We start from the raw sequence: 144,179 nt of genomic DNA, 5'->3' as shown, positions 1-144,179 counted from the left end.
AAAATCCTATGGCATTGCCATGGATCCGATTATGGAGGACACTTTGGAGGTGAGCGAACAGCCACTAAATTTCTCCAAAGTGATTTCTACTGGCCCACACTCTTTAAGGATTCCCGAGAGTTTGTCCGACGATGTAACAGTTGCCAAAGGGCTGGCAATCTCCCTCATGGTCACAACATGCCTCAGCAAGGAATCCTAGAGATTGAGCTGTTTGATGTATGGGATATAGACTTCATGGGTCCTTTTCCACCTTCATACTCAAACACCTACATCCTTGTGGTAGTAAATTATGTGTCTAAATGGGTTGAGGAAGTCGCATCACCCACAAATGACACTAGAGTAGTGATGAAGCTCCTTCAGAAGAACATCTTTAGTAGATTTGGTGTCCCTCGGACACTGATCTGATGGAAGAACTTATTTCTGCAATAAATAGCTTGACTGTGTGCTAAACCGATATGGAGTTCGCCATAAAGTGGCCACCCCATATCATCCACAGACAAATGGGCAAGCTGAAGTTTCAAATAGAGAACTAAAGAGAATCTTGGAAAGAACGGTGAATACTTCTAGAAAGGATTGGACAAGAAAGCTTGATGATGCCCTCTGGGCATACAGAACAGCTTTCAAGACCCCTATAGGAATGTCACCATATAAATTAGTGTATAGGATGGTGTGCCACCTGCCAGTGGAGCTGGAATACAAGGCGTAGTGGGCAACCAAACTCCTGAACCTTGATGCAAAGGTAGCAGGAGAAAAATGGTTGCTCCAGCTAAATGAGTTGGATGAATTCCGACTTACTGCATTTGAAAATGCAAAGATTTATAAAGAAAAGGCCAAGAAGTAGCACGACAGAAAGATTTCTTCCAGAGTCTTTGAACCTGGATAGAAAGTTGTGCTCTTCAATTCTAGACTAAAACTCTTCCCTAGAAAGCTTAAGTCACGTTAGAAATGACCTTTCCTAATTACTAATGTATCACCCTATGGTCATATAGAACTCCAGTGCAATTACTATGATAAACGATTTACTGTTAATGGCCAGAGAGTGAAACATTACTTGGGTTGTTAGATTGAGCAAGACAAATCCACACTATTACTGACATGAGTGCAATATTGTCAAGCTAATGACGTTAAAGAAGCACTTGTTGGGAGGAAACCCTGCAATAATTAAAGTTATTTCTGTTTTTCATTAAGTTCATTAAGTTTCATTAAGCTAATGACATTAAAGAAGCACTTGTTGTGATCATGTGCAGTAGTTAGAACAAAAATAGAGATAGCCAGAGCAAAAAATAGAGCACCCTGGGGAAGGCCCTTTGCTAGAATTGAACGCAGGCAAGAGGAATAGTGGGGGGTTGAACGACCCCTAGGGGCAACAAGACTGACATTTAACGCCAGCCAGGAGGTACTGGTTGGGCGTTGAACGCCCTCAAGGGATAGCAAGTCTGGTGTTGAATGCCAGCTAGGAGGCACTGGCGGGGTGTTTGGTAGCATGAATCCTCAAACCTTCGTACTGTTGTACCAGCAAGTGCACTGGGTCGTTGATGAGCGGATAATTTATACCCTTTTTGGCATTGTTTTTACATAGTTTTTAGTATGTTTTAGTTACTTTTTATTATATTTTTATTAGTTTTTATTCAAAAATCACATTTCTGGACTTTACTATGAGTTTTTGTGTTTTTCTATAATTTCAGGTATTTTCTGGCTGAAATTGAGGGACCTGAGCAAAAATCTGATTCAGAGGTTGAAAAAGGACTACAGATGCTGTTGGATTCTGACCCTCCTGCACTTGAAGTAAATTTTCTAGAGCTAAAGAAGCCCAATTGGTACACTCTCAATTACGTTAGAAATTAGACATCCTGGGCTTTCCAGAAATATATAATAGTCCATTCTTTGCCCGAGATTTGATGGCCCAAACTGGCGTTCAAAGCCAGCCTAAAATTCTCTGGCGTAAAACGCTAGAACTGGCACCAGAATTGGAGTTAAACACCCAAACTGGCATCCAAGCTGGCCTTTAACTCCAAGAACAGCCTATGCACGTGAAAGCTTCAATGCTCAGCCCAAGCACACACCAAGTGGGCCCTGGAAGTGGATTTCTGCACTATCTGCACTTAGTTACTCATTTTCTATAAACCCTAGTAACTAGTTTAGTATAAAAAATACTTTTAGAGATTTATTATATATTTTTTGGTCATCTTATGTAACTTTTACACTTTGGAACCTCCTTTGGAGGCTGGCCTCACGGCCATGTCTAGACCTTTTTCACTTATATATTTTCTACGGTGGAGTTTCTACATCCCATAGATTAAGGTATGGAGCTCTGCTGTTCTTCAAGAATTAATGGAAGTACTATTGTTTTTCTTTCAATTCACGCCTACTTCTTCTCCAAGATATACTCTTGTACTTAATTCCGTTAAGTCAGAATGAAGGGGTGACCTGTGACAATCACCCACTATCTTTGTTACTTGCTTAGCCAAGATCCGCGTGCCTGACAACCACAAGCGGACTACATGATGTTCAACGTAGTCATTGGACGACAGCCGGAGTATATTCTCTTGGGTTTCTAATCAACATTTCACATGGTCTCTCCTGACAACAGAGCATCTGAATATGAGAATAGAACCTTCATGGTATAGGCTAGAACCATTGGTAGCATTTTTGAGATCCGGAAAGTCTAAACCTTGTCTTTGGTATTTGGTGTGGGAAATCGTGATTCACACTTTTCACATATCCGCACAACTAACCAGAAAGTGCACTAGGTCGTCCAAGTAATAAACCTTACGTGAGTAAGGGTCGATCCCACGGAGACTGTCGGCTTGAAGCAAGCTATGGTCATCTTGTAAATCTCAGTCAGGCGGATTCAAATGGTTATGAGTATTGATAATTAAAATATAAATAAAACATAAAATAAAATAAAGGTACTTATGTAATTCATTGGTGGGAATTCAGATAAGCGTATGGAGATGCTTTGTTGCTTCTGAGCCTCTGCTTTCCTATTGCCTTCTTCCAACCATGCATGTTCCCTTCCATGGCAAACTGTAAGATCCTCTCAGTGAAAATGGTCCTCTACGATTTCTGTACAGCTAATCAACTGTCGGATTTCTCGTCTCGAATGAAAAATACCAGGTACTGCTACCGCATGGCTAATCATCTGTCGGTTCGCGCTAGCGTCGGAATAGGATCCATTGATCCTTTTGCACACTGTCACTTGCGCCCAACATTCGCAGGTTTGAAGCTCTTCACAGTCATTCCTTCCCAGATCCTACTCGGAATACCACAGACAAGGTTTAGACTTTCCGGATCCCAGGAATGCTGCCAATAATTCTAGCCTATACCACGAAGATACTAATCTCATGGACTCGGTCCGTGTATTAGATACCCAAGAGAATATACTCAGGCTGTCCTCCAATGACTACGTTGAACACCATGTAGACCGCTTGTGGTTGTCAGGCACGTGGATCTTGGCTAAGCGAGTAACGAAGATAGTGGGTGATTGTCACGGGTCACCCCTTCATTCTGACTTAACTGAATTAAGTACAAGAGTATACCTTGGAGAAGAAGTAGGTGTGAGTTGAGAGAAAAATAATAGTACTTGCATTAATTCATGAAGAACAGCAGAGCTCCACACCTTAATCTATGGGGTGTAGAAACTCCACCGTAGAAAATACATAAGTGAAAACGGTCTAGGCATGGCAGTGAGGCCAGCCTCTAAACGTTAAAAGATGATCCAATTTACATATGATCAAAAGATCTCCCTATAAAAAATAAATCTCTAAAAGTAGTTTTTATACTAAACTAGTAATCTAGGGTTACAAAAAATGAGTAACTAAGTACAGATATTGCAGAAATCCATTTCCGGGGCCCACTTGATGTGTGCTTGAGCTGAGCATTAAAGCTTTTTCATGCTTAGGCTGTTCTTGCAGATAAACTTCAGCTTTGGGGCCAGTTTGGGCATTTAACTCCAATTTTGGTGCCAGTTTGGGCGTTTTACGCCAGAATGTTTTAGGCTGGCTTTGGACGCCAGTTTGGGCCATCAAATCTCAGGTAAAGTATGGACTATTATATATTTCTGGAAAGACCAGGATGTCTACTTTCCAATGCAATTGAGAGCGTGCCAATTTGGCTTCTGTAGCTCTAGAAAATCCACTTCGAGTGCAGGGAGGTCAGAATCCAACAGCATCTGCAGTCCTTTTTCAGCCTCTGAATAAGATTTTTACTCAGGTCCCTCAATTTCAGCCAGAAAATACATGAAATCACAGAAAAACACACAAACCCATAGTAAAGTCCAGAAATGTGATTTTTGAATAAAAACTAATAAAAATATAATAAAAAGTAACTAAATCATACTAAAAACTATGTAAAAACAATGCCAAAAAGGGTATAAATTATCCACTCATCACAACACCAAACTTAAATTGTTGCTTGTTCCCAAGTAACTAAAAACAAAATAGGATAAAAAGAAGAGAAAATACAATAAATTCCAAATATCAACGAAGCTCATTTCCAATTAGATGAGCGGGGCTAGTGGCTTTTTGCTTCTGAACAGTTTTGGCATCTCACTTTATCCTTTGAAGTTCAGAATAATTGGCATCTATAGGAACTCAGAATTCAGATAGTGTTATTGATTCTCCTAGTTCAGTATGTTGATTCTTAAACACAGCTACTTTATGAGTCTTGGCTGTGACCCTAAGCATTTTGTTTTCCAGTATTACCACCGGATACATAAATGCCACAGGCACATAACTAGGTGAACCTTTTCAGATTGTGACCCAGCTTTGCTAGAGTCCCCAGTTAGAGGTGCCCAGAGCTCTTAAGCACACTCTTTTTACTTTGGACCACGACTTTAACCGCTCAGTCTCAAGCTTTTCACTTGACACCTTCACGCCACAAGCACATGGTTAGGGACAACTTGATTTTGCTGCTTAGGCCAGGATTTTATTCCTTTGGGCCCTCCTATCCATTAATGCTCAAAGCTTTGGATCCTTTTTACCCTTGCCTTTTGGTTTAAAGGGCTATTGGCTTTTTCTGCTTGCTTTTTCTTTTTCTTTTTTTTCTTTATTTTATTTTATTTTTTCGGTATTTTTTTTCGCAAGCTTCTTCTTTTTCACTGCTTTTTCTTGCTTCAAGAATTAATTTTATGATTTTTCAGATTATCAATAACATTTCTCCTTTTTCATTTATTCTTTCAAGAGCCAACAATTTTAACATTCATAAACAATAATATCAAAAATATGCACTGTTCAAGCATTCATTCAGAAAACAAAAAGTATTGCCTCCACATCAAAATAATTAGATTATTTTCAAGATATAATTCAAAATTCATGTACTTCTTTTTCTTTTTCAGAAAACATTTTTCATTTAAGAAAGGTGAAGGATTCATAGGACATTCATAGCTTTAAGGCATAGACACTAGACACTAATGATCATGTAATAAAGACACAAACATAGATAAAACATAAAGCATAGAAATCGAAAAACAGAAAAATAAGAACAAGAAAATTAAAGAACAGTTCCACCTTAGTGATGGCGGCTAGTTCTTCCTCTTGAAGATCTTATGGAGTGCTTTAGCTCCTCAATATCTCTTCCTTGCCTTTGTTGCTCCTCTCTCATGGCCTTTTGGTCCTCTCTGATTTCATGGAGGATGATGGAGTGCTCATGATGCTCCACTCTTAGTTGCTCCATGTTGGAACTCAAATCTCCTAAAGAGGTGTTGAGTTGCTCATAATAGTTTTGTGGAGGAAAATGAATCCCTTGAGGCATCTCAGGAATTTCATGATGAGGAATTTTCTCATGCTCTTGTTGAGGTCCATGAGTGGGCTATCTTATTTGCTCCATCCTCTTCTTAGTGATGGGCTTGTCCTCTTTAATGAGGATGTCTTCCTCTATGACAACTCCAGCTAAATTGCATAGGTGACAGATGAGATGAGAAAAGGCTAACCTTGCCAAAGTGGAGGGCTTGTCAGCCACCTTGTATAGTTCTAGAGATATGATCTCATGAACTTCTACTTCCTCTCCAATCATGATACTATGAATCATGATAGCCCAGTCCACAGTAACTTCAGACCGGTTGCTAGTAGGAATGATAGAGCGTTGGATAAACTCCAACGATCCCCTAGCCACGGGTTTGAGGTCAGGCCTTCTCAATTGAACCGGCTTACCTCTTGAGTCTCTCTTCCATTGAGCTCCTTCCACACAGATGTCCATGAGGACTTGGTCCAACCTTTGATCAAAGTTGACTCTTCTAGTGAAACGATGAAGATCTCCTTTCAAGATTGGCAAGTTGAATGCCAACCTCACAGTTTTCGGACTGAAATCCAAGTATTTCCCCCGAACCATTGTGAGCCAATTCTTTGGGTTCGGGTTCACACTTTGGTCATGGTTCTTAGTGATCCATGCATTAGCATAGAACTCTTGAACCATTAAGATTCTGACTTGTTGGATGGGGTTGGTGAGAGTTTCCCAACCTCTTCTTTGAATCCACGTCGAATCTCCGGATATTCACTCTTTTTGAGCATGAAGGGGACCTCATGGATCACCTTTTTCTTGGCCACAACTTCATAGAAGTGGTCTTGATGCACTTTTGAGATGAATCTCTCCATCTCCCATGACTCGGAGGTGGAAGCAATTGCCTTCCCTTTCCTCTTTCTAGAGGTTTTTCCGGCCTTAGGTGCCATTAATGGTTATAGAAAAATAAAAAGCAAAGCTTTTTCCACTCCAAACTTAGAAGGTTTGCTCGTCCTCGAGCAAAAGAAGAAAGAAAGGAGGAGAAGAAGAAGAAATGGAGGAGATGGAGGTGAAGAGTGGGTTCGGCCAAGGGGGGTAAGTGTGTATGATGTGTGAAATGAAAGGTGGTGAGGAGGGGTATTTATAGGTAAGAGGGAGAGGGAATTCGGTTCTGAAGGGGTGGGTTTGGGAGGGAAATGGTTTGAATTTGAATGGTGAGGTAGGTGGGGTTTTATGATGGATGGATGTGAGTGGTGAAGAGAGTGTGGAGAAGAGGGTAGGATTTGATAGGTGAATGGTGTTTGGGGAAGAGGTATTGATGGGATTGGTCAAGGGTATTTGGGGAAGAGTGTTATGGAAAGGTGTGAAGAGGAGAGAAGAAGAGGTAGGGTAGGTGGGGATCCTGTGGGGTCCACAGATCCTGAGGTGTCAAGGAATTCTGCTCCCTGCACCATTCTGGCATTTAAACGCCCACTGTGTGCCAATTCTGGCGTTTAACGCCAGCTCTGCTACCTTTCTTGGCGTTAAACGCCAGTTTGCTACCCTTTTCTAGCGTTTAACGCCAGCCAAACACCCTTTTCTGGCGTTAAACGCCAGTCTGTCTGCCATTTTTGGCGTTTAACGCCAGCCAGACGCCAGACACCCTCTTCTGGCGTTAAACATCCAGAATACTGCCCATTCTGGTGTTTAACACCTAGAATGCTGCCAGACTAACACCCATTCAGCTATCCTTACTGGCGTTTAAACGCCATTAAGCCTGTCCTCCAGGGTATGCTGTTTTTAATGTTGTTTTTGATTCCGCTTTAATTTTGCAGTTGTTTTTGTGACTTCACATAATCATCTACCTAAAGAAAACATAAAATAACAATGGAAAACAAATATATATAATTAAATAACATTGGGTTGCCTCCTAATAAGCAATTCTTTAATGTCAATAGCTTGACAGTGAGCTCTTAGAGAGCTTCACAAACTTTCAAAGCATGATGGTGGCCTCCCAACACCAAACTTAGAAGTTGAGTGTGGGGGATCTGTTTGACTCTGTATTGAGAGAAGCTTTCCTTGCTTCCTCTCCATGGTTACAGAAGAAGATCCTTGAGCCTTAAACACAAGGTAGTCCTCATTCAATTGAAGGACTAACTCTCCTCTGTCCACATCAATCACAGCTCTTGCTGTGGCTAGTAAGGGTCTTCCAAGGATAATGGATTCATCCTCTTCCTTCCCAGTGTCTAGGATTATAAAATCAGAAGGAATGTACAGGCCTTCAACCTGCACTAAGACATCCTCTACAAGTCTATAAGCCTGTTTCCTTGAATTGTCTGCCAGTTCTAGTGAGAATTTAGCAACTTGTACCTCAAAGATCCCTAATTTCTCCATTACAGAGAGTGGCATGAGGTTTATTCCTGATCCTAGGTCACACAGAGCCTTTTCAAAGGGCATGGTGCCTATGGTACAAGGTATTAAGAATTTTCGGGATCCAGTTTCTTCTGAGGTAATTTAAGTTGCCCCAAAGCATTCAGTTCATTGATGAGCAATGGAGGTTTATCCTCCTAAGTCTCATTACCAAATAACTTGGCATTCAACTTCATGGTTGCTCCTAGATACTGAGCAACTTACTCTTCAATAATATCTTCATCCTCTTCAGAGGAAGAATACTCATCAGAGCTCATGAATGGCAACAGTAAGTTCAGTGGAATCTCTATGGTCTCTGTATGAGCTTCAGATTCCTTTGGTTCCTCATTAGGGAACTCCTTAGTGGTCAGTGGACGTCCATTGAGGTCTTCCTCACTGGAAATCAATGCCTCTTCCTCCTCTACAGGTTTGGCCATATTGGACACATTGATGGCCTTGCACTCTCTCTTTGGATTCTCTTATGTATTGCTTGGGAGAGTACTAAGAGGGAGTTCAGTAACTCTTTTACTCACCTGACCCACTTGTGCCTCCAAATTTCTTATGGAGGACCTTGTTTCAGTCATGAAATTGAGAGTAGTCTTAGATAGATCAGAGACTACGATTGCTAAGTCAGAGAGGCTCTGTTTAGAATTCTCTGTCTGTTGCTCAGAAGATGATGGAAAAGGCTTGCTATTGCCAAACCTATTTCTCCCACCATTATTATTATTATTAAAGCCTTGTTGAGGCTTCTGTTGATCCTTCCATGAGAGATTAGGATGATTCCTCCATGAAGGATTGTAAGTGTTTCCATAGGATTCTCCCATGTAATTCACTTCTTCCATTCCAGGATTCTCAGGGTCATAGGCTTCTTCTTCAGAGGAAGCTTCTTTAGTACTGCCAGATGCAGCTTGCATTCCAATCAGACTTTGAGAAATCATGTTGACTTGCTGAGTCAATATTTTATTCTGAGCCAGTATGGCATTCAGAGTATCAATCTCAAGAACTCCTTTCTTCTGAGTTGTCCCATTATTCACATGATTTCTTTTAGAAGTGTACATGAACTGGTTATTTGCAACCATTTCAATGAGTTCTTGGGCTTCTGCAGGCGTTTTCTTCAGATGAAGAGATCCACCAGCAGAGTGGTCCAATGACATCTTGGACAATTCAGACAGACCATCATAGAATATACATAAGATGCTCTATTCTGAAAGGATGTCAGAAGGACACTTTCTGATCATTTGCTTGTATCTTTCCCAAGCTTCATAGAGGGATTCACCTTCTTTCCGTTTGAAGGTTTGGACTTCCACTCTAAGCTTGCTCAACTTTTGAGGTGGAAAGAATTTGGCCAAGAAAGCATTGACCAACTTTTTCCAAGAGTTCAGACTCTCTTTAGGTTGTGAGTCCAACCATGTCCTAGCTCTGTCTCTTACAGCAAAAGGGAAAAGCATAAGTCTGTAGACCTCGGGGTCAACCCCATTGGTCTTAACAGTGTCACAGATTTACAAGAATTCAGCTAAGAACTGATGAGGATCTTCCAATTGAAGTCCATGAAACTTGCAATTCTACTGTATTAGAGAAACTAATTGAGGCTTCAGCTCAAAGTTGTTTGCTCCAATTGCAGAAATTGAGATGCTCCTTCCACAGAAGTCAGAAGTTGGTGCAGTAAAGTCACCAAGCACCTTCCTTGCATCTCCACCATTGTTGTTATTTTCGGCTGCCATAACTTATTATTTTTCAAAAATTTCTGTTAGGTCCTCTCCAGAGTGTTGTGCTTTAGCTTCTCTTAGCTTCCTCTTTAGAGTCCTTTCAGGTTCAGGATCGGCTTCAACAAGAATGTTCTTATTCTTGTTCCTGCTCATATGAAAAAGAAGGGAACAGAGAAGAAGAAGAATCCTCTATGTCATAGTATAGAGATTCCTTTATGTGAGTAGAAGAATAGAAGAATGAGGTAGAGATAGAATGAGAAGGATTCGAACACAGAGAGAGGGAGAGGGTTCGAATTATAAGAAGAAGAGAAGTGTTAGTAAATAAATAAAATAAATAGAAAGAGATGAGAGAGGGAAGAATTCGAATTTTAAAAGAGGGAGAAGAAAAATATTTTTATTTTTATTTAATTAATTAAATTAGAATTCTAAAATAAGGAAAAAATAGAAGAAAATTAAAAACTAAGATAATTAATTAATTGAAAAGATTTTTGAAAAATAGTTAGTTGGTTTTCAAAAATGTGAAGAAGAAAATAGTTAGGTGGTTTTGAAAAAGATAGGAAATAGTAAACAAACAAAAAGTCAAGTGGTTAATTGAAAAAGATTTGAAAATTAATTTTGAAAGGCTAAGAGGTTAGAAAAAGATTTTGAAATTGAAATTTTAAAAAGATATGACTGAAATTCATTTTAAAAAAGATTTGAAAAGGAAATTAAAAAGATTTGATTTTTGAAATTAAAGTTGATTACTTGACTAACAAGAAACTAAGAGATATGATTCTAGAAGTTAAAGATTGAATCTTTCTTAATAGGCAAGTAACAACTTGAAATTTTGAATCAAAACATTAAATGTTAGCAATAATTTCAAAAATATGAAATAAAAATAAGAAAAATATTTTGAAAATCAATTTTAAAATTTTCGAAAATATTAAGAAGGGAAATGAAAAAGATTTGATTTTTGAAAAAGATTTGAAAAGATAAAAAATTTTTTATTTGAAATTTTGACTTGACTAACAAGAAACAACTAAATTTTAAAACTTTATGACTAAATCAACTCAAAATTTCGAAATTTATGAGTAAAATAAGGGAAAGATATTATTTTTGATTTTTGGATTTTTAATAAGAAGAGAGAAAAACAACAAAATGATACAAAACATAAAAAATTTAAGATCAAAACTAATAATGCATGTAAGAACACTTTGAATGTCAAGATGAACACCAAGAACACTTTGAAGATCATGATGAACATCAAGAACATATTTTTGAAAATTTTTAAGAAAAGAAAGACATGCAAGACACCAAACTTAAAAATTTTTAAACTTTAGACACTAAGAATTCAAAAATGCATATGAAAAATAAGAAAAGACACGAAACAAGAAAAATTAAAGATCAAACAAAGAAAATCATTAAGATCAACTTGAAGATCAAGAAAGAACATAATGCATAAATTTTCAAAAATTTTAGAAAAATTAAAAATATGCAATTGACACCAAACTTAAAATTTGACACCAAACTCAAACAACAAACACAAAATTTTTTTGGTTTTTATGATTTCATTAATTTTTTTGTATTTTTCAAAAATTATTTTGGAAAAAGAAAATAAAGAAATTCAAAATTTTTAATAAGAATTCCAGGCTTCCAATAATGTTAGTCTAAAGCTTCGGTCCAAAAGATTAGACATGGCTTAATAGCCAGCCAGGTTCCAACATATCTTATGAAGCTCTAGAATTCATTCTTAAAAACTCTGAAGAACACATTTTTGAAATTTTTTTGAAAATAAAAAAAATAAAAAATAAAAAGCTTAAACATAAAATAAAATTACCTAATCTAAGCAACAAGATGAACCGTCAGTTGTCCAAACTCGAACAATCCCCGGCAACGGCGCCAAAAACTTGGTGTGGGAAATCGTGATTCACACTTTTCACATCTCCGCACAACTAACTAACAAGTGCACTGGGTCGTCTAAGTAATAAACCTTACGTGAGTAAGGTCGATCCTACGGAGACTATCGGCTTGAAGCAAGCTATGGTCATCTTGTAAATCTCAGTCAGGTGGATTCAAATGGTTATGAGTATTGATAATTAAAATATAAATAAAATATAAAATAAAATAAAGGTACTTATGTAATTCATTAGTGGGAATTTCAGATAAGCGTATGGAGATGCTTTGTTGCTTCTGAACCTCTGCTTTCCTATTGTCTTCTTCCAACCATGCGTGCTCTTTTCCATGGCAAGCTATAAGATCCTCTCAGTGAAAATGGTCCTCTACGGTTTCTGTACGGCTAATCAATTGTCAGATTTCTCGTCTCGGATGAAAAATATCAGGTACAGCTACCGCATGGCTAATCATTTGTCGGTTTTCGCTAGCATCGGAATAGGATCCATTGATCCTTTTGCACACTGTCACTTGCGCCCAACATTCGCAGGTTTGAAGCTCTTCACAGTCATTCCTTCCTAGATCCTACTCGGAATACCACAGACAAGGTTTAGACTTTCCGGATCCCAGGAATGCTGCCAATAATTCTAGCCTATACCACGAAGATACTAATCTCATGGACTCGGTCCGTGTATTAGATACCCAAGAGAATATACTCTGGTTGTCGTCCAATGACTACGTTGAACATCATGTAGACCGCTTGTGGTTGTCAGGCACGCAGATCTTGGCTAAGTGAGTAATGAAGATAGTGGGTGATTGTCACGGGTCACCCCTTCATTCTGACTTAACTGAATTAAGTACAAGAGTATAGCTTGGAGAAGAAGTAGGCGTGAGTTGAGAGAAAAACAATAGTACTTGCATTAATTCATGAAGAACAGCAGAGCTCCACACCTTAATCTATGGGGTATAGAAACTCCACCGTAGAAAATACATAAGTGAAAAAGGTCTAGGCATGGCTGTGAGGCCAGCCTCTAAACGTGAAAAGATGATCCAAGTTACATATGATCAAAAGATCTCCCCATAAAAATTAAATCTCTAAAAGTAGTTTTTATACTAAAGTAGTAATCTAGGGTTACAGAAAATGAGTAACTAAGTGTAGAAATCCATTTTCGGGACCCACTTGGTGTGTGCTTGGGCTGAGTATTGAAGCTTTTTCGTGCTTAGGCTGTTCTTGGAGTTAAACGCCAGCTTTGGTGCCAGTTTGGGCGTTTAACTCCAATTCTGGTGCCAGTTTGGACGTTTTACGCCAGAATGTTTTAGGCTGGCTTTGGACGCCAGTTTGGGCCATCAAATCTCAGAACAAAGTATGGTCTATTATATATTTTTGGAAAGCCCAGGATGTCGACTTTCCAATGCAATTGAGAGCGAACAAATTGTACTTCTGTAGCTCCAGAAAAGCCACTTCGAGTGCAGGGAGGTCAGAATCCAACAACATCTGCAGTGCTTTTTCAGCCTCTGAATAAGATTTTTGCTCAGGTCCCTCAATTTTAGCCAGAAAATACATGAAATCACAGAAAAACACACAAACTCATAGTAAAGTCCAGAAATGTGATTTTTGAATAAAAACTAAAAAAATATAATAAAAAGTAACTAAATCATACTAAAAACTATGTAAAAATAATGCCAAAAAGGGTATAAATTATCCGCTCATCAGTATTCTGAGTAGGATTTGGGAAGGGATGACTGTGAAGAGTTTCAAACCTGTGAATGTTGGGCACAGTGACAGTGTGCAAAAGGATAGAGAGATCCTATTCCGATGCTAGCGGGAACCGATAGATGATTAGCCGTGCGGTAGCTGTACATGGTATTTTTCATCCGAGATGGGAAATCCGACAGTTGATTAGCCGTACAGAGATCGTACCTGGTATTTTTCATCTGAGAGGATCATACAGCTTGCCATGGAAGGGAGCACACATGATTGGAAGAAGACAATAGGAAAGCAGAGGTTCAGAAGCAACAAAGCATCTCCAAATGCTTATCTGAAATTCCCACCAATGAATTACATAAGTACCTTTATTTTATCTTATGTTTTATTTATCTTTTAATTATCAAAACCTCATAACCATTTGAATTCGCCTGACTGAGATTTACAAGATGACCATAGCTTGCTTCAAGCCAACAGTCTCCGTGGGATCGACCCTTACTCACGTAAGGTATTACTTGGACGACCCAGTGCACTTGCTGGTTAGTTGTGCAGAGTTATGAAAAGTGTGAATCACAATTTTGTCCACCAGTCGTCCAAGTAATACCTGAGCGAGTCAGGGTCGATCCCACAAGGATTGTGGTTTGAAGCAAGCTATGGTTATCTTGCAGGTCTTAGTCAGGCAGATCAGAAGGTTGTTGAAGTATGATGATCATGAATAGGGTTAAGGATTGGAGTTGCTTTGTCTTTCTGAATTAACTCCGGTATTATTGTCTTCTCTACTTGTGAATGATCTTCTTCTATGACAGGCTATATGTGATCAATGCCATGGGCCGTTGTCATTGATCTCCTCTGCTACAGATTGAATGCCATTGGTCGTGGTCATCCAATCTGACGAAGGGTGAAGCGCTTACTAGTCCATTCTCTTGGCGATCCTACTCAAAACGCCACAGACAAGGTCGAATCTTCCGGATCAGAAGATGCTGCTTCTTAGGATTCTAGCCTATACCATGGAGGCCGTAATCTCTCTGGAAATTGGTTGAACTGGTGTCTCGAGAAGTCCCCAACGAAGTCGTGGATTAGCCGTCTGAGAGATGTATAAACATAGCTGTTGGCTCGTGCTTTCCAGTCACGTATTCACACGAACCCAAGTAGAAGTGGGTGTTTGTCAGGAACGTTCCTCTTAATGTGATGAATAGAGCTAATTTTTCAGATCATCCTATTCACCACGATGAAGATCGGATATACATCTTAGAGATAGATCAAACACGGATCGAAGAAGAAACAGTAATACTTTTATTAATTCATAGGACTCAGCTGGGCTCCTCCCCTCAACCTAGGAGGTTTAAAAACTCTTACTGAAGTAAAATACAAAGTGAAAAATGTGTAAAGTCTGCGTGATGATGATTAAAGGTCCGAATTACATAAATTTAATCCCTTAAATACTAAATAGATGACTAGTAAGGGTTAAACAATCTATTTAGTGCTAAAATCCACTTCTGAGGCCCACTTGGTGAGTGTTTGGGCTGAGCTTTGATGAGATCCACGTGCTATAAGATCTCTTGGGCATGGAACACCAGCTAGGGGGCCCCCTTTGGGAGTTTGTACATTGGTCTCTGCTCTTTGGGCGCTGGACACCAGGAAGAGGGCAAGAAGCTGGTGTTGGAAGCCAGTTTTGGGCCTTCTAATCCAAAGAAAAGTATAGCCTATTATATATTGCTGGAAAGCTCTGAAAGTCAGCTTTCCATAGCCTTTAAGAGCGCTCCATTTGAACTTCTATTGCTCCAGAAAAATACTTCCGAATGCAAGTAGGTCAGATCCAAACAGCATCTGCAGTGCTTTCTCTGTCTCTAAATCAGACTTCTGCTCAAGCTCCTTAATTTCAGCCAAAAAATACCTGAAATTGTACAAAAACACAAAAACTCATAGTAGAATCCAAAAATGTGAATTTAACACTAAAACCTATAAAAACTTACTAAAAACTAAATAAAACTTACTAAAAAATATATGAAAGTGATGCCAAAAAGCGTATAAAATATCCGCTCATCACAACACCAAACTTAAACCGTTGCTTGTCCCCAAGCAACTAAAAACACAGTAGGATAAAAAAGAAAATTAAGATACAATAGATTTCTAAGTTTCCAACGAAGCTTAGTTACAATTAGATGAGTGGGACTTAGTAGCTTTTTGCTTCTGAATAGCTTTGGCATCTCACTATCCATTGAAACTTAGAATGGTTGGCACCTTTAGGAACTTAGAATCTAGATGATATTATTGACTCTCTTAATTAAGCTTATTTTGATTCTTGAACATAGCTTTCAGAGTCTTGGCCGTGACCCTAAGCACCTTGTTTTCCAGTATTACCACCAGATACAATAATGCCACAGACACTTTAACTAGGTGAACCTTTTCAGATTGTAACTCAGCTTTGCTAGAGTCCCCAGATAGAGGTGTCCATAGTTTTTAAGCACACTCTTTTTGGCTTTGGACCACGACTTTAACCGCTCAATCTCAAGCTTTTTACTTGACACCTTCACGCCACAAGCACATGGTTAGGGATAACTTTATTTAGCCTCTTAGGCCAGGATTTTATTCCTTTGGGCCCTCCTATCCACTGATGCTCAAAGCCTTGGGTCCTTTTACCCTTGCCTTTTGGTTTAAAGGGTTATTGGCTTTTACAATCTAGCCTCATTTTTCTGTATTTTTGGGCAGTCATGGATTTTTCTGCTTTTTATTTTTTTGCCATTTTTCTTTATTTTTTTGTATGCATTTGTAATTTTTTTTTTTTGCAACATGCTTTTTCTTTTGCTTTTTGCTACTTTTTCTTACTTCAAGAATCAATTTTCAGATTTTTTCAGATTATCAATAATATTTTTCCTTTTTTCGTATTCTTTCAAGAGCCAACATTCTAAAATTTCAACTTCAAATATGCACTGTTTAATCATACATTCAGAAAACAAAAGCAAATGACACCACATTAAAATAATTAAACTAATCTTATTTTAAACTTGAAATTCATGCATCTCTCAATTCTTTTCAAATAAAAATTTTATTTAAACAAGGTGAGAGATATATGGAACATTTTACAACTTTAAGACATCAATGCAAATGATCATGCAACTAGAACAAGAGAACAGATAAATAAACAGATAGAAAATAGAAAAATAACAAGAAAGGGGTGTAAAGAGAATGAATCCACCTTTAATGGTGGCATCTAGTGCTCCTCCTTGAGGATCCAATGTGATGCTTGATCTCTTCTATATCATCCCTTTTCCTTTGTTGCTCTTCCCTTATGGTTCTTTGATCTTCTCTTATTTCATTGATGGTGGTGGCATGTCTTTGATGCTCCATCCTTCATTGCTCCATGATATTGCTCAATTATCTAAGAGAATTTTACCATTGATCTCAAAAGCTTTGGGGAGGAAAATACATCCGTTGAGGTATCTCAGGGATCTCATGATAAGGCAGATGCACAAACTCTTGTGCATGCTCTCTGGTTTGCTCTATCCACTTCTTAGTGATAGGCTTATCCTCTCCAATGGAGATATCTCCATTTATGACAATTTCAGCTAAATTGCATAGATGACAGATGAGGTGGGAGAATGCCAACCTGGAATTGGTATGAGGCTTCTAAACTACCTTGTACAATTTTTGAAGAATCACCTCATGTACTTCTACCTCAGTTCGAATCATGATGCAATGAATCATGATGGTCTGTCAATAGTTACTTCTGACCGATTGCTAGTAGGGATGATGGATCTCTAGATGAATTCCAACCATCCTCTAGCTATGGGCTTTAGGTCAACCCTTCTTAGTTGAATGGGCTTGTCTTGGGAATCCCTTTTCCACGGTGCTCCTTCCACACAGATATCTGAGAGCACTTGATCCAATCGCTGATCAAAATTGACTCTTCTAGTGTAAAGATGAGGATCTCCTTGCATTAGAGGCAAGTTGAATGCCAACCTCACACTTTCCGGGTTGAAATCTAAGATTCTTCCTCGGACCTTGGTGATCCAATTCCTTGGATTTGGGTTCACACTAGTGTCATGGTTTTAGTAACCCATGCATTAGCATAGAACTCTTGCACCATGAGAATCCCAACATTCTGAATGGGATTGGTTAGGACTTCCCAACCTCTTCTCTGGATTTCTCTTCAGATTTCTGGATACTCATTCTTCTTGAGATTGAAAGGGACCTCAGGGATCACTTTCTTCTCAGCCACTACTTTATAGAAGTGGTCTTGGTAGGATTTGGTGATGAATCTCTCTATCTCCCAAGATTCAGAGGGATTGGCTACTGCCTTTCCTTTCCTCTTTCTAGAGGAGTCTCCAACCTTGGGTGCCATGAATGGTAATGGAAAGAAAAAAGCTATGATTTTCCCACACCAAACTTAAAACTTTACCCGTCCTCGAGCAAAATTAAAGAAAGGAGAAGAAATGAAGTAGAAGAAGAAGAAAATAGAAAGATATAGAGGGAGAGAGAGGGTTCAGCTTTGTGGGTGTATTAGGGGATGAGAAGTGTGTGTATGAAGGGTAATGGAGAGGGGTATTTATAGGAGTGGGGAAGGGGTTAGTTCGGCCATAGGGTGGTTTTGGGTAGGTGGTAGTTATGATGGTTCTGGGAAATGAAATGGATGTGATTGGGCTAGGGATTTTAGGGAAGTGTGTATGGGGAAGTGTGAAAGTAGGTGGGGTTAAGTGGGGTAGGTGAAGATGCTGTGGGACCCACTAGTCCTGAGAGGCTAGGGAATCCAGATTCTTTGCTTCTCTGCACTGGCATTTGAATGCTCAGGGGCTACTCCTTGGCTGGCGTTCAACGCCAGCAATGCTGCCCATGAGGGGCGTTGAACACCCCGTGAGGGCTTCCTCACTGGCGTTCAACTTTAACACTCCATCTAGAGTGCTCTATTTTCACTGCTGTGAAATTTTGTCTCTGTTTTGACTGATGCATATGATCATGACTCTGACAACTGAAAGGAAAAACAAAGTGAAAGAAAATAAATATGGTTGAGTAAGGTTGGGTTGCCTCCCAACAAGCGCTTCTTTAACGTCACTAGCTTGACCTTTAGCTCCTTACGGAGGTGAGTATGGGCTTAGATTTTCGCCCCTGACAGTGAATTTTCTTCCGTCCTCTCATGAATGAGCTCTACATGCTCTAGAGATAGGACACGACTTACTATATGTGGTAGGACTGGATTCTTAGTGAAGACAACTCTCATGCCAGGTGAGAGGCCTTCAGTTGGGACTTTCTTGTCCCTTCAGCCTTTACGTACTTTCTTTTTAGCACCTTTGTGCTTAGAACTTGTTGAGGGCTGCCCAACACCAAACTTAGAATTGATGTTTGGGGGCTCTGTAAAGCTCTGCACAGAAAGAGAGGGTTGGCACACTAGGTGTTGCACAGTTATCTCTCTTTTAGAGGGAGAATTGGGATGAGGCATCTTGAATAAGATGTGATCCTTTCCTAATTGTAGGGTCAATTCTCCCTTAGCCACATTAATGATAGCATTAGCTTTGGCTAGGAAAGGTCTTCTAAGGATGACACAATCATCCTCATCCTCTTCTATGTCCAAGACAATGAAGTTTGCAGGGATGTAGTAGTTTTCAAATTTAACCAAGACATCCTCTACTAAGCCATATGGCTTCTTCATGGTCTTGTCTCCCATCTCTTATGAGATGTGTGCAGCTTGTACCTCAAGGATTCCCAACTTCTCCATTACAGAGAGTGGCATGAGGTTAATACTTGACCCTAGGTCACACAGAGCCTTTTCAAAGGTCATAGTGCCTATAGTGTAAGGAATCAGAAAGCGTCCAGGATCTGGAAGCTTTCTGAGGTAGCTCTTGTTGAACCAAAGCATGGAGTTCTTTGGTGAGCAGTGGAGGCTCTTCCTCTAAGGGCTTTGTACAAAATAACTTAGCATTCAGCTTCATAAGAGCTCCTAGGTAATGAGCAACTTGCTCTTTCCTAGTGTCTTTATCCTCATCTGAGGATGAGTAGTCATCAGAACTCATGCACTACAGCAGTGCATTCAAAGGAACCTCTATGGTCTTTATGGTTTCCTTTGGTTCTGGGCTAGAGGGTTCTAGAATAGGCTTCAAACACTCAAGGGGTGTGCATTCACTGCCGTTCAACGCCAGCTCTGTCAGCTTATTGGGTGTTGAACGCCCTTGCTGTTCACTGAAGAACTGAAGATTGATGGTTTAGATGTTATAGTAAACTCTCGTTGCAAGTATAGTTACTAAACCAAGCAATCAACCTTTCTTATAAACGTTTTGGTTGTCACAAGTAACAAACCCCTTTAAAATTGATAATCGAGTATTTAAACCTTGGCTCGTCTTCTTAAGGAACTGCAGGGAAGTATGTTCTTATTATTAGTTATGAAGATTGTAAATTGGGGTTTTGAAAGTAGGGAGAAAGTAATTTAAATTGCAATTAAAATAAGTAAATGACTGTAAAAATAAACTTTTGGCAAGGTATGAGAAATTGGAAGTCCTATCCTAGTTATCCTTATCAATGGAGATGAGAATTGAATCTTAATCCCACTTAGTTAGCCTTTACTAAAGCAAGGGAGGTCAAGTGGACTAATTAGTTTGATCTTCAGGTTCTGGTTAATTCCTAAGAAAGGACTGGAATTATTGAAGTTCAATTCAATTAGCAAAGATAACAATTATCGATCACATTGAGTTTGATAACTCCTGAGTTACTGATTTCTTAACCAAGACCAAAAGGGAAAAAGTAAATTTACTGGAATAAAAATGTCTTCAGATTGGAAGCAACAGTAACATAAATAAAAGAGAGCAATAATAAACTGAAATACTTCAAATAACATTAATTAAGAGAATTATCTGTAACATAGGAAAGTTCATAAATTAAATTGAGAAGATAATAAAAAGGAAAGTTGAACCTGATAAAAAGGGACAATCATGAAAGCAAGAAAAATCCTAAATTTTAAATCCTAATCCTAAGAGAGAGAGAGGAGAGAACCTCTCTCTAAGAACTACATCTAAATCATGAAAAGTAACTAATTGGAGACTCTCCCTGAATGGATGCATTCCCCTACTTCATAACCTCTGATCTGTGCCTTCTGGACTTGGATTTGGGCCAAAAAGGGCTTCAGAAATCGCTGGGAGCGTTTTCTATAATTTCTGGTGCGTGGTCTCTGTCACGCGTCTGCGTGGGTCACGCGGTCGCGTCATCTGGTGTTTTCCTTATCACACGTTCGCTTCGGTCATGCGTCCGCGTCATCTACGTTCTGCTCAAGGCGCGCGTTCGCGTCATTCACGCGTTCGCGTCGCGCTCTCTTCGCGCCAGGCATGCGGTCGCGTCGTCCATGCGTTCGCGTCGCTGCCAGTTTCTTCAAAAACTCCATTTTGTGCTTTCCTTCCATTTTTGTATGTTTCCTTTCCATCTTTTAAGTCATTCCTGCCTTTAGAATATCTGAAACTACTCAACACACAAATCACGGCATCGAATGGTAATAAAGGGTAATTAAAATTAATTATTCTTAAAGCATAGAAAACATGTTTTTCACATACATCACATAATAAGGAAGGGAAAGTAAAACCATGCAATTAACATGAATAAGTGAGTGAAGGATTGAATAAATCACTTAAATTGGGCACAAAATATATCATAAAATATGGGTTTATCAACCTCCCCATACTTAAACAATAGCATATCCTCATGCTAAATCCAAGATAAAGAGTAAGGTTAAAGTTAAAGTGGTGGAATCTCATGCAATGCAATCTATTCTAAATGCAACTACCTAAATGAATCATACAATTCTAATTGTCATTCACTTGTATATAAAACTTACATGTAGTTGAATTAATTCACTTTCTCAAGGAATCATATATGCATAGCCAAACCTTAGATACTGTAAAGCACTTTTACAATTGAGATGGGAAAGAAAAATATTGTACAAACTTGCAAGACAATTAACAATTTAAGCGGAGATATATGTTGATGAGCTATTGAACCCTCGCTGGATTTGTGTTTACTCTCTAGTCACTCAGTGTTTATTGGGTTAATCATTCCATTCTTCTTTTTATCCTTACTTTCTATAACTTTTTTCTTCATCTAACCAACAACAATTACAGAATACAGACATACGAAAATCATGAGGTCTTTATTTAAGGTTGTAATGGGGCCAAGGTAAAGGTAAGGGTATATGTATAAGGCTAAGTGAGCTAATAAGTGAATCCTTGATTAGTCTAAGATCTCACTTAACATACATATTTTGTAATTCGAAGGTTTCTTTACCTATTTACCCAAAATTTTTTTCACTTTGTATTGCAAGCTCATATATTAACTTTAACTTTTGTCCCATGTGCATTGATTCCTTTATTTTGCAATTGGGGAATTTTTCGTATCCCCTTTATAAAAATATTTTTTTCTTAATGCACATGGTAATTTAATTGTTTTGATTTCACATGAGCATGCTTCCCAAAACTTTTATTTTGAAATGTCTTTATTCTTTTTAACTTTCTACCTTTGTTTCTATAGTCCATGTTCCCATAAGGTTCCCCACACTTAAACAATACACAATTTCTATCTTAAGCTAACCAAGGATTCAACTTGGGATTTTTATTTTGTTTTTCTGCTTAAGGCTAGTATTGTGGTTTATAGAACAAGAGGGGATTAAAAGCTCAAGGGGCTAACAAGGGTGATGTAAAAGGTAGGATAATTTTGGGATAAGTGAGCTAGAATCAAACAATGGCCTCAATCACTTTTTTGGTATGTATCTATATTCTATAATTGGACATATAGATTAAAACAAAGTAAAGAACATTAGAATAAAAAAGAAGGGCGAAACACACAGGAATAAAATATTATGGTTTGAATGTAACCATACAATTAAGCTCAAAACTCACAGGCTGTGTGTTCTCTAGCTCAAAAATCATATCTCAGTTATATATGTCATGCAAGTGAAAAATTAAGAGTTCCCATTATTCTCAATGTAAACCTTAGGGTGGCTTTAAAGTTTTAGTGTTTCTCCTTGATGAAATATTGTTAACTAACTAACATGTAATGCTATATATACAAGGTGTGGATTGTTTTTATATTAAAGTCTCTAGTTTACTTCCTTTTTATTTTCAATTTAAACCAAACTATCATATACTAAAAGGGTAAACTATACTAACTAATCCACATATTCTATAACTAATAAGTTAGAATTGTAACTAAACTAACTGGCTAAATATAAACTAAAGTGTAAAATGCAGAAATAGAGTAAAAATACATGAAAAGAGCAATGTATAAGTACTGAGAAATAAAAATAAAGATAAAAATACAGAAAAATAACAAAATAAAATAAAAAGAGTCTGTAGTGGTTCACCAAAAAATACGCCAGAGATGGCGACCTCCCCACACTTAATATAAAGCATCGTCCTCGATGCTCACTCAAGCAGGGTGTGAAGGAGTGTCATCACTGGAAGGATGGGGGGCTGGAGTCTCTGTAGTGGTGGTCTGAGGATCTGTCTGCTACAGAGGAGGTGCTGACTGTATAGGAACCGCTGGGTCTGCAGCCTGAATCTGATGCGGGGCCTCCTGCTGTGATGCAACCTACTCCGGGCCTGCCTGCTCAGCCTCTCTCTGTGGATAGGTATCCTCCTCGTGTTCATCCGCCTCCTCCTCAGATGGCTCTGATGGTGTGTCAGGCTCGGAGGGGATGTCGCCAGATTGTATCATCAGCTTTAGGTGCTCATAGCGTCGCTTACTGCGACGCTTAGATCTCTCATATCGGCGCCGGTTGCGGTGCTCCATCTGGTCTAGCTGCTGAAATAGGCGGTGCACAAGGTGATAAACTGGCTCTGAGGTAGGTGGAGGTGCAGTGGTGGTAGCTGGGGTAGTAGTAGATGAAGAGGGGCCAGCTGAAGGTGTGGCTATCTCATCAGGGGCGGTGAGGAATGGTGGTCTGTAGCCCAAAGCCAGAAAGTTCCTGCTGTGAGGGATAATCTTCTTGCATTCTGCAGCAGATGGCTTCTCATCAGTATCCTCCCAAGGCACATTAGCTCGACGGCCGAGCTGGATGATCAGATATGGAAAGGGGAGAGTGCCTCTGACGTGGACCCTGGCCATGTAGTACCGGATGAAACGTGGCAGGTATAGGTCCTTACCCTCCATCACACACCATAGGAGGGTGATCATAGCGGCAGGTAGCTCCGTCTCGTGAGTACTCGGCATAACAAAGTTGCTCAAGATCTGGTGCCAGAGCCGAGCCTCATCATTTAAGTATATCCGCTTGATTCCCTTAGGCATGGTGGTGTTCTGACCCATGACCCATGGGACAGTCGGGTCAAGGGCAATCCTTGCCTTGACCGTATCCCAGTCAAACTTCATGAAGCGCATGTCCTCCTCAGCCTTTTGGTAACCATCAAGCTAATCGGATTTAGGCTGAAGCTTCAGAATATCCTCAATGGCCCCTTCAGTGACCAGTATCTGCTTCCCTCTTAGGTTCACTGCATCTAGGGAAGTTTTGAAGTAATTGTAGTAAAACTCTCTTACCCAAAAAGCATTGACCTCTGTCAGGTTTCTCTCCAGAAAGAACCAGCCTCTTTGTTTGATTTGATCGGAGGTGTATTGCTGGAGTTCTTCCGGAATTTTCAGAGTCCGCTCCAGGTACAGATTTCTGGAAGTTGCAAACACCGGATACTGTAGCTCGCAGTATCTGTTTGCAAACTTAGTGGGATCAGTGGCAGGGAGTAGCTGGTCAGCCTTCTCCTGTGGGGTAAAGTGTTTCTCTCGCCAGGAGTCATCATGCATGATGTCCAGGATGGACATAGAGGATTCTCCTCTTTTTTGTTTGCCAGTTGTTGCCTTTTCTTTTCCTTTTCTTTGAGTGTCAGACATCCTGAAAAATAGAAATCTATGAGATAATAAAAACAGGAAAACAAGTAGGTAAATAACAAAATAAGCAAAAAGTGGCAAAGGAGTAGTAGAATAATTAAATGAGTTGAAGAATTGTGCGTTTTGGATTGGTTCGGGAATAAAAAGCTGAGATGAAAAATTTCAATCCAAAAAGTAATAGAATTCATGTTAATTAGGAAAAACCATAAACATGCCTTGAGTTAAAAAGTAGAAGTGAAGAGTGAGTCAAAAAGCAGAGGGGGTGGTTAGAAAGTCAAAGGTGGTTTTAAATTGAAAAAGAGGTTAGAAATAAAAAATCAGTGAGTTAGTAAAAAGAAAGTTAGAGTAAGTGGCATGATGAACAGTTTCTAAGTAACAAGAATTTACAATTATAAGCAACAGTTAACTCATATTCAAACAAGGAAATCAAGTTGATGATCATTCATATAGATATGGAAATAGCAAAACTGGAATTGAATCATCAAAAATGCAATTAATTAACCAGGAAATCGAAAAGAATAAGAAAGCTTGCCCTTGGATTCATAAATTGGTTTGGTAAAAGTTGAGTAAAGTAGAATGCAAATTGCCAAAACCAAAACATGAAGGAAAATCAGAACAGTTTACAGAAAATTGGACATCACTCCGACTAAAATTGGATGTTTCCAGAAAATAAACAGCAAGCAGAATAGTTCATATGAATTAAAATACAGCTTCAAATACAGATACGGAATATGAACATGAAAAGGCAGTATAAAAAAAGCAGTATGCAACAGTAAAGAACAACATATGAACAGTAACAACATAAGAATTGCGAAATTGATAAAACAAGAAGCAAGAACAGCGCAATTAAACAGGCCTAAATCCACTAACCACATCCTAGTCTACATAACAACCTAGAATCCACTACAAACATGCATATCTAACTAGCCTAATGTTGAACGTAAATGGAAAAAATAAATATGCAATTAATTATGAATTGAAAGAGCGGCATATGGCGGAACCTGGTAGGCGTATGAATGAAAGTAGGGCAGAGAGATGGTAGGGGGTGGTGGTGGTGGTGACTGACGTGGCGGTGCAGGCGGTTGGCGCGGCGGTGGTGGCTGTCCGGTGGTAGGGGGTTCGGATAGGGGTAATGGGAGGGGTAGGGGTTAAGGGGGAAGGATGGGAGGGGGTGTGGGTGGTGGTGGAAGGCGTGGTTGTGATGGCGCGGTGGTGGTGGCTGTGCGGCAGAGGGAGCAGTGGTGGTGGATGGGGGAAGAGAAGAGAAAGGGAAGAAAGAGAGGGAAGGGAGAAAAAAAGGGGGGGGGGTGGCGTCGCGGTCGTGGTTGGGAGGCGAGGGTGGTGCGGCAGTTGAAGGTGGCTGGCTGGGGGTGGTGGTGGTTGGGGGTGCGTTGCAGAGAAGGGAGGGAGAATAAGGGGTTTGGGAGGGGGCGCGACAGGGTAGGGTTTTGCGTCACTGGAGGGTTAATGAATTTGAATCCACGCGATCGCGTGGAGCACGCGGTCGCATGGCTGGGGTGGAATGGGGGTTGACGCGATCGCGTGGGTGGCGCGATCGCATGGAATGGGTAAAAGGTTGAATGACGCGATCACGTGAGGCATGCGATCGCGTCACTGGAAATTGCGCTAAACGCACAATTCTAGCGTCGTTTCAGCGCAACTCTCTGTCTCCACTGGGGTGTCATGATATCCGCGCGATGCGAACGCGTCGCTCACGCTATCGCGTGGCATGGGTGTTGTGCAAGTGACGCGATCACGTCAGGGACGCGACCGCGTGGGTCGTTTTGTGCGAAACGCACAACAGCCGCACGATTCCTGCCCAACTTTCTGGGCATTGGATCTTTATGCCGATTTCCAGATCACGCTGCCGCGTGAATGACGCGGACGCATGGGAGGTGGTTTTCGCAACTGACGCGATCGCATGAGCAATGCGGTCGCGTCACACGCCCTTTTTTTTTATTATATGTATATATGCAATTATGCAATTATGCAATATGCAATGCTAATAAATAATATTCAGGTTCAATTGAAAAAGAATAAAAATAAATAACAAGAAATAAAATTGAAAAAAGAAACGACCATACCATGGTGGGTTGTCTCCCACCTAGCACTTTTAGTTAAAGTCCTTAAGTTGGACATTGGATGAGCTTCCTGTTATGGTGGCTTATGCTTAAATTCATCCAGAAATCTCCACCAATGCTTGGAATGCCAATAGCCTCCGGGGTCCCAAACTAGGCATGTAAAGCTTCTGAGTAGCTTCAAATAGATTCTCAGGCTCCCGGGGTGACGAATGTCAGAATAGATTCCAGGATCCCAAACTTTGCTTTTAAATCCTTCTCCGTCTTGATCTATATTTTTCCATCTGGGCAGTTTAGAAAGTAGATTCTCACCAAGATAACCGAACGTTTTCCAAGATCCGTTCGATTGAAATGATGCCAATCCGTGCACTTCGAGTTGAAGCATGGAACCTTATTGAACCTTGTGCACCAACTCTGAGTGCGAGCCATTTCCCTCTTACTCTTAAAGCCGCAGAGAGCTCTGAGCTGGCCATCTGTTTCAAGCAAACCATATTCAAGTGGAAAAGTAAAGTTAAAGGTGAAGGATTGTACCCACTTGAAGCTTGTATTAGGTGGTAATGGCCTCGGGGTAGGTGTTTCCAGTGGTTCTGTAAGCTCTACTCCCTTGTGATCTTCTGTGAATTTCTCCACTTCCTGGCAGAATTCTTCAAATGCAACATCGTCCTGATCAAAGTCTTCTATGTCTTCTGCATCACTCAAGTCATAAGCTGGAGGTTGAGAGAAATCTACCTCGACGTCATCTTCGTATTCACTTGGATAAGGTTCTTCAGGCTCAAGGAATTCAGTTGCGGATGCAAGTTCATTACTAGGAGAACTTGACTTGTGACTACCATCATCAAGGAAACTTGCTTCTTGGATTATTCCGTCTAGTTCTTCATAGAAGACTTGCCTTGGGGGTTGTGCACTATCCTCCTTAGCATCAATTGTAACGTCCTTGACAGAATTATCCACAATTCTGGATTCCCATGGAAGTTCAGCGTCTCCTAAGTCTTCAACCAACTCTTCTTCTTCTATAATGACAGCTTCCTCTACTTGTTCCAGTACGAAGTCATGCTCTGTTCTGTCCACTGGAGTTTCTAGTATCTCCTTCATGCTACGCTCTTCATTAGATTGTCCACATGGGGTTGTGGAAGGTTCTTGAATGTTCGAACGTCTAGAAGATAATTGATTTATTGCTTGCTCCAGTTGATGAAGGGTTGTTTGAAGTTGATCTACTGTTTTCTTGAGGCGAACCTGTGATTCTGGAGGTGATGGATTTGGATATGGTACATAGGGAAGTGGTGGTGTTTGGGAGTAATCGGATTGGGATTGGGGTAAATAAGGATCATATGGTAGTGAATGGTGAAAAGGTGCTTGTGAGTGTGGCAGTTCAAAGCTACGTTGAGAGGGTGGTCTATAGGCACAGGGTGGGGCTTGTTGGTAGTTACAAGGTTGTCCACCATATCTTTCAGCTTGGTATGCATTGTAGAATGGCCTTTGTCCATGATATATTGGAGGGTGTTATTGCCTAAAGGGTTGATCAAATCCTCTTGGCTCCATCCATCTTTGATCTCTCTGACCTTGATGCATATTCCTGTTATAGCTTTCACTCCTTTCAACAATATTAAAACCAAACTCAAAGCGAGAGGGGTGAGAATTCATAGTAGCTAATAAAAATTAAAAAGCAAAAATAAAAATAGATAAACAGGCAAAATAAAATATTTACAATAACCAATAATAAGGCACACGTTTGCAGTTCCCCGGCAACGGTGCCATTTTGAAGAACTGAAGATTGATGGTTTAGAAGTTATAGTAAACTCTCGTTGCAAGTATAGTTACTAAACCAAGCAATCAACCTTTCTTACAAACGTTTTGGTTGTCACAAGTAACAAACCCCTTTAAAATTGATAACCGAGTATTTAAACCTCGGGTCGTCTTCTCAAGGAACTGCAGGGAAGTATGTTCTTATTATTAGTTATGCAGATTGTAAATTGGGGTTTTGAAAGTAGGGAGCAAGTAATTTAAATTACAATTAAAATAAGTAAATGACTGTAAAATAAACTTTTGGCAAGGTATGAGAAATTGGAAGTCCTATCCTAGTTATCCTTATCAATGGAGATGAGAATTGAATCTTAATCCCACTTAGTTAGCCTTTACTAAAGCAAGGGAAGGTCAAGTGGACTAATTAGTTTGATCTTCAGGTTCTGGTCAATTCCTAAGAAAGGACTGGAATTATTGAAGTTTAATTCAATTAGCAAATATAACAATTATCGATCACGTTGAGTTTGATAACTCCTGAGTTACTGATTTCTTAACCAAGACCAAAAGGGAAAAAGTAAATTTACTGGAATAAAAATGTCTTCAGATTGAAAGCAACAGTAACATAAATAAAAGAGAGCAATAATAAACTGAAATACTTCAAATAACATTAATTAAGAGAATTATCTGTAACATAGGAAAGTTCATAAATTAAATTGAGAAGATAATAAAAAGAAAAGTTGAACCTGATAAAAAGGGACAATCATGAAAGCAAGAAAAATCCTAAATTCTAAATCCTAATCCTAAGAGAGAGGAGAGAATCTCTCGCTAAAAACTACATCTAAATCATGAAAAGTAACTAATTGGAGACTCTCCATGAATGGATGCATTCCCCCCCTTCATAACCTCTGATCTGTGCCTTCTGGACTTGGATTTGGGCCAAAAAGGGCTTCAGAAATCGCTGAGAGCATTTTCTGTAATTTCTGGTGTGTGGCCTCTGTCACGCGTCCGTGTGGGTCACGCGGTCGCGTCATCTGGTGTTTTCCTTATCACGCGTTCGCTTCGGCCATGCGTCCGCGTCATCTACGTTCTGCTCAAGGCGTGCGTTCGCGTCATTCACGCGTTCGCGTCGCGCTCTTTTCGCGCCAAGCATGCGGCCGCGTCGTCCATGCGTTCGCGTCGCTGCCAGTTTCTTCAAAAACTCCATTTTGTGCTTTCCTTCCATTTTTGTATGTTTCCTTTCCATCCTTTAAGTCATTCTTGCCTTTAGAATATCTGAAACTACTCAACACACAAATCACGGCATCAAATGGTAATAAAGGGTAATTAAAAATAATTATTCTTAAAGCATAGAAAACATGTTTTTCACATACATCACAGAATAAGGAAGGGAAAGTAAAACCATGCAATTAACATGAATAAGTGAGTGAAGGATTGAATAAATTACTTAAATTGGGCACAAAATATATCATAAAATATGGGTTTATCATTCACCCATACTGGCGTTAAACGCCAGTCCATCTAGCATTCTGGGCGTTGAACGCCCAACAGGGATGTCCGTGCTGGCGTTGAACGCCAGCTTCCTTGGGTGAGTGGGCATTGAACGCCCAGTGAGGGGTTCCTCACTGGCATTCAACACCAGAAAGCCTGGGTGTTTGGGCGTTGAACGCCCAGCCAGTGCTCCTTGGCTGGCGTTCAACGCCAACTTTTCTGCCAGGATGGGCGTTAAACGCCCCGTGAGGGGTTCCTTACTGGCGTTTAACGCCAGGCTTGCTGCCATTGTGGGCGTTGAATTCCCAGTGAAGGCTTCTTCACTGGTGTTCAATGCCACCCTATTCTCCTCTAATTCGGCCTCTACCTCCATGGTTATAACCTTGCACTCTTCTCTTGGATTCACCTCAGTATTACTAGGAAGAGTGTCTGAAGGAGTCTTAGGGATCCTCTTGCTCAGTTGACCAACTTGTACTTCTAAGTTTCTAATGGAGGACCTTGTTTCATTAATGAAACTATGAGTAGTCTTAGAGAGGCTAGAAACCAGAGTTACTAAGTCAGAAGGCTTTGTGATGAGCGGATAATTTATATGCTTTTTGGCATTGTTTTTACATAGTTTTTAGTACAATTTAGTTAGTTTTTAGTATATTTTTATTAGTTTTTAAATAAAAATCACATTTCTGGACTTTACTATGAGTTTGTGTGTTTTTCTATGATTTCAGGTATTTTCTGGCTGAAATTGAGGGACTTGAGCAAAAATCAGATTCAGAGGTTGAAGAAGGACTACAGATGCTGTTGGATTCTGACCTCCCTGCACTTAAAATGGATTTTCTAGAGCTACAGAACTCAAAATAGTCCATACTTTGGTCGAGTTTAGATGACGCAAACTGGTGTTCAACGCAAGTTCCGTGCTGCATTCTGGAGTTAAACGCCAGAAACAGGTTGCAAAGTGGAGTTAAACGCCAGAAACAGGTTACAAACTGGCGTTCAACTCCAAGAGAAGTCTCTACACGTGTAAAGGTCAATGCTCAGCCCAAGCACACACCAAGTGGGCCCTAGAAGTGGATTTCTTCATCATTTACTCATTTCTGTAACCCTAGTAACTAGTTTATTGTAAATAGAACTTTTTACTATTGTATTTGGATTTTTTGAACATCTTTGGATTATCTTTAGTTTCATCTTTAGATCACGTTTGGGGACTGGCCATTTGGCCATGCCTGGACCTTCATCACTTATGTATTTTCAATGGTAGAGTTTTTACACACCATAGATTAAGGTGTGGAGCTCTGCTGTTCCTCATGAATTAATGCAAAGTACTATTGTTTTTCTATTCAATTCAAGCTTATTCCTATTCTAAGATATCTATTCGCACCCAAGAACATGATGAATGTGATGATTATGTGACGCTCATCATCATTCTCACTCATGAACGCGTGCCTAACAAACACTTTCGTTCTACATGCAAACAAGATAGAATGAGTATCTCTTAGATATCTAATACATAGGACCGAGTCCGAGATATTAGAATCTTCGTAGTATAAGTTAGAACCCATGGATGGCCATTCCTGAGATCCGGAAAGTCTAAACCTTGTCTGTGGTATTCCGAGTAGGATCTGGGAAGGGATGGCTGTGACGAGCTTCAAACTCGTGAGTGCTGGGCGTAGTGACAGACGCAAAAGGATAGTAAATCCTATTCCGGTATGATCGAGAACCAACAGATGAATAGCCATGCAGTGACAGCGCATTGGACCATTTTCACAGAGAGGATGGAATGTAGCCATTGACAATGGTGATGCCCTACATAAAGCTTGCCATGGAAAGGAGTAGGAATGATTGGATGAAGACAGCAGGAAAGCAAAGGTTCAGAGGAACAAAAGCATCTCTATACGCTTATCTGAAATTCTCACCAATGAATTACATAAGTATCTCTATCCTAGTTTATGTTTTAATTATCTTTTAATTATTAAAACTCTATAACCTTTTGAATCTGCCTGACTGAGATTTACAAGGTGACCATAGCTTGCTTCAAGCCGACAATCTCCGTGGGATCGACCCTTACTCACGTAAGGTTTATTACTTGGACGACCCTGTGCACTTGCTAGTTAGTTGTATCGAAATTGTGAAAAAGAACTAAAATTATGAACGTGCGTATTAAGTTTTTTAGCGCCGTTACCAAGGAATGAACGATCACGATTTCGTGCACCAAGTTTTTGGCGCCATTGCCGGGGATTGTTCGAGTTTGGACAACTGACGGTTCATCTTGTTGCTCAGATTAGGTAATTTTATTTTAATTTTAAGCTTTTTATTTCTTAGTTTCAAAAAAAAATATAATAATTTCTTATTTTTCGTTTTTCCCAATTAATTTTCAAAAAAAAAAAATTTTATAAAATCATAAAATCAAAAATATTTTGTGTTTCTTGTTTGTGTTTAGAGTCAAGTTTTAAGTTTGGTGTCAATTGCATCTTTTTAATTTTCTAAAAAAATTTATTTTCGAAAATTTTATGCATTGCATTCTTCATGTTCTTCAAGTTGTTCTTGGCCAGTCTTCTTGTTTGATCTTCATATTTTCTTGTTTTGTGTCTTTTCTTGTTTTTCATATGCATTCTTGAAACATTAATGTCTAAAGAATAAAAATTTTTAAGTTTGGTGTCTTGCATGTTTTCTTTTCTTGAAAATTTTTCAAAAATAAGTTCTTGGTGTTCATCTTGACATTCAAAGTGTTCTTGGTGTTCATCTTGACATTCATAGTGTTCTTGCATGCATCACATGTTTTGATCCAAAAATTTCATGCATTGAGTCTTGATGTTTTTCTCTTTCATCATTAAAAATTCAAAAAATCAAAAAAATATCTTTCCCTTATTCTATCATAAAATTTCGAAAATTTGGGTTGACTTTTTCAAAAAATTTTCAAAATTAGTTGTTTCTTATGAGTCAAATCAAATTTTCATTTTAAAAACTCTATCTTTTTCAAATATTTTTCAAAAAAATCAAATCTTTTTCATTTTTCTTTCATAATTTTCGAAAATTTCAAATTGATTTTCAAAAATCTTTTTCTTATTTCTATTTCATATTTTCGAATTTAATACTAACAATTAATGTGATTGATTCAAAAATATTAAGTTGTTACTTGCCTATTAAGAAATGTTCAATCTTTAAATTTTAAAATCATATCTTTTAATTTCTTGTTAGTCAAGTAATTAACTTTAATTTTCAAAATCAAATCTTTTTAAATTTTTTCAAATCTTTTTCAAAATAAATTTCAATCACATCTTTTTCAAAATCAATTTCAAAATCTTTTCTAACTTCTTATCTTTTCAAATTTGATTTTCAAATCTTTTTCAATTAACCACTTAACTTTTTGATTGATTCTTATCTTTTTCAAAACTACCTAACTAATTCTCTCTCTCTAATTTTCGAAAATCCATTCCCTCTTTTTCAAAATTCCCTTTTTTTAACCAATTGTTTTAATTTTTAATTTAATTTGATTTCAATTTTAATTTTCGAAGTTTAACTTTAAATTTTATTTTTTAATTTAATTAATTTTCGAAATTTCCTCTCTCTCATCTCCTTCTATTTATTTATTCATCTACTAACACTTCTCTTCCACCCAAAATTTGAACCCCATCTTCCGCTCCGTGTTCGAATTTTACCTATTCTCCTTCTTACATTCTTCTCTTCTTATACTTGCATAAGGAATCTCTATACTATGACATAGAGGATTCCATATTTTCTTTTCTGTTTTCTTCTTTTTCATATGAGCAGGAACAAGGATAAGAATATTCTTGTTGAGGCTGATCCTGAACCTGAAAGGACTCTGAAGAGGAAGCTAAGGGAAGCTAAAGCACAACTCTCTGGAGAAAATCTGACAGAAATTTTCGAAAAAGAAGGAGACATGGCCGAAAATAATAACAATGCAAGGAAGATGCTTGGTGACTTTACTGCACCAAATTCTAATTTACATGGAAGAAGCATCTCAATTCCTGCCATTGGAGCAAACAAATTTGAGCTTAAACCTCAATTAGTTTCTCTGATGCAACAGAACTGCAAGTTTCATTGACTTCCATTTGAAGATCCTTTTCAGTTCTTAACTGAATTCTTACAGATCTGTGATACTGTTAAGACCAATGGGGTTGATCCCGAGGTTTACAGGCTTATGCTTTTCCCATTTGCTGTAAGAGACAGAGCTAGAATATGGTTGGATTCTCAACCTACGGATAGCCTAAACTCTTGGGATAAGCTGGTCATAGCTTTTTTAGCCAAGTTCTTTCCTCCTCAAAAGCTTAGTAAGCTTAGAGTGGATGTTCAAATCTTCAAACAGAAAGAAGGTGAATCCCTCTATGAAGCTTGGGAGAGATACAAGGAACTGACCAAAAAGTGTCCTTCTGACATGCTTTCAGAATGGACCATCCTGGATATATTCTATGATGGTCTATCTGAGCTATCAAAGATGTCACTGGACCATTCTGTTGGTGGATCCATTCACCTAAAGAAAATGCCTGCAGAAGCTCAAGAACTCATTGACATGGTTGCAAATAACCAGTTCATGTATACTTCTGAAAGGAATCCTGTGAATAATGGGACGCCTATGAGGAAGGGAGTTCTTGAAATTGATACTCTGAATGCCATATTGGCTCAGAATAAAATATTGACTCAGCAAGTCAATATGATCTCTCAGAGTCTGAATGGATTGAAGGAATCATCCAACAGTACTAAAGAGGCATCTTCTGAAGAAGAAGTTTATGATCCTGAGAACCTTGCAATAGCAGAGGTGAATTACATGGGTGAACCCTATGGAAATACCTATAATCCCTCATGGAGGAATCATCCAAATTTCTCATGGAAGGATCAACAAAAGCCTCAACAAGGCTTTAATAATGGTGGAAGAAACAGGTTTAGCAATAGCAAGCCTTTTCCATCATCCACTTAGCAACAGACAGAGAATTCTGAGCAGAATCCATCTAGCTTAGCAAATATAGTCTCTGATCTATCTAAGGCCACTTTAATTTTCATGAATGAAACAAGGTCCTCCATTAGAAATTTGGAGGCACAAGTGGGCCAGCTGAGTAAAAGAGTCACTGAAACTCCTCCTAGTACTCTCCCAAGCAATACAGAAGAGAATCCAAAAAGAGAGTGCAAGGCCATTGATTTAACCATCATGGCCGAACCTACAAGGGAGGGAGAGGACGTGAATCCCAGTGAGGAAGACCTCCTGGGACGTCCAGTGATCAACAAGGAGTTTTCCTCTGAGGAACCAAAGAAATCTGAGGCTCATCTAGAGACCATAGAGATTCTATTGAACCTCCTTATGCCATTCATGAGCTCTGATGAGTATTCTTCTTCTGAAGAGAATAAAGATGTCACTGAAGAGCAAGTTGCCAAGTACCTTGGTGCAATCATGAAGCTGAATGCCAAATTATTTGGTAATGAGACTTGGAAAGATGAACCTCCCTTGCTCATCAATGAACTGAGTGATTTGGATCAACTGACATTGCCTCAGAAGAAATAGGATCCTGAAAAGTTCTTAATACCTTGTACCATAGGCACCATGACCTTTGAGAAGGCTCTATGTGACCTTGGGTCAGGGATAAACCTCATGCCACTCTCTGTAATGGAGAAACTTGGGATCTTTGAGGTGCAAGCTGCTAGAATCTCATTAGAGATGGCAGACAACTCAAGAAAACAGGCTTATGGACAAGTAGAGGATGTGTTAGTAAAGGTTGAAGGCCTTTACATCCCTGTTGATTTCATAATCCTAGACACTGGGAAGGATGAGGATGAATCCATCATCCTTGGAAGACCTTTCCTAGCCACAGCAAGAGCTGTGATTGATGTGGACAGAGGAGAGTTGGTCCTTCAACTGAATGAGGATAACCTTGTGTTTAAAACTCAAGGATCTCCTTCTATAACAATGGAGAGGAAGCATGAAAAGCTTCTCTCACTGTAGAGTCAATCAAAGCCCCCACAGTCAAACTCTAAGTTTGGTGTTAAGAGGCCATAACCAAACTCTAAGTTTGGTGTTGAACCCCTGATGCGGGCAGAAATTGGCGAATTAAAAATTGTTAATTTATATACGTTGCAAGTATAGTTCTTAACTCGCCAGAAATCTGCCTATCAATTTAAAAAGGTGTCACAGAAAATTGAAATTAAAATACTGGGAGTATGAGTCCCAGGTCGTCTCCCAACGAGTTGCAGAAAAGTGTGCTATTTTATTAATCAGATGTTTCAAAGAGGTTTGAGTTGAGTAAACAGGAAATTAAATTGGTGAATTTGAATAATGTAAATAAAAGCCTTGACTGGGAGTTGATTAGTTGGAATCCTATTATTCTTGGAATACTCTCAAGATTAATTGACAATTAAAGGTTGTCCTGTTTAGTTATCCTTTACTAGGTAAGGGAAAGTCAAACAAGTTGGAATGCTATGTCTGTTCACAAGTTGCAATCCACTTATTTAAAAGAGATTGGTGTTAGTGACTAGAAGGCAATCCAACCATAAACCCAATTGCAATCTGTCTTTTAAGCTTTCCAACTCAAAGGTTCCTTTCAATCAACTCCCCATCAAGTTAGGGAACTACTCGCTCATTGTGAATGTAAAATTCATAGCATATGAGAGGGAATTAAAGAAAGACATTGTAAATAAAAATCAAAATAGTCAATTAAAAATAAAAGTGACCCTTGTATTAAATAATCCTAGAAATATTCCAATGGTAAAATTAAACAAAGCAAAGAACATGGAAGAGTAAAGCCAAGTAAAGAAAACGAACTAGAATGACAAAGTCTTGATGAGGTAATAACTCTTCTCAATATCCCAATGCAAAAGCAAGAGAAAATTAAAATCCTAAGAACTATGAATGTGTAGAGAGAAAACCTAGGGGAGGAGTAGAAACTAGATCTAAAACTAAAACTGTGTAGAATGAATGTTGTGTTGGTTTCTGCATGTTCTTTGGCTCTAGTCTGCTGTTCTGGGCCGAAAACTAGGTCAAAATAGGGTCCAAAATCGCCCCCAGCGAATTCTGTAGATTATGCAGATCGCGCATGTCACGCGATCGCGTCATCCATGCGAACGCGTCGCTTGTGGTTTTTCATTCTGCGCGCTCGCGTGAGCCATGCGGCCGCGTCACTGCGATTTCTCCTCTTCCACGCGGTCGCGTGAGCCATTCGTCCGCGTCACTTCTCGCTGGTTATCTCCTCAATTTCTTGTGTTCCTTCCATTTTTGCTAGCTTCCTTTCCAATCTCCAACTCATTCATGCCCTATAAAGCCTGAAACGCTTAACACACAGATCACGACATCGAATAGAATAAAGGAGAATTAAAATGCATAATTAAAAGTCCCTAGGAAGCAGTTTTCAATCATGTAATAATTTCAGGAAGGAAATATAAATGCATGCTAAATTAATGAATAAGTGGGTAAGGATCATGATAAAACCACACAATTAAACACAATATAAACCATAAAAGAGTGGTTTATCAACCCCCAAATTCAAACTCTAAGTTTGGTGTTGGGAGGTTCCAACCTTGCTCTGATTATCTGTGAGGCTCCATGGGAGCTCATTGTCAAGATATTGACATTAAAGAAGCGCTTGTTGGGAGGCAACCCAATGTTATTTAATCATATCTATTTTATTTTCTCTTTGTTATTTCATGTTTTATTAGGTTGATGATCATGTGGAGTCACAAAAACTACTGAAAAATCAAAAACAAAATGAAAAACAGCAGAAAAAAACAGCACACCCTGGAGGAGAGCAGTCTGGCATTTAAACGCCAGAAACAAGCATCTACCTGGCGTTAAATGCCAGAAACAAGCTACATTTGGGCGTTTAACGCCAGAAACAGGCAGCAGTCTGGCGTTAAACGCCAGGATTGCACAGCAAGGGCGTTTTACATGCCTAATTGGAGCATGGATGTTAAGTCCTTGGCCCCATTGGATCTGTGGACCCCACAGGATCCCCACATTTTCTTCTCTCCTCTTCACAGATTTTCATAACTCTCTTCCCCAAATACCCTTCACCAATCACCTCAATCACTCTTTCCCATCACCTCTTCACCACTCACATCCATCCTCTCTTCCCCGAAAACCCCACCTACCTTCAAATTCAAACTAATTTCCCTCCCAAACCCAACCCTAATGGCCGAACCCTATACCCCCCACTCCTATATAAACCCCTCATTCTTTCTTCATTTTCACACAACACAACCCTATCTTCACCCCTTGGCCGAAAACACCTCTCTCTCCCTCTCCTCCATTTCTCTTCTTCTTCTCTTTCTTTCTTTCTTCTTTTGCTTGGGGACGAACAAACATTTTAAGTTTGGTGTGGTAAAAACATAGCTTTTTGTTTTTTCATAACCATTAATGGCACCTAAGGCCAGAGAAACCTCTAGTAAGAGGAAAGGGAAGACAATTGATTCCACCTCTGAGTCATGGGAGATGGAGAGATTCATCTCAAAGGTCCATCAAGACCACTTCTATGAAGTTGTGGCCAAGAAGAAAGTGATCCATGAGGTTCCTTTCAAGCTCAAAAAGAATGAGTATCCGGAGATCCGACTTGAGATTCAAAGGAGAGGTTGGAAAGTTCTCACCAACCCCATTCAACAAGTCGGGATCCTAATGGTTCAAGAATTCTATGCAAATGCATGGATCACTAGGAACCATGATCAAAGTGTGAATCCGAATCCAAAGTATTGGCTCACCATGGTTCAGGGGAAATACTTAGATTTCAGTCCGGAAAATGTAAAGCTGGCGTTCAACTTGCCAATGATGGAAGAGAACGCACGCCCCTACACAAGAAGGGTCAACTTTGATCAAAGGTTGGACCAAGTCCTCATAGACATATGTGAGGAAGGAGCTCAATAGAAAATTGACTCAAGAGGCAAGCCGGTTCAATTAAGAAGGCATGACCTCAAACCAGTGGCTAGGGGATGGTTAGAGTTCATTCAACACTCAATCATTCCTATTAGTAACCGGTCTGAAGTTGCTATAGACCGGGCCATCATGATCCATAGTATCATGATTGGAGAAGAGGTGGAAGTTCGTGAGATTATACCTCAAGAACTCTACAAGGTGGCTGACAAGTCCTCCACTTGGGCAAGGTTAGCCTTTCCTCACCTCATCTGTCACCTCTGCAATTCGGCTGGAATTGACATAGAGGGAGACATCCTCATTGAAGAGGACAAGCCCATCACTAAGAAAATAAGAGATCATGGACTTCAACATGAGCATGAGGAAATTCAACATGAAATTCCTGAGATGCCTCAGGGGATGCACTTTCCTCCACAGAATTATTGGGAGCAAATCAACACTTTCCTAGGAGAATTAAGTTCCAACATGGGACAACTAAGGGTGGAGCACCAAGAGCATTCCATCATCCTCCATGAAATTAGAGAAGATCAAATAGCTATGAGGGAGGAGCAAGAAAGACAAGGAAGAGACATAGAGGAGCTCAAGAGCACCATTGGTTCTTCAAGAAGAGGAAGACGCCACCCTCACTAAGGTGGACTCATTCCTTAATCTCCTTGTTTATTTATTTTCCTGTTTTTCAATTTTTGAGCTTTATGTTTATTTATATTTGTGTCTTATTACATGATCATTAGTGTCTAAGTGTCTATGCCTGAAAGTTATGAATATGAATCCATCACCTCTCTTGAATGAAAAATGTTTTAATTACAAAAGAACAAGAAGTACATGGTTTCGAATTCATCCTTGAAACTAGTTTAATTATTTTGATGTGGTGACAATATTTTTTGTTTTCTGAATGAATGCTTGAACAGTGCATATGCCTTTTGAAGTTGATGTTTATGAATGTTAAATATGTTGGCTCTTGAAGAATAAGGAAAAAGGAGACATGTTATTTGATAATTTGAAAAATCATAAAAATAATTCTTGAAGCAAGAAAAAGCAGTGAATACAAAAGCTTGCAGAAAAAAAAAGCAAAAAAAAAAAAGAAAAAAGAAAAGCAAGCAGAAAAAGCCAAAAGCTCTTTAAACCAAAAGGCAAGAGCAAAAAGCCAATAGCCCTTAAAACCAAAAGGCAAGGGTAATAAAAAGGATCCAAGGCTTTGAGTATCAGTGGATAGGAGGGCCTAAAGGAATAAAATCCTGGCTTAAGCGGCTAAACCAAGCTGTCCCTAACCATGTGCTTATGGCGTTAAGGTGTCAAGTGAAAACTTGAGACTGAGCGGTTAAAGTCAAGGTCCAAAGCAAAAAAAGAGTGTGCTTAAGAACCCTGGACACCTCTAATTGGGGACTTTAGCAAAGTTGAGTCACAATCTAAAATGGTTCACCCAGTTATGTGTCTGTGGCATTTATGTATCCGGTGGTAATACTGGAAAATAAAGTGCTTAGGGCCACGGCCAAGACTCATAAAGTAGCTGTGTTCAAGAATCAACATACTGAACTAGGAGAATCAGTAACACTATCTGAATTCTAAATTCCTATAGATGCCAATCATTCTGAACTTCAATGGATAAAGTGAGATGCCAAAACTATTCAAGAGGCAAAAAGCTACAAGTCCCGCTCATCTGATTGGAGCTAAGTTTCATTGATATTTTGGAATTTATAGTATATTCTCTTCTTTTTATCCTATTTGATTTTCAGTTGCTTGGGGACAAGCAACAATTTAAGTTTGGTGTTGTGATGAGCGGATAATTTATACGCTTTTTGGCATTGTTTTTACAGAGTTTTTAGTATAATTTAGTTAGTTTTTAGTATATTTTTATTAGTTTTTAAATAAAAATCACATTTCTGGACTTTACTATGAGTTTGTGTGTTTTTCCATGATTTCAGGTATTTTCTGGATGAAATTGAGGGACTTGAGCAAAAATCAAATTCAGAGGTTGAAGAAGGACTGCAGATGCTGTTGGATTCTGACCTCCCTGCACTCAAAGTAGATTTTCTAGAGCTACAGAACTCCAAATGGCGTACTCTCAATTGCGTTGGAAAGTAGACATCCAGGGCTTTCCAGCTATATATCATAGTTTATACTTTGCCCGAGTTTAGATGACGCAAACTGGCATTCAACGCCAGTTCCATGCTGTATTCTGGAGTTAAACGCCAGAAACAGGTTACAAACTGGCGTTCAACTCCAAGAGAAGCCTCTACACGTGTAAAGCTCAATGCTCAACCCAAGCACACACCAAGGGGGCCCCAGAAGTGGATTTCTGCATCATTTACTCATTTCTGTAACCCTAGTAACTAGTTTATTATAAATAGAACTTTTTACTATTGTATTTTGATTTTTTGAACATCTTTGGATTATCTTTAGTTTCATCTTTAGATTACGTTTGGGGGTTGGCCATTCGGCCATGCCTGGACCTTCATCACTTATGTATTTTCAATGGTAGAGTTTCTACACACCATAGATTAAGGTGTGGAGCTCTGCTGTTCCTCATGTATTAATGCAAAGTACTATTATTTTTCTATTCAATTCAAGCTTATTCCTATTCTAAGATATCCATTCACACCCAAGAACATGATGAATGTGATGATTATGTGACGCTCATCATCATTCTCACTCATGAACGCGTGCCTGACAAACACTTCCGTTCTACATGCAAACAAGCTAGAATGAGTATCTCTTAGATATCTAATACAGAGGACCGAGTCCGAGATATTAGAATCTTCGTAGTATAAGTTAGAACCCATGGATGGCCATTCCTGAGATCCGGAAAGTCTAAACCTTGTCTGTGGTATTCCGAGTAGGATCTGGGAAGGGATGGCTGTGACGAGCTTCAAACTCGCGAGTGTTGGGTGTAGTAACAGACGCAAAAGGATAGTAAATCCTATTCCAGTATGATCGAGAACCGACAGATGATTAGCCATGCAGTGACAGCGCATTGGACCATTTTCACAGAGAGGATGGGATGTAGCCATTGACAATGGTGATGCCCTACATAAAGCTTGCCATGGAAAGGAGTAGGAATGATTGGATGAAGACAGCAGGAAAGTAGAGGTTCAGAGGAACGAAAGCATCTCTATACGCTTATCTGAAATTCTCACCAATGAATTACATAAGTATCTCTATCCTAGTTTATGTTTTAATTATCTTTTAATTATTAAAACTCTATAACCTTTTGAATCCGCCTGACTGAGATTTACAAGGTGACCATAGCTTGCTTCAAGCCGACAAACTCTGTGGGATCGACCCTTACTCACGTAAGGTTTATTACTTGGACGACCCAGTGCACTTACTGGTTAGTTGTATCGAAATTGTGAAAAAGAACTAAAATTATGAACGTGCGTATTAAGTTTTTTAGCGCCGTTACCAAGGAATGAACGATCACAATTTCGTGCATCACTCTGCTTAGAGGTTTCTATATTCCCTTGAGAAGATGGGAATGGAGGTCTGTTATTGAACCTATTCTGGTTCCTTCCACCTTGATTATTATTGAAACCTTGCTGAGGTTTCTGCTGATCCTTCCATGAGAGGTTAGGATGGTTCCTCCATGAAGGATTGTAGGTGTTTCCATAGGGTTCTCCTATATTATTCACCTCTTCCATGGTGGGTTGATCAGGATCATAAGCTTCTGTTGCAGAAGAAGCTTCCTGATTACTGCCAGCTGCAGTTTGCATCCCAGTCAGATGTTGAGAGATCATGTTGACCTGTTGGGTCAAGATCTTATTCTGAGCCAAGATGAAATTCAGAGTCTCAACTTCATGAACTCCTTTCTTCTGAGAGATTCCATGGTTTACAGGGATTCTTTCAGAAGTGTACATGAACTGGTTGTTAGCAACCATTTCAATGAGTTCTCTTGCTTCTGCAGGTGTTTTCTTCAAGTGGAGGGATCTACCTACAGAGCTATCCAATAAAATCTTGGATATCTTAGACAAGCCATCATAGAACATGCCTATGATGGATCATTCTGAGAGCAAGTCAGGAGGACATCTCCTAATCAGTTGCTTGTATCTTTCCCAAGCTTCATAGAGGGATTCACCTTCTCGTTGTTTGAAAGTTTGAACTTTCACTCAAATTTTGCTCATCCTTTGAGGAGGAAAAAATTTAGCTAGAAAAGCATTAACCAGCTTTTCCCAAGAGTCAAGACTCTCTCTTGGTTGGGCATCCAACCATAGCTTAGCTCTGTCTCTTATTGCAAAGGGATAGAGCATAAGCTTGTAGACTTCAGGATTAATGCCATTAGTCTTTATAGTATCACAGATATATAAGAACTCAGCTAAAAACTGATGTGGATCTTCCATTGGGAGTCCATGGAATTTACAGCTTTGCTGCAAAAGAGAGACTAACTGAGGCTTAAGCTCAAAATTGTTAGCTCCGATGGCAGGTACATCAATGCTTCTGCCATAAAAGTCAGAGGTAGGCATGGTGAAGTCACCAAGGACCTTTCTTGGCTCCTCTTGAGGTTCGGCCATGTGCTCCTTTTCTTGTTCAAAACTTTCTGAAAGGTCTCTTTCGGAGTGTTGTGCTTTAGCTAGTTGTAAACGCCTCCTTAAAGTCTTCTCAGGTTCAGGATCAGGAGTTAAGAGGGGTTCTTTATCCCTATTCCTGGTCATAAACAAGAAGAAAAGAAAAGAAGGAAAGGAAAGCACAAGAAAGCTTTTTGTGCTAATTGGCAAGAAGCTCCTTGATGACAAGTCATCTTAGCCTAGTTTCACTAGCCTTTTTCTTTAATTTTATTAGGTTTTATGCACTTTCTTGCATTCTAAGTAAGTAATTTGGAATGAAAATACATGACTTCTTTGAATCAAACAACCACTATTTATTTGATGCTAAATCATGAGGTTGAAGCCAAATTTAATTGATTTTTAATGATTTATAAGCCTTGTGAATTTAGTGATACTTTAATTGGTTGTTTTGATTATTTATAGGTGAAGAAAGAAGAAAATAAGAAAAGCGTGGCCTAAGGAATGTGTCCAAAGGAAGCAACAAGCATGCCCAGGAGAGGAAAAACGTGGCAAAAATCAAAGAAGAATGGAAGCCAAGTTGAGAAAGCAAACTGAGCTTCACAAAGACAAATGAGAGAAAGTAAGGCACCAAGCTAAGTTCAAATAGTCAACTGAGCACTAAAGAAAGCAAGGGAACAACATAAAGCTCAGTTCACTAAGTGAGCTTTATCGGGAACCTCTCAAAATTAATTCAAGATGAAATTCCAAGGGAGGAAGCCACCAAGTTTCGAACCAAGGACCAAGGGGAGGCAAGGAACGCTCCTTGCAAGGAAAATCAAGAAGAAATAGCCAAAATGCTTCATCCAAGGTTCGAACTTGGAACCACACGCTACTCCTTGCAAGGAAAATCAAGAAGAAATAGCTAAAATGCTTGGGCCAAGTTTCGAACTTGGGAATCCTTTGAAACATAAGGGAGGAGCGCCACCAAGCTTGCAAGGAAAATAATCCAAGGTGCATTGGCCAAGGTTCAAACCAGGGAGCTCTTGGAAACACAAGGGAGGAGCGCCCACTCTTCCAAAGGAAATTGCTTCAGACTTCCTCCACCAGGATTTGAACCTGGGACCTTGGAGTGTAAAGCTAAGCGCTACACCATGGAAAGCTCAGTTGGTTTTCCTAACTGAGCGCTATTCTCCCCAAGCTTCCCACTCTTTGGCGCAACAAATGCTCACAAGGGAGCTTGTCATGCGCACCGTGACACGGCCATGACACCATGAGGCGCACTTGACACGGCCTAGAGCTCAGTTTAAAATTCCAATTGAACTCTAGTGTCACGCACTCAACCAAGGTTGGGACGCGCACCATACTTGACATGGGCAGCAACAATTGAGTGCTCAGTTTGGTTTTCCAACTGAGCTTGCCCCTGGGAGGTGCACTTGGGCTGAAAATTGAATTAAAAATCCAACTTAATTCATTTCTTCACCAAATCAAAAGCTCATCCAAATTCCAAAATCCAAGAATAGAAAGTGTATAAATAGGAGCTAGTTTGATGTAATTAAGACCACTAGACTTTACTTTGAATTTTCATTTTCATTTTTGAGCTTTTACTTTGGAATTTAGATCTTGGAGAATTGGGAAGAGGAATTGATCTCTCTTCTTCCTTGTTCTTGCTTGAGCACTTTTTACTTTTCTTGCTTTGGATCTTGGGTGAAGAATTGAAGAACTTCTATTTCAATCTCACCTTGAGATCTCTTGTTTACTTTCTCTGCATAATTGAATTTCAATTTCTCTTTACTGCTTCATTCTTCTACTCTTCTGCAATTTACTTCTGCAATTTAATTTCCTTTATTTCTTTTGCAATTGTTCTTGTTGGATCAAGGAAGGATTTGAGATCTAGACTTGTTATCTAGTCTCTTCCACTCCTGAGATCTTCAACCACTTTTAAATTGCTGCAAATTAAGCATTGCTCACTTTCTGTTTTTAAATTTTCAAAGCAATTTTACTTTTCTGTTGAGATCTAGTTCAATACAATTACTCCTCTACTCTTCTGTTTATTGCAATTTACCTTTGCTTGTTTAAATTCTGCAATCCCAATTCCCAATTCCTTTTACAATTCAAGAAATTTACATTTCTTGCACTTTAAGATTCAGCCATTTACCTTTCTTGCAATCTAAGTTTCTGCAATTTACATAACTTGTTCTTTAAGATTCAGCTTATTTACTTTCTTTTCTCTTTAATTTACTGCAATTTCCCCTTTCCCCTTTACAATTCATGCAATTTAGTTTTTGCAAATTACAAACCACTCAACCAATACTTAATTCGCTTGACTAAATCAACCACTAAACTAAAATTGCTCAATCCCTCAATCCCTGTGGGATCGACCTCACTCATGTGAGTTATTATTACTTGATGCGACCCGGTACACTTGCCGGTGAGTTTTGTGTTGGATCGTTTTCCACACATCAAGTTTTTGGCGCCGTAGCCGGGGATTGAATTAGATTGACAATGATTAAGTGAAGTGGAGATCTAGATCAAGCACTTTTTATTTTCTGTTTCTTTAATTTTTGACTAACACACTAACTGTTTGAATTTTTGCTTAAGTCAACTAACATTTCACTTTAGCAATGGATTGAAGTGATATTGCCTTTCTCGTGTTGTGTGATTCTTATACTTTGGTTGTATGTCAGGTACAAGGAGAATTATACCCACTTTTTGTGAACAAGACGAAAGAACCCTCAGAAGATTAATAAGAGCTGAAGGAGGGAAAAATATTGTTTGAGAAGAGGAGTCAGAAGAAGAATTCCAAGATATGGAGGAACACTTAACATATCCACCAAATCCACCAGAAGGAGTAGCCAATAACAACAATAATCCACCACAGAGAAGAGTTTTGGCTTCCTACACATGTGCAGATCCTAGACATTGTGGGAGTAGCATTCTCACCCCAAATGTCAATGCAAATAACTTTGAACTAAAGCCACAACTCATCACCTTGGTTCAAAACAATTGTTCTTATGGAGGAGGACCACTTGAAGACCCTAACCAACACTTGTCCACCTTCTTGAGGATTTATGACACTGTCAAAACCAATGGTGTGCACCCTGACAGTTACAAGCTACTGCTATTTCCATTTTCTCTCAGAGACAAAGCCACTCAATAGTTGGAATCCTTCCCAAGAGATAGCATCAACAATTGGGATGATCTAGTAACCAAGTTCCTTGCCAAGTTTTACCCACCTCAAAGAGTTATTAGATTGAAGACTGAAGTGCAAACATTCACACAAATGGATGCTGAACCCTTGTATGAGGCATGGGAATGATACAAAGCTCTAATCAGGAAGTGTCCACCAGGAATGTTCAGTGAGTCGGACAGATTGCAGAATTTCTATGAAGGCTTGACACTGAAATCTCAAGAGGCTTTGGATTATTCAGTAGGAGGCTCTTTACAACTAATGAAAACAGCAGAGGAAGCCCAAAATCTCATTGATATGGTGGCCAACAACCAATATTTCTTTGCTCACCAAAGGCAATGCCAACAATCACAGAGGAAGGGAGTGATGGAATTGGAAGGAGTGGACTCAATCTTGGCTCAAAACAAGATGATGCAGCAGCAAATTCAACAATAATTTGAGCAAATGGCCAAGAGGATTGATAGCCTCCAAGTTGCAGCAGTTAACACTAGCCAACCATCAACCACATTGGGGCAAAATGAAGAAACTCAAGAGAAGCAACAACAAGAATAAGTCCAATACATGCACAACCAAAATTCTGGGCCAAATGAAGTCTATGGTGATACTTACAACCCTTCATGGAAGAACCACCCTAACCTCAGATGGGGAGACAACCACAATCAAACTCAACAACCATGGCAGAGAAACTCAAACCAAAACAATTGGAAAAACACAAACCTAAACAACCAACAGAATAATAGCCAAGCCACATACAGAAAACCACAAAACACCTACCCCAATTCTAACCATCATCCATCCAATAACCAAGCCTCAAATCAAAACACTTATCCTCAACCCTCAACACCCCACAATCAAATAATCTCACAAGACTCTCAGAGGATTAACAACTTGGAGCTCTTAATGGAAAAGATGATGAAGCACCAAGAGATGACATTAAAGAACCAGGAAGCCTCCATAAAAAATATGAAAAGGCAAATTGGACAACTCTCCAAGCAAATTACCATTGAAAGGCCATCAAGCTCACTACCAAGTGACACCATTCCTAATCCAAAAGAGGAGTGCAAGGCAATACAACTAAGGAGTGGAAAGATCCTGGTGAAAAATGAAGAAGCAACCAAGAAGCCAAAGGAAAGTGATAAGAAACAAGCTGAAGAAGAGGCAACCAATGACAAGGAGGAGATAGCAAGCAAGCAAACCTCAGAGGAGCTCAAAGAAAGGGAAGATCAACCACAAGAATCAAGGAAAGAGAAGGAAGCAATGAGAGAGCCAACCAAGGAACAAAGGTAGAGAATGAACTTCACACCACCTTTGCCATATCCTCAAAGGTTCAACAAAGAGACTAAGGACCAACACTTCCCAAAATTTCTTGAAATCTTCAAGAAGTTGGAGATCAATATTCCTTTAGCTGAAGCACTTGAGCAAATGCCCCTGTATGCAAAGTTCTTGAAGGAACTTATCAATAAGAAGAGGAGTTGGCAAGTTAATGAAACTGTACTGCTTACTGAGGAATGCAGAGCGCTAATCCAGAAGGGACTTCCTCCTAAACTCGAAGACCCTGGGAGTTTCTTTCTACCCTGCGCCATTGGCAGTATGACCATCAACAAGGCGATGTGTGACTTAGGAGCTAGTATCAATCTAATGCCTGCCACTCTAGTGAAAAAGCTAAGAATAAAAGAGGTGAAACCAGTACAAATGTCTCTAGAATTGGTAGACAAGTCAGTGATATATCCCAGGGGTATGATTGAGAACCTTCTAGTCAAGGTAGACAGATTCATCTTCCCTGCAGATTTTGTGATCTTAGATTCAGATCAGGATGAGGGTGACTCCATTATACTGGGAAGACCGTTCTTGGCCACTGCTAGGGCCATCATAGACATAGAGCAAGGAGAATTAACCCTCAGGATGCATGATGAAAGTGTCACTCTGAGTGTACTGCCAAAAACATAGATCAGTAATGGAAAGAAGTATGGTACAGAAATAGACAAAGAGAAATTGCAGTGGAAGGAAGGAATCAACAAGACAAACAACAACTGCCCTCCCAAGCAAGAGATAGATGATACAGCAGGTCAAAAAGAGAAAGAGACTGTGCAAAATAATGAAGAAGCTCAAGAGGACATTGTAGTATTGGCAACTAAGAAAAGAAATCTCAAGAGGAAGCCTGTTGTCAAAGAAGAAGGGTCAACGAAAGGAGGGAAGAAAAACAAAAACATAGTAAAAAAGGGTTGGAAGTACAAAAAAATTCCAACAGAAGGGCTTTCCAAAGGTGACAAAGTACAATTGGTCTATCAACAACTGGGAGCAAGCCAACAGACTGCTGATTACTATACCGTGAGCAAAATACTCTCACTAGAGCATGCTGAAATAGAGCACCAAGGAACAAAGAAGAAGCTCACGATCAGAGGGGACAAGTTGAGGCACTACAGTCATCAACCACCATAAAAGAGGGGGTCAATGTCAAGCTAATGACAATAAAAGAGCGCTTCATGGGAGACAACCCATGATTTATGATTCCTGCTTGCTTTTGAATTCAATAAAGTGTGATCACTTTAGCATGATTTTGAATTTTTCTAGACATCCTTGACAGATGCATATATTGCTTTGAAATACATGCCAGACTTCTAAGTTTGGTGTGCTTGACAGCACACAAAAGTTAACATTTCAAGCATTCTTAGATCATATGCTTAGTCATTTTGGTGAGGTATATGACCAAACATTAAGTTTGGTGTCTGCATGTGTACGAATTTTGAGAAAAAAAATTTTCAACTTTTGTTCAGAAAATCAAATCATGCAAAGATGGATCATGCATTGTTTTGCTTTAGAAATTTATGCTAAGAGATAAATTGGCACTTATGGTGAAAATATCAATTGTGACAAGCGTTTATTCTAATCACTGAGCAAGAAACAAGTTTGGTGTTCACCAAACCTTGGTTTAGGGACACAATTGATCTTTCACAACTAAGGACCATAATATAAAATGTAAGCATATACCACTTGACCACCGTGCTTTAAATAAGTTCTGAAGCATTTCATTTTGATTTAATTAGAAAAGAAGGTTTGAGGAAAAGACAAGAAGAAGGAACGGTTATGACAAGTCAAGAGAAAGATCACATGTGCCTAGAGAGGTGTGCCAATCTTGGAAAGCAAAATCTGCATGCATGCACCATTGGACACCGAAAAAGCATGCAGCCAATAGGAAGAGAATCCTCGTCAAGCTTCAACAATACATGGAGACCATTCATTTCATGAGTTTCTATACTATTCAACTCAATCCTCACCCTTCATCATCATAACCGAATTCACTCCTCTCCTGTGATCTTGTTGGGAAACTTGGAAACCTTGTCCATAAATAGCCTCCAACACATCATAAAGAGCACTTTCATACAGGCCACTCTCACTCAAAGCACACAATTTCTTTCTTCTCTTCACAATAAAACCGGACATCACTCCAAACACAACCCCACTTATCTCTTCTTTACACACATATTCAATGGCTCCTTCAAGTTCAAGAAGAAGACCAGGAAAGGAACCAATAGTGACAGAACCTCTATCCTATGACACAAAGAGGTTCAAATCCCAATTTCATGAAGCAAGATACAATAGACTCATGAAAACAAAGATTGTCATCCCTGAAATAGGGTTCGAACTGAGGGAGGGAGAATATCCCATTATGCGACAAATCACCAAGGAAAGAAGATGGGATCTTCTGTGCCGTCCTCTCACTGATATTAGTGTTGTGATGATAAGGGAGTTTTACGCCAATGCGATTAAGGAGAACAAAAACAGCCCATCGTACAAAAGTTATGTCAGAGGTGTTGAAGTGGACTTTAGTCCACCATCAATCACAAGAGCTCTAAAGCTAAGAACCATAACTTATGATGAGCTTAGCTATGAAGACAGACTGCGTGGTGATAATGACCCTGATGAAATATTGGAGGGGTTATGTATTGAAGGAAGAGACTAGGAAAGAGACTCACAAGGAACCCTGAGTTGTCTGAAGAGATTTGATCTCAGACCTGAGGCAAAGGGGTGGTATGAGGTGGTAAGGGGATCAATACTCCCCACTGCGAATACCTCATCAGTCATAATCAAGAGAGCTCTCCTGACATACTGCATCCTACATGGTGGGGAAATCGACCTTGCCCAACTCATAGCAGACAGTATCCAGGAGATGGCTGAAGACACAAACAAATCGGGTAGGCTTGGGCACCCAAGCACGATCCTGAGATTGTGTAACAAAGCTGGAGTGCTCTTCGAAGATGAAGATACAGAGAAAGTGAAAGGAACCAGAGGAATTACAAAGAGAAAAATGGAAGGCCTTAATGAAGAGGAGGAGGAAGATCAAGAAGAAGAAAGAACTCACAGAAGAAGAAGGTCACATAGGAGGGACGAACAAGCTCAAGGTATCATAGATATGAGTCAATTGCAGGAAGTTCTTGATGAGATATCACAACAGAATGTGAGAGCACAAGAGCAGTATTCAAGGCAACAGGAACTCTATCTGCAACAACAAGAGCAATATCTAGAGCACCGAGAACAATATTCGAAGGACAGGGAGCAAAATGAAGCTTGGCAACACAGAATGGCGGAAAGATTGGAGAGCTGGCAGCAACAATCAATGGCCCAACAACAAGAATTCCAAGCCAATATTCTTGAAGGGCAGAAGGAACAAACAACAAATCTTAAGGAATCATACGACAAAATGTTCCTGACTCAAGCCAAGTATGGGGAATATACTCACAACCTGTACCAGTGGAAGAATATTCATCACACCATTGGAGAGGTTAGACATGTGCAACAATCAGATTGTAATGAGGATGTGCAAGCAAGGTTGGAGTATTTAACCCGCTGCATGCCAGTACTAAATCCACAAATCAAATCATTTGATCAATGCCAAGAACTTAGAGACCGCCAAGCAGCAAAGTCTCAGCTTAATACCCAGGTAGCATTCCAAAGATTAGAGGCAGTTGGGCTCTCAGGTCTCACAGATCCTGTTTGGGAAAGAAGATGTCCTCGTGAAGAAGCTCAAGATTATACACAGACGAGGAAGAAGAAGTAGAGAGAATCCAGCAAATCCAAAAGAATGGAAATGCCTGACAAATAGAGGTGGTGAAGCTCCTTTTCTTACTTTTACTTAAATAAGGAAGATGCATGTCTAAAACATGACATGCCTCCAATTGCTTCATGTTTTACTATTTCTTTTGTTTACATTAGTAGTTAGTTAAGAATAAAATATCTTCATAATAAGTGTCATCACTCATCAGCTTGAACACTTTGTCTTGTCTCCCTTGCTGTTTGAATAAAAGAAAGATGTTTGATTTAGAAAAGTAATTGTTCAATGTTGCAAAAGTTAGAATGAAAGTTAGTGGTGGTGTGTGTTTGATTCAACTATTAGTTCATGGAATAAATGCTGCAGAATGACTTGTTTCTTGAAGCTTAAGCTAGTTTGCTGCTATGATCCTTCAATTAATGAAAGCCCCTTGAAAATAAACCAAAACAGAAAGAAAAAGAAAGAAGAAAAAGCCAAAAGTTGGCAAAGAAACAAACAATAAGGCTAGACACCAATAGCTTGGACCCTAGGACATATGCCTGTGGTGTTTGTGTACTAGGATATGCTTGGACAAGTAGGTTCTAAGGAGTATTTTGAAACTTGGCAACTTAGATCAACTGATTTGGGATTGTCAACTGAAAGTCCACAATAAAGAGCAACCTAGCTACAAAACATTTAGTGATCCAAAAGAGATGCTGGACATCAATGATCCTAGGAAGAAAAAGGTGAGCCATGTGTCTGTGGTGAAGAAATGTTAAGTGAAATTAAGCCAAAGGCCACTGCAACATTTGCCACCAAGCCTTTAATAAGTAATAAGCTCTGAAATGCAAAAGAAAGAAGAAAAAGCTAACAAGGAAAATGATCAAAAAAAGTAAGGCATTGTAGCAGCAACCTTGGTGAACCTTGAGGGAACATTGTTTGTTTTGACAGCAAGTAATAAATGAGCTATTTTTGATCTGCATAAAATCCCATAAACCAAATTCAACTATTTGCCTAATAAGGACATGCATACTTATCTATTTCATTCTGTCTTCTCTTATGTTTAAGTGCTTGCTTGGGGACAAGCAAGTTTTAAGTTTGGTGTTGTGATGACAAGTCATCTTAGCCTAGTTTCACTAGCCTTTTTCTTTAATTTTATTGGGTTTTATGCACTTTCTTGCATTCTAAGTAAGTAATTTGGAATGAAAATGCATGACTTCTTTGAATCAAACAACTATTATTTATTTGATGCTAAATCATGAGGTTGAAGCCAAATTTAATTGATTTTTAATGATTTATAAGCCTTGTGAATTTAATGATACTTTAATTGGTTGTTTTGATTATTTATAGGTGAAGAAAGAAGAAAATAAGAAAAGCGTGGCCTAAGGAATGTGTCCAAAGGAAGCAACAAGCATGCCCAAGAGAGGAAAAGCGTGGCAAAAATCAAAGAAGAATGGAAGCCAAGTTGAGAAAGCAAACTGAGCTTCACAAAGACAAATGAGAGAAAGTAAGGCACCAAGCTAAGTTCAAATAGTTAACTGAGCACTAAAGAAAGCAAGGGAACAACATAAAGCTCAGTTCACTAAGTGAGCTTTATCAGGGACCTCTCAAAATAAATTCAAGATGAAATTCCAAGGGAGGAAGCCACCAAGTTTCGAACCAAGGACCAAAGGGAGGCAAGGAACGCTCCTTGCAAGGAAAATCAAGAAGAAATAGCCAAAATGCTTCATCCAAGGTTCGAACTTGGAACCACACGCTACTCCTTGCAAGGAAAATAAAGAAGAAATAGCTAAAATGCTTGGACCAAGTTTCGAACTTGGGAATCCTTTGAAACATAAGGGAGGAGCGCCACCAAGCTTGCAAGGAAAATAATCTAAGGTGCAATGGCCAAGGTTCGAACCAGGGAGCTCTTGGAAACACAAGGGAGGAGCGCCCACTCTTCCAAAGGAAATTGCTTCAGACTTCCTCCACCAGGATTTGAACCTGGGACCTTGGAGTGTAAAGCTAAGCGCTACACCATGGAAAGCTCAGTTGGTTTTCCTAACTGAGCGCTATTCTCCCCAAGCTTCCCACTCTTTGGCGCAACAAATGCTTACAAGGGAGCTTGTCATGCACACCGTGACACGGCCATGACACCATGAGGCGCACTTGACACGGCCTAGAGCTCAGTTCAAAATTCCAACTGAGCTCTAGTGTCACGCACTCAACCAAGGACGCGCACCATACTTGACACGGGCAGCAACAATTGAGTGCTCAGTTTGGTTTTCCAACTGAGCTTGCCCCTGGGAGGTGCACTTGGGCTGAAAATTGAATTAAAAATCCAACTTAATTCATTTCTTCACCAAATCAAAAGTCCATCCAAATTCCAAAATCCAAGAATAGAAAGTGTATAAATAGTAGCTAGTTTGATGTAATTAGGACCACTAGACTTTACTTTGAATTTTTATTTTCATTTTTGAGCTTTTACTTTAGAATTTAGATCTTGGAGAATTGGGAAGAGGAATTGATCTCTCTTCTTCCTTGTTCTTGCTTGAGCACTCTTTACTTTTCTTGCTTTGGATCTTAGGTGAAGAATTGAAGAACTTCTGTTTCAATCTCACCTTGAGATCTCTTGTTTACTTTCTCTGCATAATTGAATTTCAATTTCTCTTTACTGCTTCATTCTTCTACTCTTCTGCAATTTACTTCTGCAATTTAATTTCCTTTATTTCTTTTGCAATTGTTCTTGTTGGATCAAGGAAGGATTTGAGATCTAGACTTGTTATCTAGTCTCTTCCACTCCTGAGATCTTCAACCACTTTTAAATTGCTGCAAATTAAGCATTGCTCACTTTCTGTTTTTAAATTTTCAAAGCAATTTTACTTTTCTGTTGAGATCTAGTTCAATACAATTACTCCTATACTCTTCTGTTTATTGCAATTTACCTTTGCTTGTTTAAATTCTGCAATCCCAATTCCCAATTCCTTTTACAATTCAAGCAATTTACATTTCTTGCACTTTAAGATTCAACCATTTACCTTTCTTGCAATCTAAGTTTCTGCAATTTACATTACTTGTTCTTTAAGATTCAGCTTATTTACTTTCTTTGCTCTTTAATTTACTGCAATTTCCCCTTTTCCCTTTATAATTCATGCAATTTAGTTTCTGCAAATTACAAACCACTCAAGAAATACTTAATTCGCTTGACTAAATCAACCACTAAACTAAAATTGCTCAATCCCTCAATCCCTGTGGGATCGACCTCACTCATGTGAGTTATTATTACTTGATGCGACCCGGTACACTTGCCGGTGAGTTTTGTGTTGGATCGTTTTCCACACATCACTCCTCCTTAAAGTGAGATGTGAAGACAGAAGAAGAAGATAGAAAAAAAATAAAAGAAGTAGAAGAAGGATACTTTGAAAATAGGGGATAGAAGCAAATAAAAGAAGATGGAAGATGAGAGAGGGATAAAAGTCGAATGATATGAGTTGAGATGAGAAGAAGTATAAATAGAAAAAGTAATTAAGAATTAAAATATTTTTGTTTTTAATTTATTTATTTATTATTTTCGAAAATTAAGTTAATTAATTTAAAAAGAATTGAAAATTAGTTAGAATTTTCGAAAATAAAAGAGAGAGAAGAGGAAGAAGTTTCGAAAAATTAAGAGAGATGAGAGTTAGTTAGGTAGTTTTGAAAAAGAAAAGAGAGAAGTAGGAGAAGTGATTTTCGAAAATTGAGAGGGGAAAAAGTTAGTTAGGCAGTTTTAAAAAAGAAGAGAGAGAAGATAAGATAAGAAAGGATTTGAAATTAAAATTTGAAATTAGAAAAAGATAAGATTTTGAAATTTGATTTTGAAAAAGATATGATTTTGAAAATTTAAAATTTGAAAAAGATAAGAATATATTTTTAAATTTTGAAAAAGATGAGAAAAAGATAAGATTTTTGAAAAAGATAAGATTTTTAACTTTTGAAAAGATTTGATTTTTGAAAACTTTACAACTAAAATATGATAAGATAAAAATTTAAATTAAAATCTGAATTTTTATTGTTAATTTTCAAAAATTATGGTTAAAATAAAAATAGAAAAGATAATTTTTTTATTTTTGAATTTTATGATGAAAGAGAAAAACAAGTAAAAGACACAAGACTTAAAATTTTTAGATCTAGCACCCTTAATTTTCGAAAATTTTTGGAGGAAAACAGAAAGAGACACCAAACTTAAAAATTTTAAGATCAAAACATAAAAAAGACTCAAGAACACTTTGAAGACTCACAAGAACAAAAAGAACAAAATTCAAAGATTCAAAGAACACGAGAACATAAAAAGAACACCAAACTTAAAATTTTTAGAAAACCAAAACACAAATTTCGAAAATTAAAAGAAAATAAATAAGAAAAAACCAAAATTAAAGACTTGACACAATATTTAAACAAAGAAAAACTACTTTTGAAAATTTTTAGAAAATAAGACTCAAAGGAATAACAATTACCAAGAACATAAGTACAAGGCTCTAACCAATTGAACAAGGAAAATAAAAATATTTTTGAAAAACCTTTTTAAAATTTTCGAAAAAAAAAGAAAGAAAAATAAAAATAAAAGACTCAAACAAAGAACAAAGATTAAACAAAGAAAAGAAAAATATTTTTGAAAAAAAAATTTCGAAAAAAAAGGAAAATAAGGAAGAAGAAAACAAAAATTAAAAGACTAAATTACGAATGATAAAGAAAAGAAAATAAAAATTACCTGATCTAGAGAGCAAGACAATCCTTCAGTTTACCCAAACTCAACAATCTCTGGCAACGGCACCAAAAACTTAGTAGCATGAATCCCACGCCTTCGTACTATTGTACCAGCAGGTGCACTGGGCCGTCCAAGTAATACCTGAGCGAGTCAGGGTCGATCCCACGAGGATTGTTGTTTGAAGCAAGCTATGGTTATCTTGCAGGTCTTACTCAGGCAGATCAGATGGTTGTTGAACTATGATGATCATGAAACTATAAAGAGATATAACTAATAAAGCAAAAGAGGTAGAAAATACTGATAGGAATAGGGTTAAGGATTGGAGTTGCTTTGTCTTTCTGAATTAACTCCGGTATTACTGTCTTCTCAGCTTGTGAATGATCTTCTTTTATGGCAGGCTGTATGTGATCAACGCCATGGGCCGTGGTCCTTGATCTCCTCTACTACAGATTGAATGCCATTAGCCGTGGTCATCCAATCTGACGAAGGGTGAAGCGCTTAGCAGTCCATTCTCTTGGCGATCCTACTCAAAACGCGACAGACAAAGTCGAATCTTCTGTATCAGAGGATGCTGCTTCTTAGGATTCTAGCCTATACCACGGAGGCCCTAATCTCCCCGGAAATCAGCTGAACTGGTGTCTCGAGAAGTCCCCAACGAAGTCGTGGATTAGCCGTCTGAGAGATGTATAAACATAGTTGTTGGCTCGTGCTTTCCAGTCACGTATTCACACAAACCCAAGTAGACGTGGGTGTTTGTTAGGCATGTTCGTCTTAATGTGATGAACAGAGCTAATTTGTCAGATCATCCTATTCACCACGATGAAGATCGGATATACATCTTAGAAATAGATCAAACCCGGATCGAAGAAGAAACATTAATACTTTTATTAATTCATAGACTCAGCAGGGCTCCTCCCCTCAACCTAGGAGGTTTAGAAACTCATACTGAAGTAAAATACAAAGTGAAAAACATGTAAAGTCTGTGTGATGATGATTAAAGGTCCGAATTACATAAATTTAATCCCTTAAATACTAAACAGATGATTAGTAAAGGTAAAATAGTCTATTTAGTGCTAAAATCCACTTCTAGGGCCAACTTGGTGAGTGTTTTGGCTGAGCTTTGATGAGATCAACGTGCTATGAGGTCTCTTAGGCGTGGAACACTAGCTAGGGGGTCCTATTTGGGCGTTTGTACATTGGTCTCTGCTCTTTGGGTGCTGGACGCCAGGAAGGGGGCAGGAAGTTGGCGTTGGATGCCAGTTTTAGGCCTTCTAATCCGAAGCAAAGTATAGACTATTATATATTGCTGAAAATCCCTAGAAGTCAAATTTTCATAGCCGTTGAGAGCGCTCGATTTGAACTTCTGTAGCTTCAGAAAAGCCCTTCCGAATGTTGGTAGGTCAGATCTGGACAGCATCTGCAGTGCTTTCTCTATCTCTGAATCAGACTTCTGCTCCAGCTCCTCAATTTTAGCCAGAAAATACCTGAAATTGTACAAAAACACAAAAACTCATAGTAGAATCCAAAAATGTGAATTTAACACTAAAACCTATAAAAACTTAATAAAAACTAAATAAAACTTACTAAAAACTATATGAAAGTGATGCCAAAAAGCGTATAAAATATCCGCTCATTAGTGTTCAATGCCCTGAAGGGGAGGAAAGACTGAGGTTGAACACCTTGAAGGGGAGGAAAGACTAGCGTTAAATGCCACCAGGGGACATTGGCTGGGCGTTCAACGCCCAAGAAGGAATGGCAAGCTGGCGTTGAACGCCAGCCAGGGGGCACTGGCTGGGCGTTCAATGCCCAAGAGGGCATCAGCATGGCGTTGAACGCCAGAATCAAGGCATTCTGGGCGTTCAAACACCCAAAACAGGTAAGGAGGGTGTTGACTTTTTCAAAACTTATCTTTTCCAATCTTTATTTTTTTAAATCAAATCTTCTAAACAAGATTCTTTTAACCGTCGTCTTTTAATTTCAAATTTCCTTCAAATCTAAAATCTTTTCAAAATATTTTTCAATTCTTTTCAAAGCTTTTTCAAAAGCTCATATCTTTTTCAACTCTTTTTCATATCTTTTTCAAAATTTCATTTCTTTTTCAAATTCCTTTTCAAATCTTTTATTTAAACTTTTAAATCTTTTTCATACATTCTTTCTTATCTTTTTATCTTTTTCATATCTTTTGATTTTAAAATTTATCTTTTTCTACCTTTTACTAAAGTGTGATTCATATCTTATTTATCTTTTATCTAATTGAATTTCGAAATCCCACCCTCCCCATCCCTATTTATACCATTCAGCCACCCTCATCCTCCTTCCATTCGAATTCTTGATGAGCGGATAATTTATACCCTTTTTGGCATTGTTCTTACATAGTTTTTAGTATGTTGTAGTTACTTTTTATTATATTTTTATTAGTTTTATGCAAAAATCACATTTTGAGACTCTACTATAAGTTTGTGTGTTTTTCTGTGATTTCAGGTATGTTCTGGCTGAAATTGAGGGACCTGAGCAAAAGTCTAATTCAGAGGCTGAGAAAGGACTGCAGATGCTATTGGATTCTGACCTTCCTGCACTCGAAGTGGATTTTCTGGAGCTACAGAAGCTCAATTGGCGCGCTCTCAATTGTTTTGGAACGTAGACATCTTGGGATTTTCAGAAATATATAATAGTTAATACTTTGCTCGAGATTTTATGGCCCAAATTGGCGTTCAAACGCCCACCAGAGACCCTTTTTTGGCATAAAACGCCAGAAATGGCACCAAAACTGGAGTTAAACTCCCAAACTGGAACCCAAGCTGGCGTTTAACTCTAGAAATGGCCTATGCACGTGTAAAGCTCAATGCTTAGCCCAAGCACACACCAAGTGTGCCCCGGAAGTGGATTTCTGCACTATCTGCACTTAGTTACTTATTTTCTATAATCCCTAGTAACTAGTTTAGTATAAATAGCACTTTTTACTATTGTATTCGTAGACCTGGATACTTTTACACTTGGAACCTCTTTGGGAGGCTGGCCATTCGGCCATGCCTAGACCTTTTTCTTTTATGTATTTTCTATGGTGGAGTTTCGACACTTTTTTCATACTTACTTCTTCTCCAAGATATACTCTCGTACTTAATTTAGTTAAGTCAGAATGAAGGGGTGACCTGTGACAATCACCCACTATCTTCATTACTCGCTTAGCCAAGATCCGCGTGTGTGACAACCACAAGCGGTCTACATGATGTTCAACGTAGTCATTGGACGACAGTCGGAGTATATTCTCTTGGGTCTCTGATCTAGGGACTGAGTCCTGGAGATTAGAACCTTCGTGGTATAGGCTAGAATCAATTGGTAGCATTCCTGAGATCTGGAAAGTCTAAACCTTGTCTGTGGTATTCCGAGTAGCTTGCTTCAAGCCGACAATCTCCGTGGGATCGACCCTTACTCACGTAAGGTATTACTTGGACAACCCAGTGCACTTGCTGGTTAGTTGTGCAGAGTTATGAAAAGTGTGATCACAATTCCGTGCACCAAGTTTTTGGCGCCGTTGCCGGGGATTGTTCGAGTTTGGACAACTGACGGTTCATCTTGTTGCTTAGATTGAGTAATTTTATTTTATGTTTAAGCTTTTTATTTTTATTTTCGAAAAAAAATATATATGTGTTTTCGAAAAATTAAAAAAAATTATGTTCTTCAGAATTTTTAAGAATGAATTCTAGAGCTTCATGAGATATGTTGAACCTGGCTGGCTGTTAAGCCATGTCTAATCTTTTGGATCGAGGTTTCCACTTTCCATTGTAGAAAGGACATGTCTGTATTTGTTATGCTAAAGCTTGGCTGGCCATTTGGCCATGTCTAATTCTTTTGGACCGAAGCTTTAGAATAACATTGCATGAGCCTTTGGATTCAGTTATAATTCTGTGCTAAAGCTTGGCTGGCCATTGGCCATGTATAATCTTTTGGACCGAAACTTTAGACTAACATTACAGGAATCCTGGAATTCTTATTAAAAATTTTGAATTTCTTTATTTTCTTTTTCCAAAATAATTTCGAAAAATAAACAAAAAATTTTAATAAAATCAGAAAAACCAAAAAAATTTGTGTGTTTCTTGTTTGAGTTTAGTGTCAAATTTTAAGTTTGGTATCAATTGCATGTTTTAATTTTTCTTTAATTTTCGAAAATATATGCATTGTATTCTTCATTGATCTTAAAGTTGTTCTTGATTATTTTCCTTGTTTGATCTTTAAATTTTCTTGTTTTGTGTCTTTTCTTGTTTTTCTTGTGCATTTTCGAATTCATTGTGTTTAAAAGTAAAAAATTTTTAAGTTTGATATCTTGCATGTCTTTCTTTTCTTAAAATTTTTCAAAAATATGTTCTTGATGTTCATCATGATCTTCAAAGTATTCTTGGTGTTCATCTTGACATTCAAAGTGTTCTTGCATGCATTATTTGTTTTGATCTTAAATTTTTATGTCTTGAGTCATTATTTCACTCTTAAACATTCTATCTTTTCAAATCTTTTTCAAAATCAAATCCTTTTCATTTTTCTTTCATGTTTTTCGAAAATTCTTCAAAATAAATTTTCAAAATCTTTTTCTTAATTTTATTTCACATTTTCGAAAACTTTACTAACAATTAATGTTTTGATTCAAAAATTTCAAGTATGTTACTTTCCTATTAAGAAAAGTTCAATCTTTAAATTCTAGAATCATATTTTTTAGTTTCTTGTTTGTCAAGTCATCAACTTTAATTTTAAAAGTAAAATATTTTTAATTTCTTTTTCAAATCTTTTTCAAATTAAATTTCAAATCATATCTTTTTAAAAATTTAATTTTAAAATCTTTTTCTAACTTCTTATCTTTTCAAAAATTATTTTCAAATCTTTTTCAATTAACCACTTGACTTGTTTGTTTTAATTTTAAAAAGTTTACTATTTCTTATCTTTCTCAAAACCACCTAACTACTTTTCCGCTTCTAATTTTTGAAAATTACTAACCACTTTTTCAAAATTCTTTTTAATTAACTAATTGTTTTAAATTCTAATTTTATTTTATTTCTTTTCTTAAATTTTGAATTCTAACTTAATTAATTAAATAAAAATAAAAATATTTTTCTTCTCCCTCTTTTTAATATTCAAATTTCCTCTCTCTCTCTCTCTCTATTTATTTACTAACACTTCTTTTCTACTCATAATTCAAATCCTCTCCCTCTCTCTGTGTTTGAATTCTTCTTATTCTCTCTCTACCTCATTCTTCTATTCTCCTACTCACATAAAGGAATCTCTATACTGTGACATAGAGGATTCCCATTCTCTCTTTGTTTTCTTCTTTTTCATATGAGCAGGAACAAGGATAAGGACATTCTTGTTGAAGCTGATCCTAAACCTGAAAGGACTCTGCAGAGGAAACTAAGAGAAGCTAAAGTACAACACTCTCGAAAGGACCTTACAGAAATTTTTGAAAAAGAAGAAGACATGGCAGCCGAAAACAACAACAATGGTGGAGATGTAAGGAAGATGCTTGGTGACTTTACTGCACCAACTTCTGACTTCTATGGAAGAAGCATCTCAATTCCTACAATTGGAGCAAACAACTTTGAGCTTAAGCCTCAATTAGTTTCTCTAATACAGTAGAATTGCAAGTTTCATAGACTTCCATTGGAAGATCCTCATCAGTTCTTAGCTGAATTCTTGCAAATCTGTGACACTGTTAAGACCAATGAGGTTGATCCCGAGGTCTACAGACTTATGCTTTTCTCCTTTGCTGTAAGAGACAGAGCTAGGATATGGTTGGACTTACAACCTAAAGAAAGCCTGAACTCTTGGGAAAAGTTGGTCAATGCTTTCTTAGCCAAATTCTTTCCACCTCAAAAGATAAGCAAGCTTAGAGTGAAAGTCCAAACCTTCAGACAGAAGGAAGGTGAATCCCTCTATAAAGCTTGGGAAAGATACAAGCAATTGATTAGAAGGTATCTTTCTGACATGCTTTTAGAATGGAGTATTTTATGTATATTCTATGATGGTCTGTCTGAATTGTCCAAGATGTCATTAGACCACTCTGCTGGTGGATCTCTTCATCTAAAGAAAATGCCTACATAAGCCTAGGAACTCATTGAAATGGTAGCGAATAACCAGTTCATGTACACTTCTAAAAGAAATTCTGTGAATAATGGGATGACTCAGAAGAAAGGAGTTCTTGAGATTGATACTCTGAATGCCATATTGGCTCAGAACAAAATATTGACTCAGCAAGTCAATATGATTTCTCAGAATCTGACTGGAATGTAAGCTACATCCGGAAGTTCTAAAGAAGCCTCCTCTGAAGGAGAAGCTTATGACCCTGAGAATCCTGGAATGGAATAGGTGAATTACATGGGAGAATCCTATGGAAACACTTATAATCCTATGGAAACACTTATAATCCTTCATGGAAGACCTCAATGGACGTCCACTGACCACTAAGGAGTATCCTAATGAGGAACCAAAAGAATCTGAGGCTCATACAGAGACAATAGAAATTCCACTGAACTTACTGTTGCCATTCATGAGCTCTGATGATTATTCTTCCTCTGAAGAGGATGAAGATATTGTTGAAGAGCAAGTTGCTTAGTATCTAGGAGCAATCAAAAAGCTGAATACCAAGTTATTTGGTAATAAGACTTTGGAGGATGAACCTGCAATGCTCATCAATGAACTGAATGCTTTGGTTCAATTGAAATTACCTCAGAAGAAATTGGATCCCGGAAAGTTCTTAATAACTTGTACCATAGGCACCATGACCTTTGAGAAGGCTCTGTGTGACCTGGGGTCAGGAATAAACCTCATGCCACTCTCTGTAATGGAGAAACTAGGGATCTTTGAGGTTCAAACTGCACGAATCTCACTAGAGATGGCAGACAAATCAAGGAAACAGGCTTATGGACTTGTAGAGGATGTCTTAGTGAAGGTTGAAGGCCTGTACATCCCTACTGATTTCATAATCTTAGACATTGGGAAGGGAGAGGATGAATCCATTATCCTTGGAAGACCCTTCCTAGCGACAGCAAGGTCTGTGATTGATGTGGACAGAGGAGAGTTAGTCCTTCAATTGAATGAGGACTACCTTGTGTTTAAGGCTCAAGGATCTTCTTCTGTAACTATGGAGAGGAAGCATGAAAAGCTTCTCTCAATACAGAGTCAAACAGAGCCCTCACACTCAACTTCTAAGTTTGGTGTTGCGAGGCCACCATTAAGAATAAATTTCCGTTGCAAGTATAGATTCTAAACCAACAAAAGTCCTTTCTTACAAACGTTTGGTTGTCACAAGAAACAAACCCCTTTAAAATTGATAACCGAAGTATTTAAACCTCGGGTCGTCTTCTCAAGGAACTGCAGGGAAGTATGTTTTTAGTATTGGTTATGAGTTTTGTAAATTGGGGTTTTGAAGGTAAGGAACGAGTAATTTAAATGACAATAAAATAAATAAATAACTGTAAAATAAACTTTTGGCAAGGTATGAAAATTCGGAAGTCCTATCCCAGTTACTTCTATGAGAATTGAAGTTAATCCCACTTAATTAACCATTACTAAAGTAAGGAAAGTCAAGTGAACTAATTTGTTAGATTTTCCAAGTCCTAGCCAACTCCTAAGAAAAGACTAGAGTTAGTGGAATTCAAGTCAATTAGCAGACATAACCATCAATCACGATAAGGTTGATAACTCAAGGGTTTCCAGTTACTCAATTAAAGCCAAGGATATGAAAAGCTAAATAAGAATTATAAACTGAAATACCTCAATTGCATTAATAAGAGAAAATCAATCTAAACATAAAGAGTCCATAAATCAATCTGGCAACATAAGTAATTAAAGGAAAGCATTAAAATATCTGAAAGCAAAAGAGAAATAGAAAGTAAAAAAAATATTGAACCTGATAGGGAATTGAAATACTTAATTGAAATAATAAGAAATCCTAATCCTAAAACCTAAGAGAGATGAGAGAACCTCTCCCTCTAAAAACTACATCTAAACTATGAAAAGTGAATAATTGAGGGCCTCCATTTGAATGGATGCATTCCCCCACTTTATATCCTCTAATCTGTGCTTTCTGAACTTGGATTTGGGCCAAAAAGGGCTTCAGAAATTGCTAGGGGCGTTTTCTGTAATTTCTGGTGTGTGGCATCTGTCACGCGTCCGCGTGGGTCACGCGGTCGCGTCATCTGGAGTTTTCCTTATCACGCATTCGCTTTGGTCATGCGTCTGTGTCATCTGTGTCCTGCTTAAGGCGCGCGTCTGCGTCAGTCACGCGTTCGCGTCACTGCCTTTTCGCGCTAGGCATGCGGCCGCATCGTCCATGCGTTCGCGTCGCTGCCAGTTTCTTCAAAAACTCCATTTTGTGCTTTCCTTCCATTTTTGTATGTTTTCTTTTCATCCTTTAAGTCATTCCTGCCTTAGAAGATCTGAAACTACTCAACACACAAATCACGGCATCGAATGGTAATAAAAGATAATTAATATAATTATTTTTGAAACATAGGAAACATGTTTTTCACATATATCACATAATAAGGAAGGGAAAGTAAAATCATGCAATTTACATGAATAAGTGGGTGAAGGATTGAATAAATCACTTAAATTAAGCACAAAATATATCATAAAATATGGGTTTATCAACCTCCCCACACTTAAACAATAGCATGTCCTCATGCTAAGTCCAAGATAAAGAGTAAGGTAAGGTTAAAGTTGTGGAATCTCATACAATGCAATCTATTCTAAATGCAACTACCTAAATGAATCATGCAATTCTAATTGTTATTCACTTGTATATAAAACTTACATGTAATTAAATTAACTCACATTCTCAAGGAATCATATATACATAGTCAAACCCTAGATATTGTTAAAGCACTTTTACAATTGAGATGGGTAAAAATATTTTACAAACTTGCAAGACATTTAACAATTTAAGTAGAGATATATGGTGATGAGTTATTGAACCCTCACTGGATTTTGTGTTTACTCTCTAGTCACTCAGTGTTTACTGGGTTAATCACTATATTCTTCTTTTTATCCTTACTTTTTATAACTTTGTTCTTCATCTAACCAATCAACAATTATAGAATACAGACATACAAGAATTATGAGGTCTTATTTAAGGTTGTAATGGGGCCAAGGTAAAGGTAAGAGTATATGTATAAGGCTAAGTGAGCTAATAAGTGAATCCTTGATTAGTCTAAGATCTCACCTAACATACATATTTTGTAATTCAAAAGTTTCTTAACCTATTTGCCCAAATTTTCTCACTTTGTATTGCAAGCTCATGCATTAACTTTAATTTTATCCCATGTGCATTGATTCTTTTTATTTTTTGCAATTGGGGAATTTTTGTATCCCTTTTATTTAAATAAAATTTTTTTAATGCACATGGTAATTCAATTGTTTTGATTTCACATGAGCATGCTTCCCAAATTTTTTTATTTGAAACATCTTTATTCTTTTTTTTTAGCTTTCTACCCTTGTTTCTATCATCCATGTTCCCATAAAGTTCCCTACACTTAAACGATACTCAATTTCTATCTTAAGCTAACCAAGGATTCAACTTGAGATTTTATCTTGTTTTTCTGCTTAAGGCTAGTAATGTGGTTTATAGAAAAAGAGGGGATTAAAAAGCTCAAGGGGGCTAACAAGGGTGATGTAAAAGGTAGGCTAATTTGGGATAAGTGAGCTAAACAAGTAATGGCCTCAATCATCTCTTAGTATGTATCTATATTCTATAATCGGACATATAGATTAAAACAAAGTAAAGAGCATCAGAATAAAAAAAAGAGGGGCAAAACACACAGGAATAAAAATTATGGTTTGAATGTAACCATACAATTAAGCTCAAAACTCACAGGCTGTGTGTTCTCTAGCTCAAACAGCATATATCAGTTATATATGTCATGCAAGTAAAAATTAGGAGTTCTTATCATTCTCAATGTAAATCTTAGGGTGTCTTTAAAGTTTTAGTGTTGTTCCTTGATGAAATGTTGTTAACTAACTAATATGTAATGCTATATATACAAGGGGTGTGGATTGTTTATATTCTGTTAAAGTCTCTAGTTTACTTCCTTTTTATTTTCAATTTAAACCAAACTATCATATGCTAAAAGGGTAAACTATACTAATTAATCCACATATTCTATAACTAATAAGTTAGAATTGCAAACTAAACTAAATGGCTAAAATATGAACTAAGGTGCAAAATGCAGAAATAACATAAAAATACATAAAAAGAACAATGTATAAGTACTGAAAGATAAAAATAAAGATAAAAAAATACAGAAAAATAACCAAAATAAGATAAAAGAGTCTGTAGTGGTTCACCAAAAAATACGCCAGAGATGGCGACCTCCCCACACTTAAAATAAAGCATCATCCTCGATGCTCACTCAAGCTGGGTGTGAAGGAGTGTCATCTCCGGAAGGATGGGCTGCGGGGGTCTCGGTGGTGGCCTGAGGATCTACAGACTAGATGAGGGTAAGAGGATCTATCTGCTGCAGTGGAGGCTCTGACTGGATAGGAATCTCTGGATCTGCGGCCTGGATCTGGTGTGGCACCTCCTGCTGTGGCGCAGCCTGCTCTGGTCCTGCCTTTGCGGCCTGGGTAGGTGTCTCCTCCTCGTGATCGTCCTCCTCCACCTCAGATGTATCAGAAGGGGTGTCAGGCTCGGAGGGGATGTCGCCGCCGGATCGGATCATCAATTTGACGTGCTCATAGCGTCGCTTGTTGCGACGCTCCATACGATCCAAGCGGGCGAAGAGTCGATGCACCAAATGGTAGATAGGCTCAGGAGCAGCTGGGGGTGCAGTGGGTGGGGCTGGTGCAGCAGTGGAAGAAGAGGGGGCAGCTGAAGGTGTGGCTGTCTCATCAGAAGCAATAAGGAATGGAAGTCTGTAGCCTAAAGCCAGAAAGTTCCTGCTGTGAGGAATGATCTTCTTGCAGTCCGTAGCAGGTGGCCTCTCATCAGCATCCTCCCAAGGCACGTCAGATCGACGGCCTAGCTGGGTGACCAGGTAAGGGAAAGGGAGGGTGCCTCTGACATGGACCCTGGCCATATAGTGCCGGATGAAACGAGGCAGATATAGGTCCTTACCCTCCAGCACACACCATAGAAGGGTGATCATAGTGGCAGGCAGCTCTGTTTCATGAGTGCTCGGCATAATAAAGTTACTCAAGATCTCGTGCCAGAGCCAAGCCTCATCATTCAAGTATATCCGCTTGATTCCTTTAGGCATGGTGGTGTTCTTACCCATGACCCACGGGACAGTAGGGTTAAGGGCTATCCTCTCCTTGACAGCATCCCAGTCAAATCGCATAAAGCGCATGTCCTCTTCAGCCTTTTGGTAACCGTCCGGCTGATCGGACTTAGGCTGAAGGCGCAAAATATCCTCAATGGCTTCCTCAGTTACCAATATATGTTTCCCTCTGAGGTGCACTGCATCCAAGGAAGTCTTGAAATAGTTGCAGTAAAACTCTCTTACCCAGGAAGCATTGACCTCAGTCAAATTTCTCTCCAAGAAGAACTAGCCTCTTTGTTTGATCTGATCGGAGGTGTACTGCTGTAGTTCTTCTGGAATTTTCAGAGTCCTCTCCAGGTACTGATTTCTGGAGGTGGCAAACACGGGATACTTCAGCTCACAGTATCGGTTTGCAAACTTAATGGGATCATTGGCAGGGAGGAGCTGGTCAGCCTTCTCCTGCGGGGTAAAGTGCTTTTCCTGCCAGGAGTCATCATGCATGATGTCCAGGATGGACATAGAGGATTCACCTCTTTTCCGTTTTCCAGTTGTTACCTTTCCTTTTCCCTTTCTTTGAGTGTTAGACATCCTGAAAAACAGAAATCTAGGATATAATAAAAGCAGGAAAACAAGTAGGCAAATAACAAGATAAGCACATAGTGGCAAAGGAGCAGTAGAATAATGAAATGAGTTGAATAATTGTGCATTTTGGAGTGTTTTGGAGTTAAAAAAAACTGATATGAGAAATTAAAATCCAAAATATGTTATAAGTAAAATACCTGTTAATTAGAAAAAACAATAATCATGCCATGAAGTAAAAAGTTGAAGGAGTTAGTTAAAAAAGCAAAGAGGTAAGTTTAGAAAGTTAAAAGTGGTTAAATTTGAAAAAGAGGTTAGAAAGCAAAAATCAGTGAGTTAGTAAAAAGAAACTTGAAGTAAGTGGCATTGAGAATCGGTTTCTATGTAACAAGAATTTCACAATTTTAAAAAAACAGTCAACTCATATTCAAGCAAGGAAATCATGTTGTTGATGATTCATATAGATATAGAAATAGAAAAAAGTAAAATGGAATCATCAAAAGTGCAATTTATTAACCAGGAAATGAAAGGAATGAGAATGCTGGCCCGTGCATTCATGAAGTGGTTTGGAAAAGCTAAGGAATGCCAAATTCAAATTGCCAAAACTAAAACAAGAATGAAAATCAAAATAATTTACAGAAAATTGGGCAGCATTCCGGCTAAAATTGGATGTTCTCGGGTAATAAACAGCAAGCAGAATAGTGCATATAAATTAAAATAAAGCTGCAAAATAGACATAAATAATATGATCATGAAAGAGCAGTCTCAATAGTAGCATGAGCAGTAAGAACATCATATGAACAATACTAACATCACAGGCAGAACAGAATTGCAGAATATGTAAAACAAACAGCAAGTACGGCGCAATTATCAAGCCTAAATCCACTAACCACATCCTAGCTACCTAACCACCTAGAATCCACTATAAACATGCATCTCTAACTAGCCTAATTTCAAACATAAACTGAAAAAAAATGGAACTAACTATGAATGAAGGAAAAATGGCGTTCGGCAGAACCTGATAGGCGTATGAACGAAAGTAGGGAATAGAGAGATGGCGGGGGTGTGGTGGTAGTAGCGGCAACGCGGCGGTGATGTGACGCGGCATGGCGGCGAACCGTGGTGGCGGCAGGGATGGTTTGGTGGTGCTGGGTTAGGGTTGGGGTACAGGGAGGGGAAGGGGGGGTTCAAGGGTTGTGCGGTGGGGGTAGGATGGTAGGAGGTGCGGCGGTGCTGTCGTGGTGGCAGTGGTTGGCCGTGGGGGTGAGGGGCAGTGGCGAAGTGGGGGAAAGAAAAGGGAGGAGAAGGGGGAGGGGAGAAGGAGGGGAGTGTGGGTGGTGTCGCGGTCGTGGCTGGGTGATTAAGGATGTTGTGGTGGTCGGAGGTGATCGGCTGGGAGTGGTGGTGGTTGGGCGGTGGGTTGCAGAGAAGAAAGGAAGAAGAAGGGGAATGGGGGGACACGACGTGTAGGGTTTCGCGTCACTGGGGGTTAGTGAATTTAAATCCACACGAACGCATGGAGCACACGGTCGCGTGGCTAGGGTAGAATGGGATTGACGCGATCGCGTGAGTGACGCGATCGCTTGGAATGGGTATAAGGATGAATGACGCGGTCGCGTGAGGCACGCGATCGCGTCGCTGGAAATTGTGCTAAACGCACGATTCCAGCGTCATTTCAGTGCAACTCTTTGTCTCCATTGGGGTGCCACAATATCCTCGCGACGCGAACGCGTCGCTCACGCTTTCGCGTGGGATGGATGTTTCGTAAGTGACGTAGTCGCGTCAGGGACGCGAACGCGTGGGCCGTTTTGTGCTAAACGCACACCGGCCGCACGATTCCAGCCCAGATTTCTGGGCGTTGGATTTTTACGCCGATTTCCAGATCACGCGTTCGCGTGATTGACGCGGATGCGTGGGAGGTAGTTTCGCAACTGATGCGAGCACGTGAGCAACGCGGTCGCATCGCACACGCTACTTTTTTTTATGCAATTATGTAATTATGCAGATATGCAGTATGCAATGTTAATGAATAATATTCAGGTTCAATGAAAAATAATATAATATAAAAATAAACAACATGAAATAAGACTGAAAAAGAAACGAACATACCATGGTGGGTTGTCTCCCACCTAGCACTTTTAGTTAAAGTCCTTAAGTTGGACATTGGATGAGCTTCTTGTTATGGTGGCTTATGCTTAAATTCGTCCAGAAATCTCCACCAATGTTTGGAATGCCAACAGCCTCCGGGATCCCAAACCAGGCATGTGAAGCTTCTGAGCAGCTTTAAACAGGTCCTCAGGCTCCCGGGGTGACAAATGTCAAAATAGATTCCAGGATCCCAAACTATGCTTTTAAATCCGCCTTTGTCTTGATCTATATGCTTCCATCCGGGCGGTTTAGAAATTGTATTCTCACCAAGATGACCAAACGTCTTCCAAGACCCATTCAATTGAACTTGGTACCACTCCGTGCACTTCGAATTGAAGCGTGGAACCTTATTGAACCTTGCGCACCAGCTCTGAGTACGAGCCATTTCCCTCTTACTCTTAAAGCCGTAGAGAGCTCTAAGCTGGCCATCTGTTTTAAGCAAACCATATTCAAGTGGAAAAATAAAGATAAAGGTTAAGGATTGTACCCACTTGAAGCTTGTATTAGGTGGTAATGGCCTTGGGATAGGTGTTTCTAGTGGTTCTGTAAGTTCTACTCCCTTGTAATCTTCTGTGGATTCCTCCACTTCTTTGTAAAATTCTTCAGCTGCAACATCGTCCTGATCAAAGTCTTCTATGTCTTCCTCATCACTCAAGTCAAAAGCTGGAGGTTGAGAGAAATCTACCTCCGCATCATCTTCATATTCACTTGGGGAAGATTCTTCAATCTCGGAGAATTCAATTGCGGATGCAAGTTCATTACTAGGAGAACTTGACTTGTGACTATCATCATCAAGGAAACTTGCGTCTTGGGTTATTCCGTCTAGTTCTTCATAAAATACCTGCTTTGGGGGTCGTGCACTATCCTCCTTAGCATCAATTGTAACGTCCTTGACGAAATTTTTCACAACTCTAGATTCCCATGAAAGTTTAGCATCTCCTAAATCTTTGACCAGTACTTCTTCTTCTTGGATAAATTGAGCTTTCTCCAATTGTTCCAGAACAAAGTTATGCTCATTGCTGCCCACTGGGGTTTCTAGTGTCTCCTTCATGCTACGTTCGTCATTAGATTCTCCACATAAAGCTATTGGAGTTCCTTGAGTGTCTAAACGTCTAGAAGATAATTGATATATTGCTTGCTCCAGCTGATGAAGGGTTGTATGAAGTTGATCTACTATTTCCTTGAGGTGAGCCTGTGATTCTCGAGGTGATGAATGTGGACATGGTACATAGGAAAGTGGTGGTGTTTGGGAGTAATTGGATTGGAATTGGGGTAAATAAGGATCATACAGTGGTGAATGGTAAAAAGGAGCTTGTGAGTGTGGTGGTTCGAAGTTATGTTGAGAGGGTGGTCTATAAGCACAGGGCGGGACTTGTTGGTGACTATCAGGAGGTTCACCATATCTATCATCTTGGTATGCATTGTAGAATGGTCTTTGTTCATGATATCTTGGAAGGTGTTGTTGCCAAAAGGGGTGATCAGATCCTCTTTGCTCCATCCATCTTTGATTGCGTAGACCTTGATGCATATTCCTGTTATAGCTTTTATTCCCTTCAATAATATTAGAACCAAACTCAAAGCGAGAGGGGTGAGAGTTCATAGTAGCTAATAAAAATAAAAAGGGAAAAACAAAACAAATAAACAATTAAAAGAAAAATATTTACAATAACCAATAATAAGGCACACGTTTGCAGTTCCCCGGCAACGGCGCCATTTTGAAGAGAGAACTTTTGCGTGATCTAGAATTCAGAATAAATTTCCATTGCAAGTATAGATTCTAAACCAACAAAAGTCCTTTCTTACAAACGTTTGGTTGTCACAAGTAACAAACCCCTTTAACATTGATAACCGAAGTATTTAAACCTCGGGTCGTCTTCTCAAGGAACTGCAGGGAAATATGTTCTTAGTATTGGTTATGAGTTTTGTAAATTGGGGTTTTGAAGGTAATGAACGAGTAATTTAAATGACAATAAAATAAATAAATAACTGTAAAATAAACTTTTGGCAAGGTATGAAAATTCGGAAGTCCTATCCCAGTTACTCCTATGAGAATTGAAGTTAATCCCACTTAATTAACCTTTACAAAAGTAAGGAAAGTCAAGTGAACTAATTTGTTACATTTCCCAAGTCCTAGCCAACTCCTAAGGAAAGACTAGAGTTAGTGGAATTCAAGTCAATTAGCAGACATAACCATCAATCACGATAAAGTTGATAACTCAAGGGTTTCCAGTTAATCAATTAAAGCCAAGGATATGAAAAGCTAAATAAGAATTATAAACTGAAATACCTCAATTGCATTAATAAGAGAAAATCAATCTAAACATAAAGAGTCCATAAATCAATCTGGCAACATAAGTAATTAAAGGAAAGCATTAAAATATCTGAAAGCAAAAGAGAAATAGAAAGTAAAAGAAATATTGAACCTGATAGGGAATTGAAATACTTAATTGAAATAATAAGAAATCCTAATCCTAAAACCTAAGAGAGATGAGAGAACCTCTCCCTCTAAAAACTACATCTAAACTATAAAAAGTCAATAATTGAGGGCCTCCGTTTGAATGGATGCATTCTCCCACTTTATATCCTCTAATCTGTGCTTTCTGAACTTGGATCTGGGCCAAAAAGGGCTTCAGAAATTGCTAGGGGTGTTTTCTGTAATTTCTAGGGCGTGGCATCTGTCACGCGTCCGCGTGGGTCACGCGGTCACGTCATCTGGAGTTTTCCTTATCACGCGTTCGCTTTGGTCATGCGTCCGCGTCATCTGTGTCCTGCTTAAGGCGCGCGTCTGCGTCAGTCACGCGTTCGCGTCGCTGCCTTTTCGCGCTAGGCATGCAGCCACATCGTCCATGCGTTCGCGTCGCTGCCAGTTTCTTCAAAAACTCCATTTTGTGCTTTCCTTCCATTTTTGTATGTTTCCTTTTCATCCTTTAAGTTATTCCTGCCTTAGAAGATCTGAAACTACTCAAGACACAAATCATGGCATCGAATGGTAATAAAAGATAATTAAAATAATTATTTTTGAAACATAGGAAACATGTTTTTCACATATATCACATAATAAGGAAGGGAAAGTAAAACCATGCAATTTACATGAATAAGTGGGTGAAGGATTGAATAAATCACTTAAATTAAGCACAAAATATATCATAAAATATGGGTTTATCACACCCATCATAAAAACCCACCTACCTCACCATTCAAATTCAAAAACATTTCCCTCCCAAACCCAACCCCCTCATACACGATTTCCCTTTCTCTCCTATCCTATAAATACCCCTCCTTACCACCTTCAATTTCACACATCATAAACACTTAAACCCCCCTTGGCCAAATCCAACATACTCCTCCATCTCCTCCATTTCCTCTTCTTCTCCTCATTTATTTCTTTTTTTGCTCGAGGACGAGCAAACATTTTAAGTTTGGTGTGGACAAAGCTCTGCTTTTTGTTTTTCCATAACCATTAATGGCACATAAGGCTGGAGAAACCTCTAGAAAGAGGAAAGGGAAGGCAATTGCTTTCACCTTCGAGTCATGGGAGATGGAGAGATTCATCTCAAAAGTGCATCAAGACCACTTCGATGAAGTTGTGGCCAAGAAAAAGGTGATCCCCGAGGTCCCCTTCATGCTAAAAAAGAGTGAATATCCGGAGATCCGATGTGGGATTCGAAGAAGAGGTTGGGAAACTCTCACCAACCCCATCCAACAAGTCGGGATCTTAATGGTTCAAGAGTTCTATGCTAAGGCATGGATCACTAAGAACCATGATCAAAGTGTGAACGCGAACCCAAGGAATTGGCTCACAATGGTTCGGGGAAAATACTTGGATTTCAGTCCAAAAACTGTAAGGTTGGCATTCAACTTGCCAATAATGAGAGGAGATCCTCATCCTTTCACTAGAAAAGTCAACTTTGATCAAAGGTTGGACCAAGTCCTCATGGACATCTGTGTGGAAGGAGTGCAATAGAAGAGAGACTCCAAAGGCAAGCCGGTTCAACTGAGAAGGCTTGACCTCAAGCCCATGGCTAGAGGATGGTTGGAGTTTGATAAACCACTCTTTTATGGTTTATCTTATATTTAATTGAGTGGTTTCATCAAGTCTTTACCCACTTATTCATACTAATTGCATGATTTTATAATTCCTTCCTAGTTTTATTCTATGATTGAAAACTTGCTTCCTAAAGATCTTTAATTTGTGTATTTTAATTCTCCTTTATACCATTCGATACCGTGATCCGTGTGTTAAGTATTTCAGGCTTTATAGGGCAGGAATGACTTAGAAAATGGAGAGGAAGCTTGCGAAAATGGAAGGAACACAAGAAACTAAGGAGATAACCAGCGAGCATTGACGCGCACGCATGGCTCTCGCGTGCGCGCGATATGAAGAAATTTGCAGCGACGCGTGCGCGTGCCTGATGCGTACGCGTGGATTGGAATCTGCAAGATGACACGTGCACGTACTTGACGCGAACGCGTGACACACCAAAATGACCATCGACGCATACGCGTGACATGCGTGATCTGCAGAAATAACAGAATACACTGTGGGCGATTTCGGGCCGCATTTTGACCCAATTTTTGGCCCAGAAACACAGATTAAAGCCAGGGAACGTGCAGTGAATTAAGAGAACAACTTTCATATTCATAATTTTAGGTTTTAGATGTAGTTTTTAGAGAGAGAAGCTCTCTCCTCTCTCTTAGGTTTTAGAATTAGGATTTCTCTTAGCTTATGGTTATTTCTTCATTCCAGGTTCAATGTTCCTTTACTTTATGTTCTCTTCTACTTTTATTTATTCTATTACTTTAGTTGATTACTTGATGTTGCCAATTTGGTTTATGAATCCTTATGTTGAATTTGGTTTTCTTTATTTAATATAAATTGAGGTATTTCAGATTTATGATTGCTTTCTTTTATTTATGATATAAATAATTTAGATTTTCCCCCTTTGCTTTGGTTGAGTAATTGGTGAAACTTGAGTTGTCAAACTCAGCGGTTGATTGAAAATTGGAAATTGCTGATTGATTTGGATCCCTCTAAAGCTAGTCTTTCCATAGGAGTTGACTAGGACTTGAGGAATCAAGTTGATTAGTCCACTTGACTTTCCTTTATTTAGTAAGGGTTAACTAAGTGGGAGCAATAATAATTCTCATCACACCTGATAAGGATAACTAGGATGCGATTTCCAGTTCTTATACCTTGCACTGGTGTTCATGATAATTAATTTACTTTCTTGCCTTTTAAATTACTTGTTCCTTATTTCAAAAACCCATAAATATACCTTTTTCCATAACCAATAATAAATCATACTTCCCTGCAATTCCTTGAGAGACGACCCGAGGTTTAAATACTTTGGTTATAAAATTTATTGGGTTTTGTTACTTGTGACAACCAAACTTTTGTACGAAAGAATTCTCTGTTGGTTTAGAAACTATACTTACAACGAGAATTTATTTGTGAATTTTTTTACTGGCAAAAAATCATTCGTCAGAGTTCATCCAACGCTCTATCATTCCTACTAGCAACCGATCCGAAGTAACTGTGGATCGGGCTATCATGATCCATAGTATCATGATTGGGGAGGAAGTAGAAGTTCATGAGATCATATCTCTAGAACTATACAAGGTGGCTGACAAGCCCTCCACTTTGGCAAGGTTAGCCTCTCCTTATCTCATCTGTCACTTATGCAATTCAGCTGGAATTGTCATAGAGGAAGACATCCTCATTGAAGGGGACAAGCCCATCACTAAAAAGAAGATGGAGCAAACAAGAGAGCCCACTCATGGACCTCAATAAGAGCATGAGGAAATTCCTCATCAAGAAATCTCCGAGATAGTGCAAAAATCCACTTTCGGGGCCTACTTGGTGTGTGCTTGGGCTGAGCATTGAATCTTTCACGTGCATAGGCTGTTCTTGGAGTTAAACGCCAGCTTGGGTGCTAGTTTGGGCGTTTAACTCCAATTCTGGTGCCAGTTTTGGCGTTTTACGCTAGAAAGTTTTAGGCTGGCTTTAAATGCCAGTTTGGGCCATTAAATCTCGGGCAATGTATGGACTATTATATATTCCTAGAAAGCCCAGGATGTCTAATTTCCAACGCAATAGAGAGCGCGCCAATTGAGCTTCTGTAGCTCCAGAAAATCCACTTCGAGTGCAGGAGGGTTAGAATCCAACAGCATCTGCAGTCCTTTTTCAGCCTCTGAATCAAATTTTTACTCAGGTCCCTCAATTTCAGCCAGAAAATACATGAAATCACAGAAAAATACAAAAACTCATAGTAAAGTCTAGAAATGTGATTTTTGAATAAAAACTAATAAAAATATAATAAAAAGTAACAAAAACATACTAAAAACTATGTAAAAACAATGCCAAAAAGGGTATAAATTATCCGCTCATCACAACACCAAACTTAAATTGTTTCTTGTCCCCAAGCAACTAAAAACAAAATAGGATAAAAAAAGAGAAAATACAATAAATTCCAAATATCAATGAAGCTCAGTTCCAATTAGATGAGCGGGACTAGTAGCTTTTTACTTCTGAACAGTTTTGGCATCTCACTTTATCCTTTGAAGTTCAGAATGATTGGCATCCATAGGAACTCAGAATTCAGATAGTGTTATTCATTCTCCTAGTTCAGTATGTTGATTCTTGAACACAGCTACTTTATGAGTCTTGGCTGTGGCCCTAAGCATTTTGTTTTCCAATATTAGCACCGGATACACAAATGCCACAGACACATAACTGGGTGAACCTTTTCAGATTGTGACTCAGCTTTGTTAGAGTCCCTAGTTAGAGGTGCCCAGAGCTCTTAAGCACACTCTTTTTGCTTTGGACCATGACTTTAACCGCTCAGTCTCAAGCTTTTCACTTGACACCTTCACGCCACATGCACATGGTTAGGGAACAGCTTGGTTTAGCTGCTTAGGCCAGGATTTTATTCCTTTGGGCCCTCCTATCCATTAATGCTCAAAGCCTTGGATCCTTTTTACCCTTGCCTTTTGGTTTAAAGGGCTATTGGCTTTTTTTGCTTGCTTTTTCTTTTTTCTTTCTTTTTCTTTTTTTTTTTCGCCATTTTTTTCGCAAGCTTTGTGTTTCATTGCTTTTTCTTGCTTCAAGAATCAATTTTATGATTTTTTCATATCATCAATAACATTTCTCTTTTTTCATTATTTTTTCAAGAGCCAACAATTTTAACATTCATAAACAAAAATATCAAAAATATGCACTGTTCAAGCATTCATTCAAAAAACAAAAAGTATTGCCACCACATCAAAATAGTATTGCGGCTAGTTCTTCTTCTTGAAGATCCTATGGAGTGCTTGAGCTCCTCAATATCTCTTCCTTGCCTTTGTTTCTCCTCTCTCATGGCCTTTTGGTCCTCTCTTATTTCATGGAGGATGATAGAGTGCTCTTGGTGCTCCACTCTTAGTTGTTCCATGTTAGAACTCAAATCTCCTAAAGAGGTATTGAGTTGCTCCTAATAGTTTTGTGGCATCCCTTGAGGCATCTCGGGGATTTCTGGATGAGGAATTTCCTCATGTTCTTGTTAAGGTCCATGAGTGGGCTCTCTTGTATGCTCCATCATCTTCTTAGTGATGGGCTTGTCCTCTTCAATGAGGATGTCTTCCTCTATGACAACTCTAGCTAAACTACATAGGTGATAGATGAGATGAGGAAAGGCAAACCTTGCCAAAGTGGAAGGCTTCTCAGCCACCTCGTATAGTTCTAGAGATATGATCTCATGAACTTCTACTTCCTCTCCAATCATGATACTATGGATCATGATAGCCCGGTCCATAGTAACTTCAGACTAGTTGCTAGTAGGAATGATAGAGCGTTGGCTGAACTCCAACCATCTCCTAGCCACGGGTTTGAGGTCAGGCCTTCTCAATTGAGTCTCTCTTCCATTGTGCTCCTTCCACACAGATGTCCATGAGGACTTGGTCCAACCTTTGATCAAAGTTGACTCTTTTAGTAAAAGGATGAGGATCTCCTCTCATTATTGACAAGTTGAATGCCAACCTTACAGTTTTCAGACTGAAATCCAAGTATTTCTCCCGAACCATTGTGAGGCAATTCCTTGGGTTCGGGTTCACACTTTGATCATGGTTCTTAGTGATCCATGCATTAGCATAAAACTCTTGAACCATTGAGATCCCGACTTGTTGTATGGGGTTGGTGAGAGTTTCCCAACCTCTTCTTCGAATCCCACATCGGATCTCCGGATATTCACTCTTTTCGAGCATGAAGGGGACCTCGGGGATCACCTTTTTCTTGGCCACAACTTCATAGAAGTGGTCTTGATACACTTTTGAGATGAATCTCTCCATCTCCTATGACTCGGAGGTGGAAGCAATTGCCTTCTCTTTCCTCTTTCTAGAGGTTTCTCTAGCCTTAGGTGCCATTAATGGTTATGGAAAAACAAAAAGCAGAGCTTTTTTCACACCAAACTTAAAATGTTTGCTCATCCTCAAGCAAAAGAAGAAATAAATAAGGAGAAGAAGAGGAAATAGAGGAGATGGAGGGGAGGAGTGGATTCGGCCAAGGGGGTTTAAGTGTGTATAATGTGTGAAATTGAAGGTGGTAAGGAGGGGGTATTTATAGGGTAAGAGAGAGGGGGAATTCGGTTATGAAGGTGTGGGTTTGGGAGGGAAATGGTTTGAATTTGAATGGTGAGGTAGGTGGGGTATTATGATAGATGGATGTAAGTGGTGAAGAGAGCATGGAGAAGAGGGTAGGATTTGACAGGTGAATGGTGTTTGGGGAAGAGGTATTGATTGGATTGGTCAAGGGTATTTGGGAAAGAGTGTTATGGAAAGGTGTGAAGAGGAGAGAAGGAGAGGTGGGGTAGTGACGATTGGATTTTTGACGGTTTAGAATTTCACAAATGAAATCTCGTTGAAGTATAGTCTCTAAACCAACAATAATCCTTTCATGCAAAAATTTGTTTGTCACAAGTACAAACCCCTAAAATCTATAAACCGAAGTATTTAAACCTCGGGTCGTCTCTCAAAGGACTTGCAGGGTAGTGTTCTTGTTATTGGTTATGGACTTGTTTTGGGGTTTTGGATAGGGAGCATGAAAAGTAAATGGCAATGAAAATAAACTAAAAACTATAAAAGGCTCTTGGAAGGGTGTGAGAACTAGAAGTCCTATCCTAGTTATCCTTTTCAATTGTGATGAGAATTGTTCATTGCTACCACTTGGTTAACTCTTACTAATTAAAGGAAAGTCAAGTGGATGAATTGACTTGAGCCACAAGTCCTAGCCAACTCCCAAGGAAAGACTAGCTTTAGTGCACTCCAAACCAATTAGCAATCTCTCCAATTATCAATCAACAAAGGAATTAGATAACTCAAGCGTCACTAATTACTCTACCATAGCCAAGAGGAACAAAATCTACACTAAAACTAAAAGAGGCATTTCAACAAACACATAGAGTGCAATAGAAGTAAACATTATTAATTGCAAGAATTAAAGGAATCTACAACTACAAAGGCAAGAGATCAACAATAGAAAAGCAAAGAAGAACAATTATTATGAATTACCTCTTATTGAATTGAAAGAAAATAGAAGGAGCAAAAGTAGATCTACAACAAAATATAAGAACAATATAAAGGAAATTACAATAAAAGAATAGAAGAAGATGAATGTAGCAACAAAGAATTGAGAGATAGAAGGAGATGAAAGCATGAATTAAAATCTAGATCTAAGATTATTGAACTAAACCTAATCCTAATTCTAGAGAGAAGTGAGAGCTTCTCTCTCTAGAAACTAACTACAAAGCTAAACTAAACTAATTGGTAACTAACACCTAAAGTGATCAATTATGCCTTCTCCTTAATCCTTCATCCTTTTATTCCTTTCCCTTAGCAATTTGGCGCCAAAATGGGTTCAGAAAACCTCTCAAATCGCCAGGCACGTGTTGCATTAATGAGGTCATGTGCCATCATCGGCGCGTGCGCGCATGGTACGCGTGCGCGTCCCTGGTCGATTCTGCGATGTGCGCGCGAGCGCCTTGTGCGCGTGCGCGTGCATGACTGACTTTGCTTCTTTGACTTTTTATGCTTCTCTCCACTTGTATGCTTCCTTCCTTGCTTCCTTTGATCCATGCCTAGCCTATTTCAACCCTGGAATTACTAGCAAACACATCAAGGCATCTTATGAAATCAAACAGAAACTAGAATTCACCAAAATAAGGCTTAAAAAGTATGTTTTTACACTTAAGCACAATCAAAGGAGAATATACAAAACCATGCTATTTCTTGAATAAATGTGGGTAAAAGTTGATAAAATCTCCAAAAATCAATACAAGATAAACCCTACAAATGGGGTTTGTCAACCTCCCCACACTTAAACCAAGCATGTCCTCATGCTTAAACCAAGAATGAAGTAAGGGTATGGCATTTATTCAATGGAAACTAACTAAATGCAATCTACCTATATGCAACTATCTAAATGAATGCAAGTGCTTGGTCAAAATAAATCAATTCCCAAGAAACATATATGCACAAGGGCTAAGGACTAGCAAGTCTAATCCACAATTGAATTGAGTTATTAAATATTTTTACAAACTTGCATGAAGAATGATGATCATAGGTGAAAACATGTAATTGAGCATCAAACCCTCACCGGTAGTGTTTGCACTCTATTCACTCAAGTGTTTAGGGTTGATTCACTCAATTCTCCTCTATTTCATGCTTTCCAAGATTTGTTTTTCTTCTAACAATCAACATTTATTTCATGCATGCATACAAGTATCATGAGGTCTTTTCATTGGTTGTAATGGGGCTAGGGTCAAGGTAGGATGCATATTTGGTCAAGTGAGCTTGAAATTTGAATCTTTGATAAGCTTAAACTTCCCACCTAACCTATGACATCCTATACAATTAAGTTCTAATCTAGCTACCCATTTTTCATCTTTTTCACATACTCATGCATTTTCTTTTCATTTCACAACTCATATGCATTGATCTTATTGAGCTTCACCTTGGGGCATTTTGTCCCCTTTTTATTTCTTTCTTTTTCGTTTTCTTTCTTTTTCCATTTTTTTCTATACTTTTCATATATTTTTTTTTGTTTTTCTCATTTTTTTTTCTTTCAAACTATATACAAGAGTACCAATGCATAAGGTCTATACATTTAATCAATACATGAGCATGTACCCAATTCCCAATATTTACAATAATAATACAAAACTACCCTTTTATTCACCCAATGTCCCAAGGTTCCCACACTTGAATGATACACACACTCTAGCCTAAGCTAATCAAAGATCCAAATAAGGACATTTATTATTTTTCGCTTTAAGGCTTGTAATGTGCTAAATTAAGAACAAGTGGGTTAATCGTAGGCTCAAATTTGGCTAACAATGGAAGATAAAAGGTAGGCTATTTGGGTAAGTGAGCTAAATGAAATGATGGCCTCAATCACATAAATGCATGAATACACAAAATAATGGACATAAAGAATCAAACAAATCAAAGATTACAATCATAGAAAGAGAATAATGCACACAAGAAGGAAAAATAAGTGGTTATAAGATGTAACCACATCATTAGGCTCAAGTCTCACAAGCTTGTGTTCTTAGCTCAAAACATGATCCATAATACATATAATTCAAGCAAGTTCTATGAAAAGTTTTCACTCAAATCAATTGACATGCCCTATAGATAGAAATCTTGAAAAATTCTCATTATTTTGACTAAGCTTATTGTGTATGCCTATGCAAAAATAAGAAAATGCAAGTAAAAATCCTAAAATCCTAGAATGAAATGCAAAAGTATTGGAGTTAGAAATTTGTCACCCACGATTGCCGATCGGTCGGACGACCTCCCCACACTTAAAAGTTTGCACCGTCCTCGGTGCACTCAAAGATGAGCAAGGGGGTACGACGACTCTCCGGATTGCTATGTGTTCTTTCTTCCGCTTCCAAGGTTGCTTGTGGTGCATTCGTTATGAAAAACAAAAATATAACACCATAAGATGAGAAGATATAAAAGCAAGGAAGCATACATTATTGGAATGAGGTAAATCACTAGAATGAGGTGAGTGAATTAGTGTGACATTAAGAAATATTAGGTGTGTGAGTTCTAAATTGCGCGGTTTAGAATACACATTAGCATAAAAGCTATGTCACAAAAGAAGCATGCACTTCACTTATCCTAGTGTGCTCGAGATGCTTTAAGTAAGCTTGTAAGGTAAGACAAGCATTAGAGAAGCATGAAAGCATTCAAGTCAAACATATGGATGGATATAATCATGAACACAATGCATTAAGGTAAATGCACAACATCATCCATCAAGAGGTTGCCTAATCGAGGGAAAAGGATCCAAATCACATGGTGGCTAGCTACAACATGCAATTCAAAAGAGTTATAAGCTCGAAGACAATTCTCATCACTTGGTATTTTTCAAAAGGTAAGCATGAAGAACTCAAAACCAAGTAACAAAATATAACCTCAATCATAGAATCCAACAAAGATTATCTAAAAACATTCATGCTAAAATAGCATTTAGGCAATAAGGGATATAGCAATGTATAGTAAACAAAGTCAATACTCCAACACTTATGATGAAAAGAGAGAAAATAAAATGAAAACTAAACTAAAACTAACTAATCAACTAACTAACTAACTAATTTGTTAACTAAAATAAATGGTTATCAATGGTGTTTGGAAGTGTTGGATGAGGAGTAGGAGAAAGGAGAAGGAAAGAAATAAAAAGAGGAGAAGAAAAGAAATGTTGTGAAGGAAGGAAATCCGCGCATACGCGCGCATGCCGCGCGCGCGCGGATGGCTTATTTCGAGAGTGACGCATACGCGTCATGTGCGCGAGCGCGCAAATAGGTTTGTGCCAGAGGCATAACGTTGGCGCGGCGCAGGCACAACTCTCTGGAAAATGTATGGAGGTTGGAACTTCTCAATCCACGCGTACGCACGCATGGCGCGTGCGCGTGGATGGTCGAAAATGCTGTAAGTGCGCGTACGCGCCATGTACGCGTACGCGTGGATGGTGCTCTGTTTTTCAAAAAATTTTTTTCTATGTTTTTGCACCAATCCAAGCATTCCAAACCTCCAAACAGCTACCAAAACACCATAAAACCTTATTTAACATACTTAAACTACCAAACATACTTAACTAACTAAACAAAATATGAAATTAAACTAATTCTACCAATATATACAAAAGAGAAAATGAAAGGATTTTACCATGGTGGGTTGTCTCCCACCTAGCACTTTTGTTTATTGTCCTTAAGTTGGACTTATGGGGAGCTCCTCATCAAGGTGGCTTGTGCTTGTATTCATCTTGGAACTCCCACCAATGCTTGGTTCTCCATTGTGCCCCAAGATTCTTCATGGATTGAGCCAAGTCTTGATGGAGTTCTTCACAAGCTTGGGGCTCCCAAAGTTGATCCTCTTCTTGTAATCCGGGATCCCACACTTTGTTTTCACACCCGTCTTGAGGTTGGTCATCATTATTAGTCCAATCGGGTGGTGAGTAAGGTGAATTCTCTATATAGTGGCCAACAATCCTCCTAGACCCATCTATTTGAGCATTATTCCCACCTTTGTATTCAACTCTTGAAGTATCAACCAAAATGAGCCTTGATTTGCAACGCCAACCACGAAACATCTTTCGCTTACGCTTCATCCCACAAAGCATTCTAAGTTGACCATCCGTTTCAAGCAAGCCATACTCAAGTGGGACAATAAAGCTAATAGAAATGAATTTTACCCACTCAAGTGAAGGGGTAGATGACAACCTAGGCAAAGATGCTTCCAAAGATCTTGACAAAGCATAACCAACCCTCGTTCTTCTATTTCTAGGGACTTCCACCTCTTCACAAGATCTCTTAATCTCAATCCTTTGTTCAACAATTTTATCTAAACCTTTTCCTTTACTCAAATCATAATAGGGAGGGTGAGAAAAATTTACCTCCTCAACGCTTTCAAATCCAACCGGAGAAGGTTCTTCATGCTTAAAGGATTCTTCACCACTAAGACTTGATGCGTGATCTTCATCACCAAGGGAACTCAATTCTTTCTCTATCTCATCCAAGTCTTCATATGGGATATGCCTTGGAAGGTGTGCACTTTCCTCCCTAGCATCAATTTCAATCATCTTGGAGGGGTTTTCTTCAACTCTATGTTCCCATGGAAGCTCCGCATCTCCTAAGTCTTCTACCATTTCTTCCTTGTCTTCAACAATTAAAGCTTCCTCCAATTGTTCCAATACAAAGCAACCTCCCTTATTTTCCACCGGAGTTTCCAATCTCTCCTTCATGCTATGTTCTTCATTTGATTCTCCACATGTAGCCATGGAAGTTCCTTGAGTGTTCAAGCATTGGGAGGCTAATTGATTTGTTACCGCATCCAAGGTGGCCATGATATTTTGCACATCCCTTTTCATCTCTTCTTGCCCTTGAACAAGAACACTAAGGGTTTCATCCATTAGAGATTGGGGTGGGTTGAAGGGTTCATTAAATTGGGGAGAGGGTTCATAGTAGGAAGGTGGTTCTTCTTGGTAGAGTTGTGGTGGTTCTATGTTTTCCACTCTTTCCACTTGTTGCACAACACACTCCATGGTTGCTTGAAATTGATCCAATGCTTCCTTGAGACGATCCCTTGACTCTTGTTCCTCTTGGATAATATGATTAGGATCATGTGGCTCTTGGATCAATGGATATGAGTATTCTTCCATGGGAGGTTGTGGTGAAAAGTAGTATTCATCTTGTGGTTGAAAATTTTCATATATTGGAGGTGGTTCATCTTGGTAATAATGTGGAGGAGGTGGCTCTTGAAAATGTTGATGTTGGCGTGGTGGTGGCTCTATGTGTGGTTCATATTGCTCATATGGTTGTTGGTAGGATGGATATGGATTAGGGTCATATGAAGATGGTTGGTAAGAAGGGGCTTGTGAGTATGGTTGGGAGTTATGCTGAGGGTATGGATCATAGGCATATGGTGGTGGTTCTTGAAAGTCACAAGGTGATTCACCATAGCCATTGGATTGGTATGCATCATAGAATGGCTCTTCTTCATAGTGCATTGGTGGAGGTTGTTGCCATGAGGATTGATCATATGCATATGGCTCCTCCCACCTTTGTTCATCCCATTCTTGATACACATCTTCATTATAGTCCTCATTTCCTACAACATGTTGATAACCAAACTCATAGCCAAGGTGAGAATTCATGATAGCAAGAAGAAAATAAAAACAAAATCAAATAAGAAGCAAGAAAATTAAATCCTAAAACTAGCAAGAGCTAACAAAAGCAAACATATTCACACTATTCACATATATACAATAACCAATAACATAACACCATTGCAATCCCCGGCAACGGCGCCATTTTGACGATTGGATTTTTGACGGTTTAGAATTTCACAAATGAAATCTCGTTGAAGTATAGTCTCTAAACCAACAATAATCCTTTCATGCAAAAATTTGTTTGTCACAAGTACAAACCCCTAAAATCTATAAACCGAAGTATTTAAACCTCGGGTCGTCTCTCAAAGGACTTGCAGGGTAGTGTTCTTGTTATTGGTTATGGACTTGTTTTGGGGTTTTGGATAGGGAGCATGAAAAGTAAATGGCAATGAAAATAAACTAAAAACTATAAAAAGCTCTTGGAAGGGTGTGAGAACTAGAAGTCCTATCTTAGTTATCCTTTTCAATTGTGATGAGAATTGTTCATTGCTACCACTTGGTTAACTCTTACTAATTAAAGGAAAGTCAAGTGGATGAATTGACTTGAGCCACAAGTCCTAGCCAACTCCCAAGGAAAGACTAGCTTTAGTGCACTCCAAACCAATTAGCAATCTCTCCAATTATCAATCAACAAAGGAATTAGATAACTCAAGCGTCACTAATTACTCTACCATAGCCAAGAGGAACAAAATCTACACTAAAACTAAAAGAGGCATTTCAACAAACACATAGAGTGCAATAGAAGTAAACATTATTAATTGCAAGAATTAAAGGAATCTACAACTACAAAGGCAAGAGATCAACAATAGAAAAGCAAAGAAGAACAATTATTATGAATTACCTCTTATTGAATTGAAAGAAAATAGAAGGAGCAAAAGTAGATCTACAACAAAATATAAGAACAACATAAAGGAAATTACAATAAAAGAATAGAAGAAGATGAATGTAGCAACAAAAAATTGAGAGATAGAAGGAGATGAAAGCATGAATTAAAATCTAGATCTAAGATTATTGAACTAAACCTAATCCTAATTCTAGAGAGAAGTGAGAGCTTCTCTCTCTAGAAACTAACTACAAAGCTAAACTAAACTAATTGGTAACTAACACCTAAAGTGATCAATTATGCCTTCTCCTTAATCCTTCATCCTTTTATTCCTTTCCCTTAGCAATTTGGCGCCAAAATGGGTTCAGAAAACCTCTCAAATCGCCAGGCACGTGTTGCATTAATGAGGTCATGTGCCATCATCGGCGCGTGCGCGCATGGTACGCGTGCGCGTCCCTGGTCGATTCTGCGATGTGCGCGCGAGCGCCTTGTGCGCGTGCGCGTGCATGACTGACTTTGCTTCTTTGACTTTTTATGCTTCTCTCCACTTGTATGCTTCCTTCCTTGCTTCCTTTGATCCATGCCTAGCCTATTTCAACCCTGGAATTACTAGCAAACACATCAAGGCATCTTATGAAATCAAACAGAAACTAGAATTCACCAAAATAAGGCTTAAAAAGTATGTTTTTACACTTAAGCACAATCAAAGGAGAATATACAAAACCATGCTATTTCTTGAATAAATGTGGGTAAAAGTTGATAAAATCCCCAAAAATCAATACAAGATAAACCCTACAAATGGGGTTTGTCAGGTAGGTAGGGATCCTGTGGGGTCCACAGATCCTGAGGTGTCAAGGAATTCCGCTCCCTACACCTTTCTGGCATTTAAACGCCCACTGTGTGCCGATTCTGGCGTTTAACGCCAACTCTGCTACCTTTTCTGGCGTTAAACGCCAGTCTGATGCCCCTTTCTGGCGTTTAACGCCAGCCAGATGCCAGACACCCTTTTTTGGCGTTAAACGCCCAGAATGATGCCCATTCTGGCGTTTAACGCCCAGAATGCTGCCAGACTGGGCGTTAAACGCCCATTCTGCTATCTTTACTGGCGTTTAAACACCAGTAAGCCTGTCCTCCAGGGTGTGCTGTTTTTGATGCTATTTTTGATTCCGCTTTAATTTTGCAATTGTTTTTGTGACTTCACATGATCATCTACCTAAAGAAAACATAAAATGACAATGAAAAATAAATATATAAATATAATTAAATAACATTGGGTTGCCTCCCAATAAGCGCTTCTTTAATGTCAATAGCTTGACAGTGAGCTCTTAGAGAGCTTCACAGAGACTCAGAGCTTAATGGTGGCCTCCCAACACCAAACTTAGAAGTTGAGTGTGGGGGCTCTGTTTGACTCTGTATTGAGAGAAGTTTTTCATGCTTCCTCTCCATGGTTACAGAAGAAGATCCTTGAGCCTTAAACACAAGGTAGTCTTCATTCAATTGAAGGACTAACTCTCCTCTGTCCACATTAATCACAGCTCTTGTTGTAGCTAGGAAGGGTCTTCCAAGGATGATGGATTCATTCTCATCCTTCTCAGTGTCTAGGATTATGAAATCAGCAGGGATGTACAGGCCTTCAACCTTCACTAAGACATCCTCTACAAGTCCATAAGCCTGTTTCGTTGATTTGTCTACCAGTTCTAGTGAGAATTTAGCAGCTTGTACCTCAAAGATACCTAGTTTCTCTATTACAGAGAGTGGCATGAGGTTTATTCTTGACCACAGGTCACACAGAGCCTTCTCAAAGGTCATGGTGCCTATGGTACAAGGTATTAAGAACTTTTCGGGATCCGGTTTCTTCTGAGGTAATTTCAGTTGAACTAAAGCATTCAGTTCATTGATGAGCAATGGAGGTTCATCCTCCCAAGTTTCATTACTAAATAGCTTGGCATTTAGCTTCATGATTGTTCCTAGATACCGAGCAACTTACTCTTCAACAATATCTGCATTCTCTTCAGAGGAAGAATACTCATCAGAGCTCATGAATGGCAACAGTAAGTTCAGTGGAATCTCTATGGTCTCTATATGAGCCTCAGATTCCTTTGGTTCCTCATTAGGGAACTCCTTAGTGGTCAATGGACGTCCATTGAGGTCTTCCGCACTGGAAATCACTGCCTTTCCCTCCTCTATAGATTCGGCCATGTTGGACGTGTTGATGGCCTTGCACTCTCTCTTTGGATTCTGTTCTGTATTGCTTGGGAGAGTACTTGGAGGGATTTCAGTAACTCTTTTACTCAGCTGACCCACTTGTGCCTCCAAATTTCTAACGAAGGACCTTGTTTCAGTCATGAAACTGAGAGTGGTCTTAGATAGATCAGAGACTATGGTTGCTAAGTTAGAGAGCCTCTGCTTAGAATTCTCTGTATGTTTCTGAGAAGATGATGGAAAAGGCTTGCTATGGCCAAACCTATTTCTCCCACCATTATTATTATTGAAGCCTTGATTAGGCTTCTGCTGATCCTTCTATGAGAGATTGGGATGATTCCTCCATGAAGGATTGTAAGTGTTTCCATAGGATTCTCCCATGTAATTCACTTCTTCCATTCCAGGATTCTCAGGATCATAAGCTTCTTCTTCAGAAAAAGCTTCTTTAGTACTGCCGGATGTAGCTTACATTCCAGTCAGACTCTGAGAAATCATATTGACTTGCTGAGTCAATATTTTATTCTGAGCCAATATGGCATTTAAAGTATCAATCTCAAGAACTCCTTTCTTCTGAGTCATCCCATTATTCACAAGATTTCTTTCAGAAGTATACATGAATTGGTTATTTGCAACCATTTCAATGAGTTCCTGGGCTTCTGCAGGCATTTTCTTCAGATGAAGAGATCCACCAGCAGAGTGATCCAATGATATCTTGGACAATTCAGACAGACCATCATAAAATATACATAAGATGCTCCATTCTGAAAGCATGTCAGAAGGACACCTTCTGATCAATTACTTGTATCTTTCCCAAGCTTCATAGAGGGATTCACCTTCCTTCTGTCTGAAGGTTTGGACTTCCACTCTAAGCTTACTCAACTTTTGAGGTGGAAAGAATTTGGCCAAGAAAGTATTGACCAACTTTTCCCAAGAGTTCAGGCTTTCTTTAGGTTGTGAGTCCAACCATGTCCTAGCTCTGTCTCTTACAGCAAAGGGGAAAAGCATAAGTCTGTAGACCTCAGGATTAACCCCATTGGTCTTAACAGTGTCACAGATTTGCAAGAATTCAGCTAAGAACTGATGAGGATCTTCCAATGGAAGTCCATGAAACTTGCAATTCTACTGCATTAGAGAAACTAATTGAGGCTTAAGCTCAAAGTTGTTTGCTCCAATTGCAGGAATTGAGATGCTTCTTCCATAGAAGTCAGAAGTTGGTGCAGTAAAGTCACCAAGCATCTTCCTTGCATCTCCACCATTGTTGTTATTTTCGGCTGCCATGTCTTCTTTTTTTTTTCTGAAAATTTCTGTAAGGTCCTCTCTAGAGTGTTGTGCTTTAGCTTCTCTTAGCTTCCTCTTCAAAGTTCTTTCAGGTTTAGGATCAGCTTCAACAAGAATGTTCTTACCCTTATTCCTGCTCATATGAAAAAGAAGAGAACAGAAAAGAAGAGGAATCCTCTATGTCACAGTATAGAGATTCCTTTATGTGAGTAGAAGAATATAAGAATGAGGTTAGAGAAAGAATAAGAAAATTTCGAACATAGAGAGAGGGAGGGGGTTCGAATTATGAGTAGAAGAGAAGTGATAGTAATTAAATAAAATAAAATAGAAAGAGATGAGAGAGAGAGATAGAGTATTCAAATTTTAAAAAGAGGGAGAAGAAAAGTATTTTTATTTTCATTTACTTAATTAGGTTAGAATTCGAATATATTAAAAGAAATAAAATAAAATTAAAATTAAAAACAATTGGTTAATTAAAAAGAATTTTGAAAAAGTTATTAGTGGTTTTCGAAAATTAGAGAGAGAAAAGTAGTTAGGTAGTTTTTGAAAAGGATAAGAAATAGTAAACTTTTAAAATCAAACAAAAAATCAAGTGGTTAATTGCAAAAAGATTTGAAAATCAATTTTGAAAAGATAAGAAGTTAGAAAAGATTTTGAAATTGAATTTTGAAAAAGATATGATTGAAATTTATTTTGAAAAAGATTTGAAAAAGAAATTAAAAAGATTTGATTTTTGAAATTAAAGTTGATGACTTGACTAACAAGAAACTAAAAGATATGATTCTTAGAATTTAAAGATTGAACCTTTCTTAATAGGCAAGTAACAACTTGAAATATTTGAATCAAAACATTAATTTTTAGCAATAATTTCGAAAATATGAAATAAAAATAAGAAAAAGATTTTGAAAATCAACTTTGAAATTTTCGAAAATGTTAAGAAAAAAAAGAAAAAGATTTGATTTTTGAAAAAGATTTGAAAAGATGAAATTTTTAAATTGAAATTTTCACTTGACTAATAAGAAACAACTAAATTTTTAAAATTTTTGACTAACTCAATCCAAAATTTCGAAATTTATGAGACAAAAAAGGAAAAGATATTTTTTTGATTTTTGAATTTTTAATGAGAGAGAAAAATAACTAAATGACTCAAGACATAAACATTTAAGATCAAAACTAATAATGCATGCAAGAACACTTTGAATGTCAAGATGAACACCAAGAACACTTTGAATGTCAAGATGAACACCAAGAACATATTTTTGAAAATTTTTAAGAAAAGAAACACATGCAAGACACCAAACTTAGAAATCTTTAAACTTTAGACACTAATAATTCAAAAATGCGAATGAAAAACAAGAAGAGACACAAAACAAGAAAATTTAAAGATCAAATAAAAAAATCATCAAGAAAAACTTGAAGATCAATGAAGAACACAATGCATATATTTTCAAAAATTTAAGAAAGATTAAAACATGCAATTGACACCAAACTTAAAATTTGACACTAAACTCAAACAAGAAACACGAAATTTTTGGTTTTTATGGTTTTATTGATTTTTTTGTATTTTTTGAAATTATTTTGGAAAAAGAAAATAAAGAAATTCAAAATTTTTAATCAGAATTCCGGGATTCATGTAATGTTAGTCTAAAGCTCCAGTCCAAAAGAATTAGACATGGCCAATGGCCAGCCAAGCTTTAGCATAGAATTATAAATGAGAATCCCAAAGATGATGCAATGTTATTCTAAAGCTTCGGTCCAACAGAGTTAGACATGGCCAGATGACCAGCCAAGCTTTAGCATAACAAATACATACAACAATCCAATGAACATGATAAATTAAAGCTCCGGTCCAAAAGATTAGACATGGCTTAATAGCCAGCTAAGCTTTAACATACCATCATGAAGCTCGAAGATGAAATTCATTCTTAAAAATTTTGATGAATTTTTCGAATACTAAATATATAATATTTTTATTTTTTTCAAAAATAAAAAATATAAAAAGCTTAAACATAAAATAAAATTACCCAATCTAAACAACAAGATGAACCATCAGTTGTCCAAACTCGAACAATCCTCGGCAACGGCGCCAAAAACTTGGTGGACAAAATTGTGATTCACACTTTTCACAACTTCGCACAACTAACCAGCAAGTGCACTGGGTCGTCCAAGTAATACCTTACGTGAGTAAGGGTCGATCCCACGGAGATTGTCGGCTTGAAGCAAGCTATGGTCATCTTGTGAATCTTAGTCAGGAGGATTCAAATGGTTATAAGGTTTTGATAATTAAAAGATAAATAAAACAGAAAATAAGATAGAGATACTTATGTAATTCATTGGTGGGAATTTCAGTTAAGCGTTTGGAGATGCTTTATTGCTTCTGAACCTCTGCTTTCCTATTGCCTTCTTCCAATCATGCATGCTCCTTTCTATGGCAAGCTGTATGATCCTCTCGGATGAAAAATACCAGGTACGATCTCTGTACAGCTAATCAACTATCGGATTTCTCTTCCCGGATGAAAAATACCATGTACAGCTACCGCACGGCTAATCATCTGTCGGTTCTTGCTAGCATCAGAATAGGACCCTTATCCTTTTGCACACTATCACTGTGCCCAACATTCGCAGGTTTGAAGCTCGTCACAGTCATCCCTTCCCAGATCCTACTTGGAATACCACAGACAAGGTTTAGAATTTCCGGATCTCAGAAATGCTGCCAATGGTTCTAGCCTATACCACGAAGATACTAATCTCACGGACTCGGTCCGTGTATTAGATACCCAAGAGAATATACTCCGGCTATCGTCCAATGACTACGTTGAACATCATGTAGACCGCTTGTGGTTGTCAGGCACGCGGATCATGGCTAAGCGAGTAACGAAGATAGTGGGTGATTATCACGGGTCACCCCTTCATTCTGACTTAACTGAATTAAGTACAAGAGAATATCTTGAAGAAGAAGTAGGCGTGAATTGAAAGAAAAATATTAGTACTTGCATTAATTCATGAAGAACAGTAGAGCTCCACACATTAATCTATGGGGTGTAGAAACTCCACCGTAGAAAATACATAAGTGAAAAGAGATCTAGGCATGGCCGAATGGCCAGCCTCCAATGGAGGTTCCAAGATGTAAAAAGTTACATAAGATAAAAGTTATAAAATAAATCTCTAAAAGTAGTTTTTATACTATACTAGTTACTAGGGTTTACAGAAAATGAATAACTAAGTGCAGATAGTGCAGAAATCTACTTTCGGGGCCCACTTGGTGTGTGCTTGGGCTGAGCATTGAAGCTTTCACGTGCATAGGCTGTTCTTGGAGTTAAACGCCAGCTTGGGTGCCAGTTTGGGCGTTTAACTCCAATTCTGGTGCCAGTTCTGGCGTTTTACGCCAGAAAGTTTTAGGCTGGATTTGAACGCCAATTTGGGCCATTAAATCTTGAGCAAAGTATAGACTATTATATATTGCTGGAAAGCCCAGGATGTCTACTTTCCAATGCGATTTAGAGCGTGCCAATTGGGCTTCTGCAGCTCCAGAAAATCCACTTCGAGTGCAGGAGGGTCAGAATCCAACAACATCTGCAGTCCTTTTTCAGCCTCTGAATCAGATTTTTGCTCAGGTCTCTCAATTTCAGCCAGAAAATACCTGAAATCACAGAAAAATACACAAACTTATAGTAAAGTCCAGAAATGTGATTTTTGAATAAAAACTAATAAAAATATAATAAAAAGTATCTAAAATATACTAAAAACTATGTAAAAACAATGCCAAAAAGGGTATAAATTATCCACTCATCAGCGTGCCTGACAACCACAAGCGGTCTACATGATGTTCAACGTAGTCATTGAATGACAGCCGGAGTATATTCTCTTGGGTCTCTGATCTACGGACTGAGTCCGGGAGATTAGAACCTTCGTGGTATAGGATAGAATCAATTGGCAGCATTCCTGAGATCCGGAAAGTTTAAACCTTGTCTGTGGTATTCCGAGTAGGATCTGGGAAGGGATGACTGTGACGAGCTTTAAACTCACGAATGTTGGACACAATGACAGTGTACAAAAGGATAGAGAGATCCTATTCCGACGCTAGTGAGAATCGACAGATGATTAGTCGTGCGGTAGCTGTACCTGGTATTTTTCATCCGAGATGAGAAATCTGACAGTTGATTAGCCGTGCAGAGATCGTACCTGGTATTTTTCACCCGAGAGGATCATACAGCTTGCCATGGAAGGGAGCACGCATGATTGGAGAAAGACAATAGGAAAGTAGAGGTTCAGAAGCAACAAAGCATCTCCAAACGCTTATCTGAAATTCCCACTAATGAATTACATAAGTATCTTTATCTTATTTTATGTTTTATTTATCTTTTAATTATCAAAACCTCATAACCATTTGAATCCGCCTAACTAAGATTTACAGGATGACCAAAGCTTGCATCAAGCTGACAATCTCCGTAGGATCGACCCTTACTCACGTAAGGTAATACTTGGACGACCCAGTGCACTTGCTGGTTAGTTGTGCGGAGTTGTGAAAAGTGTGATCACAATTCCGTGCACCAAGTTTTTGGCGCTGTTGCCGGGGATTGTTCGAGTTTGGACAACTGATGGTTCATCTTGTTGCTTAGATTGGGTAATTTTATTTTATGTTTAAGCTTTCTATTTTTATTTTCGAAAAAAAATATATATATGTGTTTTTGAAAAATTCAAAAAAAATGTGTACTTCAGAATTATTAAGAATGAATTCTAGAGCTTCATGAGATATATTGAAACCTGGCTGGCTGTTAAGCCATGGCTAATCTTTTGGACCGAGGTTTCCACTTTCCATTGTAGAAAGGACATGTCTGTATTTGTTATGCTAAAGCTTGGCTGGCCATTTGGCCATGTCTAATTCTTTTGGACCGAAGCTTTAGAATAACATTGCATGAGCCTTTGGATTCAGTTATAATTCTGTGCTAAAGCTTGGCTGGCCATTGGCCATGTCTAATCTTTTGGACCGAAACTTTAGACTAACATTACAGGAATCCTGGAATTCTTATTAAAAATTTTGAATTTCTTTATTTTTTTTTCCAAAATAATTTTGAAAAATAAACAAAAAATTTTAATAAAATCATAAAAATAAAAAAAATTTGTGTTTCTTGTTTGAGTTTAATGTCAAATTTTAAGTTTAGTGTCAATTGCATGTTTTAATTTTCTTTAATTTTCAAAATATATGCATTGTGTTCTTCATTGATCTTCAAGTTGTTCTTGATGATTTTTCTTGTTTGATCTTTAAATTTTCTTGTTTTGTGTCTTTTCTTGTTTCTCTTGTGCATTTTTGAATTCATTGTGTTTAAAAGTAAAAAAATTTTAAGTTCGATGTCTTGCATGTCTTTCTTTTCTTAAAATTTTTCAAAAATATGTTCTTGATGTTCATCGTGATCTTTAAAATGTTCTTGGTGTTCATCTTGACATTCAAAGTGTTCTTGCATGCATTATTTGTTTTGATCTTAAATCTTGTGTCTTGTGTCTTTTTGTTGTTTTTCTCTTTCTTCATTAATTCAAAAAAAAAATAAAAAATAATATATTTCCCTTATTTCACTCATAAATTTCGAAATTTTGAGTTAACTTAGTCAAAAAAATTTTAAAATTTAGTTGTTTCTTGTTAGTCAAGCCAAAATTTCAATTTAAAAATTTTATCTTTTCAAATCTTTTTCAAAATCAAATCTTTTTCATTTTTCTTTCATGTTTTTCGAAAATTCTTCAAAATAAATTTTCAAAATCTTTTTCTTAATTTTATTTCACATTTTCGAAAACTTTACTAACTATTAATGTTTTGATTCAAAAATTTCAAGTATGTTACTTTCCTGTTAAGAAAAGTTCAATCTTTAAATTCTAGAATCATATCTTTTAGTTTCTTGTTTGTCAAGTCATCAACTTTAATTTTAAAAATCAAATCTTTTTAATTTCTTTTTCAAATCTTTTTCAAATTAAATTTCAAATCATATCTTTTTAAAAATTTAATTTCAAAATCTTTTTCTAACTTCTATCTTTTCAAAATTTATTTTCAAATCTTTTTCAATTAACCACTTGACTTGTTTGTTTTAATTTTAAAAAGTTTACTATTTCTTATCTTTTTCAAAACCACCTAACTACTTTTCTACTTCTAATTTTCGAAAATTACTAACCACTTTTTCAAAATTCTTTTTAATTAACTAATTATTTTAAATTCTAATTTTATTTTATTTCTTTTCTTAAATTTTGAATTCTAACTTAATTAATTAAATAAAAATAAAAATATTTTTCTTCTCCCTCTTTTTAATATTCGAATTCCCTCTCTCTCTCTCTATTTATTTATTTATTTACTAACACTTCTCTTCTACTCATAATTCAAACCCTCTCTGTCTCTCTGTGTTTGAATTCTTCTTATTCTCTCTCTACCTCATTCTTCTATTTTCCTACTCACATAAAGGAATCTCTATACTGTGACATAGAGGATTCCCATTCTCTCTTTATTCTCTTCTTTTTCATATGAGCAGGAACAAGGATAAGGACATTCTTGTTGAAGCTGATCCTGAACCTTAAAGGACTCTGAAGAGAAAACTAAGAGAAGCTAAAGCACAACACTCTGGAGAGGACCTTACAGAAATTTTCAAAAAAGAAGAAGACATGGCAGCCGAAAACAACAACAATGGCGGAGATACAAGGAAGATGCTTGGTGACTTTACTACACCAACTTCTGACTTCTATGGAAGAAGCATCTCAATTCCTGCAATTGGAGCAAACAACTTTGAACTTAAGCCTCAATTAGTTTCTCTAATGCAGCAGAATTGCAAGTTTCATGGACTTCCATTGGAAGATCCTCATCAGTTCTTAGCTGAATTCTTGCAAATTTGTGACACTATTAAGACCAATGGGGTTGATCCCGAGGTCTACAGACTTGTGCTTTTCCCCTTTGCTATAAGAGACAGAGCTAGGGTATGGTTGGACTCACAACCTAAAAAAAGCTTGAACTCTTTGGAAAAGTTGGTCAATGCTTTCTTGGCCAAATTCTTTCCACCTCAAAAGATGAGCAAGCTTAGAGTGGAAGTCTAAACCTTCAGACAGAAGGAAGGTGAATCCCTCTATGAAGCTTGGGAAAGATACAAGTAATTGATCAGAAGGTGTCCTTTTGACATGCTTTCAGAATGGAGCATCTTATGTATCTTCTATGATGGTCTGTCTGAATTGTCCAAGATGTCATTAGACCACTCTGCTGGTGGATCTCTTCATCTGAAGAAAACGCCTACATAAGTCCAGGAACTCATTGAAATAGTTGCAAATAACCAGTTCATATACACTTCTAAAAGAAATTCTATGAATAATGGTATGACTCAGAAGAAATGAGTCTTGAGATTGATACTCTGAATGCCATATTGGCTCAGAATAAAATATTGACTCAGCAAGTCAATATGATTTCTCAGAATCTGACTGGAATGTAAGCTGCATCCGGAAGTTCTAAAGAAGCCTCCTCTAAAGGAGAAGCTTATGACCCTGAGAATCCTGGAATAGAAGAGGTGAATTACATGGGAGAATCCTATGGAAACACCTATAATCCTTTATGGAGAAATCATCCAAATTTCTCCTAGAAGGATCAACAGAAGCCTCAACAAGACTTCAATAATAATAATAGTGGGAGAAATAGGTTTGGCAATAGTAAGCCTTTTCCATCATCTTCTCAGCAACAGACAGAGAATTCTAAGCAGAGCCTCTCTGACTTAGCAACCATGGTCTCTGATCTATCTAAGACCACTCAGTTTTATAACTGAAACAAGGTCCTCCATAAAAAATTTGGAGGCACAAGTGGGTCAGCTGAGTAAAAGAATTACTGAAATTCCTCCTAGTTCTCTACCAAGCAATACAGAAGAGAATCCAAAGAGAGAGTGCAAGGTCATCAATATACCCAAAATGGCCGAACCTATAGAGGAGGAAGAGGCAGTGATTTCCAGTGAGGAAGACCTCAATGGACGTCCACTGACCACTAAGGAGTATCCCAATGAGGAACCAAAGGAATCTGAGGCTCATACAGAGACAATAGAGATTCCACTGAACTTACTATTGCCATTCATGAGCTCTGATGATTATTCTTCCTCTGAAGAGGATGAAGATATTGTTGAAGAGCAAGTTGCTCAGTATCTAGGAGCAATCATGAAGCTGAATGCCAAGTTATTTGGTAATGAGACTTGGAAGGATGAACCTCCATTGCTCATCAATGAACTGAATGCTTTGGTTCAATTGAAATTACCTCAGAAGAAACTGGATCCCGAAAAGTTCTTAATACCTGTACCAAAGGCATCATGACCTTTGAGAAGGCTCTGTGTGACCTGGGGTCAGGAATAAACCTCATGCCACTCTCTGTAATGGAGAAACTAGAGATCTTTGAGGTACAAGCTGCACGAATCATACTAGAGATGGCAGACAAATCAAGGAAATAGGCTTATGGACTTGTAGACGATGTCTTAGTGAAGGTTGAAGGCCTGTGCATCCCTGCTGATTTCATAATCCTAGACACTAGGAAGGAAGAGGATGAATCCATTATCCTTGGAAGACCCTTCCTAGCCACAGCAAGGGCTGTGATTGATGTGGACAGAGGAGAGTTAGTCCTTCAATTGAATGAGGACTACCTTGTGTTTAAGGATCAAGGATCTTCTTCTGTAACCATGGAGAGGAAGCATGAAAAGCTTCTCTCAATACAGAGTCAAACAGAGCCCCCACACTCAACTTCTAAGTTTGGTGTTGCGAGGCCACCATTAAGCTTTAAGTCTCTGTGAAGCTCTCTAAGAGCTCACTGTCAAGCTATTGACATTAAAGAAGCGCTCATTGGGAGGCAACCCAATGTTATTTAATTATATTTATTTTTATTTTTTTAAACAATTGTTTTCCATTCCCATGTTATATTTTTCTTTAGGTAGATGATCATGTGAAGTCACAAAAACAGCTGTAGAATTAAAGCAGAATAAAAAACAGCATCAAAAATAGCATAAAAAACAGCACACCCTGGAGGACAGGCTTACTGGCGTTTAAACGCCAGTAAGGATAGCAGAATGGGCGTTTAACGCCCAGTCTGGCAGCATTCTGGGCGTTAAACGCCAGAATTGGCAGACAGACTAGCGTTTAACGCCAGAAAAGGGTGTTTGGTTGGCGTTAAACGCCAGAAAAGGGCATCAGCCTGGCGTTTAATGCCAGAAAAGGTAGCAGAGATGGCGTGAAATGCCAGAAATGGCACACGGAGGGCGTTTAAATGCCAGAAAGGTGCAGGGAGCAGAATTCCTTGACACCTCAGGATCTGTGGACCCTACAGGATCCCTACCTACCCCACCTCTCTTTCTCTCCTCTTCACACCTCTCCATAACACTCTTCCCCAAATACCTTTGACCAATCACATCAACACCTCTTCCCCAAACACCATTCACCTATCCAATCCTACCCTCTTCCCCACAATCTCTTCACCACTCACATCCATCCACTACTCCCCAAAACACCCATCATAAAACCCCACCTATCTAACCATTCAAATTCAAAAACATTTCCCTCCCAAACCCTACCCCCTCATACACGACTTCCCTTTCTCTCCTACCCTATAAATACCCCTCCTTACCACCTTCAATTTCACACATCATAAACACTTAAACCCTCTTGGCCGAATCCAATATACCCCTCCATCTCCTCCATTTCTTCTTCTCCTCCTCCTTTCTTTCTTCTTTTGCTCGAGGATGAGCAAACCTTTTAAGTTTGGTGTGGGAAAAAACTCTGATTTTTGTTTTTCCATAACCATTAATGGCACCTAAGGCCGGAGAAACCTCTATAAAGAGGAAAGGGAAGGCAATTGCTTCCACCTCCGAGTCATAGGAGATGGAGAGATTCATCTCAAAAGTCCATCAAGACCACTTCTATGAAGTTGTGGCCAAGAAAAAGGTGATCCTCGAGGTCCCCTTCATGCTCAAAAAGAGTGAATATTCGGAGATCCGACGTGAGGTTCGAAGAAGAGGTTGGGAAACTCTCACCAACCCCATCCAAAAAGTCAGAATCTGAATAGTTCAAGAGTTCTATGCTAATGCATGGATCACTAAGAACCATGATCAAAGTGTGAACCCGAACCCAAAGAATTGGCTCACAATGGTTTGGGGGAAATACTTGGATTTCAGTCCGGAAACTGTAAGGTTGGCATTCAACATGCCAATAATGAGAGGAGATCCTCATCCTTTCACTAGAAGAGTCAACTTTGATCAAAGGTTGGACCAAGTCCTCATGGACATTTGTGTGGATAAGGAAATTCAATAAGAGCATGAGGAAATTCCTCATCAAGAAATCCCTGAGATGCCTCAAGGGATGCATTTCCCTTCACACAACTATTGGGAGCAACTCAACACCTCTTTAGGAGATTTGAGTTCTAACATGGAGCAACTAAGGATGGAGCACCAAGAGCACTCTATTATCCTCAATGAAATCAGAGAGGACCAAAAAGAGCCATGAGGGAAGAGCAACAAAGGCAAGGAAGAGACATAGAGGAGCTCAAGCACTCCATAGGATCTTCAATAGGAAGAACAAGCTGCCATCACTAAGGTGGACCCGTTCTTTAATTTTTTTGTTCTTATTTTTCTGTTTTTTGGTTTCTATGCTTTATATGTTTTGTCTATGTTTCTGTCTTTATTACATGATTATTAGTGTTTAGTGTCTATGTTTTAAAGCTATGAATGATTCCATGAATCTTTCACCTTTCTTAAATAAAAAAATATTTTCTGAAAAAGAAAAAGAAGTACATGAATTTCGAATTCTATCTTGAAATTAGTTTAATTATCTTGATGTGGTGGCAATACTTTTTGTTTTCTGAATGAATGCTTGAACAATTCATATTTTTGATAGTGAAGTTTATGAATGTTAAAATTGTTGGCTCTTGAAAGAATAATGAAAAAGGAGAAATGTTATTGATAATCTGAAAAATCATAAAATTGATTCTTGAAGCAAGAAAAAGCAGTGAAAAACACAAAGCTTACGAAAAAAATGGCGAAAAAAATAAAGAAAAAGAAAAAGCAAGGAGAAAAAGCCAATAATCCTTTAAACCAAAAGGCAAGGGTAAAAAAGATCCAAGGCTTTGAGCATTAATGGATAGGAGGGCCTAAGGAATAAAATCCTGGCCTAAGCGGCTAAACCAAGCTGAAAAACTTGAGACTGAGCGGTTAAAGTCGTGGTCCAAAGCAAAAAAAGTGTGCTTAAGAGCTTTGGGCACCTGTAACTGGGGATTCTAGCAAAGCTGAGTCACAATCTCAAAAAGTTCGCCCAATTATGTGTCTGTGGCATTTATGTATCCGGTGGTAATACTGAAAAACAAAATGCTTAGGGTCACAGCCAAGACTCATAAAGTAGCTGTGTTCAAGAATCAACATACTGAACTAGGAGAATCAATAACACTATCTGAATTTTGAGTTCTTATGGATGTCAATCATTCTCAACTTCAAAGGATAAAGTGAGATGCCAAAACTGTTCAGAAGCAAAAAGCTACTAGAGACCACCCGAGATTTGATGGCCCAAACTGGCGTTCAAACGCCCACTAGAGACCCTTTTTTGGCATAAAACGCCAGAACTGGCACCAGAACTGGAGTTAAATGCCCAAACTGGCATCCAAGCTGGCGTTTAACTCTAGAAATGGCCTATGCACGTGTAAAGCTCAATGCTCAGCCCAAGCACACATCAAGTGGGCCCCGGAAGTGGATTTCTGCACTATCTACACTTAGTTACTTATTTTCTATAATCCCTAGTAACTAGTTTAGTATAAATAGCACTTTTTACTATTGTATTCGTAGACCTAGATACTTTTACACTTGGAACCTCTTTGGGAGGCTGGCCATTCGGCCATGCCTAGACGTTTTTCTCTTATGTATTTTCTAGGGTGGAGTTTCTACACCTCATAGATTAAGGTGCAAAGCTCTGCTGTTCTTCATGAATTAATGCAAATACTATTGATTCTCTTTCAATTCACGCTTACTTCTTCTCCAAGATATACTCTCGTACTTAATTCAGTTAAGTCAGAATGAAGGGGTGACCCGTGACAATCACCCACTATCTTCATTACTCACTTGGCCAAGATCCGCATGCCTAACAACCACAAGCAGTCTAAATGATGTTCAAGGTAGTCATTGGATGATAGCCGGAGTATATTCTCTTGGGTCTCTGATCTACGGACCGAGTCTGGGAGATTAGAACCTTCGTGGTATAGGCTAGAATCAACTGGCAGCATTCCTGAGATCCGGAAAGTCTAAACCTTATCTGTGGTATTCTGAGTAGGATCTGGGAAGGGATGACTGTGACGAGCTTCAAACTCACGAATGTTGGGCACAATGACAGTCTGCAAAAGGATAGAGAGATCCTATTCCGATGCTAGTAAGAACCGACAGATGATTAGCCGTGCGGTAGCTGTACCTGGTATTTTTCATCTGAGACGAGTAATTCGACAGCTGATTAGCCGTGCAGAGATCGTACCTGGTATTTTTCATCCGAGAGGATCATACAGCTTGCCATGGAAGGGAGCACGCATGATTGGAGGAAGACAATAGGAAAGTAGAGGTTCAGAAGCAACAAAGCATCTCCAAACGCTTATCTGAAATTCCCACCAATGAATTACATAAGTATCTTTATCTTATTTTATGTTTTATTTATCTTTTCATTATTAAAACCTCATAACCATTTGAATCTGCCTGACTAAGATTTACAGGATAACCATAGCTTGCTTCAAGCCGACAATCTCCGTGGGATCGACCCTTACTCACGTAAGGTATTACTTGGACGACCCAATGCACTTGCTGGTTAGTTGTGCGGAGTTATGAAAAGTGTGATATAGAACTACCTAAAGGAATATTTTCTAATTCATTAATCTTATCCTTATGCATGCATAAATCTTTCAGAAACTTTGCATATTTAGGTACTTGCTGAATAACATCAAAAAGGGGAACAGTTACCTCAAACTTTTTGAAGATTTCTACCATTTTTAGGTCGAGTTCCATATGCTTTCTGGACTTCCTTGCAAGGTGTGGAAATGGGATAGGGATGGCGTCTCTGGTAGCTATAACTTCTTTTGGTGCACCACTCCCTAGTTGAGTTGCTCTTTCTTCAACCATGTCATGTACTTCATTTTCCTCTTCAACATCCTCCACTTCAACCATATCCTCATCTGGGGCGTGTTCCATTGGGTTTGTCTCCTCCTAATTCCTCTCTTGCAGTGTGGTTCCGGACCTCAAAGTGATGGCATTGATGCCACCCTTGGTGTTGGGTAAGGGTTGAGAAGAAATTTCACTGGAGCTTGAAGGCTAGTTGTTGGAAGAGTTCATTGATCCAATTTGTGAGGTAAGAGCTTGTACAGCAGAGGTCAAGCCGTTTAAAGTGGAGCTAAGTGTGTTCTCCATGGCCTTTTGTCTTTGCTCAATAAACTGAAGCAATTCGTCATTAGAAGACGAAGAGGGATAAGTAATCTGAGGGGCCTGCTGTTGGTTGTTCTGAGGTGCTTGGGACTACCTTAGGTGAGGTGCTCTGTAAGGCTGGTTCTGGTTCTGCTGGTACCGGTTTTGCTGATTGTTATTATTATTCCACCTCTAATTTCCCTGGTTGTCTCTGCCTCCTCTGTTATAGTTGTCCCTCCAGCTTTGGTTGGAGTTATCCCTCCATCCCTGGTTGGAGTTGTCTTGCCAACCCTGGTTATCGTTCCCACCTTGGTTATAGTTGCCGCCTTGTTGATAGTAACCTTGGTTTGGGCGGTCATAGAAATTTTGAGTAGCTACCAAGGTGTTGTCCTCTTATTGGAGCTGCAGACACTCATCAGTATAATGACTATAACATGCACATATCCCGCACACTCTCTAAGGAACCAGTTGTTGACTATGTTGTGGTGAGGGAGGTTGAGACTGTTGTTGACTTAAATGTATCTGCTTCAATAGGTTGGTCATATCACACAGACTTTGTGTGAGAGCAGTAGTCTCACTGCCAGAAGAAACCTCTGCAACAGCCTAGGGGTGGCTGTTCCTGTGTTTGTGATTCCTAGTGGACTCAACTAGGTCGCTGATTAGTTGCCACGCTTCATCTGCTGTTTTGTACTTTTTCAGAGAACTATTACCTGCACCATCCAATGTAGTCTTATCCCGAGGCTTCATGCCTTGTGTGAAGTAGCTGATCAACACCAACTTGTCAATCATGTGGTGGGGGCATGCGTTCAGAAGATTCTTGAAGCGCTCCCAATACTCATAAAGGGTTTTTGATTCACCTTGGATAATACAAGAGATCTCCTTTCCCAGTCTATCTGTAACTTCAGCTGGAAAGTATTTTTCCAAGAATTCACTCCTGAGCGTATCCCAGTTGGTAACAACCGCTTCAGGCTAAGTGTAGTACCACTCTCTCACCTTTCCTTCAAGAGAAAATGGGAAGATGGTTAGCAGAATATAAGTTTCATCTGCACCATGACACCTAACAGTAGAACAGGCAGTCTAAAAATCCCTGGGGTGCTTTATAGGCTCCTGAGTAGGTAAGCCATGAAACTTAGGTATTAAGTTGATTAGCGCAGTCTTCAGTTCAAAATCTGCAACCAGATTTGGGTGACGCGCATGATACGGTTGCAGGGTGAAGTCTGGAGCTCCTGCTTCCTAGAGAGTAATCCTCCTGGCCTCCGCCATATTACCTGCACGTAAATCAACTTAATCAGTATTAGAGGAGCTTGTTTCTTCCTCAAATGGCAGTTCAGATTTGCTCTCAGATAAGACTGGTGAATTGGCAATAACCACCTCACCACCCTCAGAGGCTAACCGATGCCGAGCTCGCCTAATACGTGAAAGAGTTCTTTCAATTTCAGGATCAAACGCGGCTAAACTCGGATCAGGCAGTGAATGCGTCATTCAACGAAAGAAACATACAGCTCATGGTAATAAAATAAAATAAAAAAAGTGCAAATAAATAAATTCCAACCAATAAATTAGCACACAGTTGTAACTCCTCAGCAACGGCGCCAAAAATTGATGTGGCGGAAATTGGCCGATGAAGAAATTAATATAAGAAATATGTTGCAAGTACAGTTCTTAACCAGCAAAAGTCCACTTATCAATTTAGAAGAGTTATCACAGATTTAAGAATAAAATTCTAGGAGTATGAATCACAGGCCGTCTCCCAACAAGTTGACAAAAGAGTGCAACTTATTGGTCAGAGGTTTTCCTAGAAATTTTGAGTTTGAGAAACAATAAAATAAATAATTGTAAAATTAAGGAATGGAAATTGACGAGAGAATTTATATAATTCAAGTAAAAGTCTTGACCGGGAGAAGATTAATTGAAATTTCTATCATTGTTGGATTTTCCTGAGTGTAATAATAAAAAGTTGTTGTTCTACTTGGTCATCCCTTATTTAATAAGGGAAAGTTAAGTAACTAACTAACCAACTCTATCACAGGTCCCAATCCTCTCCTAAGGAAAGATTAGAGTTAGAGACTAGAGTTGTCAGCCATCAACTTCCAATTAGGATTAATACTTGAGTATTCCAACTCAAGGTTCTTCTCTCAATCAACTCCCAATCAAGTTAGGGTACTACGCATCAGGTACGCGCACACGTCGCTGTGCAAAACTCGTTTTCACACGTACGCGTCAAGTACGCGAACGTGTCACTGTGAAAATCTCTAGATCGCGTGCACGCGTGAGCCATGCGTATGCGTCGATGCTCACTGGTTATTTCTTTAGTTTCTTGTGTTCCTTCTATTTTTGCAAGCTTCCTTTCCATCCTCTAAGCCATTCCTGCCCTGTAAAGCCTGAAAATACTGAACACACAGATCACGACATCGAATGGTATAAATGAGAATTAAAATACACAAATTAAAGGCGTAGGAAGCAAGTTTTCAATCATAGTACAAAACTAGGAATGAATTGTAAAACCATGCAAATAGTATGAATAAGTGTGTAAAGACTTGATAAAAGCCACTCAAATCAGCACAAGATAAATTATAAAATAGTGGTTTATCAATCATTGCCTATTTTTCTATGCTTTTTCACTAGATTTTGATTTAGTTTTCATACCAATTTTATTGATAAAGGAGAAAAATCATGAAAAATCTCTGCATTAAGAAAATCTCAAGCACAGGTGATTTTTGTTAAGATACAGGGTAAATAAGATGAATTAGATCACAACTAAGTGAAGTTATGATTTTGAGCATTATTAGCACACTTAGTGGAGTAATGATTATCCTGTATGTTACTTGGATACACTTGTTTGTTTGATGACAGGCTAAATAGAAGCAGAGAAGCAGAGAAAAGCAGAGTTAGGGAGCCAACATTGATGGAAAAGTTTGAATAAACTTTGGCAATGAACTAACGCTGTAAGGAAAAATGGAAGAAGCAACGTTGGAGGGAACGTTGGTGATCCAACGTCAACCCCAACGTGCGCACAAAAGAAGCCTGGAAAAATTTGCAGCCACGTGTACGCGTCCTTCACGCATACGCGTGCTTGATGAAGAAGTGGCAAACCACGCGTGCGCGTCACCTGCGCACACGCGTGAAAAGGCCAATGTTGGAGGTAACGTTGGGGAGCAAACGCTGGGTCCAACATCCGCGATGACAACCCTGGGCAAAAATTTGATATGACGCGTACGCGTGGGTCACGTGTACACATCGATTGGCAAAAAAATAGCATGCACGCGTACGCGTGGGGCACGCGTACGCGTGGATTGAAAAATGTTGGAGCAGACGTTTGCATGCCAACATTGACGCAAATGTGGATGACAGAGTTTGAGGGCAATTTTTAACATTGCAACATTACTAAAGGCCCCAATGCACCCCTGGACCATGCAAGCAAGCTTAGCCCATCAATTGTAACTCAAGGCACAAGAAGGATCTAGATTAGGAATTTTAATTCAATTGTAATTTTCTCTTTCATTTTTGTAAGCCTATATATAGGAAGTAGCTGGATTGGAGAAATAATTCTGGATCGGAGGGGAGTCTAGGATCATGCATTCACATCCCCTGACACACACCCTTCACGCACTTTTATTTCTTTTCTTTTCTTTTCTTTTCTGTTAGTTTAGTTTTAGTTTGTAATTTCCTTTTTGAATTTGAAGTTTTAATTCAGTTTATTTCTTCATCTTCTTTTTTATTCTGCACTTACTTTCTTTTCTGTTAAAATTAGAGAAATGAATTAAACTAACTCTTTTCATTGGGTTAGAGAGCTCTATTGTCATTTAATGGATCAATTGTAATTTTCATCATGCTTTCTCTGTCTTTTCTCTTGGTCTTACTAGAAAGCTTTCGATCCTAATTCAATTGAACAATTGTCTTGACGGAGAAATTGTTCATACTTGGATTTCCTCGGAGCCTTGTCAAAGGAATGAGGAAATCATGCTAGAAATGCTTTCTCACACTGGATTAGGTTGGGGGTTGGATGGATATAGTGACATGTAATCCTACCAATACTTTGATCTATGAATGTGTGTGGTATAATCAGTGACCAAACTTCACCTCTTCCCATGAACAATTAAACCAAGACATTGGGAAATTGTTCATGCTTAGAGAGATTAGTGAGCCAAGACATTGGGATCCAATCACTTAAGGTTGCCAAGAAGATCAATGAATGCATTGATTGAGGAAGAGATGAGGATGAACTTAATTCGGAGAATTGCAATATCTCTTGATCCCAATGTTCATTTTATTTTTCCTCTTTTACTTTCTGTCATTTACTTCCTGCACTTTACATTTATGTCAATTTACTTTTCTGCACTTTACTGTTTTCATTTACTTTTATGCAATTTATTTTTCTGCTGCTTATCACTCCAAACTGAATCGTCTAACTAGTCTAACCAATTAACTATTGATTACTTAATCCGTTAATCCTCGTGGGATCGACTTCACTCTTTAGTGAGTTATACTACTTGATACGACCCAGTGCACTTGCCGGTTAGTCATTGCGGAGAAGTCTTGTTTTCCGTGTATCAAGTTTATGGCGCCGTTGCCGGGGATTAATCGTGATTAACAAATTACCGGTTAGTTGGTTACCTAGATTAGACATTTTCTTTCTGTTCATTTACTTGCTTTCGTCTTTTATTTTTTTATGCTCTTTGACTGTTTGTGTTAATGCCTCACCAAGAAGCCCCTGTTTGTGACACCTCTAGCTCTTGGTGGATGTGTTATTAACACATAGAACAGTTTCTTTTATTTAGATTTCTTTCAAATAAAATTGGCATATATGGTTACATTCTAAGTTTGGTTTTGCCCCGCAACAATCCGTTTCAATCTTTTTGGATACTTGCATCAATTCTAAGAGAAAGTTTCACACTAAGTTTAGTGTGCCACTTATATTTTTTGTGCAATGTATCAAGCAAAATCACTTGTTTGTTTAATCATAGTGCCTTTGCTTCTTAGGCCTATAGTGTTACCTTTAATTTTTGCTTGCTTAACCACATACATTACTCATATTTCAGTGTTTAAGACATTCATGACCTATCATGAACCTCATCACCACTGTTTTAATTATTGCTGGAGGATAACCAATCATCTTAAAATGGTGTAGAAATGGGAAGAATAGGTGGTGAAGGACAACAACAATGAAGATGAACTACAAGGTGGTAAAGTTCCTTTTTCCTCTTATTTATTTCCAGTATTTTCAATTGCATGATTGTCTTCTACTTTCTTTGTATGTATGTGTGATTGCTCCTTGTGAATAAGCATAGTTTGAATTGTGAATTGTAACATGCTGCATGACATCATGACTGCCATCTTGAATTTTGTGAGTCCATAGCAATTTAATTTCATGATCATAAACAAACAAGGTCATTAAAGAGGAAGTTAGCATGACCATATAAGTATTGGGAAGCTAGCATGATTGTTTTGTTGCATAATTACATTAGAATTTATTTGATTGAAGTTTTCATTGAGGACATTTTATGACATTCTTATGAAATCATGAAAACCTTGAATAAGCAATTGCAATTAAGGCAAGAAAAGGGGGGGGGGGGGGAGGGGGAATGAGAAAGCTAAAGGCTCTGAGTACCAATGGAAATTTATTTGTTAAGTACTTGTGGTGTTTATGTATCAAGAAAAAATCTTGAAAACAAAATACTTAGAGTCAAGGTTAGGCTCAAGTGCAAAAGCACACCCTCAAAGCTCAAGGCTCTTAGCTTCAATGATTAGAGAATCCAAAAAGAGAAGAAATAACACGAGCTAAAAAGATTCCTCTAATTAAATGCTTGTGGTGCTTATGTATCAAGTGGTAATACTTGAAAACAAAGCATTTAGAGTCGTAGCTTTCAAAAAATGGTGCAAAGCACCCAAGAAGCTAAGAAAAGAATGAAAAGCTTGTTTCAAAGTGGGAAGCATCAATCATCTGATTTCTTTTGTAATTGCTGCATGTATAAAAAAACTAGCTAACCATGAATATTACACTGCTACTCCTCTCACCTTGGTTTGTCAGACCTTATTGCATGGTTCTCTCCTTGCTTGGGACAAGCAAGATTTAAGTTTGGTGTTGTGATGCCAGGGCATCATTGCCTGTTTTTCTATGCTTTATCACTAGATTTTGATTTAGTTTTCATACCAATTTTATTGATAAAGGAGCAAAAGCATGAAAAATCTCTGCATTAAGAAAATCTCAAGCACAGGTGAATTTTTGTTAAGATACATGGTAAATAAGATGAATTAGATCACAACTAAGTGAAATTATGATTTTGAGCATTATTAGCACACTTAGTAGAGTAAAGATTATCCTGTATATTATTTTGATAAACTTGTTTGTTTGATGACAGGCTAAATAGAAGCAGAGAAGCAGAGAAAAGCAGAGTTGGGGAGCCAACGTTGATGGCAAAGTTTGAATAAACTTTGGCAATTAACCAATACTGTAAGGAAAAATGGAAGAAGCAACGTTGGAGGGAACGTTGGTGATCCAACGTCAACTGCAACGTGCGCACAAAAGAAGCTGGAAAATTTTGCAGCCAGCGTACGCGTCCTTCACGCGTACGCATGCTTGATGAAGAAGTGGCAAACCACGCGTACGCGTAACCCATGATGAGCAGATAATTTATACCCTTTTTGGTATTGTTTTTACATAGTTTTTAGTATGTTTTAGTTACTTTTTATTATATTTTTATTAGTTTTTATTCAAAAATCACATTTTTGGGCTTTACTATGAGTTTGTGTGTTGTTTTGTAATTTCAGGTATTTTCTGGCTAAAATTGAGGGACCTAAGTAAAACTCTTATTCAGAGGCTGAAAAAGGACTGCAGATGTTGTTGGATTCTGACCCTCCAGCACTCGAAGTGGATTTTCTAAAGCTACAGAAGCTCAATTAGCACGCTCTCAATTGCGTTGAAAAGTAGACATCTTGGGCTTTCCATCAATATATAATAGTAAATACTTTGCCCGAGATTTGATGGCCCAAACTGGCTTTCAAAGCTAGCCTAAAACTTTCTGGCGTAAAATGCCAGAACTGGCACCAAAACTAGAGTTAAACGCCCAAACTGGCACCCAAGCTGGTGTTTAACTCCATGAACAGGCTATGCACGTGAAACCTTCAATGCTCAGCCCAAGCACACACCAAGTGGGCCCCGAAAGTGGATTTCTGCACTATCTGCACTTAGTTACTCATTTTCTGTAAACCCTAGTAACTAGTTTAGTATAAAAACTACTTTTAGAGATTTATTTTAAATCTTTGGATCATATATGTAACTTTTTACATCTTGGAACCTCTTTGGGAGGCTGGCCATTCGGCTATGCCTCGACCTCTTTTCACTTATGTATTTTCTACGGTGGAGTTTCTACACCCCATAGATTAAGGTGTGGAGCTCTGCTGGTGCGAAATTTATAACCCACAAACTTACCGGCAAGTGCACCGGGTCGTACCAAGTAATACCTTATATGAGTAAGGGTCGATCCCACGAGGATTCATGGATTAAACAATAATAACGTTTGATAGGATTAGTTAGACAAACAGAAAATAGTGTTGGAAGTTCAAAATCATTGAAAAGTAAATTCAAGAATTTCAGAAAACAAGCAGCAAATGAGTTGTGAAATATTTGTGGAAAAACAGTTAAGGCTTCAGAGTTTTTTATTTTCTAAATTGACTTTTCTTATTAACTAATTTTAATAATGTAAGATTTAATTCATGGTAAACTATTTGTGACTAGACCCTAATTCCTTAGACCTTCCTAGTCTCCTCTAAAATTCATCAACTGCCAATTCCTTGGTCAATTAATTCCAATTAGAGGGTGATGATCAAATTCTAGTTTATAAGCCACACGAATCCTAATTATCTAAAAATAAAGGGATTATATGTCACGTATCCTGTTAAATACAAACAATTAGAAATTCAGGATAATATGTTTTCAAGCTATTGTTCAAGTAAAGAGCTTTTCCAAGTTATACGAGAACTCAATTAGAACATGGGTCATACTTCCGTTCCACCCAAATTCATAAAATGAAGAACGAAAACAATTATTGAAATATAAATCAAAACATGAATTAAAATAGAAAAATAATAATATCAATCCATACAATAGACAAAGCTCCTAACCTTAACAATGGAGGTTTAGTTGCTCATGGTTCAGAGAAAATACGGACTGTAAATTGGGATGGAATGGGATCCTCCCCTGGACCTCCTCCAAGGAAGGAATGTTTCCCCCTTTTATAACTAATCCTCATAAATTTAAAATCTAATTTTTAAAATTAAAATAATATCTTTTCCTAGAATTCAAATTTGAATCTAAATTCGAATTAATTTAAATAATCAAGTCTTCAATGGATGGATGGGAACCACTTGTTTCGTCCATTCTGCAGCTTCTAATTTGTGTTTTCTGGGCTGAAAACTGAGTTAAAACAGCCTAAAAATTGGCCCCAGCATTTTTCTACGTTTCCTGCACGTGGCGCATGTCACGCGTACGCGTCGATAGTCTTTTCTACGAGTCCCGTGGACGCGTCAGTCACGCGCACGCGTCGCTGAGCAAATCTTCAAATAACGCGTACGCGTCAGTCACGCGTCGCCATGGAAAGCTCCAAATTCACGTGGACGCGTCAGGCACGCGTGCGCGTCGCTCCTTGCTGCCATCTCCTTTGATTCTTGTGCTGCAAAAACTCCATCAAATCCAGCCGAATGCTACCTAAAATAAATAGTATTGCACAAAACTCAAAATAGCATCCATAGTGGCTAAAATATAGTTAATTCTTAATTAAACTCAACAAATTACATGCAAATTCACTAGGAAAAAATAGGAAAGATGCTCACGCATCACAACACCAAACTTGAATTGTTGCTTGTCCTCAAGCAACCAAAACTAATATAAGCTTAGGATGTGAATTTGCATGAGAATGAGAATTCAATTAAGCCCATGTCTTCTTCTTATAATGGGGTTTACAACTACAATCCTGAACAGTTTTGGCATCTCACTTTATCCTTTTAAGTTCAGAATGATTGGCATCCATAGGAACTCAGAATTCAGATAGTGTTATTGATTCTCCTAGTTCAGTATGTTGATTCTTGAACACAGTTACTTTATGAGTCTTGGCTGTGACCCTAAGCATTTTGTTTTCCAGTATTACGACCGGATACATAAATATCACAGACACATAATTGGGTGAACCTTTTCAGATTGTGAGTCATCTTTGCTAGAGTCCCCAGTTAGAGGTGCCCAGAGTTCTTAAGCACACTCTTTTTGCTTTGGACCACGACTTTAACCGCTCAGTCTCAAGCTTTTCACTTGACACCTTCACGCCACAAGCACATGGTTAGGGACAGCTTGATTTAGCCGCTTAGGCCAGGATTTTATTCCTTTGGACCCTCCTATCCATTACTGCTCAAAGTCTTAGATCCTTTTTACCCTTTGCCTTTTCGTTTAAAGGGTTATTGGCTTTTTCTGCTTACTTTTTTTATTTTATTTTATTTTATTTTTTTCTTTTTTTTCACAAGCTTTGTGTTTTTCACTGCTTTTTCTTGCTTCAAGAATCAATTTTATGATTTTTTGGATTATCAATAACATTTCTCTTTTTCATCATTCTTTCAAGAGCCAACAATTTTAACATTCATAAACTTCACTATCAAAAATATGCACTGTTCAAGCATTCATTCAGAATCATAGAAAATACCACCACATCTAAGTAAGTGAGACTACTCTAAAAATTAAATTTAAATTCTCATGCACTACATCTGTTCTTCTTTCTTTTTGATTTCAAGCTTAGTGGGCAATACATGAGACATCTTTCAGAATTAAAGCACTTAACAGAAAAATTAAACTAGAACTTATGAATCTACTACTAAAGGATCATGCAGCAAATAAAGCAAAATAGCAGAAAATCAGAACATACATAATAAAAGCGGGAGGAAATAAAAATGAAAGGAACTCAACCACCTTAGTTATCTGAGCGGTCATTTTATTCTTCAGGTCGTGCTCCTCAGTGAAGATGATTCGCCTCCCTTTTGGTGCCATCGGAATAGACAGAAAATCCTTAAGCAAAGCGTCAACACCAAACTTAAAGGTTTGCTTGTCCTCAAGCAAAGAAGAACTGAAAATAAAAAGAGACAAATATTATGAAGAAAGAAAAAGAAAAGGATAAAAGAACAAGAGGGAATTAGGATTGGGGGGTGGATGATTTGAAATCAGGCGCTGAAGTGGTGTAATTGGGCGTCGCATGCGACGCGTACGTGTAAGGCACGCGTACGCGTGGACCGCATAAATTTCAAGTGACGCGAACGCGTCAGGGACGCGTACGCGTGGACGGCCAGGATGGGAAAACAAAGCGAACGCGTTAGGGACGCGTCCGCGTGGTGGGGCTTGTGCGCCCAGCATAGTTCCAGCCACACACCAGCATAACTCTCTGGCCAAACACCTTTTACGCCGATTTCACTCATCCACGCGTGCGCGTGCTTGACGCGTACGCGTGGAGTGCCAAAATCGCAAATGACGCGCATGCGTCATGGACGCGTACGCGTGAGCTAATTTGTGCACCAGGCACACTTCCTGCGCCACTCCCGCATAACTCTCTGTTCACTTTATTTTTTTTTCACGCACACCCATCTGACGCGTACGTGTCAGTGACGCTTGCGCGTCGTGTGCTCTTTTTTTTTGAGGAGTTCGGTTCCTGTTCTAAGATAGCTGCATGATCAGAAAAATAGTGAAAACTCAAGAAAAATCAACTAAGTAAGAAAACTACTACTACGAAAAATAACTAAGAATGAAAAGGAACGATCATACCACGGTGGGTTGTCTCCCACCAAGCACTTTTAGTTAAAGTCCTTAAGTTGGACATGTTGTGAGCTTCTTGTTATGGTGGCTTGTGCTTATACTGATCCAGGAATCTCCACCAATGTTTGTAATTCCAATGGCTACCGGGATCCCAAACTAGGCGCATAACGCCTTTGAGCAAGTTGAAGCAAGTGAGGCCCCAAGAATGTTGATTGTGAGAATGAATTCCAGGGTCCCAAACCTTGCTTTTACACCCGTCTTCTTGTGGATCACCATTGTTCCCACCGGGTGGCAAGCAATCTGAATTCTCACAGAGACATCCAAACAACCTTCTAGACCCATTCAATTGAGCTCTACACCAATCCTTGCACTTCAATTTGGAGCATGCAACCATATTGAACCTTGCTTGACAACTCTTACCACTAACCATCTTCCTCTCACTCTTAATGCCACAAAGAGCTCTAAGTTGACCATCTGTCTCCAGTAGCCCATATTCAAGTGGGAACGTAAAGGTTAAGGATAGGAATTTTACCCACTTGAATGTTGTATTGGATGGTGATGGCTTTGGGAAAGGTCTTACAAGCTCCACTCTCCTGTGTTCTTCTTTGAATTCTATCACCTCTTTGCAAGCTTCCTCAATTTCAACCTCTTCTTCTTGGTAGCTTTCTTCTAATTCAATATCTTCTTTATTGCTTACCAAGGGCATGGGAGATTATACATCTTTCTCTTCTTCCATGTGTAAGGATGAAAAGTTCTCTAATTCACTGGAGTATGAACTCCTTTGATTGATTTCCTCACTTTCTTCTATAGGATCTTGCATTATATCTCTTGGGAAGAAATTTTCTTGCTCCTCTTCCTGTGACTTGATAATCGACTGCACATGCTTCTCTATATTTTTGACACTTGTCTTTATATCCTGTAAGAATTCTTTCATGAGAAGCTTAATATCTGATGGTATTTGAGGTGAATAAGGAGGAGGTGATGGTTCTTGATAAGAATAAAAAGAGGATGGCTCTTGGTAAGAATAGATAGATGGTGGCTCTTGATATGGGTAGAAAAATGATGGTTCTTGGTATGTATATGGAGATGGTGGTTCTTGATATGAATAGGGAGGTGGTGGCTCTTGATAGTTGGAACATGGAGTACTGAAGTTTCTCTGGTTTTGACTTTGCCAACCAAAATTTGGGAGGTCTCCCCATTCATAATGATATGAATCACTACTCGGGTGTGAGTAGTAACCCATATGATCTCTCTCCATTATTTTTCCTTAGCACAAAACACCAAAAAGGATTAAACACACCATATGGTAAACAAGAAAGCAAAGAAGAAAGAACGGAATTCTAAAAATTAAAATAAGAAAAATCAAAATAAAACTAACTAGGAAATACCAAACTTAATTTCAGAAATTAAGAGTAAAAAAATAATGGTTTAAAATAATTTTATTTTTATTTTATAATTTTTTTATGTAAATATTAAAACTAAACAATAAAATAAAGTAAAAGGAAGAAATAGGGTAACGAAAAAAATAATAAATAAAATTTAAAGTTAAAGAAACTAAAAAAAAGGAAACAGGGGGAAGGGGGAGTGTTAACGTAAAAAAAGAAAAGAAGGAAAATTGTTAATTTTATTTTATTTTTTTTTATTATTTTTTTTCAAAAAATAATAGAACAATATTTAAATAAAATTAAAATCAAAACGCCTAATCTAAACAATTAAACAATTAATAGTTGTTAATCACAGTCAATCCCCGGCAATGGCGCCAAAAACTTGATGCAGAATTTATAACCCACAAACTTACCGGCAAGTGCACCGGGTCGTACCAAGTAATACCTTACGTGAGTAAGGGTCGATCCCATGAGGATTCATGGATTAAACAACAATAGCGTTTGATAGGTTAGTTAGACAAACAGAAAATAGTGTTGGAAGTTCAAAAGCATTGAAAAGTAAATTCAAGAATTTCAGAAAACAAGCAGCAAATGAGTTGTGAAATATATGTGGAAAAACAGTTAAGGCTTCAGACTTATCTATTTTCTGAATTGACTTTTCTTATTAACTAATTTTAATCATGTAAGATTTAATTCATGGCAAACTATTTGTGACTAGACCCTAATTCCTTAGACCTTCCTAGTCTCCTCTAAAATTCATGAACTGCCAATTCCTTGGTCAATTAATTTCAATTAGAGGGTGATGATCAAATTCTAGATAATATGCCACACGAATCCTAATTATCTAGAAATAAAGGGATTATATGTCACGTATCCCGTTAAATACAAACAATTAGAAATTCAGGATAATATGTTTTCAAGCTATTGTTCAAGTAAAGAGCTTTTCCAAGTTATACGAGAACTCAATTAGAACATGGGTCATACTTCCGTTCCACCCAAATTCATAAAATGAAGAACGAAAAGAATTATTGAAATATAAATCAAAACATGAATTAAAATAGAAAAATAATAATATCAATCCATACAATAGACAGAGCTCCTAACCTTAACAATGGAGGTTTAGTTGCTCATGGTTCAGAGAAAATACGGACTGTAAATTGGGATGGAATGGGATCCTCCCCTGGACCTCCTCCGAGGAAGGAAAGTTTCTCCCTTTCATAATTAATCCTCATAAATTTAAAATCTAATTTTTAAAATTAAAATAATATCTTTTCCAAGGATTCAAATTTGAATTTAAATTCAAATTAATTTAAATAATCAAGTCTTCAATGGATGGATGGGAACCACTTGTTTCGTCCATTCTGTAGCTTCTAATCTGTGTTTTCTGGGCTGAAAACTGAGTTAAAACAGCACAGAAATTGGCCCCAGTGTTTTTCTGCGCTTCCTGCACGTGGCGCATGTCACGCATACGCGACAATCACGCGTACGCATCGATGGTCTTTTCTGCGAGTCACGTGGACGCGTCGGTCACACGCACACGTCGCTGAGCAAATCTTCAAATCAGGCGTACGCGTCAGTCATTCCAAATTCACGCGCACGCGTTAGGCACGCGTGCACATCGCTCCTAGCTGCCATCTCCTTTGATTCTTGTGCTGCAAAAACTTCATCAAATACAGCCGAATGCTACCTAAAATAAACAGTATTGCACAAAACTCAAAATAGCATCCATAGTGGCTAAAATATTGTTAATTCTTAATTAAACTCAATAAATTACATGCAAATTCAGTAGGAAAAAATAGGAAAGATGCTCACACATCAGCTGTTCTTCATGAATTAATGCAAGTACTATTGTTTTTCTTTGAATTCACGCCTACTTCTTCTCCAAGATATACTCTTGTACTTAATTCAGTTAAGTCAGAATGAAGGGGTGAACCGTGACAATCAGCCACTATCTTCGTTACTCGCTTAGCCAAGATCTGCGTGCCTAACAACCACAAGCGGTCTACATGATGTTCAACGTAGTCATTGGACGACAGCCAGAGTATATTCTCTTGGGTCTCTAATTCACGATTCGCATTATCTCTCCTGACAACAGAGCATCCGAATTTGTGATTAGAACCATCGTGGTATAGGCTAGAACCATTGGCAGCATTCCTGAGATCCGGAAAGTCTAAACCTTGTCTGTTGTATTCTGAGTAGGATCTGGAAAGGGATGACTGTGACGAGCTTCAAACTTGTGAATGTTGGGCGCAGTGACAGTGTGCAAAAGGATAGAGAGATCCTATTCCGACGCTAGCGGGAACCGGCATATGATTAGCCGTGCGGTAGCTGTACCTGGTATTTTTGATCCGAGACGAAAAATCCGACAGTTGATTAGCCGTGCAGAGATCGTACCTGGTATTTTTCATTCGAGAGGATCATACAGCTTGCCATGGAAGGGAGCACGTATGATTGAAAGAAGACAATAAGAAAGCAGAGGTTCAGATGCAACAAAGCATCTCCAAACACTTATATGAAATTCCTACCAATGAATTACATAAGTACCTTTATCTTATTTTATGTTTTATTTATCTTTTAATTATCAAAATTTCATAACCATTTGAATCCGCCTGACTAAGATTTACAGGATGACCATAGCTTGCTTCAAGCCAACAATCTCTGTGGGATCGACCCTTACTCACGTAAGGTATTACTTGGACGACCCAGTGCACTTGCTGGTTAGTTGTGCGGAGTTGTGAAAAGTGTGAATCATGATTTCGTGTACCAAGTTTTTGGCGCCGTTGCCAAGGTTTGATCGAGTTTGGAGAACTGTCGGTTCATCTTGTTGCTTAGATTAGGTAATTTTATTTTATGTTTAAGCATTTTATTTTTTTATTTTCAAAAAATCCTTCAAAAAAATATATTTAGTTTTCTAAAAATTCATCAAAAATTTTAAGAATGAATTCCATCTTCGAGCTTCATGATGGTATGTTAAAGCTTGGTTGGCTATTAAGCCATGTCTAAATCTTTTGGACCGACGCTTTAACTTATCATATTCATTGGATTGTTGTATGTACTTGTTATCCTAAAGCTTGGCTGGCCATTTGGCCATGTCTAATTCTGTTGGACCGAAGCTTTAGAATAACATTGCATCAGCCTTGGGATTCTCATTCATAATTATATGCTAAAGCTTGCCTGGCCATTGGCCATGTCTAATTCTTTTGGACTGGAGCTTTAGACTAATATTACATGAATCCTGGAATCCTTATTAAAAATTTTGAATTTTTTTATTTCCTTTTTCAAAATAAATTTCGAAAAATATACAAAAAAGTAATAAAACCATAAAAACCAAAATTTGTGTTTCTTTTTTAAGTCTTATGTCAAATTTTAAGTTTGATGTCAATTGCATATTGTTAATTTTCGAAAACTCATGCATTATGTTCTTCATGATCTTCAAGTTGTTCTTGATGATTTTCCTTATTTGATCTTTGCATTTTCTTATTTTGTGTCTTTTGTTGTTTTTCATATGCATTTTCAAATCATTAGTGCCTAAAGTTTAAAAATTTTTAAGTTTGGTGTCTTGCATGTTTTTCTTTTCTTAAAAATTTTCAAAAATATTTTCTTGATGTTCATTATGATCTTTAAAGTGTTCTTGGTGTTCATCTTGACATTCAAAGTGTTCTTGCATGCATTATTAGTTTTGATCTTAAATTTTTATGTCATGTGTCATTTTGTTGTTTTTCTCTCTCATTATTAAAAATTCAAAAATAAAAAATAATATCTTTCCCTTATTTTACTCATAAATTTCAAAATTTTGGGTTGACTTAATCAAAGATTTTTAAATTTAGTTGTTTCTTGTTAGTCAAGTCAAAATTTCAATTTAAAAATTCTATCTTTTCAAATCTTTTTCAATTTTATTTCATGTTTTTTGAAAATTCTTCAAAATAAATTTTCAAAATCTTTTCCTTATTTTTACTTCATATTTTTGAAATCTTTGCTAGCATTTAACGCTTTGATTCAAAAATTTCAAGCTTGTTACTTTTCTGTTAAGAAATGTTCAATCTTTAAATTCTAGAATCATATCTTTTAGTTTCTTGTTAGTCAAGTCATTAACTTTAATTTTAAAAATCAAATCTTTTTAATTTCCTTTTCATTCTTTTTCAAAATAAATTTCAATCATATCTTTTTCAAAATTTGATTTCAAAATCTTTTTCTAACTTCTTATCTTTTCAAAACTTATTTTCAAATCTTTTTCAATTAACTACTTGACTTTTTGTTTGATTTTCAAAGTTTACTGTTTCTTATCTTTTTCAAAACCACCTAACTACCTTTCTCTCTCATCATTTTCGAAAATCACTAACCTCTTTTTCAAAATTCCTTTTAATGAACTAATTTTTTAAATTTTAATTTAATTTTATTTCTTTTAATAATTTCGAATTCTAACTTATAATTAAAATAAAAATAAAAATATTTTTCTTTTCTTATAATTAAAATTTGAATTTTTTCTTTCTCTCATCTCTTTCTATTTATTTTATTTAATTACTAACACTTCTCTTCTTCTTAAAATTCAAACCCCCTCCCTCTCTCTGTGTTCGAATTCCTCTTATTTTCTCTCTATTGCCATTCTTCTATTCTCCTACTCACATAAAGGAATCTCTATACTGTGACATAGAGGATTTCTCTTCTTTTATGTTCTCTTCTTTTTCATATGAGCAAGAACAAGGATAAAGACATTCTTGTTGAAGTTAATTCTGAACCTAAAAGGACTCTGAAGAGGAAGCTAAGAGAAGCTAAAGCACTACACTCTGGAGAGGACCTTACATAAATTTTTGAAAAAGAAGAAGACATGGCTGAACCCAATAACAATGGTGGAGATGCAAGGAAGATGCTTGGTGACTTTGCTGCACCATCTTCTGACTTCTATGGAAGAATAGCATCTCAATTCCTGCAATTGGAGCAAACAACTTTGAGCTTAAGCCTCAATTAGTTTCTCTAATGCAGCAGAATTGCAAGTTTTATGGACTTCCATTGGAAGATCCTCATCAGTTCTTAGCTGAATTCTTGTAAATTCGTGATACTGTTAAGACCAATGGGGTTAATCCTGAGGTCTACAGACTTATGATTTCCCCTTAGCTGTAAGAGACAGAGCTAGGACATGGTTGGACTCACAACCTAAAAAAAGCCTGAACTCTTGGGAAAAGTTGGTCAATGCTTTCTTGGCCAAGTTCTTTCCACCTCAAAAGTTGAGCAAGCTTAGAGTGGAAGTCCAAACCTTCAGACAGAAGGAAGGTGAATCCCTCTATGAAGCTTGGGAAAGATACAAGCAATTGATCAGAAGGTGTCCTTCTGACATGCTTTCACAATGGAGCATCCTATGTATATTCTATGATGGTCTGTCTGAATTGTCCAAGATGTCATTGAACCACTCTGCTGGTGGATCTCTTCATCTGAAGAAGACGCCTGCAGAAGCCCAGGAACTCATTGATATGGTTGCAAATAACCAGTTCATGTACACTTCTGAACGAAATCCTGTGAATAATGGGATGACTCAGAAGAAAAGAGTTCTTGAGATTGATACTTTGAATGCCATATTGGCTCAGAATAAAATATTGACTCAGTAAGTCAATATGATTTCTCAGAGTCTGACTGGAATGCAAGCTGCATCCAACAATACTAAAGAAACTTCCTCTGAAGAAGAAGCTTATGATCCTGAGAATCCTGGAATGGAAGAAGTGAATTACAAGGGAGAATCCTATGGAAACACTTACAATCCTTTATGGAGAAATCATCCCAATCTCTCATGGAAGGATTAGTAGAAGCCTAATCAAGGCTTCAATAATAATAATGGTGGGAGAAACAAGTTTATCAATAGCAAGCCTTCTCCATCATCTTCTTAGCAACAGATAGAAAATTCTAAGCAGAGCCTCTCTGACTTAGCAACCATAATCTCTGATCTAAGTAAGACCACTTATAGTTTCATGACTGAAACAAGGTCCTTCATTAGAAATTTGGAGGCATAAGTGGGTCAGCTGAGTAAAAGAGTTACTGAACTCCCTCCAAGTACACTCCCAAGCAATACAGAAGAGAATCCAAAAAGAGAGTGCAAGGCCATCAACACGTCCAACATGGCCAAACCTGTAGAGGAGGGAAAGGCAGTGATTCCTAGTGAGAAAACCTCAATGGACGTCTACTGGCCACTAAGGAGTTCCCTAATGAGGAACCAAAGGAATATAAGGCTCATACAGAGACCATAGAGATTCCACTAAACTTACTATTGCCATTTATGAGCTCTGATGAGTATTCTTCCTCTGAAGAGGACAAAGATGTTATTGAAGAGTAAGTTACTCAGCATCTAGGATTAATCATGAAGCTAAATGCCAAGCTATTCGGTAATGAGACTTGGGAGGATGAACCTCCATTGCTCATCAATGAACTGAATGTTTGGGCTCAACTGAAATTACCTCAGAAGAAACCAGATCCCGGAAAGTTCTTAATACCTTGTACCATAGGCACCATGACCTTTGAGAAGGCTCTGTGTGACCTGGGGTCAGGTATAAACCTCATGCCACTATCTGTAATGGAGAAACTAGGGATCTTTAAGGTACAAGCTGCAAGAATCTCACTAGAGTTGGCAAACAAATCAAGGAAACAGGCTTATGGACTTGTAGAGGATGTCTTAGTGAAGGTTGAAGGCCTGTACATCCCTGCTGATTTCATAATCCTAGACACTGGGAAGGAAGAGGATGAATTCATTATCCTTGGAAGACCCTTCCTAGCCACAGCAAAGGCTGTGATTGATGTGGACAGAGGAGAGTTAGTCCTTCAAATGAATGAGGACTACCTTGTGTTTAAGTCTCAAGGATCTTTTTCTGTAACCATGGAGAGGAAGCATGAAAAGCTTCTCTCAATACAGAGTCAAATAGAGCCCTCACACTCAACTTCTAAGTTTGGTGTTGGGAGGCCACCATTAAGCTCTGAATCTCTATGAAGCTCTCTAAGAGCTTACTGTCAAGCTATTGAGATTAAAGAAGCACTTATTGGGGCAAACCAATGTTATTTAATTATATTTATTTGTTTTCCATAGTTATTTTATGTTTTCTTTAGGTAGATGATCATGTGAAGTCACAAAAATAACTGTAGAATTAAAGCAGAATCAAAAATAGCATCAAAAATAGCACACCCTGAAGGATAGGCTTACTGGCGTTTAAACGCCAGTAAGGATAGCAGGATGGGAGTTTAAATGCCCAGTCTGGCAGCATTCTGGGCGTTAAATGTCAAAATTGGTAGGCAGACTGGAGTTAAACACCAGAAATGGCACACAGAGGGCGTTTAAATGCCAGAAAGATGTAGGGAGCAGAATTCCTTGACACCTCAGGATCTGTGGACCCCACAGGATCCCCACCTTCCCCACCTCTTCTTCTCTCCTCCTCACACATTTCCATAACACTCTTCCCCAAAATAACTTCCACCAATCACCTCCATTTCCCTCCCAAACCCAACCCCTTCTTACACGAATTCCCTCTCTCTCTTGCCCTATAAATACCCCTCATTACCACCTTCAAATTCACACATCATAAACACTTACCCCCTTGGCTGAATTTAAAACATCCCTCCATCTCCTCCATTTCTTCTTCTTCTCCTCATTTCTTTCTTCTTTTACTCGAGGACGAGCAAACCTTTTAAGTTTGGTATGGAAAAAGCTCTGTTTTTTATTTTTCCATAACTATTAATAGTACCTAAGGCCGGAGAAAGCTCTAGAAAGAGGAAAGGAAAGGCAATTGCTTCCACCTCCGAGTCATGGGAGATGGAGAGATTCATCTCAAAAGCCCATCACTAAAAAGAGGATGGAGCAAACAAGAGAGCCCACTCATGGACCTCAACAAGAGCATGAGGAAGCCCCTCATCAAGAAATCCCTGAGATGCCTCAAGGGATGCATTTTCCTCCACACAACTATTGGGAGCAACTCAACACCTCTTTAGGAGATTTGAGTTATAGCATGGAGCAACTAAGAGTAGAGCACCAAGAGCACTCCATCATCCTCCATGAAATTAGAGAGGACCAAAAGGCCATGAGAGAGGAGCAACAAAGGCAAGGAAGAGACATAGAGGAGCTCAAGCACTCCATAGGATCTTCAAGAGGAAGAACTTGCCGCCATCACTAAGGTGGACCCGTTCTTTAATTTTCTTGATCTTATTTTTCTGTTTTTCGATTTTTATGCTTTATGTTTTATCCATGTTTGTTTCTTTATTACATGATCATTAGTGTTTAGTGTCTATGCCTTTAAGCTATGAATGTCCTATGAATCCTTCACCTTTCTTAAATAAAAAACTGTTTTCTGAAAAAGAAAAAGAAGTACATGGATTTCAAAATTTATCATGAAATTAGTTTAACTATCTTGATGTGGTGGCAATACTTTTTATTTTCTGAATGACTGCTTGAACAGTGCATATTTTTTATATTGTTGTTTATGAATGATAAAATTGTTGGCTCTTGAAAGAATAATGAAAAAGGAGAAATGTTATTGATAATCTGAAAAATCATAAAATTGATTCTTGAAGCAAGAAAAAGTAGTGAAACACAAAGCTCGCAAAAAAAAGGCAAAAAAAAAACAAAAAGAAAAAAAAAGAAAAAGCAAGCAGAAAAAGCTAATAACTCTTTAAACAAAAAGGCAAGGGTAAAAAGGGTCTAAGGCTTTGAGCATTAATGGATAGGAGAGTCCAAAGGAATAAAATCCTGGCCTAAGCGGCTAAATCAAGCTGTCCCTAACTATGTACTTGTGGCGTGAAGGTGTCAAGTGAAAAGCTTGAGACTGAGCGGTTAAAGTCGTGGTCCAAAGCAAAAAGAGTATGCTTAAGAGCTCTGGACACCTCTAATTGGGGACTCTAGCAAAGCTGAGTCACAATTTGAAAAGGTTCACCCAGTTATGTGTCTGTGACATTTATGTATCTGGTAGTAATACTGGAAAACAAAATACTTAGGGTCACGGCCAAGACGCATAAAGTAGTTGTGTTCAAGAATCAACATACTGAACTAGGAGAATCAATAACACTATCTGAATTCTAAGTTCCTATGGATGCCAATCATTCTAAACTTCAAAGGATAAAGTGAGATGCCAAAACTGTTTAGAAGCAAGAAGCCACTAGCCTCACTCATCTAATTAAAACTAATCTTCTTTGATAATTTTGGAATTTATTGTATTTTCTCTTCTTTTTATCCTATTTTGTTTCTAGTTGCTTGGGGACAAGCAACAATTTAAGTTTGGTGTTGTGATGAGTGGATAATTTATACCATTTTTGGCATTGTTTTTACATAGTTTTTAGTATATTTTAGTTACTTTTTATTATATTTTTATTAGTTTTTATTCAAAAATCACATTTCTGGGATTTACTATGAGTTTGTGTATTTTTCTATAATTTCAGGTATTTTCTGGCGGAAATTGAGGGACCTGAGCAAAAATCTAATTCAGAGGCTGAAAAAGGACTGCAGATGCTGTTGGATTCTGACCCTCCTGCACTCGAAGTGGATTTACTGGAGCTAAAGAAGCCCAATTAGCGTGCTCTCAATTGCGTTGGAAAGTGGACATCTTGGGATTTCCAGAAATATATAATAGTCGATACTTTACCCGAGATTTGACGGCCCAAACTGGTGTTCAAACCCAGCCTAAAACTTTCTAGCGTAAAACGCCAGAACTGGCACCAAAACTGGAGTTAAACGCCCAAACTGGTACCCAAGCTGGCGTTTAACTCCAAGAACAGCCTATGCACGTGAAATCTTCAATGCTCAGCCCAAGCACACACCAGGTGGCCCCGGAAGTGGATTTCTGCACTATCTGCACTTAGTTACTCATTTTCTGTAAACCCTAGGAACTTGTTTAGTATAAAAACTACTTTTAGAGATTTATTTTAAATCTTTGGATCATATGTGTAACTTTTTACATCTTGGAATCTCTTTGGGAGGCTGGCCATTCGGCCATGCCTAGACATCTTTTCACTTATGTATTTTCTACGGTGGAGTTTCTACACCCTATAGATTAAGGTGTGGAGCTCTGCTGTTCTTCATGAATTAATGCAAGTACTATTGTTTTTCTTTCAATTCACGCCTACTTCTTCTCCAGGATATACTCTTGTACTTAATTTAGTTAAGTCAGAGTGAAGGGGTGACCCGTGACAATCACCCACTATCTTTCGTTACTCGCTTAGCCAAGATCCGCGTGCCTGACAACCACAAGCGGTCTACATGATGTTCAACGTAGTCATTGGACGACAGCCGGAGTATATTCTCTTGGGTCTCTAATTCACGATTCGCATCGTATTTCCTGATAATAGAGCATCCAAATTCGTGATTAGAACCTTCGTGGTATAGGCTAGAACCATTGGTAGCATTCCTGAGATCCGGAAAGTCTAAACCTTGTCTGTGGTATTCCGAGTAGGATCTGGAAAGGGATGACTGTGACGAGCTTCAAACTTGCGAATGTTGGGCGTAGTGACCGTGTGCAAAAGGATAGAGAGATCCTATTCCGATGCTAGCAGAACCGACAGATGATTAGCCATGCGGTAGCTGTACCTGGTATTTTTCATCCGAGACGAGAAATCTGATAGTTGATTAGCCGTGCAGAGATCGTACCTGGTATTTTTCATCCGAGAGGATCATACAGCTTGCCATGGAAGGGAGCACGCATGATTGGAAGAAGACAATAGGAAAGTAGAGGTTCAAAAGCTACAAAGCATCTCCAAACGCTTATATGAAATTCCCACCAATGAATTACATAAGTACCTTTATCTTATTTTATGTTTTATTTATCTTTTAATTATCAAAACCTCATAACCATTTGAATCCGTCTGACTAAGATTTATAGGATGACTGATAAACCACTATTTTATGGTTTATCTTGTGCTCAATTGAATAGATTTTATCAACTCTTTACCCACTTATTCATACTATTTGCATGGTTTTACATTTGCCTTCCTAATTATGTGCTATGATTAAAAACATGCTTCTTTGATCTTATATTTGCTTATTATTAATCCTCTCTTATTACCATTAGATGCCTTGATATGTGTGTTAAGTGATTTCAGAGATTACAGGGCAGGAATGGCTCAGAGGATGGAAATGAAGCATGCAAAAGTGGAAGGAATACAATAAGTTGGAGAAATTGCTAAGCTGTCCAGCCTGACCTCTTCACACTCAAATGGCTATAACTTTAGCTACAGAGATCCAAATGATACGGTTTCAGTTGCATTGGAAAGCTAATGTCCGGGGCTTCGATTTGATATATAATATGCCATAGTTGTCCTGACGCTAGGTGACGCGACCGCGTGCTCCATGTGGCCGCGTTGCAGTGACGAAAATCAGCGTATTTGAATTCGCAACCAGCGAATTCTGGGCTGTTTCTGACCCAGTTCTCGGCTCAGAAAATATAGATTAGAGGCTATAAAGTAGAGGGATTGCATCCATTCAAAGAGAAGCTTTCAAATTCACAATTTTAGGATTTAGATGTAGTTTTTAGGGAGAGAGGTTCTCTCCTCTCTCTTAGGATTAGGATTTAGGATTTCTCTTAGTTTTAGGAGTGACTCTCAATCCCAGGTTCAATGTTCTTTTTATATATTTTTCTAATTTAATTTATGAACTTTTCCATGTTAGAATTGATATCTTCATTTAATATAATTTGAGGTATTTCAGAATTATGATTGTTCTCTTTAATTTTTTAATGCTCTTTGTTTATCCAAATTATTTTCATTCAAGTAGACTTTTTTCCCTTTTGGCTTTGGTTGAGTCATTGGAGACACTTGAGTTATCAAAATCATTGTTGATTGAAAATTGGATTTCTTCATTTCATTAATTCAAGTTCCAATAACTCTAGCCTTTCCCAAAGAAAGACTAGGACCTGAGGAATAAAAATTAATTCATCCACTTAACTTACCTTCATAGTTAGAGGTTAACAAAGTGGGAGAAAAATCCAATTCTCATTACAATTGATAAGGATAACCAGGATAGGACTTCCAGTTCTCATACCTTGCCAAGAGTTTATTTTATAGTCATTCATTTATTTTTATTGCTTTGAAAATATACCTGTGCCCATTGCCCAAACTCTAGAACCCCAATTTACAAACTCATAACCAATAATAAGAACATACCTCCCTGCAATTCCTTGAGAAGACGACCCGAGGTTTAAATACTTCGGTTATCAATTTTAAAGGGGTTTGTTACTTGTGACAACCAAAACGTTTGTACGAAGGGATTTCTGTTGGTTTAGAGACTATATCTACAACGCGACTGTTTTTATAAAATTCTTTACTGGCAAAAATCCCAACGTCAATGACCATAGCTTGCTTCAAGCCGACAATCTCCGTGTGATCAACCCTTACTCACGTAAGGTATTACTTGGACCCCCCGGTGCACTAGCAGGTTAGTTGTGCAGAGTTGTGAAAAGTATGAATCATGATTTCGTGCACTACCCACGCGTACGTGTTGAGTAGTGAAAAATGACAAGCCACGCGCACACGTGAAAAGGCCAACGTTGGAGGTAACGTTGGGGAGCAAACGCTGGGTACAACGTCCGCGATGACAACCCTGGGCAAAAATTTGATATGACGCGTACGCATGGGTCATGCGTATGCGTCGATTGGCAAAAAAAACAACATGCACGCATATGCGTGGGGCACGTGTACAAGTGGATTGAAAAACGTTGGAGCAGACGTTTGCGTGCCAACGTTGACGCAAATGTGGATAACAGAGTCTGGGGGCAATTTTTAACACCGCAACATTACTAAAGGCCACAATGCACCCCTGGACCAAGCAAGCAAGCTGAGCCCATCAATTATCACTCAATGCACAAGAAGAATCTAGATTAGGAATTTTAATTCAATTTTACTTTTCTCTTTCATTTTTGTAAGCCTATATATAGGCAGTAGCTGGATTGGAGAAAATATTCTGGATCGGAGGGGAGTCCAGGATCATGCATTCACATCCCCTGACACACACCCTTCATGCACTTTTATTTCGTTTCTTTTCTTTACTGTTAGTTTAATTTTAGTTTGTAATTTCCTTTTTGAATTTGAAGTTTTAATTTAGTTTATTTCTTCATCTTCTTCTTTATTCTGCACTTTTTTTCTTTTCTGTTAAAATTAGAGCAATGAATTAAACTAACTCTTTTCATTGGGTTAGAGAGCTCTATTGTCATTTAATGGATCAATTGTAATTTTCATCATGCTTTCTCTGTCTTTTCTCTTGGTCTTACTAGAAAGCTTTCGATCCTAATTCAATTGAACAATTGTCTCGATGGAGAAATTGTTCATACTTGGATTTCCTCGGAGCCTTGATAAAGGAATGAGGAAATCATGCTAGAAATGCTTTCTCACACTGGATTAGGTTGGGGGTTGGATAGATATAGTGACATATAATGCTACCAATACTTTGATCTATGAATGTGTGTGGTATAATAGTGACCAAGATTCACCTCTTCCCATGAACAATTAAACCAAGACATTGGAAAATTGTTCATGCTTAGAGAGATTGGTGAGCCAAGACATTGGCATCCAATCACTTAAGGTTGCCAAGAAGATCAATGAATGCATTGATTGAGGAAGAGATGAGGATGAACTTGATTCGGAGAATTGTAATATCTCTTGATCCCAATATTCATTTTATTCTTTCCTCTTTTACTTTCTGTCATTTACTTCCTGCACTTTACTGCTTTCAATTACTTTTATGCAATTTATTTTTCTGCTGCTTATCACTCCAAATTGAATCGTCTAACTAGGCTAACCAATTAACTATTGATTGCTTAATCTGTTAATTCTCATGGGATCGACCTCACTCTTTAGTGAGTTTTACTACTTGATACGACCCGGTGCACTTGCCAGTTAGTCATTGCAGAGAAGTCTTGTTTTCCGCGTATTATCAAGGAACAAGAGAAGCAGCGGCGTGAGCTAGAAGAACCGAAGCGTCAGAAATTATCCCTTGAAGAGCCTAACGCCTCCCATGATTAAGGTGGTTGAGTTCCACCTCCCCATTTCTGTGGCTATTTGATGCGCATAAACTAGTTATGCTACGATTTAGGAAATTGCACGATCGGCAAAATTCCTTCCGGCAAGTGCACCGGTTATCGTCAAGTAAAAACTCACAATAGAGTGAGGTCGAATCCCACAAGGATTGGTTGAGTGAGCAATTCGGATTAGAAGTGTGTTCTAGTTGAGCGGAATCAAGATTGAGATGAGAATTGCGGAATGTAAAATTGGCGGGAAAGGTAAATGACAAGAAATTGAAATGGCGGAATCTTAAATTGCATGAATTAAAGAGCAGAAACTAAATTGCTGAAATTAAAAGGGAATGGGGGTGATTGCATGAATTGAGTTGCAGAATGTAAAGAGAAGATGGAAATCAGAATTGGGGGATTCATTGGGTTATAGGAGATATTGAGATCTCCGAATCAAAACATGTTTATCTCTTCCTCAAGCAATGCGTTCATTGAATTTTGCTTGGCAATCTTATATGATTGGATCCCAATCCCTTGGTTCACCAATTCTCTCTAAAAATGAACAAATTCCCAATCCCTTGGTTTAAATGTTCATAAGAAGAGATGATGCTCGATCACTGATTATACCACACAGTTTCATGAACCACAATTTGGTAGGATTACATGTCACAATATCCATCCAAACCCCAATCCAATTCACTGTGAGAAAGCTTCTCTAGCATGAATCCTCCATTCCTTTCCCAAGACAACTACCCAATGGAATTAGATCGAGAAGCTTTCTAACAAAATTCAAGAGAAAAGATTGAAGAAGAAGATAAACTATTATTGATTCATTGAATTACAATAGAGCTCCCTAACCCAATGAAAGGGGGTTTAGTGAGTCATAGCTCTGAATTCAATTACAAAGATATGAAAACTAGCTAAAAGTGAAGGTAAAAGTCCTCCCTAACTTAAATTCTATCCTATTTATACACTTTCTATATTGAGCTTCTGTTGTGTTTCTTGGGCTTTGAGGCCTCTCCCTGCTTTCCTTTTGCCTTGGGTTTATGATCCATAATCTTGATGAGGCTGTTGATCCAAATTCTGTAACATTCATTGAGCCAACTTAGTGATAATCAAATAATGACACATGACTCAATAAATTGAGATTTCAAACTCATCAATCCTTCAGGCCCAATCCCATAAACCATGATATTCAATTGGGTTTCATACCAGAGTAAGTTTAAGTTAATGTTTGTGCTCAAAGACTAACTTAAACCGCACTATTTTTGGCCCAGAAACCTTTTCCAAGAGTGGCGTTTAAGTTGCAGTTCAAGCTTAAACTGCAGCTTAAACGCCAGACACTTCCAGTGAGGCCTTTTGTAGAAGCACGTTTAAGCTTCAGTTTAAGGTTAAACTGAAGCTTAAACGTGGAAATGGAAGAAGGCAGCCCTGGAGAGTCATGTAGTCGAACACGTTTAAGCTTTAGTTTAAGGTTAAACTGAAGCTTAAACGTGGATATAGGAAGGGCAGCCCTGGAGGTCGAACACGTTTAACCTCCAGTTTAAGGTTAAACTGGAGGTTAAACGTGGAATTGGAAGGAGGCATCCTGGAGGTCGAACACGTTTAACCTCCAGTTTAAGGTTAAACTGGAGGTTAAACGTGGAAGCTTAGAAGGGTAGCCCTGGAGGTGTCGAACACGTTTAAGCTCCAGTTTGAGGTCAAACTGGAGCTTAAACGTGGAAATGGAGAGAGCAACCCTGGAGGAGAAAACTTGGTCGAACACGTTTAAGCTCCAGTTTGAGGTCAAACTGGAGCTTAAACGTGGAAATGGCTCCCTGGTGCTTTTCCCATTCTGGCGTTTAACCTCCAGTTTAAGATTAAACTGGAGGTTAAACGTGGAACTCCTTCCTGAGTGGCATTATCATTCTGGCGTTTAACCTCCAGTTTAAGGTTAAACTGGAGGTTAAACTTCAATTCCAGCATTTCTTAGCCTTCCTGATTCTGGCGTTTAAGCTCCAGTTTAGGCTTAAACTGGAACTTAAACTCCACATGTGATATTCAAGCTTCCTTTATTGATTTTGTTGCTTCCTTGCTTAGCCTCTTCTTCCCTGAAATCATCCAAACAATTGCATCAAAGTCTTGCAAAATTTCATGAGAAATCTTCCATTCATAGCATTCAAGTAATATAACTAAAACTCATGGAATTTGCATTAAAATCATACTGTTTGGATGGTTCATTGCTTTGTTCTTCATTTAACCATTTTTGGTTACTTTAAGCTCAAGAAAATGCATAAAACAACTAAAACTAACAGAAAAATGCTAGTGAAACTAGCCTAAGATGCCTCGGCATCACAACACCAAACTTAATACTTGCTTGTCCCTAAGCAAGTCCTGAGTTATTTGAGAAGATAGTATGAAACAGAAAGCAATTACATTGGCTATATTAGCAAGCATTTGAAGTTCATCAGAAGGGTTTTATGCAGAAAGTTGCAGCATCACTTTTTCATACTTATCAGGTAAGATTATCACTTTTTCATTGCATCCATCAAACACTGCTATGGCCTCTTGTTATTCTTATGTCTTTGGCACTTTTCTCTTCTTTGTTTTTCTTTTCTTTTTCTTAGAGCTACTTTGCTCCTTGTTTGCTTAGTGTCATGTGTTGCACCAGCCTTTGGCATTTTCTTTTTCTTATCAGTGCACTACACATATCCACTTTAGGCATTTTAGTTCACATTTCTTCTTGAGACATTGGTGCCCAGCACCTCTTTGTGTGACTAAATGTTTTGTATTTAGGTTGCTCTTGATAATGGACTTTTGGTTGATAATCCCGGGTTAGTTAACCCAAGTTACCAAGTGTTGAAACACTCCTCAGAACCTATTCATCCAAGCATATCCTTAATACATGAACACCACAGGCATTTGTCTCAGAAGTTCAAACCATTGGTGCCTAGCTTATTTTCTCAATTTTTTTCTTTTTGGTTGCCCTTTTTCAGTGGCTTTTTCTTCTTCCTTTTCTTTCTTTTTCATGGCCAAAGACATTTATTCATCAAGATCCATAGACAGTTTTCAATTTCTACACAAAGAATGATAATTCTACACTCTAATTCCAGTGATCTGACTAAACAATCAAGCATGCATACCACCACTTAATTCTACTTGATTTGTCACTAATTTAGCCAAGTTACTTTTGTTCAAACTTTTCTTTTATTTTTGGAAACAGAACAAGCATGGCAAGCACTCGTTTAAGAAGGTGAAGTTATATCTAAACATCTAGGCATTCACTTTATTCAAAGCAATAAACAGACACTCATACTAAAAAAAAAAACTCCACATAACACTTAAATGACTTATGATGAAAGAAAGCTCATAAAGACAATCCACCAATGATCATTTGATTATTAAGGAACGAGACCACCTCTTATTTATTGCTTGGTTCTTCTTAATTCTTGGGATCCTGCTTCTTCTTGCTTCCTGCCTCTTTTTGACCACTTGTGCTTCCTTTGTCTTTTCTTATGAGCTTTTTCCAGAATCCAGCCTTTTTCATCGTTTCTTCCACTCCTTTTTCAAGGATCATTGCCTTGTTTATTTCTCCTTCTTTCCTCCCTTTGAAATACTCATCAAAAGCTGGGAATGCTGGGTCCATCTTGTGTAGATGTTCCCCTATGTAGTTAAGCTTGATTTGCGAACTGATGTTGTAATCAGCTTGGACTGAGTATCTTGCATTCTGTAAAGTGGTGGCTTCCTTGATTGCCAAGACATTGGCATCTTGGTGTTGGCATATGTGGCTGAAGGATTCCTGTAAGTGTAAATTCTGTTCCCTTTGCAGATCGAAGAATCTTGATTCAAAGTTCCTTTGCATATCCATCATTTTTAGGTGAAAGTCCTCTTGTCTCTCCTGAGACCTCATGTATTGTTGAGACATTCCTTCCATGATTTCCTGCATTCTGCTCATATCCATGGGGTCTCTGGGAATTCGTTGTCTTCTTTCTGGAATTGCTTGCTCTTCTTGCTCTTCTTCTCTGTCTTCTCCTTCCTGTCTTTCTTGTTCTGCTTCTTGCTCGGCTTCCACTTGTTGTCCTTCTTCATTTCTTCTTCTTGTATGTCTTGGAGGAGTTGGGCCAAGAGTCATTTTGTACGCAGTTATGGCCAATCCAGGATATAGCCAATTAGGTCTTTCATCCTCAAGTGGTACTTGGGCATCGATGCATAGTCTAATGATAGTGCTAGGGAAGTGGAGCCAGGATTCAGGGTCACTTTTCTCACTAAACTCTTGTATCTGTTCAGCAATGAGTTTATGAACTTTGATCTCCCCTCCCACCATAATGCAATGTAGCAAGATGGCTCTTTTAGGGACTATTTCTGAAGAGTTTGCAGTGGGTAGGATGGATCTCCTAACTATTGCATACCACCCTTTAGCTTCAGGTGTTAGGTCTCCCCTTCTCAAGACTCTTGGAGCCCCTCTTGTTTTTCTCACCCATTCAGCTCTGATGGCACAAAGGTCTTCAGCAATAGTTGCATAGTCAGGTTCTCCTATCATCCTTTCTTCATAACTTGCTTGGCTGAAATGTATGTTTTTCAGGCCAAGGGTTTTCATGATTGCTTTGGGACTGAAGTCAACTTCCACCCCTCTCACATAGCTTTTGTATGTGGGTTTCTTGGTTGGATCCTCCCTTACTGAATTTGCATAAAACTCTTTCACCAAGTTGATGTTGATTTTAGTGATTGGCTTAGTCAGGAGCTCCCACTTCCTCTTTTTGATCTTTTCCCAAACACCTGGGAACTCATCCTTTTCAATGTCAAAGGGAACCTCAGCTAGTACCGTTTTAGGTCTCATCCATTCGGCTTGAATCTCATGGAAAACCGATCTGTATCTCCATGCATCGAATTCCCTGTTTTCCTCCATTGGCTGCTTGTCTTTTCTCCTTTTGTGGCTAGATGAAGCTGCCATTGGTTCTTTAGTTTTGGTAAGTGACAAGCTAAAGTTGACAAGGTGAAGCAAGAAGTGTTGTTGGAAGTGTGGGGAGGTTGTTTTCGGCAAGAGATAGTTTATGCTATGATGAAGGAAATGTGCATGAAGGAGATTTGGTGGTGTTGAACTTGTTCCCCAAGTGGTTCTTTATAGTGCCCGTAAGTGCAAAATGGACGGCTAGGGTGATTTGTGCAGGGTGGCTTGATGGTAAATATATGAATTAGGGAGAAGGACGAATTGCTTTTCATTTTCTTGGAAGTATTCTGGGTGCATTAGGTTGTACATGTAGCTATCTTTTCTTGCAGAACTTCCTTTTCCCATGTGTTAGTTTCAAAGACTTGTGAATTTTCTTTTTGACCAAGCATCGTACCTCCCTTTGTCTTTTCCTCCATTTTTGTCTTTTCTTTTGTACCTGCACAAACAAACAAGTTTGCTATCATTTTTCGGTCCATGTGAATTATGAATAGTACTTGCACATGTAAATCAATGATTGTCTTTATGAGCTTATAGCCGTGACTTCTACATGTATGCACACTTATTATTTGGACACCAAACTTAGTGTTTGGTCAAGTCTCCTGATGACATGAAATCCATATTGGTTGTCCTTAATGAATGTGCTTAATTCTAATAACTCATAGTCACCTTGGCTCTTTGATTCTAAACAAATTTACTACCCTAAGTAATTGAAACCAAAGCATTAAAACATGCGAATGGTATACTTGTCATGAATTTCGAAATCCAGAGGAACTTCGTGCTTTTCATGAACCGTGTTCAAAGAGGAACACCAAACTTAATCTTTGGTTGTGCACTAAAAATTGAATGCATTTTGAATAAAATTTGGGGTGCCTTCAGGCACACCAAACTTAGAGACAAATTGCATTTTACATGCAATGTTTAGTGCACTCTTTCAGCAGTTGTCCTGAGGATTCAAGTTCATGCATAAGAAACCATGCTTTATTAGATGCACAACAAAACAAAAAAAGTAAGGGTATTAAAACATGGGTTGCCTCCCATGAAGCGCTTCTTTCACGTCACTAGCTTGACGGTTGTCCCTTGTTAGGGTGGATTGTAGTGCTTGATGTCTTCTCCTCTCACTATGAAAACGTCCCCACTTGATTCATTCATGACCTCTAAATGTTCCATAGAAAGAACTTTCCTGATTGTGAACACTTGAGGGAGCTGGGAAGGAATGGTTTTGAGGCCAGGTGGGATTGGCAGATAATGACTTGATATCACGTTATCTCCCGGAGAAAAACCTTCAGTGGGAATTTTCTTGTTTCTCCACCCTCTTGGCAATCTCCCTATCACTCTTCCCTTTCTCTTGAGGATTTCTTCATTGACCCTTATGTCAGGAGGATCCTTCTGATCTGTTTCCACTGATTCTTGTGGCTTTAACTCTTGCAACTCTTGTTTGCCTTCCAAGGACTGTTTTAGAGTTTCAGCTGCTGGATTACTTTCCTCCAAACACAGATGGCTACTATCATCCTTAGGCTTTTCAGGTTCTGGTTCAGGCTCAGATGCAGGTTTGAAAACTTTGAAAATGAGCTGTTCATCATGTATTCTCAGAATTAGCTCTCCTTGTTCTACATCTATGAGCGCTCTAGTAGTGGCTAGAAATGGTCTGCCCAGAATGATAGGGTGTAAGTAGCTTTCCTCCATGTCCACAATGACAAAGTCTGTGGGGAAGTAATAATCCCCCACTTTCACCAGCACATTTTCAACTACCTCTTCAGCTTGCTTCTGAGTTTTGTCAGCCAGTTGTATGATTACATCAGTGGATCTCACCTCATTCAGTTGTAGCCTCTTCATAAGAGTTAGAGGCATCACATTTATGCTAGCTCCTAGATCACAGAATCCTCTGTCAATTTTTGTTTCCCCTATGATGCAAGGGATATGAAAACTTCCTGGGTCCGTTTTCTTAGAGAGTGTGTCCTTCTTGATGAGAGCACTGCATTCTTTGTTCATTGTTACCGTTTGTCCTCCCTTCAAAACTCTTTTCTTGCTTAACAATTCCTTTAAATACTTGATGTGTGTAGGCATTTGATGGAGAATCTCAAGAAAGGGAATATTGACATGGAGAGAGTTAAATGTCTCTAAAAACCTTGAATAGGTTTTCCCTTTTTCACCTCCTCCTAACCTCTGAGGAAATGGTGCTTTTGGTTGGTATATTTCCAGCATGCCTTTTTGCAGTTCCTTGGCTTGCTCAGTTCCACTTTCCTGCTTAACTTCTTCCACACCTTCCTTCAAGATTTCTGGCTCCTGCTCTGAGGGCCTGATTCCTTCTTCTTCTGAAACTTCCTTCAATATGGTGATGGCCTTGCATTCTTCCCATCTCACTCTCTTTTGTTCCCCTTTAGGATTCTTTTCTGTGTCACTAGGGAACACTGCAGTTGATTTGACGGCCTGTTGAGATAGCTCTCCTACTTGAGACTCCATCCTCTTGAGTTTTTCACCATGGTTTCTTAAGGTAGCTCTCACATCATCCCTGAAGCTTTTCAATTCGGTTATGTCTTGACTCATGGTTGCCATCATTCCTTCTATCCGGTTTAATTGATCTTGAAATTGTTGGTTCAGATTAAGTTGGGTAGGTTGATTATTTTGGCCATGATATGATGGTTGGGGGTAAGTGTTTTGTGTGGCTTGGTATGATCTTTGGTTGGAGTTTTGGTATGTGGAATTGTTATGTTGGTTGTGGTTGTAAGGTTTGTGGTTTTGTGGTTGAGTTTGTTGGTTCCCCCACCCAAAGTTTGGGTGATTTTTCCATCCTGGGTTGTAAGTGTTGGAGTGTGGATCATATGATTGCCTTTGTTGGTTTCCCACATAGTTGGCCTCTTCCCAATCACCTCCTTCAATGCTTACTTCCTCTTGATCTTGTGTGTGTATTGCAGCCACTTGCTTTGTTTCTAATTGCCTGGTAAGTTCTGCTAGTTGCTTGGCAAACACCTTGTTTTGGGCTAGAATTGTATCAACATGGTTCAGCTCCATGACTCCCTTAGTGTTGTGCCTTTCTGATGCATAGTAGTACTCATTCTCAGCCACTGTCTCAATCACCTCAATGGCCTCTTCCACAGTCTTTTTCCTGTTCAATGAACCTCTTGATGAATGGTCTACAGCCTTCCTTGATTCATAAGAGAGTCCATCATAGAAAATATGCAATTGCACCCAATCATGGAACATGTCTGGTGGGCATTTCCTTGTCAAGTCCTTGAATCTCTCCCATGCCTCGTAGAGAGTTTCACCATCTTGTTGTCTAAAAGTCTGAACCTCAGATCGAAGCCTATTGACCTTTTGTGGGGGGTAGAAACGTGCCAGAAACTTGCTTTCCACCTCATCCCATGTTGTTAGACTCCCCCTTGGGAATGATTCCAGCCACTTAGCTGCTTTGTCCCTAAGTGAAAATGGGAACAAAAGCAGTTTATATGCATCTTCCTGGACTCCATTGGACTTCACAGTGTCACAAATTCTCAGGAATTTTGTGAGATGTTGGTTTGGGTCTTCATTAGCACTTCCACCAAATGAACAATGATTCTCCACAAGTGATATTAGCTGTGGTTTGAGTTCAAAATTGTTGGCCTGAATGGGTGGTTTCTGGATGCTGCTACCACAATTCCTAGAGGTTGGGTTTATGTATGAACTAAGAACCCTCCTCTCAGGAATGGCATTGTTTCCATCAGCTCTCTCATGGTTGTGAACTTCTCTATCCATGTTGAGATCTAAAGCTTCCTCAAAATTGTCCTCAGATTCTCCTTCAGATTCCTCTTCTCCCACTACTCTCTTCCCTCTTGCTTCCCTTCTCAGTCTATGAAGGGTCCTCTCTGGTTCGGTATATGGAGGAGTTGATGTCTCTCCTCTCCTACCTGTCATACAAGAACACAGCACAGGCACAAACAAGTGAAATACTCTTGGTTAATGGAAGCGTATGGTTAGAGCAATTGAGGAATTAATTCAAACAGTTAGTGAGTCAGTGAGTTAGTTGCTTGAATTTAAAGGCATAAAGAAAGAAAGCATGTAACCGAGTGCAGAAATTAAAATTCAACAAGTAACTTGAACAGAATTAACAAAGCAAGAGAAATTGCTCAATCTAGTTAGCTTCCAATTGGAGAATTGTCAATCGAAAACCAATCCCCGGCAACGGCGCCATAAACTTGATGCGCATAAACTAGTTATGCTACGATTTAGGAAATTGCACGATCGGCAAAATTCCTTCCGGCAAGTGCACCGGTTATCGTCAAGTAAAAACTCACAATAGAGTGAGGTCGAATCCCACAAGGATTGGTTGAGTGAGCAATTCGGATTAGAAGTGTGTTCTAGTTGAGCGGAATCAAGATTGAGATGAGAATTGCGGAATGTAAAATTGGCGGGAAAAGTAAATGACAAGAAATTGAAATGGCGGAATCTTAAATTGCATGAATTAAAGAGCAGAAACTAAATTGCTGAAATTAAAAGGGAATGGGGGTGATTGCATGAATTGAGTTGCAGAATGTAAAGAGAAGATGGAAATCAGAATTGGGGGATTCATTGGGTTATAGGAGATATTGAGATCTCCGAATCAAAACATGTTTATCTCTTCCTCAAGCAATGCGTTCATTGAATTTTGCTTGGCAATCTTATATGATTGGATCCCAATCCCTTGGTTCACCAATTCTCTCTAAAAATGAATAAATTCCCAATCCCTTGGTTTAAATGTTCATAAGAAGAGATGATGCTCGATCACTGATTATACCACACAGTTTCATGAACCACAATTTGGTAGGATTACATGTCACAATATCCATCCAAACCCCAATCCAATTCACTGTGAGAAAGCTTCTCTAGCATGAATCCTCCATTCCTTTCCCAAGGTTCCGAAGGATTCCAATTATGGGTAGTTTCTTTCCCAAGACAACTACCCAATGGAATTAGATCGAGAAGCTTTCTAACAAAATTCAAGAGAAAAGATTGAAGAAGAAGATAAACTATTATTGATTCATTGAATTACAATAGAGCTCCCTAACCCAATGAAAGGGGGTTTAGTGAGTCATAGCTCTGAATTCAATTACAAAGATATGAAAACTAGCTAAAAGTGAAGGTAAAAGTCCTCCCTAACTTAAATTCTATCCTATTTATACACTTTCTATATTGAGCTTCTGTTGTGTTTCTTGGGCTTTGAGGCCTCTCCCTGCTTTCCTTTTGCCTTGGGTTTATGATCCATAATCTTGATGAGGCTGTTGATCCAAATTCTGTAACATTCATTGAGCCAACTTAGTGATAATCAAATAATGACACATGACTCAATAAATTGAGATTTCAAACTCATCAATCCTTCAGGCCCAATCCCATAAACCATGATATTCAATTGGGTTTCATACCAGAGTAAGTTTAAGTTAATGTTTGTGCTCAAAGACTAACTTAAACCGCACTATTTTTGGCCCAGAAACCTTTTCCAAGAGTGGCGTTTAAGTTGCAGTTCAAGCTTAAACTGCAGCTTAAACGCCAGACACTTCCAGTGAGGCCTTTTGTAAAAGCACGTTTAAGCTTCAGTTTAAGGTTAAACTGAAGCTTAAACGTGGAAATGGAAGAAGGCAGCCCTGGAGAGTCATGTAGTCGAACACGTTTAAGCTTTAGTTTAAGGTTAAACTGAAGCTTAAACGTGGATATAGGAAGGGCAGCCCTGGAGGTCGAACACGTTTAACCTCCAGTTTAAGGTTAAACTGGAGGTTAAACGTGGAATTGGAAGGAGGCATCCTGGAGGTCGAACACGTTTAACCTCCAGTTTAAGGTTAAACTGGAGGTTAAACGTGGAAGCTTAGAAGGGTAGCCCTGGAGGTGTCGAACACGTTTAAGCTCCAGTTTGAGGTCAAACTGGAGCTTAAACGTGGAAATGGAGAGAGCAACCCTGGAGGAGAAAACTTGGTCGAACACGTTTAAGCTCCAGTTTGAGGTCAAACTGGAGCTTAAACGTGGAAATGGCTCCCTGGTGCTTTTCCCATTCTGGCGTTTAACCTCCAGTTTAAGGTTAAACTGGAGGTTAAACATGGAACTCCTTCCTGAGTGGCATTATCATTCTGGCATTTAACCTCCAGTTTAAGGTTAAACTGGAGGTTAAACTTCAATTCCAGCATTTCTTAGCCTTCCTGATTCTGGCGTTTAAGCTCCAGTTTAGGCTTAAACTAGAACTTAAACTCCACATGTGATATTCAAGCTTCCTTTATTGATTTTGTTGCTTCCTTGCTTAGCCTCTTCTTCCCTGAAATCATCCAAACAATTGCATCAAAGTCTTGCAAAATTTCATGAGAAATCTTCCATTCATAGCATTCAAGTAATATAACTAAAACTCATGGAATTTGCATTAAAATCATACTGTTTGGATGGTTCATTGCTTTGTTCTTCATTTAACCATTTTTGGTTACTTTATGCTCAAGAAAATGCATAAAACAACTAAAACTAACAGAAAAATGCTAGTGAAACTAGCCTAAGATGCCTCGGCATCACTATTCTACTTCTTGTTTCTTATGTTTAAATTTACATGATCACTAGTATTATTTAAGTTTCTATTTAAGTTTCTGCTTTTAATTTCAGAATTGCATAAGTATTATTAGGATTTAAGTTTTTATTTCCCAATTAGCTATAAAATGTTCCTCTTATCACCTTATTGAACTTGAATAAAATTATGATTTTTTTTAGAAGCAGTAAAGGTACATAGATTTCGAGTTTTATATTAAGAATAGTTCAATTATTTGATGTGGTGGCATTATTTTTGCTTTCTGAATACATGAATGAATAATGCATATTTGATGTTGGAGTTAGAGAATGTTGGCTCTTGAAAGAATGATGATGAAAGTGAAGTGTTATTGGTAGTCTGAAAAACCCAAAACTTGATTCTTGAAGCAAGAAAAAGCAGTAATATATATATATATATAGCAGAAAAGAAGATAAAAAGAAAAAGAAAAAGCCAATAGCTCTTTAAACCAAAAAGCAAGAGCAAAGATCTAAGGCTTTGAGCATCAATGGTTAGGAGGGCCTAAAAGAAAGAAATATCTTAGCCTAAATAGTTCAATTGAGCTGGTTCCCTAACTATATGCTTGTGGTGTGAAGGTGTCAAGTGAAAAGCTTGAGACTGAGCAGTTAAAGTCATAATTAAAAGCAAAAACAGTGCGCTTAAGAACTCTGGACACCACTGGTTGGGAATTCTAGCAAAGCTGAATCACAATCTGAAAGGGTTCACCCAATTAAGTGTCTGTGGCATTTATGTATCTGGTGGTAATACTGGAAAACAAAGTGCTTAGGGTCACGGACAAGACTCTAAAGAAGCTGTGTTCAAGAATAAAAAAAAGCTAAACTAGGAGAGTCAATAATATCATCTGGATTCTAAGTTCCTAAAGATGCCAATCATTCTGAGCTTCAAAGGAAAGTGAGATGCCAAAACTATTCAGAAGCAAAAAGCTACTAGCCCCGCTCATTTAATTGAAACTAAGCTTCATTGAAAATTATAAGATTTATTGTATCCTTCTCTTCTTTTTATCCTACTTTGTTTTTGGTTGCTTGGGGACAAGCAACAGTTTAAGTTTGGAGTTCTGATGAGCGGATATTTTATACGCTTTCTGGCATCATTTTCATATAGTTTTTAATATGTTTTGTTTAATTTTTATTATGTTTTCATAGGTTTTAGTGCAAAATTCACATTTTTGGATTCTACAGATGCTGTCAGGATCTGACCTCCGTGCACTCGAAGGAGCTTTTCTAGAGCTACAGAAGTTCAAATGACGTGCTCTCAACAGCTATGGAAAACTAACATCCAGGGCTTTTCAAAAATATATAATAGTACATACTTTGCTTCGGAAATAAAGGCTCAAAACTGGGGTTCAACGCCAGCCACCAGCCCCGTTCCTAGCATCCAGCGTCCAAGGGGAGCAGCTGGCATCCAACGCCCAAAAGGGTGTCCCTAGCCAGTGTTCAACGCCCCCAAGGAGTCCTAGCACGTGGAGACATCCTTTTCTCAACCCAAACACTTACCAAGTGGGCTCAGAAGTGGATTTTCGCACTATAAAACTAGTTTATATGATTTCTATAATTCTTAGTTAGCATATTAGTATATATACAACAAAAATCACCCTTGTTAGGGATCTTTGCCCATTCGAACCTTTCATAGTGTTCTGTGTACAATATGAGTCACTAACCTCCTAAGGTTAAGGTTAGGAGCTCTGCTGAGTTTCATGGAATAATAATATTACTGTTCTATCTCAATATGTCTAATTCTATTCTCTTATGCAACCTCATTCTTCATCTTATGAATTGAGGGTGACCCGTGATAATCACCCTTGTTTTACTTGGGTTCTGTGCGATTCTTGACCTGGATAGCATTGAACTAAAGCTAGAGATTGTATTGTAGATTCTAATAGAGCATCTGAGAAACTTTGGATACGTGACATGAAATTCTGTTGACTATGGGTACGTGAGGTCTCTATGGCATTAAGGCTATAGTCTGAGAAGCAGCGTTCCCTGATCCGGAAGATCTACCTTGTCTGTGGCACCTTGAGTAGGATCGTGAAGGGGAGTGGATTGCTTAGAGCTTCATCTTCTGCTACAGTGAGAAACCTAGAGGTGGCTCAATGAGAGGACATGAGTCATCTCAACGTGGTGGATTGCTGTAGTAGAAGAGGTAACTTGATGAGAGGATAATAGTTAATCACTTACGGCTGCCATTGAAGGAATCAGAAGGTTATTGAAGAAGACAATAAGAAAAGTTAATCCGGAAAGACAAAGCATCTCCGAAGCCTCAACTATTCTATCACCATTGAATTCTCATCTATCTAGTAACGTTTTATTTCTTTATTCTGTTTTATGTATTTCCTGTGACAAATTTTATTTTTCTATCCGCCTAACTAAGATCTGCAAGATAACCATAGCTTGCTCAAACCAACAATCTCCGTGGGATCAACCTTCACTCACCTGAGGTATTACTTGGATGACCCAGTATACTTGCTGGTCTATCTGTGCGAAACGTGCAGAGCCAGTTTCGTGCACCACCTAGCAAAAAATACAAGTTCATCATCTAAAAAACCATCACTAGACTCACTCTCTTTTGATTCTATTTTGACTTAAGGGCTATTCTCTTTTTCTTTGAGTCCGGGTTTGTGTGTGTGGCTTCATAGGCAAGGAGTTTTTCTCTCAGCTCATCATAGGTTATGGGACTTAGGTTATTGCTCTCGGCTTGAACAGTGGCTGTTGTTTCCCATTCCTTTGTGACGCTTCTCAGGAGTTTTCTCACTAGGGTTTGTTCTGAGTAGGTATACCCATAGCATCGAGGTTTTTGATTATTATTAAGAATCTCTTAAATACTTTATCAATGCTTTCTCCATCCTTTGTATTGAACATCTCGTACTCTTTTCGCAGCATATCAATCCTCGTTTCTTTGACCTATTTAGTGCCTTCATGTGTAACCTGGATTTCTCCCAAATTTCTTTGGCTGTCTTGCATCTAGACACCTTTCGGTACTCTTCAAAGCTGATAGTATAGTGAAGAAGGTTGATGGCTTTAGCATTCAGCTCCACTTTCTTCTTGTCATCGTCATTCCATTTAGTTTCTTCTTTTAGAGTTACCACTCCGTCAGCACTTGATTTTATTGGAATCTTGAGGCCGCTTACAAGAATCTTCCATATGTTGTAATCAATGGATTGGATGAAGATCCACATCCTCTCTTTCCAGTAAGCATAGTTCTTCCTGTTGAAGAAGGGAGGCTTGTTGTTTGACTGGCCTTCAGTTAGAGTATAGGCAACTATGGTTGTGCACAAGTTGTTCGCCATTTGGACTTTTGCTCCAAGCGGTGAAGCTTGATTCTTGAGACCTTGGCTCTAGATACCAATTGAAGGTTGTAGAAGGCTTAGAGAAGAGGGGTTTGAATCTATGGCCTTCTTTTACTTTGATGAAATAACCATTTAAAAACTAACTTTCAATCTGAATCTATTTGAACTCAGCAGTGGAAAATTTATGAGAAAATTTCATTTTGTCTCATGAATATCAGAAAACAGAACAGAGATGGGAAGAGAGAAGCTGACACCATCATGTATCCTGGTTCAGTTGCCATGTGCAATGTAACATACATGCAGTCTCCACCACAACAGTGGTGAAATTTTTACTATAGTTAAAGTATTACATACACCAATTTCACAGGATTGACACATTCCTTTCCCTCTCAAGTTCTAACCTAACTTGACTTGGCTATGCTAATACCTAACTCTTCACTCTTAGTGCTTACCCAACTAAGAAAGGGGTGATGGAATTGGGTTGGAAACAAAATTCCAACACCTAAAACTGACCGGCAAGTATACCGAGTCGCATCAAGTAGTAAAACTCACTTAGAGTGAGGTCGATCCCACGAGGATTGATGGATCAAGCAACTTTAGTGGGTGATTAGTTTAGTCAAGCTAACATTGAAGTGAAATTTGATGGAATGTA

General features: G+C 38.4%; 6 non-coding genes across 6 annotated transcripts; 3 read left to right on the top strand and 3 right to left on the bottom strand.

The window, feature by feature from the left end:
- Positions 1-33,816: 33,816 nt before the first annotated feature.
- On the bottom strand, positions 33,817-33,924 carry LOC148570800 (small nucleolar RNA R71). The gene has a single exon (XR_015908086.1). It is a non-coding gene; the product is annotated as a small nucleolar RNA R71 (small nucleolar RNA).
- Positions 33,925-88,758: 54,834 nt separating this feature from the next.
- On the top strand, positions 88,759-88,866 carry LOC148570799 (small nucleolar RNA R71). The gene has a single exon (XR_015908320.1). It is a non-coding gene; the product is annotated as a small nucleolar RNA R71 (small nucleolar RNA).
- A 7,449-nt stretch (positions 88,867-96,315) lies between these two features.
- LOC148570798 (small nucleolar RNA R71) lies at positions 96,316-96,423 on the bottom strand. Its single transcript, XR_015880412.1, has one exon. It is a non-coding gene; the product is annotated as a small nucleolar RNA R71 (small nucleolar RNA).
- A 7,031-nt stretch (positions 96,424-103,454) lies between these two features.
- On the top strand, positions 103,455-103,562 carry LOC148570797 (small nucleolar RNA R71). Its single transcript, XR_015880514.1, has one exon. It is a non-coding gene; the product is annotated as a small nucleolar RNA R71 (small nucleolar RNA).
- Positions 103,563-120,067: 16,505 nt separating this feature from the next.
- LOC148570796 (small nucleolar RNA R71) lies at positions 120,068-120,175 on the bottom strand. Its single transcript, XR_015908491.1, has one exon. It is a non-coding gene; the product is annotated as a small nucleolar RNA R71 (small nucleolar RNA).
- A 16,745-nt stretch (positions 120,176-136,920) lies between these two features.
- Positions 136,921-137,024, top strand: LOC148570795 (small nucleolar RNA R71). Its single transcript, XR_015909028.1, has one exon. It is a non-coding gene; the product is annotated as a small nucleolar RNA R71 (small nucleolar RNA).
- The last annotated feature ends 7,155 nt before the right edge of the window (positions 137,025-144,179 follow it).

Source organism: Arachis ipaensis, chromosome B3, assembly GCF_059453495.1.
Source record: "Arachis ipaensis isolate K30076 ecotype BB chromosome B3, ASM5945349v1, whole genome shotgun sequence".
In the NCBI taxonomy this organism is placed as follows: Eukaryota; Viridiplantae; Streptophyta; class Magnoliopsida; order Fabales; family Fabaceae; genus Arachis; species Arachis ipaensis.
The sequence above is the reverse complement of the archived record's forward strand: the minus strand, read 5'-3'. Positions and strand labels throughout refer to the sequence as shown.